The 143,235-nt window shown below is 41.3% G+C and overlaps 2 protein-coding genes and 1 long non-coding RNA gene across 3 annotated transcripts; 1 reads left to right on the top strand and 2 right to left on the bottom strand.

Annotated features, from left to right (window-relative positions):
* Nucleotides 1-16,318: 16,318 nt before the first annotated feature.
* Nucleotides 16,319-17,814, bottom strand: ovca2 (OVCA2 serine hydrolase domain containing). Its single transcript, XM_079356263.1, has 2 exons — nt 17,387-17,814; nt 16,319-17,083 (listed from the first exon to the last, which is right to left on the bottom strand). The coding sequence occupies exons 1-2, from the start codon at nt 17,538-17,540 to the stop codon at nt 16,560-16,562; spliced, it is 678 nt and encodes a 225-aa protein (XP_079212389.1). The 5' UTR covers nt 17,541-17,814; the 3' UTR covers nt 16,319-16,559.
* A 24,769-nt stretch (nt 17,815-42,583) lies between these two features.
* Nucleotides 42,584-128,200, top strand: rtn4rl1a (reticulon 4 receptor-like 1a). The gene is made up of 3 exons (XM_079356512.1): nt 42,584-43,263; nt 124,094-124,548; nt 126,083-128,200. The coding sequence occupies exons 1-3, from the start codon at nt 43,251-43,253 to the stop codon at nt 126,974-126,976; spliced, it is 1,362 nt and encodes a 453-aa protein (XP_079212638.1). The 5' UTR covers nt 42,584-43,250; the 3' UTR covers nt 126,977-128,200.
* On the bottom strand, nt 49,964-140,245 carry LOC306832099. The gene is made up of 3 exons (XR_013780181.1): nt 140,170-140,245; nt 54,187-54,269; nt 49,964-50,132 (listed from the first exon to the last, which is right to left on the bottom strand). It is a non-coding gene; the product is annotated as an uncharacterized lncRNA (long non-coding RNA).
* Nucleotides 140,246-143,235: the final 2,990 nt, after the last annotated feature.

The raw sequence follows: 143,235 nt of genomic DNA, 5'->3' as shown, positions 1-143,235 counted from the left end.
CATTTGCGTCCACTCATGCCCTGATTATAAACTGAAAGATTGCAAGAGGTACAGCGATCGTGGCATTGCAGGGGGAAAAAAAGGCTCACACCAAAGAACCATCATGTGTATGTGTATTTGCATATGAGGGAGGGTTATTAAAGTTAAAGCAGACATCATCGCTGTGGCTGATACTAAGTAAACAGCTCATCTCCCTAGCAACACCAAATTAAAGGGCCAGAGTCTTTCTCTCTGTCTTGTTCTTCCTATAAATCTCCCACATGATTCCTAACCTCATATACAAACCTTGTATATCTTTTTATACATATCGCAATCAGATCCCTAAATTGTTCACCCAACACTCTTATTTAGCAGTAAGTAGGAAACTCGACACAAACAGATCTTCTTAAGAAGTTAAACTTGTCCTATAGCTACTTTAGGCTCATCCTAGATTTATTTAGCAGGCAGGCAGCAGAGAGAGAATACAAGCACACATACAAGGATTGGGCTATTGACACAATATGACAGACTTCATATTCACTTATTGATTACATTTTCTACTTTTGTTGGATTATAAATAATGGTGCTTTACTGTTCTAATTGGCCAGTAATGTGTTTCCTTCAATAAATTAACACATCATTTCATATGTTATCTGGAAAAGGTGCAACCAAAAGAAAGTATTATTATTTAGTATGGTAATAATTATAGTTTTCATTTTACTATCAGCAACCTTTTTCTCCATTATTTCCTTATCAAAATTATTCATGTATATGTTACAAAAAATAAGCAGCATCTAGTGTGAATGCAGAGTAGTTTTCACTGTCAGTTTCTCCTGAAACTCTAGCACACCAGCAGTTGTAGAATGGTTCGTGCCTGCAGTAGAGGGGTGTCTGTGTGTCTGTGTGTGTGTGTGTGTGAGAGAGAGAAAGAGAGAGAGAGAGAGAGGGAGGGGGGCTTCCGGAAGTTGTGGGCGTGTGTCTCCCTGTGTGTGATTCTAAAAGTGTGTGTGCTCTTGTGCCTCTGTGCCTGTGTGTATCTGTGCAGAGTTCTGATTGTCAGTGCTGCACCACAGTGCAGGTGGAGCAATGCAGGATAGTAAGAGACACAGAAGGACAGATAGGGGGAGGCAGTGAGGGAAGGAAAGAGGTGAGGAGGCATGATGCAGGAGGAGAGATGAGAAACAGGAGGAGGAGAGACTGTGAATACAGATGAGAAAAAAAAGCGGGGGAGTTTGTGCAGGTGAATTTCTGACACCAGTGGGGTTTCTCCGACACAATCATATCTCCATCTCTCCGGCCCCCACCTCATTCTCTGTCTCTCTCAATCCTTCTTTCAGCCTTTCTCTCTGTGTCTCCCCCAAATGGGGCACTGTGAGGTGGGAGGAGATGACTTTTAGAAATGACTGGAGTGGTGGAGGAGGAAGACAGACAGGGGAATACAGTCAGATGGGAAAGGTGGGACAATGTGGCTGAGGAGGGAGTATGGGGGGGGGAAAAACAAATTGAAAGAGAGATTAAAGTGAGATGAATGAAATGAGATGACTGAAATGTGTAGGAGATACAGACAGAAAGACAGTGAGAAGCAGAGTGTAAGGCGGACAGGGGCCTGTGTGACGCATATTTGCTGGCACTGGATGTTTGGAATATTTCCATATTAACTGGTTTAAATGTATAATTCACAAAAAGCGATAGAAGGCATGTCAGGGGGAGGAATGAGCATCAAGACAATAAAGGATTGAGTGCATGGAGTGATGTGTCAGTGCAGAGGAGAATTGGAAACAACGGCATGAGTGTATTTGAGTCATGAGAAGTTTTCGACTGGGTTTTGTGACCTAATTTAATGATAGTTTCATTGAAGATGTTCATCATATATCAAAACAATAGTTCATGACTCCTGACTGTGCTGTGCACCTCTTATTAAAACCCTTCATCACTTTTAGATCCCTTCAGGGCCGTGAAAGTCATGTTCGTCTTGCAGTAATCCATAAAATATGCATTCAAGTTTAGCTTTAGTTCTTAGTCTTATTTCAAAGGACCTTAAGTTTGTGAACATGTTTGCACCCACTAAGGACACAGTGTTACAGGTTTTTTTTGTTTGTTTTCAATTATGTAAAAAAATAAAAAGTTAATTCTATCGAATGAACAGTCAAATGAATCTCTCATTAAGAATATTTTTCCATGGAAAAATGTGCTGTTTTGACCGTTGCAGTTTATCACGTTGTCTGCCACCTAACCTCCTGCCCCTTCAGGAAATGTATAATGGCAATATTTGATTGAGTCACTAATCATAGCTGGGTGGCACAAATAAATCCAGCATAGAAGAAGAACAAAACACAGTTAACTGATAAATGAGCACTATTGGAAGGTCTACACTTCAGAGGTTGTTAATTGGGTAGCGCTAGGCTCAGAAATTATTCACAATAACATTTTTTTTTTAAAAACACAGCCTTGGAATTACGTTGTCGAAAAATCACAGGAAAACTTGTAAACACTGTAACAAACCAAACTGACCTGGATCGCCAGGTGAAAACAAGGCACAAGAATGCTTTGTTCAAGAGTATTCTGCAGTTTACTGAGTCAACTATCTGTTACCATGGTGATGGGCCTGAATAGAACATAACTTCATGGTCCACTTATACTTTGTTTTGTATTTTAACTTTGTACACATTTTGACACTTTATTCTTTTGTTGACACTTTTGTCTTTGGTTACATTTTAATATACCTGCTCTGTGTGACTTTGAATTGCCCTCCAGGGACAAATAAAGTTTTTTGAACTGAATATGACTTGTCAACAGGCCTTTAAATGTTTTTTTATATATATATTTCTATAGATTTGCCAAAGAGTCTTTAAGAACAGTTTCGATTTTGAAATACAGATAACTTGAATTGAGTTGAATTGGTCAGGTTTATCATATAATGATGAGCCCTTTGGCACGTCATAAGGTTTTTTTGGAGTTAACCCGAAAAGCAAAGGTGGTACTTTGCAGAATATGGTCTCTTCTATAGAAGATCTGAGATGTGTTTCACCATTCTTATTTCATGTTGTAAAATATTACATATTTCATTCAGTTTTTATAGGTACCTCTACAACTCGTAGTTCCTTCAAGATCATTTTTAAGTGTATTTTTTGGCCTGTTCTCTATATGTGCATAAAAAATGATCATGGTGCATTGCATAGACTTTAACTGAGGAATACAGACATGTGCCTTGTAATATTTCTGGGGATCAGTGCAGAAAATTACTATAATCTACCAGCAAACACACACAAAGAAACACCCACTCACTACATGAAGATATGTACTAATGACTACCCCCCCCCCCCCACACACACACACACACACACACACAAACACACACACACACACACACACACACACATACAGGCGCACAGTTGGTTAATTGCATTCAGCATATGACTTTGGCATAATGTTGTGAAGTTTTCTGTGACTCACTGTCAGTCACAGCAGATGAGAAGAGACAGTGTTTGACTTTGCAAAAGAACTGCTCGGTTACGCAAACTTCACCACAGATGCTCTGTAGACGTAATAAAATCATGGCAGTAATCTCCTCTTAATAGATAAGTCAGTCGTGCTGGATCCATTCAATTGACCCCATGTTACTGAGGCACTACATACACCATATGCACGTTTCTTTCTCCCACTCTGGCACACGACGTTCAAAATACAGAAGTTCAAAGTTTCTGAGTCTGTCTGCCTTGGCGTATGTGTGTGGATGTGTGAGCGTGGGTGGATGTGGAGTTGCTGCTGTGCGGGAGTGTGGGTTTGCGATCTCACACATCTTGGAGGCAAGAAGAGGCGGTGGGGGGAATAATGTGGGGGCGAGAGGGGATTTCACTAATGTCCACCCACTCCTTCTAAACCTCCATCTCACTCTGACCCACACTTTCGCACCACACAAACACACACCTCTCCTCTGCTCTCCTTTGACAGAATCCTCATTACAGGCACGTTTTGGCAGCACAGTTTCTTCCTCCTCCTCTTCCTCCTCTTCCTCCTCCTCCTCGCTGGCTCTCTGTCTTTTTCATTTGCTCATTCACTCCTGCCCTGCTCGTTGTTTTTCGATCCAGCTTGGCAATCAAAGGCAGAGAAAACACAAATGAGAGCTGAGGAGAGGGGTAGGGGGGGAGAGAGGAGAGGAGAGGAGAGGAAACGAGGGGAGGGCAGAGAAGAGGACAGGAGAGGAGAGGAGAGGAGAGGAGAGGAGAGGGGGAGACAGGAGGCTCACTGGGATTTCAGTATGAGTCAGAATGGGAGATGGGGAGGTGGGAAGGAAAGGTAGGCGGCAGTGAGGAGAGAGTGTATGGGAGAGATGAGTTTCTTTTCTTTTTTTTCCCCTTTCTCTCTTATCTGACTGCATTTTGTGTTTGGAATACAGATGAGGAGATAAAAAAGGAGTCAACAACTGGACATGACAGACAGATGAGGGATTTGAACAGGAAATCATTTGCATCCTGAAATACTATGGAGATATAAGCAAGTTGAAAACAGCAAAACAACAAGGAAATGTAGCAATGTGTGTAAACGGAACCATGGGGGCTGTAATGAGAGGTGCTTAAAGATTATAGAGGGAGTGAAGGAAAGGGGGGACAACTTCATTCACACTTTTCTACCCCCCTTTCCAGTTGTAGTATAAGGGAATTGAATTATGCATGCCTGTGTACACACACACGTCCATAAAGCTTTCCCCTCTGCCACGTATCCTCACTGTTATATTGCTGTTTGGTCACAGTCAGTGGAGTATTCTACAGTTTTGAGACCAAGGGTGGATCCACACTCCTCTTCCTTTTCTTTTGCAAGTCGTGTTTACTCTAAATAAAAAAGGCGAATGCAGCACACCAAATTGTTTTAGAGTTGGGAGGAAAAAAACTCAAATATTATACTTGCCTCTGTGGGTGTGCTGTTGTCCTGCTTTATTAACATGCATCTTTTTTTCTTCTTCAATGAAGTGATACATGCCAGTGGGCTTCCTGCACTGGAGAAATGTATTTTGTTACGGTCATGGGGGGGGGGGGGGGGAGGAGGAGGAGTTACAGTCAATTGATGTGTCCATATTGCATCATTCTTTAAACATCCGTGCAAGCAAAGAATCTCCTTTGGTCACACAGAGCATTCAAAGCAAGCGTTGGAAATATCAGAACCACACTTGCTCACAAAAAATTACAACCCACGACTTTCAACAGAAGATCATGTGTTTTCAGGTTTTCTGCATGTCTCAAGATAAGAGGTATTAATTGCAACAAAGGTCAAGTTATGCCTATGGAATCAAAGTGGGGTGTTATGATTATACAGTATGCACCCTAGCACAAAGCCACCAGGGTGCACCAAGTGCCAAGTTAAAATGTATTTCCATTGGTGTTTAGTTCTTCTATTGACTGAAATTAGGTGAACCCCTTGGATAAAACTCCAGTGATTTTTATTGAGAGTTTGAAAATGTGCTTCTAGTGCTTCCAGGTATTTTTGGGGGCGGGGTTATAACTTCTGTCTGTATAAGGAGCATTTCTTGGATTTCAGTGATCGGAGCTTGTTTTAGCATCCATTGACACCTGTCAACACCATGGTATGCACGTTTAATTGACATAAACCAGAGGGAATGAAAACCACAGGACACAAAAAGTGTTTGAATATCATGTCCCAGAAAAAAAATCGTTTTTAGAGGTTTAAATCAACATCAGTATCCTGGAACTTTTGTAACTGATCTTTTCAACCTCTCTCTTGACCAAAGTCAATGACCAGTGAGAGTGAGGGAGGGGAGTATTGTTGTTTCATAGTCATCTGGGTAAAGCTAATTCAGAGATGAATACAAAAGGCAACTGGCCTTGGACAATGTTCTTCAAGACATTTCACCTCTCGTCCATAAAAAGAAGAGCTGAAGAAGACGTTCAGCTTAGGGGACTAATTGTGTTAAAAACTTTAACTAAGTCCAGTTTCCTTAAATGGTGAAGGACTTCATTTAAATCCCTAAACTATAGCCTAATGGGGAGAACTTGACATATATGTTTCTGAAAGCGAGCTACAATGGTTTTCCTGTCATTGAGTGTGTAGAAAGTTAACATGGTCACAGCAAAGGAAAACAAATGTTAATGTTATTTCAATCATTCAATTCATTGACTTACATGGAATTAGAGTGATATTATATTTTAGTTTTATTTATTTTGAAATTCTCAGTACTTGTGGACAAATGGGGTGTGGATGGGGGGGGGGGGGTGATAAAACGGCAATAGACGGAGTGTAGCAGGGAGAATTAAAGTTTTGTCTCTCAACTTCCACTCGAGTGTTTCGTGACTCCTCGCTTTTCAACTCAGAGGAACAGCTTTACACAATTCCGACACCTGTGTCCAAACTGCGTCTAGTTTACTGGAGCCCCTCACTGCACACACCTACGCAAGTCTGACACGCTTCTTTACGCACGAGGGTCTCCCCCAAAATGTCCCTGAATATTTTGTGAGTTCACCGGATTCGGGACGGCTTTACGCACGACTCCTGTCACAGCTACGTTTCTATAGATCTGTGCAATCTAGGGTGGAACATGTTTTTATGTATTTCTGAAATCCCATCAATATGAGAGAGAGAGAAAAAAAAAACAGTGCAATGCAGCAAACATCATTTGCCCTGAGCAGTGATTCATCGCCTGCATGGTCTAAACTCACGACTTGCTCATCTCTGTCTATAATACCGAGAGAACCTTTTTTTGAACATATGAGACTATAAAACATCAGCTTATGATCTTAATTACTTGAAAGTGTCTCACCCCGAATGAATACGTTTTGAGTAGTATTCCCAAGTAAAAAGGCTACATCGTGACAGAACTAAAACTGTAGTATTGGTTAATGATTATGCGAGAAAATCAATCTTATTATCACTGACGTAACAGCCACAAATATATAGAAATAGTTGCATTTTTGTTTTGGGGGAATTAATAGACAATGAGGATCTAAAATATATCGTTTGTGATTAAATGAAACATGACATTATTGTAATAAATACAACAGCAGGATTGGAGATGAACAGGCTATCTCACTAATTAGTACCTCAGAGACTCTAAATGTCTTTATACCGGAATTGATTTCCCCCGCTTCTAATTTTTGACTTCTTGGGGTATGGAGCATTAAGACATGCTATTTTCATCAGACCTGCACAATGATGAAGGCTATACTTTTCCTTCCTTTTATAAATAGCTGCTCTTCTTCAATGACGTGGGATACGCGCGTACATGTGTAGGTGAATCTTTGAATGAGCTCTCCCTCTCTCCCCTGCCCCCCCCCCCCCCCCCCCCCCCCCCCCCCCCCCCCCCTCCGTCCCTTCTACTAGTTACTACGGGATCTCTATAAAAAGCCTACGGTTGATGGGAGAGCCCGGTCTACAAGGGGAGCGACTTTGGTGAAGAGGGACGACAGCGTGGCACAGAATTGCTGCTGACAGTTTCACGTTGATGGAGACTGTGAGTTTAGAGATAGGACAGACGTCTTTTTTTTTTTTTTCTACAGCAAGAGCTACGCCGCCATACAGGGAACTTTGTGAGAGGTAAGCCAAAACGTTATTTCTAAATGCCTTTTCGTAATATGTATCCGACAAATTGTAGGCTGTTTGAAAATACACTTCTAAAATGAGTAATTGATTTGAACGGACCATCCCCCTTTAGCCTTTTGCTTTTACTGATAAAATTCTCATCTTGACTCTTCAGTAAGAAGTTGCTGCAGTGTGACTCATTTTCCCCCCATGTTGGCAGAATTCAGCCTGCTACCGAAGAAACATAACCTTACATCTCAGATTAGACAAAAAAAAAAAAAACGTTCAATCATCGCCTAAGAAAAACATTTACTTTCTGCCGGGTTCACCATGTTCCACTTGAGCCTGGTAGCCCTACATGTAAGCTATATAATTAAATAAATCACCTTGTATGTTTGTTAAGTATGCTCACGTGTCTTAAGCGTTTCAAGTAATACACAATTGGAACAGGAACGCGTGGTTTAGTTGCCTCCAAGGCACTACTTGTATTATTCCATACAGTCCAGCTAAAATGTCATAATACCTCTATGTAATGTACAATGTCACGTGCACACACGTTCACGCGCTTACTGTTCCTACATGTCTATGTGCCCACAGGTTTCAGAAATTGTATGTGCTCGTGGGCTGGGATGTGGTTGGAGATGGGGGAGTGTTCTCTTTAACCATCAACATTCTCGGGAGCGCGTGGCACCTGGTGGTTTCCGGTGATAGTGATTACATTATCATAACCATCACTTTCTCTCGGCGTGGCGATCACACCTCGCCTCCACCTCCTTACCCCCCCCCCCCCCCCCCCCACAGCGCTCCTCACACCCCCCCTCCCTTCTATCTTTCCCTCCCCGTCATGCACTTCCGGTCGGCGTTTCCTTTAACTTTTTTTTCTACCCTCAGTTCTGTTCTGTGACGTCGTCAGCGAGTGAAGTCAACCCTGCGTCATTCTTGCGCACTTTGCAGATGATACGCAGTCACCTACTATTTCCCTTTTATGGCATCGCGCGCACGCGCGCGCAGACTGCGGGTTGATACTCCGGCGTGCGGGGGAGTGTATGCACAATGTTAAGAGGCTCGTGCGCGGGCAACACGAGGGAGGAGTGGGTGGAGCGAGTCAATGAAACCCCTTATTCATTCACCACTCGTCACTTTACGCCGCCTTTGATCAGACAACGCCAATTATGAATGAGCAGAGCAAAGCAATCTGAAGAAGAGTAGGAGTAATATATTTAATGATTATGAATTATAAAATGCAAATAGTTTAATAAACAGCTGTAGCCTTTATTGTTCTTGGCATTGAAACACTTGGTTCGCAATTGTCCTTCATAACCGCTTCACCTCAGTCTAGAGACATAATCTTGTAATCTTGAGTGTTTTTTTTTTGTACGTTTAAAAACGTATGGGTAGCCTATTCTTAAAGGCTCACGTTTTTATTTTTATTTATTCCTTGCTGAGCATATTCTACCCGAGGGACTGGCGGGCTCGTCAAATCGAGCGCACAGTCAAAGAAGCGGTTTCTCCCCGATGCCATGGAAACCGAGCAAGACCGAGCCAATGCCCACGCGCTCTGATAAGCCAGGCGGCAAAATGGCACGAGAGGCGATTGGCTTGCCACCGACGTGACGTCATACACCCCTTCCCTCGGGCATGTGACTTGCAGAGATGCGTGACTCGATCTTCACCTGATTGACATCTTAACGCGGATAAACGCAGAGACAGTGACTGTTTTCCACTACATGTTAAGTTATAGAAACTGGGGCACTACAATGAGTAGTGAGACAGTTTGTGTACTTTTCCATAAAAGTCACGGTTTGTAGGATGTGGGACTAAACAATGTGTTGTTAAAGTAAGACATTTTTCCGCCTCAGCGTCGTTCAGTTCAGCACCGCTGACAGCTCCGATCCGCTGTGTCGCTGTCCCAGCCCCGTGGTGCTGAAACTGAAAGGAAGGCTCCTGCGTAGATACTCGTTTGCCAACAAGAAACATTTTGGTTTCAATGTCGGAAACGAATGCAATGAAACAACTTTTTTACTTGTCAAAAAATGTGATTATAAAAACTAACAAGATAGGCTAAAGCTTTGTAAGTAAAATATCCAAACAAGGTGAATCTAGCTGTTACAGACTTGTCTCTTCTCTGCTGTTGCTGTATTCATTCTCTGTACCTCACAGAGTTATCTGTATGGCTGGTGTTGGTTGTCCTCAGTACATTTTGTACCAACACTGCATAGTTTCTACTGTACTTATTCAGTGAGCCACTGAGTACAGCCAAGGCTAACAATCAGCAGATCTAATATACAGGTTAGACAGCCTGAGGTTGTTGAGGCTATGAGGAAGAGATGGTAGGGCTTTTCCGATCTCTATTCAGTTTGAGAAAACTCACAAATAGGAGTACAGTATACTGAAATACTTATTGAACTGCTTGTGCTGCCAATTGTAAAAAGTCACCCAAATATTCGACAAATAGCAAACCTGATAGATAAGTTGTGATGCATTCTGTGTGGTTCCTTAAGTTCTTTTGTCTCTTGTTGGAGAGGCTACAGACAGATTCAGTTGATCAGAAAAGTGAAACAGTGCACTCCATCCCTCTTGTGCTGGTTTCAAAGAGCATGCAACTCCAGGAACAGACGACTGCTAAAGTGAAACTGCAAATGTCTCAGAGAGACAGGGCGACAAAGAGGCCTCACACACACACACACACACACACACACACACACACACACACACACACACACACACACACACACACATAGAAACACTAACTAGGTCAGAGGCAGGGAAAACAGTGGGTGGATGATGCCTAGTGCCAATCATGCCAGCAGTTTCTAATAGATGCTTCTTCTTCAAATGTGTTTTGGCTCTGGGATACAGGAAACTGGAAAAAAGGAGTGGAAACATTTGTATACCATAATAACTTCATCAAAGTTGTCTATATAACACGTATGTGTTATATAGAGTAAAACTTTACTGAAAATTACAAATGACTGACTCAGACACATTAGTGAATATAATGCTGCCACATATAAATAGAGGTTGTGTCTTAGTCCTGTTCTTTGATGTCTTCTCAGCTCTGTGTGTGTGTGTGTGTGTGTGTGTGTGTTTTGTCTTTACCCCTGCTAAGCATAATAGTAAAATGTGATTCTACTGGACTTTTTCTCTCCAGCCTCAGTCAGCCATATTTGACTGTTTTACACCTGCACATAATGAAGAAGAGATTATGCTCTTTACTACACTTCAAGCCTGAACTGTAGAATTACACGATGGTCAATTTACTCAGGTATAATGGTTAATGGTCCAGTAATGATACACCTATGTCCTCTCCTTTTTTTGCTGATACAGGTTTGCCCTTCTTTCCATCTCTTCTCTTCCTCCTATCTTGGCCAGAGCATCAGCACCTTGGCTTTAGACTGCTTACTGCTTATACAGTATCACAGTACAGTAACAGTCTACAGTCATGGCTACTGAAGCCTGGCAATGCACCAAAGGCTGCACTGAAGATGACACAGCCATTCAGAGGACATGCCGAGGACTATCATGCTATAGGGAACTCCAAGGTAATACTGTACAGTGCTTGTTAAACAGTTGATTAAATAGCTTAAGGTTCACCATGTCTTAGCAAGCTCTCCTCCTGTTTCTCCTTGTCTCTGCTCCCCGGCTCAGAGAGGAAACCTGTGTGGGCTTGCATTGGGGGAGTCCTACACACTGTAAGTACGTAATATCCACACTTAAACCAATGGGACCTTGCGGTTTTCTGTTACCATGCCAACTCCAGCTTCTTCTTCCTCCACCCTGCTGTCTCCATGGCGACCGTGGCTTTAGATTGTTACTCTAGCAACAGCACCATGGTAACAGTCTACAGCCATGGTCGTTAGGGGCAGATACCATCGGGAAGGAAAACGCTAAGGGACAGAAAAAGTTAAGTTGTAGGTGATGATTAAGTATGCATTCAAAACTTTTGTTCAAATCCTTTTCAGTGTGAGAAATGGGGTCAACAATTGTATACACATGCTTGCTGTCTGAAGCTGTATAGTTATCTTCCCTTTCTTGCTGTGAGTCTTTAGGTAAGATATAAAGGACATATTGAAAAACAAAGCAAGTTGAGTTTTAGTAATAACACATGGACCCATGCTGCCTTTCAGTTTGACTTTAATAGGTATACTGCATTTCTTTAAGTGTTGATCATTCAGTACAGTAATGAATGGAAAGTGTACACGATAAGCGGATGAGTCACTCAGCTTCAACACCTGTTCCTCTCTCCGCATATCAGATGAGAGCAGCGTCACTTCTAGAAACTCGATGCAACCATACTGGCAGACAACAAACACACACACGTATGCGCACACACATGCAGATCAAATATGCAGTGTACTGACTGTAAATACAAACACAAAAACACTTAACTTATCCTTGGTCCTGTCTTTTTTTACCAGCACTGCTCAATATTATCCAGAGTTAATCTGCCCTCTACAGGCCAGGACTTGTCCTTGCATTCTATTAATAACAGATATACTCAACTTAAGCTGAAAAAGTTTGGAGAAAAACCTGAATTAATAAATGAATTAAATATTAAACAGTTCATCTGTGTAATGTGTTTACTTGCTTAGATGGTTTTTACTGTTTATGTTTATCAACACATAGCCTATTGAGGCAAAGTATCACTGTGAGTGATGTTGATGGTGATGTTATTTGAGGTCTGAGTAGAAGAATACAAAAAAAACAAAACAATAAAGGTTTCTATTTGACTGACTTATTCAAACAGGACAGGAAAGTAGTCTTCTTGTCCAGATCTCAAGTAAAAGCTGTTCACATGTTGAAGTCTTTGACAGGTCTTTAAAAGTTAGCATATTGTAAACTGTTCTTCCGTGATGGAATTTTTCACCACTGACATGATTTGGGGGATAGTCAGATAAAAAAACAAAAGACAAAGACATTACCAAATGAGCAGTTGTTAAGCCTCTGCCTCCCTGCACCGTAAAAGCTCATGTGCTGACAGATAAACAACAGCACATAAACTCTTACTGTTCAGGGCAGACAAAAAGTTATCAGAATGAGTCACACCACATCTAAAGGAGCATTTCACTTATTAAATACTGGAGAGTTGAACTCTTTATCATTAATGTGGAGTCCTCTATTCAATATGAAAATATCTTGTATATTGATGAGGATGAGTGATTTTTTTTTATAATTCTTATGAGTTATGTAACTTTTAAGAACACATTAATATAAGTGTTCTTGTTGCTCACTACATTGAGTCCCACTGCAAGGTTGAACAAGTTTTAGGACTTTTTGTTGTTTGTTGAGTGCTCTGAAAGTATTTCTACTTGCTCCTCAGCATGTACCGCTAAGCTACAATACTTCAGCAAAAGCATCTGATTACATTTTCTAATGTTCCCTTTTCACCCTGCAAAGCCCGATTGCACAACTGTCTACACATTTTTTCAATTCAACATGGGAGCCTTGACCTGCCTTCTTTCCTTTCATTTTTTACCACAATCCTTCCTCCTCCATAGTCCCGATGACTAATATTTACCCCAGTAGTGTCAGACAGGCACCTATAAGTACAGCCAAACCACAACACTCCTTGCCAGGGCCCAGCTATGGCATCTACAACAGTCCAGTAAAGCACGCACGCAGACAAATGACCGCACATGACATCATACATCAAACAGCCCCAGCTGTGTCCTCAGGTCACCTCTGAACCTTCAAAGTCAATAATCAGCCCAACATTTAGGCATATTTACATCTTGTAAAAAAAAAAAAAAAGTTCAAACCAGATACTGAACAAGTTTAGTGACCGATCAAAGTCAGGTTGTGGAATGAGATCAAATCTGTGACTGTTTGGTGACAAACGACTCAACTTAAGTATCAAAACGACAAGTAATGCGTCTAATGTGGAAAAAAACCAAACAGTTTTGGCACGAGACAAAGTACATTCCGTCCACATAAACAACATTACCAATCAACAATGAAAAAACAGTCAAAGTATAGGGAAACCAGAAGTGTGTGAGTAAGCAAGCATGGAATAACAAATGAACAAATCACACCCATATGGAGAGGCAAAATATGCAAACACACACCCACTCCCTCACACACGCATAAACACCCACTGCCAAGTTATCACACTAACGCCGCAGCATCTCTCTGTTTGTTCTGTAGTTTCATGTTATTGACTGACATCTAGGAACTCTCCTCGTCTTTTTGGCTCTTTAAATAGCAAATGGACAGACAGCTCTAATTATACTCCCTCTGTTCCCTCTTCATATGTCAACACAACATGAGCACACACACACACACACACACACACACACACACACAAACTGCAAGAGGTTACTTTCTCTTTTTGATGCAATATATCATGCTCACATGCACCTTAAGGCTCTAACAGACACACTAACACAGGAAGGGGAAATGCATTGCTGAATGTCATGTGACACTGGACCCAAACCAGACCTCTGGAATACTTCCAATGTCAAGTTACATCACATTAATGCACAAGAAGTGCAAGCAGACACAAACAAATGCAGGCGTGCAGAAACTTAAATGAGTTCATGCCAAATGTCACTGAGTCCTCTGAATCTCCTCTTGTCCAAATCAGATGATTGTAGATTACACAATAGACAAAGCACTTCAAATCAAAAAGGGAAGTAATGTATTAATCCGACAGTTCAGGTCACGTGATGAAATGTCAAGTCCTTTGCAGTATATCTTGAAATCGCAGATAACTCCGGTGATGGAAGTTATGGCAACAAGTCAGAGTTTGCCAACCTCCATTTGGCGACATGGGCCCTGGGATGACCGGGCTCTTTGGAGTTGAAGTGCAACTCTTATATAGACTCGCGCAGCACATGGTCCCTCCCACTTCTTCCTTCCGTCTCCCTTAACAACAAAAAAATCAAAATAGAGCCCATCTGTGCTGTGACACACCCCTCTCTGCCCCCTGCTCCATCTCTCTTACTCTACCGGACAGAGAGGGAAAAAATGATCCTTCAAAAAGAACTTAAAAAGTGCCCTGACTCTCCAGAACCCAGAGAGGGGGAGAAGACAAAAAAAAAAGAAGGATAACTCCACCCTCATCTGTCTCTGTCTCTCATTCCATTATTTCCCGGTTGTTGTGCAACAGGGGGAACAGATTCCTGAGAAGAGAGTCACGGCTCTGCTGTAAAACTTACTGGCAAGAGTGACCCTCTGTTTTTTTTTTTTTTCTCTTACTATTTCCCTTTGCTCGCTCACTCTGTTTGTCTCTGGTTATCAAAACCATGTGTGTGATCGTGTGTATTTGTGAGTGCGTGTCTGCTGTGAGGTCTTGGAGGGACACAAGGGCCACAGGGGAGCGCAGGAGAGAACAGAAACGAGGGCTCTGATAGAGAAACAGGCAGGCAGGTTTCCTATTTTAAACATCAAGACTTACGAAGAAAGTGCGCGTTTGTGTTTTTATGATAGAGGATGCTCAGCATGAGCAGCACAAATAACCTGCCGTAAAAGCCCACAGCCATCTGTAGTTTTTAGGTCAAGAGTGGATTATGAAACATCCGGACAAACCAAACTATTTTTGCTTGTGTCATAAATGTAGCAGACGTGTGATAGAATAGAGTGTGTGGATCGAACACAGGACTGCAGGATGGGAGGAGGATGTTGTGAGTTGGAAGCGAGGTAGAGGCCAGTGGGAGATGAAAGCAAAAGGGAATGGCAGAAAGAGAGAGAGAGAGAGAGAGAAGAGGTGGAGAGGAGGGAACGCACATCTGGAAACAATCGACAGAGTGCAGACTGACGTGCACATGCTTCAGCTGTAACAGAACAACTTGTCCTTGAACCTTGAGCGTCGGAGCGTGTGCAGAAACCTGTCTCTATTACCCGCGTGTCCGGGCAGACCCTCATCTTATAAGCTCTTCTTTGAGGTTCATGGAATCACAATCTGCTGAGCTAATTCAATAGAGGGAGGGGAATGCCTCGGTCACCACATTTTTTTGTTTGAAACTGTCACTTTTAATTTGTCTTGTTTATATCTGAAAGTCTCATGTCACTTTTTAATGAACAAGGATCTCACCATGCTGCACAGGCACAGAGTGCAGAACTATGTTATGCAAAATGCTAATCGAAAAAAAACAACCTTGTGATAACTTTCCACAATCATGGCAGAGTGTTCCCAGATCCTTAACACATCAGTCCTCTCCTGGAATGTTGTTTTTAACAGACAGAACACTTTCGAGCATAGCTGTTTCTCGCAGCGTAAAAAGAGAAAATCCACATAAATGAGGGGGCCAAACACATTTGTCACATCCTCATGTGGCGACATGGGACCAGCGATGACCGAGCTCTATACACTGTCTTTTCATGAACATAATATTGAAGTGTCTGAAAAGATCTTTCTAATAAAACAAATGGTGGTGATGGTGGGATAGTAATAATACAGTTCACTTTAGGAAGCATTCCATGGGTGTGGTAAGCTTGACTTCTTTTTTCCTGATTTACATACGTTTAACATGTTAAGTCACTGCTGTGCGCACAGCTGCCATCTAGAATATTTGTTCCAACTTTCTTGTAATATATTTCAAACTGAGTTTTTAAAGAGAACCTGTACAGAGATGAGGGCTAAATAAACTAGTGTACCTATAGACCTTTGTTTGATGGAACATTACTGTACTAGTGAACAGCTGAGGAACGTCACGACCTGTTATTCATTTAGTCCATGTGGAATGCTAAGGTTTAGTTCCCGTTTCTTCGTCACACCAAAGATGTGTTGGAAAAAAGAAACAGCCTCGTAAAATAAAGAGCAATTTACTGGAATTGTGACATCACAAAACTCACAAAAACACAGCAGAACACAATATTTAAAGATTTATTAATGACTCTCTGAGATATTCCCTGAGAAGAGCAGCTGTCTTTGTACTGTTTTGGGTTCATCACATCAGATCAGATTAGATTAGGACAAATCTTTCTGAGAAAACGTAAAGAGTCTCTGGATCCAATTAAGTATCCCATGATTTTCATCAACATTCCCTTGTCATATTCTGGTGGTTGAGTGTTCCTAAATTAAAGCATTTCAACCAAATAATGTCTTTTGTTTGTTACTGAAACCTCTTGAGAAAGTCCTGGTAGGTTTTCCTATGAGCAGATGTAGCAGGAACAAAATGGCCCCCAGGATGTGTTAAAACCTCAGGGTCTTGGAAGCTCGGGAGCAGCTCCCTGCTCAGCGTGTCTGAGATGACTCGATCTTCAAGTCCAAATACATGCAAGGAGGGGATCTGGAGGGGAGCGTTGTAGAATTTTTGGTGTTCATTACAGGCACTGCGGAAACCAGCGATGAGGATGGCGAAGCGGAAGCTGAAATCTGGCTCGAGTTTCTGCTCCTGAAGAGAGCACAGCATGGCCACGAAAGCTGCTCCCTGACTGAAGCCCAGGACGCCGTCAAACGGGCCCTGAACCTTCACAGCTTCTCTCACGACGGACACGCTCTCCTCAAGGCCCAGGCTCTCCTCACACTCCTGCTGAGCGCTAAAACTTCTCGCCTGGATGTCAGAAAACCACCATCCCTTTGGGTCCTCATCACCTCCCGGTCCAGGTCCTGAACTACTCTCCTTTTCTGAAGCATCTGAAAAACCAGAGGAACAAAGTGATAACTCTGCCAAGTGAAGTTATTCAATGAGAAGCTGTTCATGTTCCTTTTGAAAATCAATACACCAGTAGAACAATACAATTATTTATGGAGTTTGGAAATGTACTATAATTACTTAATTTCGTACTTTCCATATCGTTGAGGACGTAATTCAAAATAAAGTCTACGTTTTCTTTAAAAGGAGACTTTTGTCCGCCTCTGACCTTTACAAGCATTCAACTTATTTAGACAAGTTGCTCGGTGTGTTTTAGTAGGAAGAGAAAATAAAGAATGACCGACCTTCACTACTGGCTTGCTGTACACTGTGCGGTGCACTCACATAAACAAACTCCACTTGTTTCTTCAAGAGCTTCCGCAGTGCTCCGGTCTTTTCACGGAACGAGCCGCTGTTCTGACGGTAACCATGGATACACAAGAGCCGGACGGGAGCCATGAACAGGGCAGCCTTGCTAACTTAGCTTCAAGCTAGGGAAACAGTTTGTTCCAGTGTGTTATAAAATCAAGACGTTTATTTAAAATAATGCGTACTCATATACCATATCAGTTTAAAATAGTCTCATATATGTATAGAAATATTTAAATGTACACTGCGGATTACGTCAACCGCGAGAAACAGCTGCTTAGTTGTTGAAGAAGTGCAAGTTTAGCAAGTCTGCGACAAATCTGCAAAACTCATGCTCAACCGGAAAGACTTAGGGTCGATTTCCGTTTATTTTTTTCAAAGTAAAACTCTTGTTGGTGAATATGACTAATGTTTCTGCATGTATGTAAAAAATAAAAGGCACGTAGTAACTCTTAGTAAGAGAGACTAAATAGTCGATAAAAATAAGCAGAGTATTTGGTTTACATTTTAAAATAGAACTATTTAAATAGAACTATTTAAAAATGTACAACATTGCACTAATTTTGTCAAGAGAATTGTTGAATACATTTCTCAATACAACTTAAAATATATGTTTCGGCTTACCTTTCTTCTGTGAACTTGAATGAAATGCGCCTATGTGCCATGATAATAATAGTAATACTCTGAGTAATAAGAGTAAAATAAATATAAGGAAAAAAGAAAAACAAACATGCTTAAGTATTGCATTCTTAGATATTGTTTACGTTTAGGCTAACAATATTGTATAACAACAACAACCTCACCTTCGAACACCACACAACAAACATCCTTCGAAAAAAAACCCAGACTGTCAGCAATGCACAGCAAGCAAGTTTTTGTCAGCGCAAATGTTCATTATATTTCCTTCACATGAAACAGCAGCAGTCGTAGCTGCTTATATTGTGTGAAGTTGTGACAGGCCTTCTCATCAAACTTTTCATCGTTCATTACTGACTGGCTCTGTCCTCCTCCAAGACTGGCTCTTGATTCACCAGCTGCTGAATATACAGCTGGGTTTAATGATGCAGCAATGTATATGACAGGCTGAAGTTTTGTGTTCACTATATGAAGCCTGACAAGCTGAGACAAAAATGTGCGCGTGTTGTCATAAAATGTCAGAGTGTTTGTACATTATGTGTCATTCATCTGCCACTCTATAACACAAAGAGTTACATTTATCAGTAAAATAAATTCATCAAAGTTGAACAACATTACGCTGAAATTGAACTGAGTGTGTTGACAGTTAAATCTCTTACAACGACTGACGCAACATGACCAGAGTTCTTTGGTTCATTTCTGCACCGCTCTGAAGTGTCAGTTTCTTTTCAAATGATTGGCTGATTACATGAATCACAAATCTATTTAAACTTTATGAATGTGTGGCATTTCCATGTTGGCTTTAACCATTTCTTTAGAGCACCATACAAAGACTGTGGGTCATGATACCCCTCATAGTGTCCATCAAAGCTTTACAGATTGTCTCTATGGTAACGTATCTCTAATGTTGTATTCACAGGAGGTCCAGCAGTTAAATGCATGTGGTTTGTTATATTTTGACCTGCCAATTAACTGCAGATGTAAAGGACTTTAAGGCTAATCTGAGAGAGAGAGAGAGAGAGAGAGAGAGAGAGAGAGAGAGAGAGAGAGAGAGAGAGAGAGAGAGAGAGAGAGAGAGAGAGATTCCTACAAGGATGTGTCAAATGCTAATTCTAGGCCACAGGAATTCAGTTATCAGACTCGCTTTCAACTTCAGCACTGCTCTCCCAAAGGACCCAGTCAAAAATGAAGACATTATCTTTGATCCAGATTCTCTTTTTGACAAATTTATGAAGGCAATACCCGAAACAGCATATTCTCACTCCAGCAGTGATGTGCAGGAGTTGGCATTTAGCCAGTCTCCTTAGGGCTTGTGGATCGCCCCAAACAGTGACAACTACAAAAGCCTGATAAATAAGTAAAGAGAAAGTCTAATCTGGCGTGCCCTATATGGCATTCTTGTGTAGTCTCTGTATTTAACGCATGCACACATTGATTGGTTTTACAATCAGCTAGACTACTGGTAAATATATTTTTCTAAATAAATAGAGAAAAGTACTCACAGGGTTTCAGGACACACATACTTAGATGTTCACTGAGATGTTTTGTTTTTGTTTGCGTGTTGAAATAACTGCTCTCGGTCAGGGTTTACCTAACTGGGACTTCTGGGTAATGTAGCCAGGAGGACACAGACTGTTTCAAATTCAAAGAAAGGCAAGCCTATGATTCAGATCGACTGTTTTTCTGCTACTTATGTCTCCCCTCAGGGATTCTGTCAACAGATCATTGTTTTCTTTGATGATGTGTTCAAGGTTTTGAAGAGGACTCACACACCGGCTTCAGTGAAAGATCTTCTATTGCTGAGGACGCGCACATGTTGCCCCGCCATGACGCACATGCTAATGAGAGAGAGAGAAAGAAAAAATGCTCACCCAAAGGACAAGGCTGCTGTTGACGTTCTTCAGCACTGGTGGTGAGCCATGTGCCGCCCCCAGGGAGGTAGATAGAGACATAGACAGACAGAGAGAGAGAGAGAGAGAGAGAGAGAGAGAGACCTTATAGCCAATTTGATAATCTTTTTGAAATTCCAATCAGAATTGGCCACAGCTGCATATTGATCCCTTCCAGCTCCTCATTTCCCATCATTCACAGCTCCAAAAAAGGAACATTCATACTTTACCATAAAACACATCATAAAAACTAATGTTGGCACAACCTTGAAAATGCATTAATGATAACATATACAATAAAGCATTTTACCATTAACAAATGAAAAATGTTAATGATCTTAATTAACTATATTATATACAACCCTAGTAAGATAGTCACAGTGTAATGTGTGTAATTAGTCTATTAATATAACATGAGGGTTTAATGTGCTTTAACTTGGTGAGGTCTGCACATCTTAAAGCTATTTAAGTTTCTTAATTATTTTTCTTTAGGACTTTCTTCGCCTGGTTTAATAGGTTTTATAGATTTGTGAGCGACGCTTGTCATCAAACTTTGAGTAAAAAATATATCAAATCAAATCATACTTTGTCATAATCAGGGTTACATGTGCATGCCAGTTTATTTTTTATGTGCATGTAAGCTAATTAAAAAATATATATATTGAAGTTATTTTTGAGCCAAAACAAGTGGCCTAAGATCTGACATTACTCTCATGTTATTATTATTTTTTTTATCGTTGTAGAACGGCAAACAGAAGACACATTGGCCTCGAAAGTCTCTCAAAAGAAAATGTTAAAAATGGACCAATGTCTGCTATTTGTCCACAAGGGGGCAGTGGTGCACTTTAGATTCAGAGTTGCAGCAGACCCTTTGCCTCCCTGGTTGTAAAATACTCCTAGAAAGCTGACCTCGCCTAAGCATGTGGGAAAACAAATCCTCAGCATTTTCTACACAGATTAAGGATCTTGCATACATTTTGTAAGTATGCAATTCAGGGGGGAAACAAGTTGAATACAAAAAGCACCCACATCTATAGTAGCAGATCCAGACAACAAACTAACACGTTCAGTGTGTGAAATAAGTCTCTTTCAGATTATTCAGATTGTAAAGCCAGATGCTGACATGTGCTGTTACAGCTGCATCTGCTTCAGTGATCGCGAGGACACACAGGTTAAGCTTCGCAGCCTGAGCCAAGAATTTAAACAGAGGGGGAGTGGGTGTGTTCAGAGAGGTCAGACTAGCCTGCAGGTTGTGTCCGCCAGTGGAAGATCTGTACTGCTGTCCTCTGCAGCCACACTATTATAGACCCTGTCACTCTGCCATGCAATCTGTGAAGTCTGTGTGCACATAAAGGAGGACAGAGGAGAGGATGACGAATGTCCTGCTTGCTCTGGATCCTCACTGGAGCTGGCAATGTAGGCCATACGCTCTATGTGAATGTCCTGGAAGAAGAAAAGCAGATAGTGGAGAAATAAGATCTTGATACAGAATGCTTATCTTCAAGTTGTATTCAGTGCAACACCACTATGACTGTTATCAAGACAAGTATAGTGCAAAAATAACGTGTGATGAATGGCTGTTTTGCTGTTGTCAGCATACAGATGTAACAGCAGGGTGGGACAAAGGTGACAGGTGTGACAGCAGAAGTAGGAGACATGTCATATCCTCATAAATTAAACAGTCAGTTTGGCTGAATGCGGAAAACTGTTGTAATTAACAAGATAAATCTATGAGCTCCAGTTTTATTTGCTTTGGAGGATGTGTCTGTTTCAGACCGTTTTCCAATCGCAGCGTTTTGACAAATATAGCACAGGTTGTATACAATGAGTTTAGAGTGAAGCAACATCAGGGAGTCGGCTGCTGAAGTGAAATGTTCTAAATTTGCACAACTATAAAGTATAAAACAAACTGAATGCTAGTTGTAGATATGTCGAGTGCTACTGAGTTCTGTTAAGCCACATATCGGTACATTGTGTTTAGCTCGACGTCCCCGTGTGATATAATCTATTAGAACTAGCCCAGCATCCTATCAATACGTCACATGTGCTTTTACTCTCACAGGTTGCAGCTCCCGGTGTCTATTTGGTCTGCTCCTGATGCTAATGCCTCTTGGTAAATTAGCCTTTTTTTTTTTACACGGTTTCCCATATTGTTAAGTGCAACACGGATATCAGCACATTGTGTTAAGCTAGAAGCCAAAGAAAAACCCAGAGGTCTAAACTAATACCTAACCTTTCAGCCCACCACATAGCTTACACAGGCATTTTGGTCGGCACTTGATGCTAATGTTCCTTTGAAAATTGAACCTATTCCACACATTTAAACAACATATACAAATACGTCAAAAACGCACATCTGGAAAAGTTTAAGTAATGGGGGCTGGAGAAAAAACAGAGAAAAATAGAAAAAAGTACACACCAGAAGCTGCTCCAATTAAATCAAATTTAATGGAATATCACGTCTAACGTTTCATTGAAATCTTCTTTTTCCCCCATTGCCAATTGGTGTAAGAATTTGGCTTAGGAAAAGTTATGGTTTGAAGTCCCCCGTCAGAGTACAGTTGTGCCCATTTAAGACTCAATCATAACGTTCCATAATGCACCTAAACTTTGACTTAATCCAAACTGTCGTATGTGAGATAACATCTGACAGAGAGTCAAACTGCAGTCTCCTCGCATGACATTTCTGCAACAATGACGTTGCTCTCAGATCCATCCAGCCACAGTAGAGACAGTTACAAAGTCTCTTATCCTTCCCTGTGGACAATGGTTTCAGGGCTCTGAATGAGCATGCTTACACCTTGCTGATGCATGATGAGTTTGATTCTTAATAGCTGCTTTGAAATCTGAGAGTTGTACTAGTATTTATTTTAAGCATAGATTCTGACTCACTCATGCAGAAGGGACTGCTTGTGATATTGGTTTTTATTGTTTGGGAACAAGCTGCACCGTGTGACTTAGAAAGGAATGACAAGAACATAATCACAAAGTTACACACGTAGAAAAAGTCTAAAAACACGACGTGACATTATGCATCTCATCCAAGCTATACACTATTTAAGATCTGCATGTCAATCAGCTGTTACTGCAGGGGGCTTTGGAGTCCCATCGATGGCTTTCACCTTGCTGGAAATGCTGTCTGGTCCGAACATTCACCCCCCCTTGGCAGGTTATGTGCTGGAGCTCAAACAGATTTAATGCGTCTGACAAGCTGTTACATTTTGTGTCAACCAGGACAGCTACCTGCCTTATTGGGAATACTGTTTATCTTTCATATAATCATCTACAGTCTATGATCAAAATAAAAAAATCAGACCGATTTAGGTTAACGGACCAGGGGATGTAAACATGTTTATTTTTGCTATAAAACTGGATTTTTTTTTTTTAATGGATGTATATGTGGCTTCTGGTGCACTTCCGGTTCTAATTATTTGCATCACCCATTCTGTACTTTGGAATAATATTTTACTTGAATAATCTGAACAAATAGTTTCTTGAAAAACATTATAGACTGAAAAAAAAGCAATATGAAGAAATATGAGTTTATCCTGTCAGCGAGTCAGAAAAGAGAGAAACAAATGGTTTAGCCTCAGATGACTCTCCTTAAATGGTGGGAGGGAGAATATCTCTTCATCAATGGCGATGTTTTGTTTTATTTTCCATCATACAAAGCTGCCAAACACTATTCTCTCGTGAAACATTTCCGAAAGATGCAGTGATGCATTACTGTTCAAATCGACAGGCCATTGCCTGGTGTAGAGCTCGCAGAACTTCAGTATTTCGGTCTTGATGCTTTTTGGTTGCAGGCTTTCATTAAGAAATAGATCAAAGAGATCGAATTGATAAAAGTCCAAGAGGGGCTATAAAGCGTGTCGCCACTAGAAATTAAATTTTATGATCAGACGCACAGGAATCAAACATTGTACAAGGGAAATCCAACTTTTTCCCCCCTCCCAGCATCATCTGCTTCATATGCTGCTCAATTATTGAATTTTATGTTAGTGATACTTCAAGAGCAAGTCATTAAAGACTTCATATGTTATTAAACTCTGCCCCCCCCCCCCCCCCCCCCCCCCCTCAGGAATAAAGCAATGAATGGAGTGCAATGTTGCTGATATTGTGTAAAAAAAAAAAAAAGAATCTGTTGTGTTTGGTAAGAGGCCCAACATTCAGAAAGACAGATGACCCTGAACTCGTGCAGGATGTTTTAGCCAGGCATTTGGGTTTTGCAATTTTCATCAGTTCGTTTCAAAGGAGGCTGCAATCTCCAGAGGGAGGAAGAGGAGGACATATGCTGGACACTGGAGATGAAGATTGAAGAGATGAATGAAAAGGCAGTATATCAGTGCCCTCACAGAGACAATGGAGAAAGACATCCCTGTCCAACCTCTGCTGAAAGGCCTTGTGCTATTTCAATTGCCTTCAGCAAATTGGAAACTTACTGAAAGCTTGCAGCAACAGAACAGAGTTATGTTTACTTTGTCGTTTTCTTAGAACCATATCAACGTGTTCGAACAACCTGCAGAGTTTTACCTTGATCACCTTTGAATTGTGAGAAAAGGTTAAAGAAATGGAGATTGTAATCTCCCCTTAACATGATCTGACTTGTTAACAATGAAACAATGGTGTGTCATGACATACCAGGAACATTTTAAAACAAACGTGTATGACAATGCAATAGAGTAGGACATTTTGATGGAGGGCAAACTGTGTTTCATGAGTCTTTCAGAGTGAGTCAAAGTCCAAAGATCTGTAAAAAATGTTAATGATTTTCAGTTTGTTAGGAGAAAAAAATAAAAACCCTTAAATATGGATCAAACTCCAAATAGCAGTTCTTTCAATGCATTTATAGATGACTCACAAACACAAACACATTTCGTTTCGTTTCTGAGACTTACTGTTAAAAAGCTAAAAAAAAGGATAATCACCAACATCATACCACTTACTTGATTTAGAAGCCACCTACGTGACTAAGAGGTAACATAACCCGTGAAGGAGAGAAAACATATGCCCTAATTAACAGAGACCTGTAAACAGTTAAAGAGCCTCAGAAACTGGTTGGATTAAGACACAAGGTATTGTTTTTCTATTAACAGTGAATAGAATGAGACAGAAGCTGTTACAGAGTAAAGTTAGGAGATGTTTCCTGGAGCCACAGAGTCCACGGATGAAGAAGGTTCAATGGACGGGTCACCAAAACATGCAACCTTGCCGAGGGAGACTGCTGTTTGTTTCCTGTTTCCTACCAACACGCAACGTTGTTGTATTTTTATAACCATGCCTGTCAATGTTAGCAAAGCGTCACTGTGATTATTTTGTCAGCATGGCGAGTGTTTTCCCCTGTTCTTAGTAAAATAAAGAACGAAAGTTCTTTTTTAATTTCATGTTTTCTTGATATTAGACACAATCTCTCCCTGAACCCAAACTAAGTTGAGTTTATGCCTGAAGCTAACCACACCTGATTCTGGTCAATATCAGTTCATTAAACAGCTTTACAAGAACTGGCCCTAAACAAGCTTAAGTCCACTTAGCATTTACCAAAGAAAAATCCAAGTCTCCAAGAAACCTGACAATGCATCTCCACAGAGATATTAGTCCTCTTTTTTCTACTTGTTGATGTTTGACGCACATCTTCTGTTTGGTTGGCTCCCCTGGTCTTCATGGCATGATTCCTTGGGGGTAAACCAAAATTCAGGTCAACATTTGTCAAATGAATTGTTTGCTTGACTTAGCCATTCCTACTTTAAACAGTGCATCTAACAGCTTGTTTTGCAGCTCTGCCCCCTAGTGGTCACATTTGAGTTGACAGAGAAAGAAAGAAGAAAGAGTACCGTAAATTCCGTACTATTGAGCGCACCTGGATATAAGCCGCACCGGCTAAAAATAAGTAAATAAATGTATTTGTACATATATAAGCCGCACTTGATTATAAGCCGCAGGTGTCCACGCTATAACAAGAGCTATTTACACAGACGTAGGCTACCGGTAACACCCGCAAATACTGTAGCGTCCGTACGGACGTTAAAGGACGACGAGAGCGTTCAAATAATAACTTTTAATAACCCGATCACTGTCGGCCGTGACCACGCCGTTTACAGCAGAGAGCAACGCATCACTTGCCGTAACAATCCAACTCTCTCCCCCAGCGTTCTCTCATACAGCCACACAACGCGTTCTCGCTGGTGCATTCACTGACTCTCCACATAATCGGAATTATGAACACATTATCAACTACTGACTTTACAACATGAACCGTTACAATACGAAGCCTAGCCGACGGTGTCTGTAACACGGCTGATGAAAAAGATGACCGTAATATATTTCACAAGAAAAAGTCCATCCATTCACTGCCTCAGAATGACTTCATTACTCACTTCCTCAGTCTCTGTTGTCGCTGTCAGTGTCATCTTAACGTGCAGCAGCTCTGTTAGCTTCTTTGACAGCCAGGTCGATCGCCTTTAACTTGAAAGCTGCATCATATGTATTTCTCCGTGTGTTTTCCATCATGAGGGTGCGTGCATGAAGCGCAAAATGACTGATATTAAGATCCGACGTGACGAAGTCAAATGTTTTTGCGGCAGAAGCTCACTGTCCCCCATAAAAAATCCATGCATTAGCCGCACCGGAGTAGAAGCCGCAGTGCTCGAAGTGTGAGAAAAAAGTAGCGGCTTATAGTCCGGAATTTACGGTACATCACCTTCTGTATTCAAGCAAGTTTTCAGCCTCTGCAAGATGATACTTGTGCTGGAGATGGAAACCATACATCAAGAGTATGAGTAAAAGCTTGTTACAGCATGTACACTGTTTGTTTATTGGATGGCCCTGCAAAGGAAATAATTCAACGAGTGGCTTGTTGGCATCACCTTTCACATGTCATCTACCCAACAGGCTGGAAATGGTTGGCGAATAGTTAATACTTGTTTGTTTAAAGAAAGACATCAGCAGACAGCTATATCCTGCAGGTACTAGAGTCCTGTGAGCCTCGCCATGTTCTCAAAGAGCCCAGCTGGGACCTGGTAGTTAGGAAAGCATGACACTAACTATTTGTGCTCTCTGGACAAGCTTCAAGGCAGCTCTTAAATGAGGTTTCAGCTCCTCTCTCTCCTCTCAGTGCCTCCGCTTGTTTTCTTATCTGTTTACTGTATGACGCTTTAAAAAGTTGTCACTGAAGAGTCTTCGGGTTTACCTAAGGTCTTTAGTTGCTGTGTAGCGCACACAGGCTTACTGTTGATGCACATGCCAATTAAGGAGAGTTAAAAAAACACACCCCGGGGACCAGGATGCTGTTGACGATCTCCAGCACTGATGAGGAGCCATGTGTCGAACCCCGAGGGAGGTGTAGGGGGGAAAAAAGGGACTGCAAATAAGAGGAGGTTGTGATAAATAAAAGAAATGTAGGGAAGAAAGAAATTGGGGAGTTCCTATACTCAGGTGTAATGTGGCCCTTCCCTGTCACAGTGATTTATGAGGAACAGAAACATTATAATATTCCTGCTGCAAATCAGATAAATGGGGGCACAAGTGGAGGGGAGAGAGAGTGTTTAAAGGGTGTATGTGTGTGTGTGTGTGTGTGCATACGAAAAATAAGTAAAGGGGTAAAGTATGTATAAGCTAAACTAGGAGGAAATATATCACAGCAATAAGTGGATACTTAGAAAAACACCTGCCGCTCCTGATCTACATTTTACACCTACACACCACTTCAGTTTACATTTGCAATTTGTGCAAGTCCCTGTTCCTATATGCACTCAGACTTTTTCTCAAAACTAAAATAACAACCCACCAGGATGATCCTATACTGTAAAGGTGCTAGTCTCCTAATGGATTTTTGAAGCAATGACTCAACTCGATGTCCTTTTGCATCAGGGAGCAAGTCACTTTATAGGTCAGACGCAGAATAAAAATGGTAGAAAAACCTGTACTTGGGAATCTCAGTTCAAGAGTCTCTTTTTCGTTTGGGAGGGGTAGTCGGGGGCTGTGCTCTGAGGGATGACCTGTTTTGAAGTCCAGTCCGGTACAATAGGTGCAGGTTCAGTTGCATGCACATGTCTCAGTTGCTCATTATGCGGCTTTAATTAACCTTATCAGAGCTCCATATACGCTGAGAGAAAGGGGGGGATGAAGTGCAAAGACTGATAACCTTGAGAGAGCGTTTATCCATGTGACTCTCCATGTTTTATCCCTGTTTGAAGTACTGCTCTGTGTCCCTTCTGTCACAGCCTCATCAGAGTCATTCATGCACTAACACTTGACTCACCTTACACTCACATAAACATACATGAATGGGCTATACACATTCACATACTGGACGAGCCTGTGGTGCTTCTATGAATTTAATTAACACAAAAAATATAGATTATATTTCAAGAAGAAATATTGGAACGTTTCTACACAGGTGGGACTCTCCTACTGACCCCAATTAATGAGAATCCAAGAAACAAGATCAATTGCTCTCTGACTTTGTCACAATGTTTACATTTGTTGTGTTCATAACTCATAGCTACTCATTTACACAGGCTGCTAGAGGGAACCCCATGTCAGCAAAAACCTTCTGACCTTTCTTTTATAAAACCTCATCTAGAACTTGAAAATATGAGATTGTGAACTCACCTGTTTGCCTTTTCAAAAACAGAAACCTCTGTTGCTACGAAGCCAGTGCTCAAAAACTGCAGTTCCTCGAGTGGCCACTTGAGGTTACCTCTAAAACAGTGAATCCTCTACGCGCTATTCTTAAAATGCCAACCCATAGAACCAAAAACATTGTTTCCGATAAAGTACAATCTTCTACAAGTATCATTTTAACAAGGGGGATTTTTTAATACAACCTATGTGTGATGCATATAAAGAGATGTGGTCACTTTGATTCATTGACAAGAAGATAATGATGTCTGCAAGACATCAACACAGCTTTCAGTCACTGCATTTCATCTCTTGGCCATGTTTGTGTTGAATTTTTTTGGCATTTCTAATGCAAACAGGAAAAATAGCATAATGCTATTTATTATTTCATTGGAAAGTTAGCCATATTTAGCAGTTACCTTCAAGTACCTAGTTAGCTTGTTCAGTGTTTGTCATGCATTCATATTTGAATATGAAGCTGAGGTACAAGATTTTGGTTTTTTGGAGTGTTGTTGTTCCTGTTTGTAGTACAAATATAACTGTCTACTCGCACCTCAGCAGGAATTGGCTGTGTATGCAGGAAAACAGTCTGAGAGAAAAGGAACACAATCCACCATTACTGGCAAAGGAAAAGTAGCAAGCGATCCATGAGTCCACTTCTTTTAGCAAGCTCTCAACAATTTTTTTAAAACTGGAAAACAAATAGAATCTCATCCTGATTAGCAGCTTATTCACTAGCTAATGAAGTAGCATATGACACACATTTATTAAACAGTGAAAACCTCACATTAAAACATGGTCACTTACAGTATGGCTCAAGAAAACCAACAAGGTGGCTGGCAAAATGCTGAATTTGAGGCTACAAAAAGGCAGTCGACAAATACTTGGATAACATTACGTTGGCTTCATCCATTATTCATCCAGTCTACAGTATACCTTTGATCAATACCTTTCTATTCTATCCTATCATCTCCTTGTGTGCTGATAAAAGAGAAGAACTGAATGCAGATCTTGGAAAAGAAAGCACAAAACTTTTGCTCAAGTAAGGGGAAAGGTGAGAAAGATTCTACAAAAGTAAAACGTTCCTTTTCGGTTTTTGCTGCGACGGTGTGACAAATTGCCGTTTACAGGTCAGCCAGTCTCACTCCCACTCAGTGTAGTACCCACATTTACAGAGCAGCACTACATTAACTCACTTCCTGTCACAAAACACACTCACAGCAGCTAATTCCACTTCAAGTAGAACATTGAGAACATGGCCTCCTGTCATTTGTGATGGATAATAGGTGAGGAGGAGCTGGGGGAATATCAGGGGCCACACATCTAATAATAAAGGCATGCAGAGTCAGAAAGCTCAGAGACATGTGAGGAGTGATACAGGAAGAGTGGAATGAGATGAAATGAAAGGGGGCAGAAGGGGGGATTAGGCACAGCTATTAGCAGCTCCTAAAGTAATCACACTCATTAGTTGCTATCAGATTGGGTTAGATGGTTATAAAACAAAGAGAGAGAGAGAGCATGAGAGAGAGAGCGTTAATGTCCATACTTCTCTGTACTGCTTTTGCAACACAGATTGCTGATCTGTCACGCCAATGAAGCTCATCATTTGAATTACATTTACAAAGAAAGTTAGAAAGAAGAAAGAAAGAAAGAAAGAAAGAAAGAAAGAAAGAAAGAAAGAAACTTGCTTGCAGCTCATCCAACCCACCTTTTCTTTTAACAATCATCATCTATGTTGCTTGTAGTTCCTGCACAGTATATTTTGGGGGATGATCCTGAAAGCCAGATCAGTCATCAGGATTTTTAGCCTTTTTGGTCTGGACACAGGTATAATGGTGACTATCAGAGCAGAAATATCTATGGGGAAAAAGCTTTCACCTTTATTTTATGGAAGCCCTAAATATACATCATTGTAAATATATAAAAATTAAATTATACCATGTTACTCACAGTAATCAGTACTCTACCTTGGTACCCACAACATTTCAGAAGCTGGTTTTATTGCCTCTGAGTCAGTCCATTCTAATCTTGTAAGTCATTTTACATTTTTCGTTCAAATCATTTTTTGCCCTGCCAAGCCATGACTACTGCATGTCCCTGCAGACTGACCCAAATATTAAAAACGTGCATGTGCAGGATCCGACTTGAAGCCTACAGTAGTCCATCAGACATTATTCTATTCCCTTTGGAAATGAGTTAGAAGCCCTGATATATTATTTCTGTCATTGCAGGATGCAGACTGTAAAGGACAAGTTTTATGTGCTCTCGTGGTCCCTTTGTTGAGAGGAATGTTTACCAAAGCACCTTGGCTCGAGGAAATTAGGATTGTTCATTAAAATGTTCACGATTCTAGTGTTCCGTGAGAGTCCACAGGTGCTTTCAGAGTGGTCATGCATTATACGACTGCATACAATGGAAAGGCTGCTGACTTAGTTTTCATGAATAATTTGCACTGCAGAAAACATTTTGAGACAGGGTGAGACAGGCAGAGAGGAAAAATAAAGAAGAGGAGCATTGCACTAAGAAAATGTAAGGTAAGAATCTTGAAAAAAAAAAAACCCCTCCTGAGCTTCTTTGGTGCTTGCTGATGGGTCACATGATTACTTTCTTATGTTAGAACATTGATGCCTTCTCTTTAGCTGTGGGTCAGTGGTGGAGTCTACCAGAGGTTAGTGGTTCGATCCCCAGCTCCTGCAGCCATAATGTCTATGTGTCCTGGGGTAAGACGCTGAACACCATATTGCTCCTACTTATGAATCTGTATGAATAGATTAGTTAACACTGATGGACACTTGAAGCCTCTGCATTCACACAAACATTCAGTGTGTGAATGAATAGGTATGACCTGACCTGCAGTGTAAAAAGTCAAACTAATAGAAGAACACTATACAGGCTTGTGTCTATTTATCAAAATACCTCACCACATTTTATATTGCTCTAATTTGAAGTTTATTGATGAGCTGCCTGAGTACATAAAATAACAGTGTTTCTGACAAATGCTGTCATTAATAATATTTAGTACAGTAACTCAATTGGAAGAAGTGCTGTTGAAAATATGTCATATCCAGGTCCATATAAAGAAGGTGAAAAAAAAATGATGTCAACAAGTGTTTACAGCTTGTTGCTATACCCCTAAGTCATTATACAAAATGATTTCTTCCCCCTACACTATTTTGTTTTTCAGCTATTTGCTACTTCACATGTTTCTGCTCGTGTGCCTTCCTAAAGTCGTCCTAAAGACAGTTCAAAGCCATTTTTTTGGGGCAGGAAGTCATGAGTCAAAAAGTTTGGATTTGTGACAAACACTGCTCCCCACAGGCTCTTCCCCAGGCATGAGTGAAATAAAATTGCCTCACTTTTTCTTCCACAAGGGACACAGGGTTCACATTAAGGCAAAACTAAGAAAAGGAATGGGAAGACAACAAGGATGGTGGAACAGCAGGGACTCGTTCCTTGTCCAGAAGGGGCTTGTGTAGTATCATGATTTGAGGTTTTAACTGTTACTCTCCCACTACTTTGGACTCCACTAGGAGTACTTCTAGTGTCTGTCTGTATTCACATTGTACTCTAAACTGAAAACACAGTGTTGATTACATTAAATGTGATACAGGCCTGGTGCTGGTGCTACTGGGTCAATACAGCTGTCGATTGAGAAGGCTAAAGAGGCTAAAGAAAGGATGTGTTCAGCGAACTCGGCTTTCCACCAGACTCCATACACTTAATTATACCTGATACTTATTCCCCATGCTCTTCTCTCAACACTGTCACCATCTAAACACGTTTCTTCTTTTTCTCTGTCTCTCTAATATCAGTGCTGGCCTATTAATACTGTGGATTATAGTAACAGACAAAAATAGCATGATCTCAGAAGGCTAACATTGATATGACAGATCACGTTAAATAAAATGCCTGAGATATTTTAGGAAGGGGGAATGTTTTCTTTCTGGCCGAGACTGCGATGAAAGGATCAATAACACTCTGAAATCTGTCTGCTGAATATGAATCTACATCTAGAGGATTGGCAGCATAGCTAAGCATACAGACTATAAGCAGGAGTAAACTTTTAATGTTGCGCAATACTTGTCCTTAATGGACCAACAAATAGTCCAGAACACATTCTCTGTCAACAATAACTTGTTTTTTAAAGATAGATTATTGATATCTAATGTACAGACATGACAATGTTAAGGATTACAACTGGCAAGACAGCACTTTGTTTTTTTCCAAAAGAAGTTTAATTGCTCTTTAAACAATTGTATAAATAGAGCAATCTCAAATGATCTCAAATGATTCTGCTAACAACTATCCTTTCAAACATCTACTCCCTAAACAAGCATAAGAATAAAAGCTGGAACAAAGCAGTCCTTAATGCACTCAAAAACAGAGTGGGGGAGAGAGTAACAGCTTATGGCAATTTAGAATTCACAAGGTAATATGCTAATGTGATTAGCTTGTTCTTGTACCAAACTTATTTGATATACAGCCAAAACAACTTCTATCAGTTGGGGAATACATTTGGTTTCATTATTCTCTGTAAATAAGTATGTAACAAAATCAAATCAAAAGCAGTGCTTCATGTACATCAGGCAAGTCAGCTAAAACCCACATTTTTAAGAAAACCAACAAAAGAATAAACAACTAAAAGATAGGTTGCATTGTGCTTTGTTTGGTCTTGTTGGCTTCGAACTTCCCCGTGGTATTCAATTAAACATTATTTATTTATTTCTCTGCTTTATGAATTATGTATGAGGTTTATTAGCATTAAACATCTGAGTTAAGACTGTTGTCTTATTAGATAGGAACTTTTACACTTTTCGCAGGCTAAATGTTAAAGATGAGATGCACCATTTAAAACAATTTGTGAGACAGCATTACATTCTGGAAATACTAAGTACTTGCAGAGGTGGAAATGGTGGGGGAGGCTAATTACGGGAGGGAGATGGGAGTTGTGTGAATTATGGCTGTTTGCTCTGGTCTCAGATATTTTGCAGTTTATATGGAGAATGAATGCGTGTGGAGCAGTGAGGGGCCAAATCGTCGCTTGGCAAAAGAAAGCAGTGCACTCTGTGGAGGCCGATTTACTCTCTGCTTGCAAATGTGTCTTTGCAGTTTTCACACTGGCAAGACAATTGTGTCATGATGCTGTCTTTTTTTTTTTCGTCATCTCTCTCTTTATTCGCATAAAAAACAAGACATGTTTTTTACTAGGTGCAGCAGAAAGTTCATGTTCAAAAAAAAAAAACCCCAACACAATATGCTGTCTACAAGAGTTTCACAAGACCGAACACAAAACAATTCTCCAACAAAAAACATGGATCCACATAAGATACAACAATTTTAGTAAAATCCTTTCAATAATATTCTAAATAATAAGTCTGATAATTCACCCTCACTGTCAATTTACAGCAGATCTGTGTTCATCAATGAGTCTGATCTTCCTCTTCCTCTTAATCATTAGATTTACTTGTCACTGTTGCCACGTTTATGCTCATGGGTTGATTTAAGCAACTCTTTAAAAGAAGTATGGTAACTTTATTTAAGATGTCATAGAGACAAATCTCGTCATTGTAAACCTTAATTGCATTCTTGAGATTAATTAAGGTCTGAAATATATGTATACTTTTTTATCATGATTATCCCATACTTTTTAGGGCCCAATCACAACGAGGCGTGTCGCAAGAAGCGCATCGGCAGAATCGCATTGCCAGCAAAACCATTATTTTCCTCGTATAGCACGCCTGGCCTACACTCCTTTCTTGTGCTGCGCACCATGTTTTTCTAGCCTTAAAAAAAACAAAACAAAAAAAACACATCCAGACACGAATCAGTCCGACTCCAGATCATTTTAAGAATTTATATTCCTTGGAACAATTTTAAATTTCAAAATTAAACTGATCCACAGTTTTAGATAGGAGTATTATTTAACACACACTTTGCTTTTCATGTACCAGAAAGTTAAGAGTGATATTGTTTTATATAGTGGAATTTCTTTTCACAGTTGTCAGTGCTCAGTTGTACTACAGATAGATGGGACATTAAAAAGGCTCACCAAACACACAGCTGAACGTGTCCCAGTGCTCTTGCTTTACTGACATCCTGACAGTTTATTGACTTAAGTATATCAAGTATATAGCAAATGTCAAGGCAAGGATTAGACTTTAGTAAATGTTATACAAAATACTGTGTTATATTGTCACTATATATTGACTGGCTCGCTATTTATTTTTTAGGGGCGGTGGGTGCAACAAACCTAATTAAGAGACTATAAATTTGTATGGCTTCCCTCTACAGCCACTTAAATCACTCATCCATTGAACATGTTTGTGTGCATGTTCATACCTCAAGGTGAAGGCCAACTGGCTCCTCCACAGGGACCCACACATGCATATTGCTGCAAAAGCTCTGCCATAGACTCACCACTTTGTCTTCCTCTATCCCTCTCATGCTTTCACTCTCTCTCTCTCTGTATCTCATTTCCCCCAAACGCTGTAAAACAAGATAGACAGCGATAAAATACAACAGGGAGAGGAAGATAAACGATAGGACGAGTGAGAGATATGGATTGGGGGAGATAAAATAACTCGTTCATTTGGGGTGAGTCTCTGAGGACTAAAATGCCGCGTGTGGGCTGATGGTTTACAACAAAGCCCAGAGTAACTGCTTTTGATAATCTATTGAACATTTCCATGTAGTAGCGGTAGCATTGTTCCCATCTGAAAATGAGTCTGACTGGGCTGTCAATCGACCGCATAGGACAAAGTTGCATTGTGAGGTCTGTTGATGGCCTTAGTATATTGTACATTATTTGAAGACCTTTTCTGTACGTGGGTTTGATAAAAAAAAAAAAACGTGATTTCCTTTTGCTTTATTAAGGGACACCTTGGAGTGGACAGCGTGTGTTTTGTTTGACGACCTTTTCTTTCCATGGGTTTGATTTAAAAAATGCTGTCTCCCTTTGCTTTATGAAGGGACACATTACTGTTGGATGAACCGGTTTCATCACTTAGCAGGAATCAGGGTTTGGTCGCCAATCACAGTTCAGAGAATAAAGGAAAGAAATATTGTGGTTTTAAAATTTAAAAGCAATAGGGTGTGTAAATGAGTTTGTGTAAAGTGAACACAGGTACAGGGACTAAAGGATAATTGAAGAACATACTCAGCCTGAAGTACACAGTGAAATGTAGGAGAATGCAACTACAAATTTGCTGTGGTTAACAACACGGCGGTCGATGAGCCTCATCATGTTACCCTTCAGAAGCAAAAAGAGGAGATGGGAGATTGGCTGCTTGAGTGTTGGATTTGTGTGTTTCCTGTGCCTGTGTTCGAGCGTGCCTGTGTGTGTGATTGTGCACTGCTACAACTAAAATCCATGGTAAATACGTAAAGAGTGCATGAAGAGGGAAAGCGAGGAACGGACCTTTCGACCGAAAAGGTCGTCCAAATAGCTCCAATTTTCAGGCTAATCAGAGAGGAACGGGACTGACACTAATCGGCTGGTCGGAAGGTCGTGAAAGGTCATTCAAAGGTTGCAGAGGTCACAGAAGCCCAGCACAGATCACCTGTCCATCATCTCAGCGAATGACCTATCCTGGCAAGGTGGGCAAGAGAGCAGAAATGGAGAAGAGTTATTAATGTCTCTGTGTTGCATACATTTTTACTTAGGACAGACTGTACCACAGCATTCCCTGTGAATAGGCACTGGCTCATGTGGTCAGACGAAAATGAGCCTCACATGAGCAGATAACAAGAAAGGAGGCAAGTAATTTATAGCAGTCAAATCAGTACAGACACATGGGAGGACAACAAAAAAAATGTCTGCAATTAAACCAATCCAGAATAGAGTTTGAACTCAGATAGCATGACCTAAAAAATGGACTGAGTGGAAAACATAACCTTTTATAACTAAGAAATATTTATAACACATGAAGGGACTAAATATTAGACAGACAAATTGAGAGAAGTGTTGACAATGAATGAAAAACCAAACAGGTGCCCTGATGTCCCCAATTTACCTCTACAGTACAGAACTTTACCAAAACAAGTGAGCGCTACCGCTAAAGAGCTAAATGTTTCTCTAAGATTCTTTATTAAAGGTCTGGTATGATCAGGATGAGTCACAAAGTTTACCTCTATTTACTGAAGATTTTGAATGCTTACCCACCAGCCAGTTTTAATCACAAAACAATCCTCAAACAATGGTTGGTTGACTGCCAGAGTAACCAGTAAGTAGATAATACTCGACAACATCTGGCAGATGAGTGACGGGAAAGACAGATGGTAGCTGACCGGAGCTGACATCCAAACCAGAAGACCATATTTGGCTAAAAGATTCCTCACTCAAAAGTTTGACCTGGTTTGGAGATAATTTATTCACTTTAAACTGTTGCATAACTGCAGATCTTTTTTTGATAGAACAATAGCAGTTGGCAGGAGGTACGGGCCTAATGAATACATGGATGAGATTATCTGTTTGTTTTTTATATTCGATGCACTTTTTGACTGGCTGATTCTCCACTGTGGAGTACCAAGACCCTCCAGACATTTATGAAACACTATGCTTTGAATAACAATTGGAGTCGGCCACGGTTTGAAGCACTTCTACTGTGGAGGCTTTTCATTTACACATTCTATAAGTTGCAAATTAAACAAGCACTAAGTATCAAGCTAGTTGTAATGTTTCAAAATGAGGTTTTTACACACACAGGTTCAAGATTTAAAAAGCTCTACCTCATCTTTGCATTTTTTATGACATTGTGGGTTTGACATAATTAACAATTAACAGTACTTACAGTACAGCACTTTAGTCTGACTTGGCTGTTATGCAATGCAAATAAAGTTGACTTGACTTGAGCATATAGCAATGTGAAAAAAGTAGCAGATTATCGTCATCAAAGATAATTTTCATTTTATCATAGTTTTGTCTTCCTTGTTAGATACTTGCTTAACCCATAATTCAACTTGACCACTACAGTCAGAGGCTGTGTCTAAAACCACATTCTTTCAGACGACTCATACTATAATACTGATTGAATATTCCTAATAATGGATTTAATTGTTATGAATTCTATTGGAACAATGGGCAAGCTAGCTTGGTGCTAGCTTATCCAATGTTAGTTTGCTGTTAAAGGCGAACATACAGTCGGTTAAGTCTGCAGTACCTTAGTATTTGGTTTCGGACACAGTCTTAGAGGTTCAGGTGTGTTATGCTGGTACTAGCTAATAGCCTCATGCTGATAACAATGAACACCCTATTGGACAGTATTGCCAAATCTTAATGTGAACTTCAATGCAAGTTAGCCCTGAAAAGACACTCTTAAGTGGTAGTGGTCATCTGGGCTCAGGGACCAGGAGTGGCCTATAGATGTCAAGTAAACTTAAATCTTTTAAACGTCACACCCCGAAATTGTATACATCTTAAAACTTTTCCTCTACTTTTTGCCTAAGGTGACATTCACTATTCTCCCTTTGCAACTGTGACTAGCTTAATTCAACTTTCTCACATGCAGTATTCTTTTGACAAATTCTCACACATTTAGGAGTATTGTGTGACAATTAGTATCTCTTTTAGTAAAATATTACATCATTTTAATACTGAGTTTCAATATCGGACTATCTGACAAACCGTAAGACCCAAGTCCTTCTCCGAATCAGTCATCAAATTAATTTTATAAAAATATGCACATTTATTCTAATAGGGCCCAAAAGCCCATGACTTTGAAGTATAAAACTGATGTATTAAACCGAGTATCCAGCACACATACTAATCACTTTCCTCGTTTGCTCATAGAGAGCTGCTGAACTTATACAACATTATAACCTGTACAAACCAGAATTAGGTGTTTAAATTGGTTCGGAATAATTAAGCTGAAATGGATTCTGAAAATGTATGGTCATTACAGAAAAATGTGGATCATATATTATTTGGAACCTTACACCATTCATACAAACATTTGTCTCACTGTAGCATCATTGAAACAAATGTATCATATGGACCTTCTTTGCAGGGACTCATGTTTTATACAACAGTGCTTAAAATAACTCTACATTAATCGGCTGTGTTGACCTCCCATTTACTAAAGTGTTCAATTTAAAATGTACACAATAACACACTCGTGGAGCTATAAAATAAACAGAGTGCAGGCTTAATGAGTTTGGAGAATTGACCGAAACACAGGAGAATTGACTACAACACTACACAAAAAAATATAAATATTTCTCTTCTTGTGCACTGATAAATACTGATGTGCTATTTCAAGATACAACTATGAAAGGTTCAGGGTTTCTTTTCATCGATATATGTTTTATCTCAACACAAATGTATTGGCTAGTTTATTTATTAACTGTAATCATTTTTTGCAGCAAGTCAAAACCAGACTACAACTTTTTTTTTTAATGGAAAATGGCTTGTATTAGTTTTTCTGTAACAACGATGTTTTGTTTATTTGAAATTGGTTGTCCATTTAAAGCTAATTTGACCCATGGGCAGCTACCCAGAACTATTCAAAAGATAAATGGATTCTGATGGCATAGACTGATAGAAGCACTAGTGAGGTGTTTATTCTTCAGTCTCAGAGTACAATTAACACCCAGGATTTGCATTAAGCAGCAGACAGTACTCTCCATACTGAGTTAATAAATATGTATGATCCAAATCTGCTTTAAAGTCTCTCTGCTGTATCATCATTATATAGCTGAATAGAGAAACTTCAATATCATGGAGGCAAATCCCTTTGTGCCAAAGGAAGTCTATTTTACTGATTGAATATGGGACACGGTCATCTAACTTCACTTATGAAACTCAACTCCACAAAGAGAAAGGATTTCCAAATCAACTTAAGGTCTGGGAAAGAGGAGGAAATTGGTTGGAAAGATAACGACAGAAGCAGAAGTGATTCAGAGAAATGGTAAGAAGCCAACTCCACACTTCTTAAACTTCTGGGAAGAAATGTGTTTAGGACCTTAAGTCCTTCTGCGATGTCATTGTAGTTCCCAAGCACTCTCACATTCTCATACTGTACTTCAAAATTACTGGATGGCTGCAACCAAAAAGCTGGACAAATTGGAGTTGGACAATGGCATGCAGGGTAAAGGCACCACAGGAGTGATGACAAATCATCACAAGAAGAAATTTGTGTAAATTCAGAAGTTGAGGAGACATTTCATACAATGCTCCTAACATGACGGTCATTGTAAAAAGAAAATTCTGAGCATCAGCAAGGTCTGTAGGAGTCACCATCTGTGAAATATACAGGTCAGTATACAGTCTGTATCAAATTACATGACTTGAATGCAACAGCTGCTGAGGTATTTCATTTCAATTCTGAGCCTACAGTATCATGTCATATTGTTTTGTATCGTAATTGAACGTTAACGTAGCGTAACGTATTGTATTATAATGTTTTGGATCAGATCTGGTCATATTGTGTAATTCATGTCCTCCACCAATATAAACCCTTTTGAATATGTTATTCACAACAATGCACATCTACATTTAAATCAGCGTTACAAAACTGTGTGTAAAACAACAAAGTTAAAGCTCATTTTCTGCGAGGTAAACAGTTGATATATTAGAAAGTAGATATGAATTGATCATCTAAGAAACTCCCAATTAACCACTCAGGGTGAGACATACACCTCATTACACAGTCCGATGCTGTCCACATGCACAACTACTCCAAAGAAACAAAAACACACACACATGAACACAAGCTGTACAATGACATAACAATCACATCAGACCCATGTGCATTTTAATTACACATTTACTTGGATTTCGCTTCTCAACAATACAGGAACAATAAACTTTCTTATTGTTCAGACTATAAAGTTTTTTGTAAGGTTTGTTGATTCGTTATAACATGAATAGATAACCATTCTGAAGAAACAAACAGAGAAGAAACTGAGTGGGAGCAATGAAGATTTAAATATGAGGGAAAGAGAACAGCTTCTGGGGACTAAAACCTTTAAAGTAACAATTTAAACACAATACAAAAACCCACTCATCAGCAACAGAGACAAAAACTGGCCAACAAAAAGACACATCAGGCATGGAAAAGAGGCAGGATGCGTCAGATCAGCCTTCAAAAGGAGATGAGAAACATTTTCTTTTCTGCTGTAGCAAATATTATATGGAAAGGGACCGAAGCAAAATAAAAGAACAAGCAGTCTTTTACCACATTGAAATGCAATATGTATGAGAGAGAATAAAAGATCCCCAGAGACAGCTAAATACTGTACATCTATGCAGTACACAACAAAATGGAAAAGCATTTGTAAAACACATGAAAACTGTAATTGATCCCATCAGCATTATCTCTGTTTTCATAATACCTCATATGATCAGCATGCTTTAGTTATGGCCAATTGTGCTTTACATGTTCACAAATTCACAATCTGGAAAACACTGATATAACAAGAGGTGTTGTCATCCGTCAAATTTGGGCTGGGGGGGGGGGGGGGGGGCTGAGAAAGCAGGGTTCTTAAAAATATGGACAAACCACATTATAAACGAAAAAATCAACAACCTATTAGACAGTATTGCCAAAGCTTAATGTGAACATCAATGTAAGTTAGCCCTGAAAAGATGAGTGGCAGTGACCATCTGGGCTCAGTAAGCCACTATAGCTGAGAAAGATATGAAGAACGGACAACCTAACTGACAACAGACAGAGCCTGTTCTGTCAACAAGCAGATGAGGCAAAAAAAAAAAGCAAAAATGAACTCAGGATTACACACTTTAAGGTCATACAAAAAGGAAACATTTACTCAGGCTTTGAAAGTTGCCAAAGATTTCAAAGTAGAAGTGAATAAAGACATATATTACATAACATTAGAGTCACATTTTAATGGTGCAACTAGTTGAGGGGGGACCAATTTACCATTTTATAATGGTGTAAGTAGTTTATGCTATTTCATAAAACGATATTGTTGGCTATAGATTGTATAGGTAAAATGTCTTCAGAGAAAAGCTCTTAGGCTCTTTTTTTATTTCTCTATGAAATAGAGAGACACTGCATATCAATAGGCAATGCAGGCAACTGCAGACCAGTAGTGGGCCACCAAGGGCTAACAAACCTTAAATCACAGCATTGCATCAAAATGTACACATTTTGCAATGACAGTAGAAAATCTCCATCTGGGCCCCATCTGATGGCATTTACTCACTACTCCCTGCTAGTTGCTGCTAGTCCAATGCATTATTGTTGTGAAAACCAAAGTTTGTCAATTAATTTTACAGAGGGAACATGTAAATAAATTATTTTTATAACAGTGAATAAAGAAAGTGATAAAAATAATGGCTGGTTGTCAATGCAGAATTTAAGTACATGTAAATAATTAGATTCCTGTAGTTAGTATAAAGTAAAAAAAACAAAACAAAAAAACAATCCTGTTTGTTTAACATCCTCATAAGTATTATTTGTTAAATCACATCACGTATTTAAGATATTCACTTTTTGGGTAGACTGGAGATTTATTTCACTTTTTTGTACTCCTTGTAATTTAAAGTTAAAGTAAGTAGTGTTTTTGTAACTCTCTACTTCTAAATTATAAACCCCGCTTCTGAAAAAAAAAATCTGGATTAAAATTGAACAAAATAGAGGAATATCAGTAGCAGAAAAAAGTATTCTGTTAATTAAATTGTAATTGTAATTGGTTATACTGTTTGTGTCACATCCATGCCCACAAAGCTGGCGGCTGCGATTGTTAAAATGAAATTAGAGAGGAAGATAAAGGAGTGGTTCACACAAGGACACAAGTGAAATATTGATAGGGTGCAAGAGCTGATAAAAGGACGATTTTAATATGAACCTATAACTGCAGCTTCATCAACATATAGCTTGGCTTCTTGTCTGTCACGCCAATAAAGCATAGCCTATTTGAATTTGAAGAAGGAGAGGGGGAGGGGGGGGGGGGAGGGAGAGAGAGAGAGAGAGAGAGAGAGAGAGTTGTTCTGGCTTTCATCAGTCACATCTCGCAGTGGGAGGGGGATTGAAGCGGCTGCCTCGGAGCTCTCCGTTAACAGAGACGGTAGACGGCTCTGACTCACAGTGACGATCCGCACACAGCAACATATCAGACTCCACCTGACCTGCAACCTGACAGGAGGTATTTGATGAAGGCTTAGGGGAACTTTTACTCAGCTTTCAGTTGTTTTTTTTTCTTCATCCTGCTCTTGGCGGCATATTTCTCTCGTATCCAGGGCATCAAACAAAGTCAGAATGCACGTTATTTCTTTATAAACACCAGATGGCGGTTGGTTGAAATAAAACACACCAAAGAGTGCATGGGACGGGACGAGGTGTTTTCCTCACCTCTTTCATAACAACTACGGACCAGTGAACTTGTTTTATTTTTTGGTCGTTCTTTTTTTCTGCTGGGTTGCGCGCGGACCTAGTCGCCCAATTTCGCCCCTTATTTTCCTCAAACATCACCGACACCCCTCTTTCCCTCCTCCTACACCACTTCTTTCGCTTTTTCTTCAACTGTCTTCACTCGTAAAACACCAGCTGCCAGCCGCGGACACAAGACTTCACTGCCTGGCGGTTAAAAGGAATCAAAATAACAGTTTAGTCTACAAAAGGCACAGGATTGGACATCCACGAGGATGCTACTCCCGAACCGACACTCCTAGACGGTCCAAACAGCCGCTGCCAACATGTTCAGGCGAGGTAAGAGAAAGAGGATTTCACTTGTTTTCCATGATTGAAGAGCATGTGAGATGAGCTGTTTATTGGTGCTGATGCGTGCCTGTGTCTTTAACTTTATACACATTCCTAGAGTTTTTATGCTCTTACTGCTGGACTTGTGCTATATGGTGACACAGAGGAGCCTTATCGTGCGTATTTAACAACTAACCATAGGTCCTTGATCCACACAAGGGCCGAGAATAGAAAGGGATATTAAATATTTATCCACTTTATGTAAAAAAAAAATCCTTAAAATAGCGAACCGCTGCCGCACTGCAGTTTGTACGACCTACCTGCACGAGGATGGTCGGTGCTGTTGCTGCGCGCGCGCCTGAGTACACTGCGCGCGAGAGCAGTGGGGGAAAAAAAGAGTGCGTATGGAAATAAGTTAATAATTGTTAATTTTGTAGCAAAAGTTCAGTCGGTTTTGGGACTCTGTGTGGTCACGCACCTCTGCTTGAAGTGCGGGATCTCGTGCGCTTGTGTCGACATGTTGACGTGACAGAATGAGGCGGCCAGCCTACCAACAGCAATATATTTTGACTTCTGTCCGCGCGGCGGGAGAGGGTGGCGGAATAGTAGAAAAGAGTAGGACGCGCGCGCCTATCGCAATATCGGTTGTTTTGTGGCGAGAAGGAGGTTATGAAGTTTTAACGAAATGACCTTGCCTGTGTGATGTTGACAGTGAGGCTCCATTCTCACTGTCAGCCGTTTTTTCTTTTCTCGGCTTTCATGCGCACGTAGGTGCCAAAACAGCAGGTGCAATTAGCATCACATGTCACAAATCATTCAAAAGCCTTTGAAAAATGGATGTTTCATGTTTGAAACACCACTTATTATTCGAAGACTTCAGATATACAACATGAATGATACACACCAATGAGGAATTTTAAAAAAAAAAGTATTTGTGGAATGGTGACTCATCTATCAATCCCTCCACATAAAGCGAGCAGCACTCTGGTGAAAGGCAGATTGTCAGGCTGCTGTTTGGTGATGAGTGTAACACACAGCTGACTGAACCCTGAGAACATAATAGAAAAAACATTCTTTAATGGCGACACTGGAAGTCTGTCATTTTACTGCAACCCGACGCCAAGGAGGACGAGAACACTGTACATCCATGCACATCATTATCTATTAGCTCACTTGGTTGGCTTAAGTCGGGGCACAAGCTGGGCGATCTCCTCATTAAGGGTGGGACCTAATGGGCTTGACAGAGGGCTGATTAGAGCTGTCATTGTGCTCCTATGAGTGTGGTTATGACGAGGAGACACAGTGAGCTTGTTTGCTAGAGGGAAACCATCTTTAATTTTCCTGTAATTTCAGATGGAGAGTACACACCCACACACATACACACACTCGACACAGTGGTGATGGCTTTGGATCTCCTCCTACAAATATGTGGCTGTCAGAGACAATAAAAAAAATCCAGAGTAATTGCTCAGCCTGCCTGAGATACAGTTATCTATGTCTGTCACCTTTACCCACAGTATCTCTCTGCAGCGGGATAAAACAAGTGAGAGAGAGAGGGAGGAGAAGGAGGATAAGTGTTTTTGTGTAATGAAAACTCCCTCTCTCTTTGTCTCTCTCTATCTCTCTGCTTGGCTGGCTCTCACTGCCAGCCTGAGTCTGAGAGCAGAGAGGCCTGGCAGGCTGATTGGCGACTAGCTGGCTGGTTTGGGAAGCTGCCGAAGCTTTGTTTCCCAGCGTGTTTGAAGCTGGATTTGTTTCCCTTACTTGACTTTGCCCTCACTTCTGCCAGTCCTCAGCAGTCTGTTGTCATATCTTAAGTTTACACAGTAATAAACACACTGACACCTTGTAAACGGAAATGACATGCCAATAAGTAAAAATTAAAGGACCCACGAAGAAAAGCCTTATTTGGCTTCAAAAAACATTATAGCTGTATTTGGATTTTTTCTCCAGCTCGGCCTGCAACCAACCATTATTTTTTCTTATCAATTCATTTTTTTTTACCGTTCTTGCATGATGTAGGATTTTAGTTCAACAGTTTTTGCGTCTCCTTTGTCGTGTTTCACGTTTCACAAGGGACCAAACATTTGCAATGATTCATCAGTCATAACTGCAGGCAGGACAGTTAAACGCACAGACTCTTTTACTACACTGTATAGTGCTGTTGAAAGATGTGCAGAATGTGGTTTTGCATTGTCTTGCTGAAATAAGCGAAGCCTTAAAAATACTTTATCTGTATTGCAACATACGCTGCTCCAAAACCTGTACTGTATCATTCAGCATTAATGGAGCCTTCATAAAATGTGCAGGTTAGCCGTGCTGCTCGTGCTCTAATGTGCCCTATACATTCAAGAATCCTGGCTTTTGAATAGAGCGCTGATAACACGCAATGTAGAAAATGAAATCCCAAGATAACTCGCATTCCTTTTGTTGGGAAACCATTTTCTTGAACCGTTGCACTATTTTCCAGTGCGGCCTCTCACAAAGTGGATTCTTAATTCAGATAGGAACAGCCTATCTGGGACGGCCTTTTTTTTCACCCAATCATAGTACTAACCTGTTGCCAGTTGACCTTTCTAACTGTGCGATAGTCCACCAAGAGATTTTATTTCACATGTTGCAATTTCTCAGCTTTTTTGTTGCCACTGTCCCAACTTTTGCTGGAAGGGTGTTGCTGGATGAAATTTCAAATAGGAATTTCTTCAATTTAAAAAAAATAAATAAATAGAAGAATTGATGAGTTTCACCATTTGATTTGTTAAAACGTGAAAGTGGACAAAGCTTTGACAGTTGTGAATAAGTTTAACTATAGTTATGAAAGCACCTTGTTGGGCAGGGTTCTCTTATTCAGTCATCTTAATCTCTGATCTGTACCGTTATTCATACTCTGCAGCCCTATCATCTATTTTAAAACCAGACTGGCATACTACCATAGCATATATGTGGTACTTTTATTTTGAGGCTTTTTGGGGAGGCGGCAGAGTATTTATGTAAATGCAAGTCTCTGGTATTTTATGTTTTATGAGTTTTTAGAAATATATTAGAACCTCAACTTTTACAAGAATATAGTTTGCAAGTTGGACTATGGGACGCATTTTTAGTTGTTTTTCTCTGTCAGAAGAAATAAGAATAGTGATTTTTGAAAATTGCAGATCCAAGACTATAACTTCACGTCAGAGTGTATTGTTCTACAATTTGATGGACATTTGAATGTAAATCCACAGACGTTTCCTTCTGAAGGGGAACGTGTGACTTAGGTTGAGCTTTGTGACTGCAGAATGGTTTTTGACATTTGTAGGGTGTAGTACTTTTGAGCTGGAGTAGAAGAGTTTATCCAGAATGAACTTCCTTCTCATAGTGAACTTGAACTTCGAAAGGCACGACACAGACTCTTCTTCCAATCTTCCTAATATGATTTCATCCCCTTACTTTTACTCTCGCTCCCAGCAAGAAACATTCTATAATCCCCAAAAAATGAAAAATGTGCACAATGATCTGTGATTGAAACCTTCAGCCGTGATAATGCATATGTATCTCCAGCCGTGTGCCGAAATTCACAGATCAATATCAATATAGGATGGTAAAATTGCAAGTCATTCTTCTTCCAGACTACAGCCTCAGCCTTGCTCGAGGGCCAGTGTCTTTTCTCAGGGCTTAACTGTGAACAAAGTCCGTCCTCATTATAAAACTTTGCAGCAGGATTATGGACTTCCTGCTCAACTTGATCCTAAATGAACGAGAAGTTTGACCTGATTTACCCCCAAACGTTGTCATCACAAACTGTATGTCCATGTTTAAACGCTCTATGATGTGTGTACTAGTAATTCATGCTAATTAGCTGAATCCGCCTGGTTTCCCATTGGCGGAATTTGATGTCACAACTCTGCTCTCTCTCTCAGTACACACAGTTTTACACACATATATATTTGCCTGCAGGCCAATTTCAAGTCTACAGTCAGACAATTAAAAGCTGGAGCTGATGCTGCTGTCTGTCGCTGTGTGTGTGTGTTTACTTGAATCTATGATAGCCCTGGTGGATGATAATAACATATGGATTAGTGAAAAAAATATTTATTCGGGTCGTGAAGCACCAAATGGCGGGATAATTGGGAGCTGAGATTGATCCAAAAGTGCCATCATCCTGAGGCAGTGGGAAGATTTTTACAGCTAAGAGTAAAAGTCGTACGATATATAGAGCGGTGCATCAGTGTGGACTCTGTGAATATATTAAAGAGACCTAAATCATCATGGGCTTTGATGGCTTGAATAGAATTCATATGATAATCAATTACATCGCTGATGCAAGTCAGATCCAAGTGGGGATGAAACGCATCAGCACACGCACACTCGGCTGCACACAGCGAGCGTGCGATGGCCATGCATATCAATGACCTTTGCAACCGCTCTTCTTGCCTGATCTCAAGGTCGCACACAGACTCCTTCTTTCTTCTCCTGAATCCCGAGCTAAAAGTGGTCCAGCCCGCTGAATTCCATTAAATCATTAAGTTGCACCACAATAGTCTGACAGGTCCACAGCATTTAAAAATCCACACACGGTGTTGTTTGAATAATCACAGGGTCGGATGTTTTCCCGCTCTTAGCTTTTACGCTGGTAAAAAAAAAAAAAAAGAAGCAAAACAACAACCCGGCATGAGCTGCAATTGTTTTGATGCTAAAGAACACAAACACCAAGTGCAACAAATGATGCCGTAGGGAGCATAAAAGGGCGTTCCAAAATAGTCCCGCGGTGATTCCCCCCCCCCCCAACTTTTCTCACCAAACAAAGCTCCATCTCCCATTTGTCTTTGTGTCCAAACACTTCACTGCAATTTCAATATTTTCGACAAGGTTAGACTAAATGTTAATTAAGCCAGCCATCACAAAGGAAACATTACTCTGAATGATTCTACATTGTTCACTCCAAAATAAAAATAAAACAATTAAAAAAAACAACAAAAAAAACGTGAAGCTTGCAAAGCAAATTAACAAAGCAAACACCGCTTTGTGCATCAATTCCCTCTAATTAGACTCGTGCTACTCGTATAATTGCAGCTGTTAAGTTATTGCTGATTTTGTTGGTGAATGTGGTGCATTCATTTGCTTATGAATCACATCAGTTCACCTTGAGAGCCCGGAGCAAACACAGCAGGGGAGGTCCTGAGCGTGCACAGTGTCCATCAAGTGAGACATCACGACACAACAGGAGTCCTGTATATAGGCCTTAGCTTAGCTTAGCCACAGCTATGGCTAGTGCTCTGATGAGCTGTTTATGCGATCACTCAAAAAAAACAAAAAAAAAAAAACGTGCTGATCATTCAGACTATGGTTTGATTGTGTGTGCTTGAGCCAGCGATCAGTGTAGTTCATGTCAGAGCTGTACAGGACTAGAGGAGTTTCACAGTATGCCAGGCGGGCTCTGGTAGGGAAGGAGAGGAGAGGCGGCGAGAGATCGTGACAGAGACAGAGGCATGGACACGTAGAAAATGAGCGATTATTTGAAAGCTGAATTCACCTGGCGGATAAACGAAAGTGCAGGCAGAGAGAGAGAGAGAGAGAGAGAGAGAGAGAGAGAGAGAGAGAGAGAGAGAGAGAGAGAGCCAGTGGGGAGTGAAAAACTGAGCTGATGGGAACTGATTGTACGTGAGTGTGTTTCTCTCTTCTCGCTCTTACCCAAAAACTTTTGGTATTTTTCAAATCTACGGAGGGAGAGATTATTGGACAAAATAGCACTTGCAGCAGAACGATTTCTTTTTTTTTTGAAGATGTACACATTAATGATGGCAGCGGATTTTTTTGATTGTTTGTTTTTAGCTAAACCTGAACTATCAGGGGCAGAATTTTGGAATTACTAAAAAAAAGAAGAGAGACATGAGCTTTCTTTCTTCTATTTGGGACGTCTTAAGCTACTTCGTAACAGCAACGCTACCTTGCACGAAACACAGATTTGTGAGCACCAGTTTTAGTCTGAGAACAGGAACTACAATACCCAAACTCAACAACCACCTTGCTGTTACAACATGACTGCAGGGAGTCGCGGCTCTCTGATTCTGTTTTCTTAAGAAACACTTCCAATATGTAGCTCTGCTAAAACACACAAGTGGTCCCTCTCCATTTTCTGGTTACTGATCAAATGAGAAACGACAACACAGAGTTTGATAATGTACTTCCCAGCGAGCACATGATTCTTCACAATGTTTCCAATCCCTCTCTTGTTTATTGTTGCTGCCTTATTCCAAAAGTGACGGCCGTATTGTCGATGCAACCCTCGGAAAATATTCACAGAGCACATTTCCAGGCCTTTTTCCTGCATGTCCTTACTCCCAGGATATATCTCCTCCATCCCGCCCCCTCTCCTCCCCTGTCTTCTCCTCTGTAGCTGCTTCGCTCTGTACCTGTTGAATAATTGATCGCTGTTTTGGTTTCCGATAAGGCGTTCGGGGTCCACAGCTCTCAGCAGTACCGAGCTAGCTGCTTTTTTTTTTTTTTTTTTTTTTCTCTCCTCACGGCACTTCACACGGCTCAGTCCATCCTTCCCCACCCTCTCGCTCCTTCTCTTTCCCCACTCTGCCACCCTCCACTTTTTAGTTTAGTTTCGGGTTTTTTTTTTTAACCTCCACATGCCCATTATTTTAGTTTCTGTAGCATGTTCTCCTGGTCTTATTCTAGATAAGCTCTTGATAGCCATCTTTTTTTTTTCTCGTCTGAGCTCTGCAAATATGAACGCGTATTTTTCTAAAGATGTCCACGGAAACCGAACGTAAGCGACGTAAAAACAAGGAAAGAGGATCCGACATTTAACATGCCTTTGTAAGCTGGTCTTCACAGCAGGAGCCCCGCTTGTACTGGATCTGATCGGGGATTTCAGCTTTGCTCTGGTACTTACAGAGGAGAGAGAGAGAGAGAGAGAGAGAGAGAGAGCGAGTGGGGAAAACAAAAACAACCCATGTGAAATAGTCTTCATAAATACAACTTCGGACTTGTTGAGGCATCAGAAATGTTAGCATCAAATAGTCAGCACTGAAGCACTGAAGCGAGCAACATACAGAACTCCCTTTCATACCCTTCATCACATGCCTGTATGTTAGCTACATCCTGATGATAAGGTCAGCTGTTGTCTGACTCTTCCTCTCTTGAGGGGGAAAAAAAAAACAACTATTGTTGTTCACATGCCTCAGGTTACGTTCAATTGAATTTGATTTGTATCGTACATTTCATACAAATGTAAACTCAATGTGCTTCACAGAAGATACCATTAAACAAGCACAATACGACCTCATTAAAAATGAACAAAGCCCATTTTAAAATCTGAACACATTTATAAAATGACCCCACATCATCCCGTACAACACACACACACACACACACACACATATAAACCTGTGACGAGAGTGTACAAACAGGACGTTACACCAACCTCACTTATGTACACACATGCACGCACAAATGTGGTGACTGTGAGGACTTCCCATATGAAAAGGCTGTGTTTGGTTTTTGGTGGTATTTGGTCAACCTTTAGACACATAGGATGGTGACTTATTCAGCCCTAATGGATCATATTTCCTCTTTTACAGGAAGTCAAACAACCCCTATTCCCAGAGCTGTGCCTTCTTGAAAACATAAGGCTCTGACCCGTGTGCTCTGTATTTATGTTTTCCTGACAAGGAACTCTAGTGAGACTGAACTAATATTGGAAAAACCTTGACGTTGCGATATTTGTTCTTCCTGCGATACAAAAAAAAAAGACAAACTAAATTCTAAACGATGAATGTCTTTTTGGTCAGTATGACATTTTCAGATTTGATATCTCAACTGTCTCTTTGTTTTATCACACACTGGCACCCATCTGACAGCGTCTCTGACACAGACAATGACGTGAGACAACCTGTGGACAGAAGACACGGTGGGTGACAGATTTCATCCTAAACTTGGTAAATAGACCCGACGTGCCAGAGCAACACTGCAGTCCACATAAGAGGGAATCCACAGACCCCTGCAGATTAAGCAACAGGAGCAGATTATTAAAGGGTTATCCTGCTGTTTTTAAACCTAAGTCTTTTTATTGATGATGGTTTGTTTACTTTGCATGACCAGCTCTGTAATATTATCGGCTGCCTGTGACTCACACAACACTTCACCGCGTGCGCTGCAAGGTGTGTCCACTCAAAGTAAACAATGGGCAGCACATCCACTCTGTTAGTGACGTCAGCAGCTTTACACTTCACATGCAGGCCGAAGCAGCAAGAAGAACCCAAGTTTAAGAACATTATTTGAGACACTTTGGCTCATCAAAGCGTCTCTTTTACACAGGAGGCGGCTCATTATATCCACACTGTTCTCTTTGTTGTTTTCGTGCCTTAACGTTATTTACCATGGCAGTTTGTGAATCAAACAATTAATACAGTAAAGTTCAGTCTTTTACAACAACAACAACAATAACCTTCATTTATGGAGCGCTTTCCAAAACTCCAAAGTTACAAAGTGCTTCCCGAAGGCATTCAAATAAATCTGGCTAGTCGTAAACTGATAAACGCAGTAGAAGAGTTCTTCAGAAATAACTGATATCATAAAGGACAGTTTCGATCAGTTTTTTTTTTTTTTTTTTTTCAAACAGGGATTTGTAATGTTTAAAAAGAACACTGAATCCATTTGGGGGCATCTGATCACAAAAAGGCTCAAACGGATCGTCGTAGAAAACAAAGACTGAATATTTGTTTTATTCTGTCGGATCGTTTCGAGGCCTTGTCAGCAACATGTTACATTTCTACTGCTTTACTTCTGACTTTGTGTTAGACGTACAGTTCAGGCTGCACCACTATGTGCTCATTTTCTCCATGGCACCTTATGACATTATTTTGCATTTAATTTTGTAGTTAAAGAAACTCTGCAAAAAAATGTAGACTCACACTGAAGCAATCCTTGTGCGTAAGTTAACGTTCTATTTAAAAGCCATTTTTAATTCATTATTTATGTTGTTTTGTCTACCCCCTGCTACATATCTCAAATGGAGCACCTGGGTGTGCAGAAATGTAAACATACATTAATATGCATGCACAGAAACTGCCTTCAAAACTTTCCTCCTTTATTTCTTCCCTTGGTTTCTGAGGCTCCCCCCCCCCCTTCCCTTTCCCTCGACTTGTCCCTGTGCGTGTCCTCTCCCTGGGTGCAGTGAAGTGTTTAGAGTGTGTGCTGGCTGTTACCCAGCGTGTGGGGATTGAAGAAGATGGGTTAAAGAGGGAGAGGAGTTCATCAAAGGCGGGACAACAAGTCAATTCTCTTGATTAACGACATCACTTTTGTCCCACAGTGCTCACACACCTGAAAATGTGTGTTTTCTATAATCACTCAAACACACACACACACACACACTCACACACACACACTCTGTTTTATGTTTGCATCCTGTGTGTGTGTGTGTGTGTGTGTGTGTGCGCGCGTGTGCTGCAGTGAAGACATGGCAGGAGTGGCAGCAGTAGCAGGTCTTACATAACCACATCACTGCATTAAGCAGCCCATCTGTGTGTGACTGGTGCTCACACTTCCATTGGAACTCTGAAAATGATTTAGTGTTTTTACAAGCCAGAGTAAAGAAGCTCCATTGTTTGTTCTCTATTAAGCATACTCTCCTTGTCTTAAAGGCAACACTTCTTCATCCTGATTGACTGAAGAAATGACTTTTGAAACCAAACGTAAAGACTAGCGGCAGCCCCACAGTGCCAACACAGGGTTAAAGGTGAAAAAACAGTCTGAGGGCCTGATTCACTAACAACGCATTGCTCAATTAGCTTCTCTACTTCACTGCTCCTGCACCGTCTCCAGGTCTAATTCACAAAGCATTTGGTTTATTTATTTACGCCTCATGTCCAAAAGGAGTCCTGCTCTGGACAGTTCGCTCAGGTTTGTTTTGTGTCTGAATGTGGGGGAAAATACTGCTGCACTTGAACTCTTTTAAGAGCCTCGCCTTCATGCTGATTCAGCCGTTTTATCAACATAAGGTAAGTTTTTGATGCCCAGTTCCCTCCCAAAACAAACGACAAATGAATTGAGGTTATTCGTAGGCTTTGAAAAGGCCGTTTTTCCTTCTAATCTTCCTTCTAAGTGATCTTTCAGTCGGTCTTAACCGGTCTTCAGTTGGAGTCTGAGAGTTAAAAATGCTTTTGGATCTGACGAGACCTTCAAAAATTCTGCAGCATTATTACCATCTACTCCCTTGAAAAAAAACCCCAATGGGACTTTTCCTGGATAAATAAAGGTTAAATTATATGTCAAGTCTCAACAGACAGTTTTGGCTTCAGTCCAACTGTGTGTGGTGATTATTGCTGTTTCCTGTGAATAAAGACACTTTTAGGAAATGAGGCTTATTTGCAAAAAAAAAGGGGCCAGTTGTTCCCCATAAGGCTGCAACACTAAATTTAAACACATGCAGAGATGCTGTTTTCTCTGCAGCGCAGTTATGGGTTAAATGCCTTACGCACGCTAAAACAATTCTCTGATATTTGCCAGAATCCACCAGTGGGTTTAATAAAGTTCATCCTGATCTATTTTCACTGAGGCTTAGTCCAAGTCCTGTCTCAGCTCCTGAAATAGACCTGGAACACACGGGGAAAAAGCCAAAAAAAGACCCACACGCGCAAAACCCACATAAAGGTGCACCGGCGGCGCACACCATCCAAAGACACTGACGCATGAAATGGCTGAAATTAGAAGAAGCTTCTTGTGAGTGGGAGTGTGCGTTTGATGCTGCTTCAGAGTGACGAGGGAAAGTAAAGATGGAGTGATGTGAGAGAACAGGAGATGAGGGACGTGTTTGTCTGCTGCCACAGCTTGTTTGTGTCTTCAGTCTGACTCTCATTAGCACACACAGGCACTTGTGTGTGTGTGTACGGATTTGCGTGTATTTGTGTGTGTGTGTGTGTGTGTCATAGTTAGGCTTACATAACAACCAGTTGCTCAGCTGGGGACACTGTACAGATGAGTCCCAGGACAGCCTTTTTATTGGATCGAGTGTGGAGGGTTTTCTGGAACATAAGCGAAAAAGAAGTCATCACAAACACAAACTTCTACAGAGCAGGAAAAGTCATAAATGTGTACTCACTGCAATATTGAGGTAAACCCACATCATCGGTATACACCCCTTCACAAATATGCAATCATTTTCATGACATTGCATTTATATTTTAGGCGGAGCTGGTGCTACTTCCCAGAATGAGTGAGTGAGAATACTTCAGTGAGAAAAGGAGCTTTTACATATTTAGATTTCTTGCTGTTTTTATTCCCTTTGCCATTTTGGACTCAAGCCATGAAATGCAACTGGAACATAATACAGTAAAGACATACTTCAAACAGTGCGTTGTTGATGTTAGATTAAAAAAAGCAAGATTGAAATGGTAGAAATGTGAGACTATAGCTCTAACAGCAAATACAATCAATCAATCAATCAAAACCCTGACCTTCATTTTTTTTTCTTTAAACGTACAGTATGTAAAACTCACCACTAGGGGGCTCTCAATCAAAACAACAAGAAAATATGAAGTCGAGGCATGCAGTGTATCATGGGAGTAAAAATGAACAAACTCCCCGGACGGGCGAAACCGACGAAAGACCACATGTGTACTGACAATCCATCCATCCATCCATCCATTTTCTGCCGCTTATCCGGGGCCGGGTCGCGGGGGCAGCAATCTAAGCAGAGACACCCAGACTTCCCTCACCCCAGACACCTCCTCCAGCTCTTCCGGTGGGACCCCAAGGCGTTCCCAAGCCAGCCGAGAGACATAGTCTCTCCAGCGTGTCCTGGGTCTACCCCGAGGCCTCCTCCCGGAGGGATATGCCCGGAACACCTCCCTAGGGAGGCGTCCAGGGGGCATCCGGACCAGATGCCCGAACCACCCCAACTGACTCCTCTCGATACTGACAATCTATCCAAGAATAATTTACATGATGTTTTTCAAGCAAAGCAGCACATAGAGGGACAGAACAGCAGCTTTCAGTAGCGGCTAGCGCTAACCAATGCAGCGCTCTTTGACGTAACATCCGTTGTTTCCTTGACAACGATCAACAGTGGCGGCAGTAGCTCAGTCTGTAGGGACTTGGGTTGGGAACCGGAGGGTCGCCGGTTCAAGTCCCGGCACGGACCAAGTCCCGGCACGGACCAAGTCCGGAAACTGGTCTGGTAGCTGGAGAGGTGCCAGTCCACTTCCTGAGCACTGCCGAGGTGCCCCTGAGCAAGGCACCGAACCCCAAAAACTGCTCTGGAGCGCTCTCTGTGGGCAGCCCCCTCACTCTGAGACCTCTCCATTAATGCAGAGTGAAAACCGAATTTCCCCTCGCGGGATTAATAAAGTATATAAAAAAAAACAATTCGTGTCTATCATGGCGGCCACCAACAAGACACGTCCTGTTACGATTATAAAATGACAGATTTCTCTGGCTTTGGTAACTTTTGAAAATATTTGTGGTAATGTCAGTACTTTGCGCAAAAATATCTATAACATGGGTTTAGTCCATTTTTTATTCGAGTTTCACATCTTAATGTACAGATTAGCACGCAATTCTACCTACTGTACCTTTAAATAGCGAGCCTTATTTTTTGTTGTCATTTCTCCTTAAGAAGATGGATCATGGCTGTGGGAGAAATCATCTCATCTAAAGCATGTCAGCACGCGTACAGTACATAATCTTTGAATCATGGACAGATTATTGCAGAATGATAACACAAGAACGGAGCCGAATGTTCCCCTAGAGCTGCAGCGTGCACTGCCAGAGAGACAACATTAAATATAGCCAGCTTTAAATAAAAGTGTCATGAGTGTATAGGCATTGTTGATAGAGCTGGTTTATGGGTTGCGCGGCTGTCTCGTGTGACGGGTGCTTACGGGAGCCACACCCGTGTCAGAGTGCTTGTTATGTGTTCGGGGGGCGATTACTGCTCGCCTCGCACACGAAGCAGAGTGTTACAGAGAGGGAGAAAGGGCGAAGACATCCACAGCGCACCCTCCGAACTCCCCCCCCCCCCCCCCCTTTAACCAATACTGCATTAATCTTCTTAAGCTGTCAGCGTGACCTAAAAGTGATGATGCACAAGCGTGCGGAGAAGAAGAGGGGGAAAAACTCCCGCCAAGAAGACAACAGCTTGTGACTAATCGTGAGTTTAGCACAGCTCACCAAGCTCATAACTGAGTTGTAGCACCATCACCTTGGCACAATTCAATTACTGCTTTGAGGAAGGTGCTTACCTCAGATATTCTTGATCGCTCATAACTCTCTGCCCGCTGCGTGTGTGTGTTTGTGTGTGTTTATGTGTGTGTGCGTGACCTCGCTGTGAACCAGGGCAGGCTGGGAGAACTTTGACTTATAAGACTGGGTTTTTTTTTTGTTTCGTTTTTTTACCTTCTGCAGATGTGCCATTTAACAGACGGCACCACAGGCTCATAAGTTAATGTCAGCTCATCCCAACAGACCCAGAGACACTCGTGTTGTTTGCAGGTGTGAGATAAAGCAAGGTGTGTTTGCAGGGGTAGCAGTGTGAGGCTGCAACAAGGTGAGAACGTGTGAAACGCGAATGAAATGGAAATGAACTTGACAGGGAAAAGCTTCCCCGCTCGTGTGCTTCACAGGGCGGCTCTTTTTTTATTTATTTTTTTTAAACACCTTTCTTTGCACCTGTTAATAAATGATAAAATGAACAGAGAGATAATCACCACACAACAGATGCCATCCTAATAATAACACAGTGAATCCCTAACAAACCTGTACGACCTGTGTTGTTGTTGTGATTGCTACAGTGCTACTGCCCCAATAAGGATCTGGCCACACTGCAGCACAGCTGTCATGAAGACGGGCTGCCTGCCCAACTACACCAGCTGTGCCAGCCCAACCATCACTTAATCACCCTGGGAGGGAAGGAGAAAAGGAGGGAGGGAGGGAGGGAGGATGAGTTGCCAGGTGACAGAAATTAAAAGGAAAGTTGTTGGTGTAAGGGTGTTGTAGTAAGAAGAGGTGAGTTAAAGAGAGATGAGTGAGGAGAAACAGTGAGAAACAGGACAGGACAGAGGAGGGGGATATGACGGGTTCGTCAAGAGGACGCCATATCCCCAACACTAGTTATAATTAAGACTAAAAAATACAAAGTTGTACAGTAGGTATCTGACATCAAATATGGATGATCGTTGTTTTGAAAGGATGCTGACCTACTTTGAAAAAGTCCATGGGGTGGTCGAGGGTGAAGGACGGGCCAAACAAACAGCAACTTTATCCACGGGGCATCGGGTTGGAATCCTTAGTATAATAATACTTTTATTCATTTTCTTTAAGAAGTTGACTTTTTGGGGGGTAATGTACGTTAAATAAGTACACGAATATGTCAGACATGGCGTGTAACACGCTGGTTGCATTTCTTGCGTATGCTTGTACATTTTTAATACAAACCCATTTCTTTTCTGAAACTACCAAAGAAATGATTAAACTCAACTACTTCTGTTTTGCAACCGGCGTTTCCCCAGAGCTTTCAGCGCCTCCCTAATAGAATGGTCGGGGAAACACTGGCAACCGTCAGTCAGTAGTTGAGAGATTTAAAAAAAAAAAAAAAGAAAAGTTTCACATTGAAAATCAAAGATTTACGGTTTCTTACGTTGTTGCTCACATGACTTCACTCGTCAAACTGACGTCAATGTGCTTGTTAAAAACGTGTATATTTGAAAGTAAGTTGTGAGTATTTTTTACTTTGTGAAAAAGTGCAACGCAAAATCATACATTTAGTTTAGCTTATTCTACGTCATGTAACAGAGCGGTGAATTTCAGAGTTCAACCCAGATCTTCTCGTGAATTTATTGAAGCAGTCGGCTAAAAACCAAAATAGCATATCTAATGAAAGAGGAGTGAGGATGCGTTGCTAAGAAAGAAAGGTGTGCAAAGGAGGAAAGGCTCCACGAAGGAAACTCAGAGCTTTAAGATGCAATAAAAAATGGAGTAAGAAGTGCAACAGAGATCGAGTGTTGGAGGGAAAGAGTTATGGCTGCGAGTGTGATGGAGAGGAGAGGCGAGAGAGTGATTTGTGAAAGGAGGTAAAGAGTGGTGGAGGTGAAGCAACACGGCCTACACTGCGAGATGATGAAAAGGACTGAGGACATCCCGTGAAAGAGATGGAGCCAAACTGAGGTGAAGAATGTCAAGCATGTTTTTTTTCACACAATTCCGGTGCAGGCTGGATTTATACCCCCTCAAAGTCCTTCTTGTAGTAGCAGGAGCTGTGTATATGCAACCAGACGAAAAGCAGCACTCCGAACTGAGCAAGAGAGTAGCTTCTGGTTGACTAGCAGCAGCTGCTCAGGTACAAACTCCACCTAAAGGTGCGACTGCAGTTAACATCTTTTAATGAACTCAACCAAAATGTCAGAGTAAACGTTAAACGGAGGTGGAATCAGTTGACCTTTCACGAAAAACAAACATCATTACGGCGCACCTTTGTCTTTTTCTTCCTCCGCCACCTGCTGACCTGCCACCTGCACTATCTCTCCCATTCCCACAATGCCCTTTTCTCTCTCCCATATCTCCCTCAGTATGTGCGGCCAACATCGTGGCCGCCTCTCAGAGCATATTAACCGACCTTGGGCGCAGATTTGTGCCGCACCGCTCAAGATTTGGAGAGAAATAACCGAGATGAGAACATTTGTCTACATTGTGAAGACAGCTTGTTCTTCACCTTCCCAGTAACTGACGATGAATCTATATGCTGAAGGGAGGATACAACACTATCAACATAAATGTATTTTACTGCCAAGATAAATACGCCCAAAGTCAAAGTGAGTCTTTTGCCATAATCTATTCAGTCAGCAGGGAATCGATTTGAGTGTATACAATCCTGGAAAGCTTTCGGTTTGTATCGAGCAGAATCAGCAACACTCGCGTTCATTGACTCTCAAGTCCCAAAAACTAATTGATATAGACAAGTCCCGGGAAGTGCTGCAGTGCTGAAAAGCCACCTTTAATTTATTTACATGAAAAGTTACCTGAGGCCACAAACTGCGAGTGAAAAACAATATTGATTTCTGTTGTCAGCATCAAAATAAACCCATTTTCGAGTCAAAAAACACACGACTAATCTGTTTTTCATTGTTTTGCGATACACCAGAGGGAGAAAGTAGGTCTCTGTAAGGAACACAACAGATGAACAATGAAATGAGACTTAAAAAAAAAAAAATGGAACCAAAACTAAATAATAGATTTTTGTACCCAATCAGGGATGTAAAAAAAAAAAAAAAGTGGAACCATTTTAAATATGACACTAATCCAGAGTGCCAGGGTCCCTGCCTCCCTCTCAGGATGTGTTTTGGTCTGCGTTTCCCTCCGCCTGCTCCTACCTGCCCCGTCTCTTTCCATCTGTCTCCTCCGCGAGTCTCAGGGAACCTTACACGCTCCGCTCGGCAACAGATCAAGACAGCTACATCTTCTCCAAATGCCATTTCACAAACGTTTCCCCAAACGTGTTCACAGGAGAGGTTTCCTCATGTAGTCACATGTGCGCGTTTGTGGCGTGTGGGAGTTTGGAAAGGCACCACATTAGTCGTGTGGATCAGCCGGAGTAATAACCAATTATGTCTCACGTGAACGACATCAGTGTGCTAAATGGATTACATATACACACGTACATATTTCCACAGTGAGGAGACAAGTGTGGGTTAAATAAAGTATTGTGTTGTTTAAACGGTGCAGTCAGAGATGGAGCGACTTAATTCCTGTTTAATCATCCTGAGATGTCACCAGAAGAGAGGGTAATAACGTGTAATCCACTTTTTCAATTCCCTCCTACTGCTGCCAGTTGTTTGGATGCTTCTTTGACATTTTAATAATGACAAGAACACTTCGGCAAAGGTGGATTAATTGGATTAAATGTGGGGAATAGATGCTTGTACTGTAAGCACGCAAAGTTTTTGTTCAAACCAGATGTTTTGAGGGAGGGTCGTTCTACACATGTTACAGTGGGACAGGGTGACAAAGCAACAACCTGCACAGTTAATTAATCCGTGGAGAAATGCTAGATTTTCTGCAATTAGAAAAGCATTTTGGTTTCTGGCAGGTGATCATTTAGGAGCATTTAATCCACTACACATGTTTACTAAAGACAGCAAACACCAATCTGCTGGCAAGTATGGCCCACCATGTAAACCGCCCAGCATAAAGAAAACCAACTACTGGATGGCACATACTGTAAAAGGAAATACTTAAAAAAAGGAATTTGTTTCCTCTATGTGAGTTGCGATGTGGTTTGCTGTATGTTGGTGGTGTTCAAACAATCCAAAAATGTAAATATTCGGTAGCATAGTTAAAAAAAAAAAAAAAAAATCCCAATTCGTGATTTTCACCACTACATCCCAATTTTCATAATTCCTACTACGATTCCTCCGTGTGTGTTTTTTTTTCATTTTCACCATGTTAACCCCCCCCCCCCCCCCCCCCAGTGGTCCACAGTAGACAGAGCCCTGGCTCACCTTAAAGAGTTAGCATGGTAATACCTTGTGGAGTCGAGCCAGTCAGCCCGGCCTGAGCAGAGGTAAGCCCTCGCTCAGCTCACATCAAAGGGGACGAGCAAGAGAGAGAGAGAGAGAGAGAGAGGATGGAGAGGTAGACGGAATGAAAGATGGGTGAGTGAGTGAGTGGGTGGGTGGGGTGGGTCGGGGCTGTCATATACTCCCTTTATCACAGGGAATTTTACGGTTCAGACCTGTGATTCTGAGGGGAATTTTATGGCCTGGCTGAAGATGGGCAGCTTCAATTCAAAAGTAGGGCTGTCTCATCACTTCCCAAGGTGTGTGTGTGCGTGTGTGTGTGTTTGCAGAAAGTGTGAGTGTGAGGGAGTTTAGGCCCTTTTGTGCCAACCTTACCTTTCCTCACTTTAAAGGCATATTTTATCATCCTGACAGCTTATTGTTTATCAATCCCGCTTTGTGCGAGCTGATTCATGCGCTGCTGTTGTCGCATTTTTAATTGAAAGCTTCTCCACAGGGACGGGAGAAAATCGATTCATTTTGGGAGGACAAAGTTCTGATGCAGGTTGTTTCTCTTTTCTGGGGTATATAAATATATATATAAATATATACCGGCTTTGACAGTTTAACTGCAGCGTCCATCTGCGCTGTTACCTTGACTTCAGCACTCGTGGTGTTTAAACGGACGGATTATCTATCAGCGGTTGTTATTGCAGAGATGCTATCGCAGGATGACGTCCGCATGGTAACGTGTCACACATAAATGTTGGAGTAAACGCTCCAGTTAGATCGCATTAATGAAACATGTTCCCCGGAGATTATTCATACTCTGCTTTAATTATTAGATGGTCTCACCACACAATAAGCCTCTTATCTGGATACGAGCATCAGTTTATTGCTAAATGAGCCACTGATATCCAAAGCACAAGCCTGTGTGTCCACATGGATATGTGTGTGCTGCTGCTGCTGTTGACACGAGAAGGGACTAATTCAACCATTTCTCTTCAGGATTACAATTACATGCCTCTGCTTAAGGCCTTGACAACCTGTTTCCTCAATAAGCTTCTTACTTTACTGAGTGCTACGCTAACAAGCCAGTGTGCTATCAAAGATGTGGCTACGTCACATGACTTGACGATTTTTCTATTTCTCTGCTCTTCTTAAAAGAGTAGGTAAAAGTGTTCGGGCTCATTTTGAGAAAATAAGAAAGATGTGTTTCTCGACAAAAAATGAGTATGTTGTTAAATCTGCTCTTCCTCGTAACCCTGGTCGAAACAAGCCGAAATGCTGCGTTCAAAACTTTTTATAAATCAGTAATAAAAGACATTTCACTCAAATTTAACTTCCTGTTTGTTCCTCACTTTGTCACGAATCTTCAACGTTGAAAAGAAAATTTGAGAGCGAGTTTCCGAGGGCTTTCACACACAGGCTGCTTTCATTACGACACACCGAATGTTTACTGCCAGTACAAACAGTTCAACAAAAAGACTTCCTGCGAAGACGCTTGAGAAGTTCCTGGGAGACAAGATTGCGAAATAAGAACACACGTACTCCCAAAAGAACACTGTGACTGTGACTCCACTCAATCCAGCGGTCCGGTGTGGTTGATTGCGTTATCTGAACAGGTCCGATGCAGCTTTGTGTTTCACCAGTTGGACTGGAATGGGAAGTGCAAAGGTTCGTTGAAGAGTACGCCAATTCTACGAAAGTTAAAAAAAAAAAAAAAAAGTACCTGCTGTTGTTTCTGACGCCGCCCTCACTATATAGAAGCCCAATAACCCAGGAATGTAAAGAGTTCCTTGTACAGCTAGTGAGGCGTAAACAGACGCTCGTTCTAGCGTGATGCTAATTGCAAAGTACTCAGAGGAAGAGCTTCATCGTAGTAAATATTAAATGCGCTAAAAGTGTTCTCGGAAAAAGAGCCGTGCTCACTGTGCTGGTTTCTATTATGGAACAGCCTCCGCCCGAAAAAAACTTTTATTTTTAGACGTTCAGACTTTTCTGCAGACACTGTCTCGCTTCTCTCCCACTCTCTCTCTCTCTCTCTCTCTCTCGCACACACAAAAACAACTACTGGCCGCAGTGAATGAAGTTCATTCCACAAAGTATGTTCATTGACTGTCACCATGGTATCTGGAATACACCAATCAATTTCCTCCTCCTTTATCTGAGAGGAAAGCCAAAGAGGCGCTAAGCATGTCTGCAGAGTGGCGTTGGGCATGAGGGACAGACCAATGTGGAGAGGCAGACAGAACTCAGGTCTGAGGCGAGACACTCTGAAATATAATCGAATTCAATAGATCTTTATTGTCATCGCTGTAAAAAAAAACAACCAACAAATACAAGAGACGAAACACAAGTCAGATTGATGGCGTCTGTTAAAAAGAAAAGAGATGGAAAATGTAAAAAAGATGGAGGGGGGGGGGGGGGGGGGGGGGAACGACTCATCAAGCGGAGAGGGATCAATGTAAATAAACATCATAAAAGTGAGTTGGCGCAGGGAGTTCATTTTTGCACCTGGCTCCAACGACTCTCTCTCTCTCTGTGTGTGTGTAGGAGGAGAGGCGGCGCGGTGGAGGGGACACTACTGTTTTGGAATATAGTATAAGCACAGCTGTCGCCTACAGCTTAAGCAGAACGATTACAGCTTAACGCGGCAACATCTGCTGCTCTGGTGTCCGCAGAGAGCAGACCGCTGGAAAACACCGTAGAGAGGTAGAGAGAGAGAGAGAGAGAGAGAGAGAGGAATTAAAAACAAGCGTAAGTGCAGGGCAGGGGTCCCCTACTACACTGTATGTCACAGTGTCCATCTTATCTGTGTCACCTCCACTTGTGTCCCACTTTCCAGAGGTGCCAATGAAGGGGGCAGGAAAACCCACAGAGATGGACGCGTCAAATGCTGACAGATTGGAAGGGCAGCAAAGCCCCGCAGGGCGCATACCACCACCAACACCTGAGAAGACAAACGATCGAGGGGTGTTCGCACGTTCCTGGGCGGGCGTGTGTCCGCGTGTGAAAACGGAAGCTTTGCCCTCATTAGGAGCGTAGGTTCGAGTAGGACAGGGCAGCGTTACCGTGAGAAGGAGGATCAAGAGGGAGCAAAGAGCAAGCTTGAAGTGCAGCGGGGATTGAAAGGCCGGTCTCTGCGAAGACTTTACCAGAGAAGGATATCAAAGAAAGGAAGAGGAATGCAAAGTTAATGGGCTGTGCAGGGCCGGCGATGTAGCCTCGGCTGAACAAAACCTTTTAAGTGAGGAGGAAAGCAGAGGGGATTCACCGGATATGATTTCATTTTCACAACAGGCACAACATGAGCATAGATAATTTGAGTTAATGCATACTATGGCTGGTTGCTGCATAAATTAAAGAATACAAATGTGTTGACCAACACACAGTTACTGTAGAGAGTTATAAAATCTCTGTTTTACTGAACCTATGGAGGTGAAAAATGTTAGATATTAATACCTTCTTTTAATTTTACTACTTAAAGCAGATTAGATGCAAAATATAACAGCTGAGAGTCTCCGTCATGCCAAGTTGTTCACAGCTTCAGCTCTGGAGAAATACGCTGAGAGTTTGTAGCGTTGACGCACACGAGATATACATATATATATGTACACACACACACACACACACATATATAATCCAGCATGCAGCAGAAAAGAAAAAGACAGGCAGTGAACAGGTCATCAGTCAGACAATGCAGATAGAAACTGATTGCTCCTGTATCACGTCCTTTTACCTCGTGCTGCTGATAAGAGACACTCCTTGATCCTGCTGCATTCATCTCACAACTTCACACATTCAGCCAAGACATGTCTGAGAGTGGAAGAAATATCTGGTCAGGTTTTATTTATTTTTAACAGCTGAAAAAGTCCATTTGTTAACTTCTCTTTTTCTAAAACAGTTGTATTTTTTGGGGGGGTATTCCTTTTAGTTTCTGTCTGTTTGCAGGCTACAAATGTTTTCGTTGTTTGCCTGCCTGAGTGTATCTACATGACCATTGCGCACGTAACAATGCTTGTACTCTGAGTGCACCGAGATCAAATTCAAGTCTGGTAATCCATCTCCCAGATGGTGAATTAAAAAGCACAGCGAGAGACGGGGAAAAAAGGAATTTGCAGCGGAATTGATGAGGTGTAAAAAGAAAATGGGGCTGAGGTTGGCTTTGATGTTTTCACACAGCATCCCTGACAGCCATGCTGCAATGGGACCAAGAAACGTTCCCATTATGCTGCGACTGAGCAGAGTCTAGCAGGTTGACATGGAGTAAACCCAAAAATAGCCACATGAGAGTCGGCATGACTTGCTTTGACTGGAGGTTCTCTGTTGAGAGGCCGTGTAGGGTCTTATTGGCTGCAGAGGTTGGACCACACATACTGTTCTTCATCTGTGGAGTCGTATCTGATGAGAGTTTAAAGAAAAGTGTGGTACTCTTACCATAACTTGTTTACATCGTTTTAACAGGCAGTAGGGCTGTGATCCAGTCTCAGAGCTGCAGGAGGTGATCAAATATTCAAGAAAAACGTGTTTTTTTTTTCCAAGAGGCACTCACACACACACACACACACACACTCACACACACACACACGTGTTGCAGAGAAAACACACAAACACGAACACACATCTGCACTGATGCTTTTCTGCATTCATTGAGCTGTGACCCGATCAATGTTGTGTTTTAAGGCAAAAAAAAGAAGAGTTGTTTGATGTTATATAATATGTACATTAAAAAAAAAAGGAAAAAAAAGATCAAATGACTCATTCTACATTTAAAGGTTTTTTCTTCGCTCTTACTTCATGATTGGAGTTTGACTGTTCTTAACTCTTAGACCTCCTCTCATTAAGACAAAGAAGAAAACACAAACTTGTCACATTCAGTAGGCATCCTTAAATCTTCTTCGGCATGAGTGAATATTCATGGTGCAGGAGCCAAGTTGGATATTTTTCGGCTGAGAGCTTGCAGCCATTATTTTTGAAACGTGTGTCACAAGGATCGTTCTTTTAAAGCAAGTAGTGTGGTCTCTGATAGTGGTGAGCGCGAGAAAATGTCCTTCAGCACATAGTAAGTATCATAGACGGTTGGCTGATTGATTTCTCCCTCACGGTTAGGTTTCCTTTTGTATATTTTTCTCATTTCAACATTGAATTGTTTTTCACGGTGGAGAATTCGCTGAACAAAAACACAGTTGGCTTCTCACGATTTGTACTTTCAGATCAGTCATGCGAAATATGACTGTGCACACACACACACACACACAGAAACCTCTGGAGGTCAAAGAGGACATGCTGCTGATTACAGGGAAGAGGTTTCATAACACCGTCTGGTGCCTGAGTGTGCAGTGTCAGGAGAAGAGTCTGTTAGGCTTATGTTGTGTAATGAAGACTGAAGAGAAGATAAGGGGAAACAAATCCCCTCTTTCTCTCTGTGTACTGTATAGAAGCTTATACATATCTGCATTGTGTTAAAGGAGACATATTATCCACCTTTTCAAACAGTCCACTGTGGTCTAAATGAAACATCTGTGCTGTGCTTTGGTCCAGATATAACATGAATTAAACACCAGAGGAGGTTTGTGACCCTGTGGAAACCAGCTCTCTCAGAACACTCTGTTTTGATGTGTGTGTCTCTTTAAATGCAATGAGCCGCCCCCCTGAGTTTTTCCAGTAAACTTCCATCATTTGTAAAGACAATAAAAATGGCTGACCTGCGCAAAAGTTTTACTCCAGGCTGGAGGTGGAGTTCGTGGTTGGAGATTCCCGGGGATGGGGATTTATTTTAACAGAATCCAACTTGTGATGTCACAAACTGAGAAAATTGGTAAGACTTAAGCAGACCGCAAACAAAGAACTGGATGGATTTATTTCACATTTTGCGGGTTGATAGACCCTCAGGTTACCCAACTAAATGTTCAAAAACACTGTAATTGTGGATTTTTCATAACATGTCCCCTTTAAAGGGTCAAGAGTTGAGATCACATAGTTGTCTATAAAAGCCAGCAGACCATATATGAGAGAATAAAGGTTGGAGCAATCGTCGAGAAGATCAACTCTCAACCTGAAATATAAAATCCAGACTTGTACGTTGCTGCTCGATCATCACTACATGTCAGGTGATGAATAAAAGAGATCCTGTCCTCTGCCTGGATTTGGATGTTTTCTGTTCTCTTGGTTGACTCCTAAAGTTTTGTGGACAGAGAGTGGATGTGTTTCCCCCAGCCAATGACGTGGAAATATCATCATGGTGAGGATAAAGCTCGTTCCAATACCAGGGTGAACCTTGGGGTGGTTTTTCAATTGCGTGTCAGGCAGCTGGCCGTTAGCTTGTCCTAGCTTGCTAAATTATTAGCTTTTCCATTCCAACAAATGTAATAGGCCTACTCTCAGATAGCTGGCAATGTAGGTACAGGCAGTAAACGTACACGCTAAAGTCCAGCAGTGAGTGTGTGCACTTCTGAGAACGCCATGAGACCAGGGGGAGGAGCCTGAAGTTTCAATGTTTAGTTTAGAAGCTGTAACAAACATTTCTACTGACTTGTAAGTCCTGGCAGGATGTCTGTATTGGATTTTCAGAGGTTTATAATGAAGCATGAAGGAACACTGAAAAGCTTTTTTTGTATGGAGAAAGCACTAGACAAACACACAAGTGTTTCCAAATCTAACCGATAAACAGTTGAATGAACATGCCAGGACACCACATCCAATTAGAAGAATGGAAAAAGCATAAACGTACAAAGTGTAGGTAACTAAAAATATCTGAAAAATCTACATGGCCACTTTTTTTTTTTTTTTTTTGAATGTATTCATCATGTTTCAGACCTCAAAGATACAATGTGTTTTGGCAAGAGCTCTTTTGTGTGCATTTGCGCATGCGAGCGAGTGTGTTTTCTTGTACCCAGATGTTTAACTTGTCTCAACTCTCTGCAAGCTGCCTGAATCCTCCTCCTTATGTAACTCTGTTTCATATTTCATGAAACAGAGTTGAGCCTCCGCCTGCCATCGGAGGCTTCGTGGAGAGAAGACGAGGAGATGTCTAAGTTGCGACAGAAAAAAAAAAAAAAAAAGACGATAGTGGGAGTAAAGAAGCCGAAGCGGAAATGGGAGACGGCTGAAGCGACTTAATGAAATACAGTTTGGGTCAAACAGCATTTACAGAAACTTCTCATAGTTTGCCATGACTCTCTGAGATGCCAAATTTAGCGATTTTGACATTCAGAGGGAAGCATTTGAGAGCAATTTCAGCATGCTTCTCCGGGACTCAGTGCTTAGCTAATTTGACCTGACATTTTAAACCCTGCGCAGTGAGGTTAAACCGAATGCTAATATCTACATGAGAAAAATGATTCGAGCCAGGTCTTTGGGCGTTTTTAAGTGAAAAAGTTACCAGGATTGCGTCACATCATGTCTGTAATCCCTTAAAGACACAAGCAGGAAAATGGGAGCTGTTCAAACCCTGGGCGAACGCTGTTCAGCTGTCAGATACGTCAGTCTGATCCCATTTATAAGGATCAACACCCCAGGAACAAAATCTCACAATAATCTCCCTGTAAAAAAAAAAAAAAAAAAGCCCAAACACACTGATCTAAACACTGACATACTTGTGCTTATGGACAAAGATTAGGCTGTAATCACAGTTTAAATCAAACATTAGCATCCAAGTCAGAATCAAAGTCACAACTTCTCGAAAACTGTAATATCGGCTATTTGATGCCTTTTGTGTGAAATGCTTTCTCATCATCTTTTAGTCGCCCTGGAGGTTCACATTGAATCGCTTTCCCATATGCCACAGACAACAGCCAAAACACACTCACACATACACACACACACACTCCCTCAGACACAATCTAATCCTCCTTTATTGTCCTGATCCACATCTCCTTTCCGAAGGCCGCAGGAGGAAGGCATTTATGCAAATCACAACCCAGTGCACTAATATGGAGATACAGACAAGCACACACACACACACACACACACACAATCATATCTACACACATACACACACAAACGCACACAAGCTCTTTCGCGCCAGTTGTGTCCCAGATGAAAAGGTGCCAATTATTACAGCAGTTTTACAGGAGATTTCACTGCCATCACTGTATGCAAATCCAGAAGTCGTTTGAAATGAATGCCTACCCATCAAGAAATCATTTCATTTCAGGCTTTTTTTTGTGTGTGTGTGTCACACACGTTAGCCAGACACACGCACCACAATCAGACACACCAGCGTATCTCCACTAACAAACTATGAGAGGTAGCAGCAAGGAAAATCTGTCCGAAGCAGGCGTGATGAAACGGCGGTGGCAGAACATCACATCGCAGCAGCACGTTCGTTTGTGAAGTCGCCTGCAGAGACAAAAGGAAATGTGTGAAGGCTGCACGCACGGGATGCGTAAACAGGTGTGTTGTGTGGCTTTAAATGAAAGCGAAACATCAGAGTAACATTAATCGCAATAGGCTGGGAAGCTCTGCGGCAACACAACCTGTTTATAGGTGAGAAACATGGCAAGTGAAAGGAAGAGCATCAGCGTGCAGGCAGTTCATTTCAAGGTCAGGAATTTGATTTTTTTTTTTTTTTAATTATTCTTGTGTTTTTCCCAAGATGTCTTTGGTATAAAAATGTACAAATACTTTTTTTTCTTATCCAATAGCAATTCTGAAACCTGGAAGACAGACCGGGCCAATAAGGATGTTATAATGTTAATACCAAAATCTAAATGATTTGGTGTTTAGTGATTACTCGTATTTTTCAAGCTTTGACAAACATGGAACTCCCTTAGAACCCCCTTAAGATGTTTGTTGTTGCTGTTTATTGATACTTTGCCTGCAGACCGTATAGGTTTTTGGGCGTGCTCATAAATGATATCAGATTGATGCATTCTGTATCAAGAGGCTTAAAACAATACAGCTTCAGAGATTGGTACACGGGGGAGCTTTCAGGATAAAAATGACAGTAACAGACATGGAGTGAAATCAATATCAACATGCAGAAAAGGTCTGCAGCTAAACTAACTAACTTGGTTGTAGGGTTGAAAACAAATTCATTCAAAAGTAGATCGTTTTCAGGCTCGTCCGGTCAGCGTGAGATATTCCAATTTCAAACCATTTGTTACAAAGTTTTGGTTCGAGTTAAGCACCAAACATGATCAACGTCTTCCTGAGTTTGAGCTCCAGTTGAACTTTAATTACTAGCTTCTTCTTTTTTTTTGTTTACATTTTGTGTCCAACAACGTGATTGATATTTTAATAAGAAAACTCCATAAAGGATAATGGCTTTTGCCGGGATTCACCTCATCAGTGTTTTTAATGAAAGCAGCTATACCATTCCTAATGTGTTGTGCATTCAGAGCAAAGCTACACTTACACTCACACACACACATTGCACGCAAGTGACTGCAAGAAATATAGCAGGATCCCGTCAGCTGTGGCAGCTCTGTCCATTTCTGTACATCACCGAATCACACTCCAGAAATCCGCTCTATTACTGCTGACAAATGTAACTTGTGTCGAGATTTCCCCACACAGCTCCTGCAGCAGAACGCCTTTTCTCCTTCATCTTCTCCAGCCTTGTCAGTTTTTTTCACCTCTGTGACAAACCTGTCCTGTTCTCAAATCTGTGAGATCTCAGCCAGCGAAACACGCCAGACTGGTTGCGGCGAACGTGATGGGACGCCCAAAACAGTCGTGACCTCAAACACCTGAGTCCTACCAAGCACTGCTCTGAGAAAAGCTGCAGAGCAATAGGAACATTCAGCCTTTATGTGACCAGCCAAGTACTTTATTTATTTTTTCTTTCAAGCATAGCCTGAAGCAATCTGCATCCCGAGTAAACACAGACCTGTTTTTAAAAACCGTTGAGCATTTTGTTCAGTCGCAGCGATATAACTAGCCTTGACTGCTCTTATTTTACACATCAGCTAATCCACTTTCTTCAAAACAACACTCAAACTGATCTCATTAATAACAGAAACTACTTGCATTCTTAACGTCTTTGCTGATAGCTTTTTAATTAAATGAGTCAAATGTACACAGACTTGGAGGAGCGTAAACACTTTATGTGGGCAAACAAATACAAACTGATCCTTTAAAAAGGAAGAAAACTTTTAGGCACAAACAAAAGCTGTAGGTTGGTTAAAGTGTGGGAGGTGTTAACAATTAAGTCTGTTCTGCTGAAAAACACTAAAACATTTAGAGCTCATTAAAATGTAAACACTTTGCACTGACTCTTTAGAGATTAACTGAGATGGCAGGCTTCTCGTCCTCGACTCAACTTCTTAATGTTAAAGTCACAGTGTGCAATTCTGAAGTCACCAAGGGACCAAAAAAACACAAAAAGACGTTGTTTGAGAACTTTGCAGACTGAGGTGGGATCATGGGAGTTGTTGTCTTCATAGTTTAACTATGAAGGTTGCTGATTTAGATGTATCTGACGTGACCCAGACAAGAGTTTGCATCAGGAAGTTATGAAGTAGTTTTATTCGCTTACAACCACTCAGCTTCAATTTGATTAGTCGGCAGAACGTCATCTTAGCTCATGTTTAAAATTCATTCTTACTCCTGAATAAAATCTCAGCTTTCTGAGGGTTTGAGCAATGCTGTACACATTAAAGGGAGACTGTGCAACGTGTCACTCTCTCTCTCACACACACACACACACACACACACACACATAAAGCACAAATTAAGTAAATCACATGTAAATATCTTCATGACTGTCGACAATGAGAGAGAAGTGTGACTCTCGCTGGCTGTGTTGTTGACAGCACTGTGTTTACGTCAGGTTTAGATAGACAGGATGGCTCGTCCCTCTCGCATATAAAAGATGTTTTACTCAAGGACTAGAAAGAAGCGGAATAACATTTTAACTGCTTTTTGTATGTTACATAAGTTGTTTTTAGATCGCAGTCATTCTGTCTAAATTTACATTCAACGTGAAGCTACAAGCTAACCAAAGTGTGCTCATGTTAGCAATGTGCGGCTCGAGACATGAACGATGTTGTACGCCGTTTGTGCGTGACTCCTTCGTGGGAACTGGAGTGGAGAGGGATTGGAGGTGTGTCGCTAATGCTTGCTAATGCTTTAGTTTGGCCGAGGTGTCGCCAAACAACATTTAGTTTTGGTGTCATGCTGGTGCTCAAGGGCGACATCTTCTGGATGAAAAAGTCGCACATTGTTCATTTAAGTCTAATGGGAGTGTGCCACTTAACAGTAATATCCACACTATTATTTTTTTTCATTTTTAAAATCTTTACCTTTACATGAAAAGAGTACTATTTAGCCCTGTTGGGAAAAATCATCCATGGCTTCCTATTGGGTAACCTATGGTTGCTGGCTAAATGTAACGCTAATCTGAACATCTCAACACTACAGAAACATTGACTGTTCGTAAGGAACGGGGCTACAGCTTTTGATTCTCTACTGGTTGTCTCTGAAGTAACACCCAGCAGAGACACAGGGCTGCAGTTTTAAAGTGGATGGATGAGGTAAGGACAAAGACGATACTGCAGAAATTGTGGAAAATTTTGTGTTGGTAATTATGATGACCGACCTTTGAGAACTCAAGGAATGTGCACATGGTCAACCTCATCTCATGCTCTCGCTCAATTTCTGAAAGACCTTTACATCAAACAAAGACATTTTATTACCTGTTGTAAAAAAAAAAAAAAGCAGGCAAAGCTTGAAGTAGACGATCTGAAGAAGGCAGCTGTAGACCAGGACTAGTCCACGTTCAAGTTGGCCCAGTAAAGACAAAAATGAAACAAATGTGAAATTATCTGTAAGAAGTTTCCGACTTCACAACCAAATGTCGGCACCCAGTGAGACAAGTTTCAAGTTTAAGGTTTTACTCTCAAACCAAACAGTGCATGAAGCAGAGATTCTCAGGGTCATTGACACTTCATGTCAAAGTTTGTTTTTATTTTTTCCCTGACATTCATGTGCAAGTGCTTCAAGATACTGAACTTGCAAAGCTATATTCATGTCGTGCAACAAAAACAGCATCCCTTTTATGTCTGGATCTGTCATCTGATTTCAGAGGATCGGCACTCAGCCACAAGGTTGTCATAAAGCGATGTCATATCATTTGAGGAAGGATTAACCAAAGTGACAGTCTGAAAAGATAGTTTTTCCACTGCTGTGGTGTAAAAAAAAAACACACTCTGCTTGTTGTGCTTCACCTGAATTGAGTTCAAAATATTGTGTTGGTTTTTTTTTTTTTTCAAAATGTGGAAGATGACTGTCTTGAAGAGCTTCAATCTGTACCTAGAGGATTGTACAGACACTCAAGACACTACAAGCCAGAAACTCCGACATGTCAGGGTTGATCTGTCTTGGCAGCTGGGGTCCACAATGCATTGCAGTTTTCATTAAGGGTGGAAAGAGACCAAGATTGGATGCTGGAAGAAACAATGCCCAGATGTACTCAAACTGCCAGATTGCTGCTATTTATCTGCATTTACTTGCATCTGCAGTTCTAATCTCTATAAAGAGATTCTGCAAACTGAATCTGCAGGGAAGGGACAAGATGTTGGGCGTCGGCACTGTTCTGGTTTGCACTGGCTGTCAGAGAAGTGTCATCTACTGTGTGAAAAAAAAGAAAGGAAGAAGAAACAACACATTTCCTGAAAGCCGTCGACTATTGTATGATGACAATTTAGCTTTTATTAATATCTATACACAGATATGTGTGTACTTAACATCCCTGTCATTGACAATGATTCTCAACTCCAAAAATGAAAAAGGAAGTACTTGACAGATGCCAGTTTTGATTGGTTTTACAAACTGCCTCCCGCCGATGTCGACCTCTACCAATTCTACCATCAGACTAAATCAGTTCCACTCATCTAATAAATCTCTAAAAGTGATCAGTACCTATCAATACCCTCAGCAATGTTCTTCATTCTTACACTGTCCAAAGGATCGTCTATTCTCTCTGCACACACATCCAGAATGACTCTTTCGTAGTTTGATCAAACACTCCATCACCATGTTAGGACTGTATTTACACAATGTCATTTATGTCAACACGACCATTAAAGACCATTAAAACCTACCTTCACTTAGTGAAGCGAAGTTCTTCACCAAAGTGTTTTCTGCAAAGCGTGAAGACAGTCATGTTCAGTGAGTGAGGAAACAAGAAGTTGGTAACCAGCTGACCTGGGTGGAAAATGAATCCATTATGTACTCTTATGCTTTTCACTTAGCAACTTAGTCATAACAAGTTTGTCTTCGTTTTAAACAGGTCAAACTGTTGCTCCTCTGTATGTTAGGTATACACTGTATGTGAATATACTGTTTGGTGTCAAACGAACTAGGACTGGAACCTCAACCATTGAAGTGTAAGAGTTCAAATGCCCCTGCACAGCAGGGTTACATCGGAACTCAAAATGAAAGCCGCTTGAGATGGATGAGATTAACACTTTGAGAATATTCAAACAACCAGACACAGTGACAGCCCTGAGAGCCACTCTGTGACTTCGCCCCAATACACCACCAGATATTTTTGCACTTCACTATTTCCTTTCAAATTTCCTTCAAAGTTTTGTGTCAATGGATGGTTGAAAAATTTAACAGTTAAGGATCTTTGCAGGCACACATTCTCGGCGAGATAAAAATAAAACTTGCAAAGCCGAAGATGTCAAAGCGTCCTCATCCAGACACCTCATCAGCATGTTTCAGTACTCTGGGAAAGGACACTGCTGCATGTGCACATGAGTGGAATGACAGACGGCCCCCCTCTAGTGCAAATCCCTTAGAGGTAGAGGCCCCCTTTTTTTTGTCTTTTGAGTTCTGTTATTTCAGATAGTTGGCCCACTTATTACCCATTATGTAAATAAGATGGAACACATAGATTTGTAATCCTGTTAATGCATGTAAACTAAAGAAACACTCAAAGCAGAGATTCTGGACCACCTTGGAGAAACCGTGTCATAAAGCAGTAAAGGACATCTTTGCATAAAATAGGTCTATAGATGTAATGTTGTAAAAACCACCCGGAAGAACGGCAGAGTGTAAAGTATATGAAGCACATCTCCCCCACTGTCAGCATCAGTGAAAAGTAGATTGAGGGAGCCGCTCTGATGTGTGCTGCTGTCAGACGCATGAGCTCCCTTGATCCTACGTTCATGGCTCAGCATGCCAAGCAGTCGGAGAATGTCCTATAGATTCAACTTGAGTGTTGATCTGTCCCCAGGGCTTAGCAATCCTCTCTCAACACCAACCCCTTTGTGACTGAGATGATTACAAAGTACAAAGTGTGGTTCTTTTTTTTTTTTTTTTTTCGTTTACAGCACCTCCTGCAGCGTCAGTTGATTGCACGGTGTAAAAAAATCAACAACAAAAAAAACCAGTTATGTATTGTCTTTGACTTCCAGTTGCACTTCTGTAACAAAGCACGCCACGTAACGCTCAAAGAAGGTGTGCACGGCACGCGTAGCATTTTTCAAACAGTCTTGTGTTATTCTCCTTTAATACATTTGCAAGCCTCGGTGTGGGTGATTCATCAACAATTTTTCCAGCTTGAATCGGTCTTTTCAGTGAGTCTGATGTGAGCACCCTTCGTTACTTCAAGACTCCTTTCCTTTACACAAACACGACTTACACACAGGCTACAGGTGTACGAGCTTACTCAACACCGTCTTCAGGCACAGAAGCTGTGCTCACTGCATGCACCAAAATAATCTCAGAATTCATTATGCATATTCTACTAATGAAAGCAGCAGCGTAATTACTCATCAACGTGGCAGCGGAATGTTGCCTATGAATCATGTGTTTTGTAACTCGCTCTTTTTGTAAGGCCTGTCATTAACGTACATCTTGACTGTGTTTTTTTTTTTTTTTTTTACTAATTGGAGGCAAACTGTTGTGGTTCATATAGATTCAGGTCAGTGATGGACTGCAGGTCTGTGCAGTTATTTTCCCTTCAGGTCATCCTTTCATGGAGGCCGGTCTCCTCCTAACACTTATATATTAACCCAACATTTGTTTGCAACTGCAAAGTCCATAGTGAGTCTTAGTAATAGTCTATAATGATACTCAGTGGCCTTTCCATCCTTTAAGGAGCTCTTAACGTTTATGTAGGAATGTACATGATACATTAGAATCAGAAATGCTTTATTAATCCCAGGGAGAAATGTAGTACATGGCTCTGTCTGAAACATTTAATAAGAGTTCTGTTCTCATCAAGCTGTCAATTTGTCATTATGAAACGACTGATTATGATTGTCATTAGTAATGAAGGCCGATAATGTAGTTAGTGTTAGTAAAACACACAAAGTATTTTTTCTGTATTTCACGTTTTTTTTTTTGTGTGTGTACCTGATCCCCTGAGTTCGTACCACTATGTCTTTATGTGATTTGTATTTTATCTTTGGCTGCAAGAAAAATTCCCCCCAGGCACAAAAAGGGCAAGTTAAAGTTAAAGTGTGTGATATGGAGATTTGAAGAAGCCACTCAGACAACACCTTCCAGTGAAAATAAAGACACTGTATCGAGGAACCACACATATTTATCGGTCAAAACCGGTAGATCGAGGTTTGTTTACGCATGTACAGATAACGCAGGGTTGGGTTTTTTTTTTTTAAGGATAAATCTTACACAATACACACAAAATTATACTCTCTTACAGTATTTTTCGGAGTCTTAGACGTGTCTTCAGAGAATTTAGAGTATCTGCAAGAGAACGATAGATGTGTTAAAAGTAAATCAGATGATGCTTGAAAGATAAATGAGAGCTACAAGACGGTTGCGATCGACTCTTCATCTCTGCTAATGTGACAGAAGACTACATAAATTCACTGTTTTATTAAACAGCTAATGGTTTTGGCACCATGTATCTTTCAACGGCTGAAGCTCCATCACTGAGTACATCATATAAAACGGAAGCTTACCCTCCAGCTACGAGTGTTTTAATGAAATGTGAAGAGCCTGTCCTACATCTACATTTAAACATTGATTTAAAGAGTAGATGTATGCTCGCTTCCTTTCCCTCTTTCGAATGTTCAAGTCTCACGTGAAGTCCTCGGGGCATCATGGGTATCAGTTGGCTCAGCAGTTTCCATGCACCAGTGATGTCCTGGTTTCATGTCTGCTTTGTCACATTTGTCTTGTTTCAACATCAATCCCAACTTTTCTTTTCTCTTACCCCCACTGTAAACTGGTCCAGAACGATAAGTAAAAGATGCTGGCCCCCTTTCCCCCAGCCACAGTTAAACACTCAGGATTCATGAAACGAGCTTGTACTTCCAACAAGGTGCTGCGGTCTGCGCTCTGTTGCTGGCACCCTCCACAAGGACACTGCATTTAGTTCTGTCATTGCTGCTGTAAGCGCTGACCTTTTTAAGTCTATTCCCATCCCCAGGGTCTCCGTCTTCCCTGGTTAGTGTGCACGCCTGCTGGAGCAGAAACTTTATTTCACAATAAAGCCGCAAAGTAGCACAACAGTGATCTTCATGCTTCAGTTTATTGCACACGTAAAAACAAAAAAAACCCCCGACATCCAAGGCCGATCTTCAGTATGTCGGAGGGCTCGGGTTGTCAAAAAAAAGAGATGTGGTCCCAGATCAAGGCTGGAGCTGAAAAGGTATTTTAGTATTTATGGAGAGTTAATGAATATGTTGATTTACTGTAAGTATTTCTTTTTGCTCGTTTCTTGTTCTCTTTTGAGATCTTCTGCTTTCATGTCAATCATTACATATCATTGAGTCTTGGCCTGCTTGTTGAGTCGAACGTTGTTTCTTTTTTCGGGTAATTCTTGTTGATTGGGAGATCTGTGGGACTTCAACGTTTTCTTTTCACACAGTTCATGCCTGCCCACCACTTTGGTGCGTACTTTGATTTGTCGATCCGTATCTGGAAGGATTGTGATGAAATATGATGCAGACGTTCATTTGAATTCCAACGTTGATCGTTCTGTTTTGGCTCAAGCGCTATCATGAATAAGACATTACGATTCTGAGGGAAGACTGACTTGATGGATTTCCATAAATTTGCCAAACATCTTCATGTTCCCGTCAAGGAAAAACAACACGAGCTCCCTTCGGCTAAACATGTGATGACTGTTGAATGTATGCGTCGGCTCAAGTGGAGCAATTCTGTTTAGGAACATTTTAATGGCATGATTTGTAAAAAAAAACAAAAAAAAAAACAATGTGGACATTCATTTCTCACAACGTGCTGTGGAAACATCACATTGATCATTTCTTTGATCGCTCACTTTTCTTTCACTTTGGGGACTCGCTGACTCGAGTGCAACACAAGGTCCATCAGAAAGCAAGCCAACTCTGCGTCTGGAGGTCAAAAGCCAAATCAAAGTTCACCCTCGTTTCAGAACACATTTTATCCGGTCGCCAGTTTAACTTAATTTCATTGTATTTTGTCTCTGTCGTACGTCAGTGTCCATATTCGCCAGTTTGAATGGTGTCCAATCATTGATTGTAGCCACGCCTAAACTTTTCTGCTGGCTTGTCATTGGCTGAGGGAAACACACCAGCTCCCCCGCCAACCAAAACATCTACAACCCAGACTGACGACATCAACTGTGAAGAATAACAGTCAAAAAAAAAAGCTCCTCACTCTATGTTTAATGATGAAATCCCTGAATACATCTTAACATTGTTGTTTGGGGGGTTTTTTCTTTATTTTGCAAATGTTGTCTCATTCAACTCTGATGCTAATCTCAATGAGCACTTTAAAGACAACGTCCTCCTCATGTTCAAACGCTCACACAGTAGACAGTCCCAAAAGCGGAGCTAGCATAGCTTTCCCCCTACTTTACAGGCAGTGTATCACATGATTAATTCATCAATCAAAAATCACAATTAGAATAGGAATCAATAATTAAAAGCATCATTAGCTGCGGCCATACTGTAGTTCAGAATATGACACTTTTCCTTCAGTAATTACAGTCTTGGTTGGTTTCTTTTCCCCTCCTCTTTATGTGTTCAGCTCTTTACATGAACTCTTTGTCATCGGCACCGTCTCCTCCATCATTCCTACCTTCCCTCTGCTCTCATTTCCTGATATTCTATCTGTCTTGCTGTTACCCGCTTAGCTCTCAGCATTCAGGTGGACTCATTATGTTGCAAGGCCAGCTGCTAATTAGTGATATTTTAACAAGCTTGTGAATTGCTCCCAGTCCCATCCCTCCTCACCTCTTTCTCTCTGTCCCTCGTACCGCTCTCTCTTTTGTTTTTCCTCTTCTCCCGCAAGCTACCATTCTTTCGATCATCCTTCAGTCTCTCTCTCTCTCTCTCTCTCTCTCTCTCTCCCGTGTCCCCATTTCTCATTACAGCTGAAATCAGATATCAGATAAACAGCACAGATGGAGTAGCTGTAGTGGCTGAGCTTGAGCATCCTCTTCTGATTGTTCCATTATCAGGCTACCTTTGTGCATCCGCAGAATTCATTGTATCATCTCAATTTCTTTTTTTTTTCTCCCCCCATTTGTCTCATCTGAGCCTTCACACACCTTTCTTCTTCCATCTGATCTAATCTAATTGTGTCTCTCTGTTCTAATATTTGGCTTCATCTTGTCTCCCCCCCTCTCCATGACTACACACACACACACACCACCTCCCAGTGGCTCCTCCATCACTCTGCTTGCTATGCGGCTCACATACAGTAGACCTGTCTAATTACAGCAGAAATGGGGGGGGGGGGGGGGGGGGGGGAGTAGAGACAGAACAAGACACATCCCTCTCTCCACCCCTATGAGCCTCCTTTTTTTCTTCTTCTCCTTGTGCTGTCTCTCATTTCACCCTCTGGTTTTCTTCTCTTCCAAACACAAACACATGACACACATTCAAAAGCGTAAAACTGCTGTGTTGTAAACTGTGCAGATTTTGTCCAGATGGTCGAGGAAAACCTTCGATGTGAGCTGTTATCATCGGCACATTTGACCGTCTCAAAAGAAAGAAAGAGAGCAGTGACAGGCACACAGCTTGTCTCTGAGTGTGTGTGTGTGTGTGTGTGTGTGTGCCACACAAATTGGCCATCCTTGAACATTTCAGGAAAACATTGTATCTGAATCTGTTACAGGGCTGGGGTCGGAGCTTTGCACTCCACTCTGACTTTTCTGTGTAGAGGAGATACTTGAATATAAAAGTGCAGACTTTTCAGAATTGAAAGAAAGAAACTGACACACTTTAAACAAAATCAAGTGACTCAAACTCAGAGGGTTGTTTGATCGGTGTTTGATGACAGATTCAGTCGTTTTTTGCCTTCGGAGCTCAACAACCGTGAGCTTGATAAGCTTGGCCTTTGTCTCACATGGGAGACCTTCATTAATAGGCTGCTTGGCCAGGGCTTGTTGCCAGGTCGATTGGTTATCAAATCACATCGCTGCTTTTATAACCTCTGTTCTTCTCATTGCTGCCGACGCGCAACATTAAACCCACTGGGCGGCCGTTATTGTGTTCCTGAGCCTTTATTTGCTTTGAGGAGACAACATGTTCTTCTAATAACGCTGCCCGCTTCGTTCCACCTGGAAGCAAGTGAAACCAGACACACGCTAGGAAACAGGAGGGATTAACAAGATGAATCCCTCCCTCCCCCTCCTGAAACCAATGTTGTGATCATTGATTAGCTAATTGTGGGCTAATTATTCTTGCATTTCCCTTTTCAGAACACATTAAGCGTGAGGAGATTGGATAGCGGTTTAACAGATCAGTTTAATTTTTTTTATGTGATTAAATTGCTTTGAAGCCTTCTGGCGCACACGAAGCAGCTTGTTTGCCTTTTTTTCACAGTTCTTAATCTTTTTTGATTGCGGGAAGCGAGTTGTGAAGCTTTAAAATGGAACACATTTTCTGTACGCTGTGGTCTTCTTACTGCGGGGGGGGGGATTTAAATGTCTCGTCAATTCTGCGTTATCGCAAAAACTAAAATCTTGAACGTCGTGACATTATAAAACAGGTCTTCCAGGCAAAGAGAACAGTTTTGCTTCAGCCGCAGACGAGCAGAGCAGACAGAGGTTGGGCCTACATTTCATTTTGAAATTGTGGCTGGTCCAGCAGATCTGAGTTTGTGCGGTTTTGTACAAGAGGAAAATGTCTTCTTTACAACATCGGCGCTAAAAATCAAACGACGTGACGTAGCAACTTTCTTTAGAATCCCTTGATTTTAACCCAATGAAACCCCCCCCCCCAAAAAAAGAACGAAGGTTATTGGTGATGATGCACACAACTTAGTGATCTGTTGTTAGCACACTAAGCTAGAAGGATGCTGCCGTCTTCTTTTCATCTGTAGACCAAGGGCCAATAAGAAGCCAGTGTAGTCTAATACGGACGTCCCAGCCTGCTGTCAGCAAAGAAACATGAAACATATCATTGATTATAATGATATATAATTCATCCTCTTCAGCTTTTTCTAGTATCTACATTTATGCTCTTTGTGCAAAACAGCTTCAAATAACGTGTAGATTGTCACTTCAAAGAAAGAATAGATTTTCCACAAATGCAATTTAAATCGATTTTTTTTTTTTTGTCCCGCCCTATTAGCCTCAAGTCTTTTCATCAATCTAACAATAAAACTACAATTGTACAATCAGTGAACATGGAAACCTGTATAAACTGTATAACAGGCTGCCTAATGTGCTGAGCAATTGTTTTTTTAGTATAAAGGCCAAGAACTGAAGCTTGGCCAGACAGAGCGTGCATGCACGGACAAGAGCCTGGAACATGTAGCCAGCACAGGGAAACTCAGCTTTCACAATCAATATTCACACACTTAGGACTTTATTGCTTAAATTGACTACATTTACCATCAACATGATTAGACAACCCCATTAAACAAGGTGCAAACTCCCTTTAATGAACAAGATTACTATTGATCTGCTTAACTCACTCTGTGAAAGACAAAAAAAAAAAAAAAAAGAGCTTGGAACTTCATAAAAAAAAAAAAAATACAGCAATAAGCTACAACGAAATCTTGTTATTCTAAAAAAAAATATATATATAAAAATGAATGAAGCTGACGTACCTGAAACTTCACCCTGATTATGTTAGTGTATCGCAGGTGGAGGTGCGTCGTTGCATTTGTGTTTTCTCTTCAGAAAAAAAATATTCTAAAATGTTTTATTTATAGTTTCTGCTGTGTGTGGCATTACTGTCACTACTGGTGGCAGGCAGCACTGATAAGTGTTGCTTTAGTGTGTGTGTGTGTGTGTGTGTGTTTGTTTTTGGATTACGCTGAGATGTTAGAAGTGCTGAAGATGAAGGTGAGCTTTGAGCTAATGGTCGTTAAAGGTCCCAGTGTTTATCTTGTCCTTGTCAACATGAAATATAACTTTCCTCTCTCTCTGTATATGTGGTTGTGTGTGTGGCAGTAGCGGTGTGTGTTTTTTTTTGCCATGGGTCTCGCTCGTGTGCTCACCTCTGAAAGCCGGATCCCTGTGTAGCCACCGCGGCGGATCATTGGGAAATTTAATTACCCGTCTGAAAGCTCTTTCAATCAGACAGATTACCCGCTCCGTGTGTGTCTTTGTGTTTATGTGAGGGTGCATCCGAGTGTGTGTGGGGAAGAGTGTGTTTGAGGGCGTATATACGGTCAGTGCGTATGCCTGTGTTAGCACAGTCTTCCCACTGAACAGCACCCTTGGGAGACCGCAGAGGCAGTGAGGAGGAAGAAACTTTTTTTTTTCTTTTCTTGAATTTTTTTCTTTTTTTTTCTTGAATTCTTACACAAGAGAGGGAAGGATTAATGAAGGGTGTGTTTGATCGATTTCCGTCCTACAGAGACAGATTCCTCACAAAAAAAAGAAATCAAAAGAAAACTGAACCTTTGATAACTTCTCCTCAGACGACATAATAGTGCATGATAAAAAGAAAGTAAAAAGATCAGGAATGGAATGAAAAAAACGCTGCCTTTGAAACATCCAGTTGGAAGCATTTCCTTTACATACAGTATGATCATCTATGAACCAAAAAGATGAATTAGTGTTACAAACTGGATATGAAGTGGTCGAATAACGAGCGCTCCCAAACGTCGCCCTGCAATCTGCCAGAAAGTTGGCGTTTATTATGCTCTCTGACATGGTGAGAAGGAAACGGTCGCTATGGCACACAAGGGAGAAAAAGACGAATGACAACGGCTTCTGACAATGAAACTTTAAAACAAGTGCGATTAAAAAATCAAGGTAAGAAGAACACACATCCATGGTCAGAGCTTATTTCAAATATACTATCCAAGAGAGAGAGAGAGAGAGAGAGAGAGAGAGCACATCTGAAACCTTCAGCACTGCAACGTCTGTCAGTCTTTAAGTTATAAATACACATTTTTGACAAATACTGCAAAAAGTTGCACATTTGTCTTGTTTGCAGACAAAACACTTTCCCAGTCACTCACACTAGAAAATGTCTGAAACACAGCAACATGACGACGTGATAGAAATACTTGAGAGTACTGTCTCCATATATACAGAGCGCTTCTGGATTTCAGGCAATCATTGAGAGGGGGTATTTTAAATCAGAGTCAATGCATCCTTTTTGTTCCTTTCATTACATTGAACATTATGTTAAATGTTACAAATGCGACTTCCTTTGTGCCAGCACTGGATTCAGTGCGCTCACTTAAAACAAGAAAAAATTACCAAATGTTTTGTTGCTAAGGGATTTTTTTTTTTTTTTAATGGTAATTGTGGTCTGGAAACTGTTGGATTTTTACAAGCACTGGTCTAAAACATTGGTCATGTGTCAACCACATGATGTTTTCTAAATGTATTCCATCAGTGCCTCTTTGGTTGTCTTACTGATGGTCCACACAACTAGACTTTGCTGTTTTTTTTTTTTTCATTGAGAAACCAAACCAGCAATATTTCAATCCAAATCATGTATTCAACCAATCTATTGTTGTATGGTGCTAAATATAGCATTATAACAAATGCAATCTCAAGACACAGTTTAAAAAAAGAGAAGGTCTACTCCATACTTTTCATTAAACAGCATGAGAGTGGAAATGGGGAGTGAGGGATACATTGGTCAACTTGGACTCTCACATTGGAATCAAATTCTCCATCAAGATTGTGTTTTTTAAAGCATGATCGTCAACCTAACCTTTACCAAGTGTTTACTATTGTTACCGTGACAACCAAGATCCTCTTACCTGTACAGCTACCTGAGTTTAACCCATACCATGATTTTTATTTTTACCCCCTAAACCCAAACAATTTTAACCTTTACACGCTGTCACGTCACAAAAACCCCCCAAAAAAACCCGAGTTGTTTTGGTAACAGGTTTGGACGTCACAGACAAATCAGATCAGATCACGACGCCCTGCTGTGTGTATAGCTCTACTCCAGGGCACGCACAGACAATGGGTTTGTCTTTTCATTTAAGGACTCGCAGAGATTTTAGGTCAACATGAGCTGCCAGATCAGCTTTCATGTTCTTTGGCGCTGATGCCGTCTAACATGTTTCGAAGCGATGAAATCTGTTGACTGTGAAGGCCGTACGACGTGATTCACTCCTTTTTTTTTTCTCTTTCTTGTTAGACTCATTAGATCATCAAGCAGGCTCGTCCGCTATGTTTGGGAGATATCATCCCCCTTTTTGTGTGTGTGTGTGTGTGTGTATGTGTATGTATGTGTGTGCTTCAGCACTCATTCATTTAGATGTTTATTTCCTACACTTTGTCACACCTCTGTTCACTAACACAGCCTTCAGCTGCAGGCGGTGTTTTGCAGCTTTGCCAGACATGTGAAGAACTAACGGAAAAAGCTTAAGAAGAAAAGGTTCTTCTTAATCCCCTTTTAAAAGATACCTTGACATCTAAATCTCTCCAGAGCTGTCAGGTTTACACCTTCGTGATTTCATCCTATCACAGTATTTTCTCCTCTTACTTTATCCCACCCATAAATCAAACATCTTAACGTCATACTCGTCGTTACAAGTGCTACATGTATTTATAGATTCCTGCATTATTACTGTGGAAAGAAGAAGAAGGCTTTTATTTAAATAAATAAAGAATAATGAATAAAGAAGGGCTGATAAACCTTGAGAGGAGAGCTGATTTGATAACATTTTTAAAGGCTGGAGATAAAAGTTGAGCTGCTTGGTTCAAAACACTTCAGCGAACAGAACATCTTTATATTATGTTTGAATGTATTTAGCTGCTTGTTTTCTAATCATATGATAACACAGACACAGGATTATTCGTCTATGAAGCAGAAGCAGTTTTTGATTTTGATCTGAAGACAATCAGGTTTCAAGTGAGCGTCTAAAAAAAAAAAGAACATCTAAAGGAGGCTTCTTCCTTTTCCACCTTCTTCTTCTTCTCATCTCCGCTTTACAACTTTTCCTCTCTTTCTCTACCTCCTCCATCTTCTTCTTTTCTAACGACTCCTTCTTCTTGCTATCTCCACTATTAATTCAGTGTAAAACATTGGCAAGTGCTGAATAAATACTCTATTCCTTCAGTCACACTATTGGAACTTTGTAACTTGAGGAATATGAGAAGTAAGGGCCACGGCAAAAAAAAACAAAAAAAAAAACTCCAAATCTCCAAATCCAACATAAACGTTTGGACCGAAAGAACAGAAATCGTCACTGATAGATAAAGTCCTAAAAGACTCAAAACAAGGAAGACAGAAGTAAGATCACTAAAATACAGAAATAAAGAAGGATTATGATTTTAAAAAAAAACTGTAAAAATGTTGACCAAGGCCACAGAGCTTCAAAATGACTCCAAACATGAAGGGAGTTTAAAAAGGTTTGTCTTGAGTTGTCGATTAAATATCCACAGGTAGTGAGCTCCAGAGTTTAAGGGCGTAAAAACAGTGTGTGTGTGTGTCACATGAGGAACATTTGAAAGGGAAGCGTCCGATACACACTGGGAATGATGCTTCTGGAGGGTCGGTTCAAGGATGGATCAGCGTTGGTTGACATTTCTGGCGATTTATTGTTTAAAACCGAATCATTTCCAGTTATGAAGCTGGTGATCAATATTATATATTCTCGGCTCCACAAAAGCTTGTTTTCCAGAGTTGGTATTTGAACACTGACAGTGTTAGTGCTTTTATGTCTGACCACGCTTTCATCTCCAGCTGCTTATAATGGATGACGTATGGCCTCGTCCGTGTGAGAGGAGGAGGGACAGGTGATTGTTCACATGGAGCAGCACACCTTCACAGGCTGGACTACCAGCAAGATGAAATTCAGGGATATCAAAAGTGCTCTGCGTGTCTGACAGATCTACTGTTTGCCTGCTGCTTTGCATCCCTCTGTTGCCGTGGGCTCGCGCTGAAACAGTGCAGATCAAAGAGGAAGCTAATCTGCTATGTTGCTACAAGATTTTAAACAAGATTCTTCTCGACTTCTCATTTGGACTCCCTGATGAAAAAAAAACAAAACAAAAAAACAAAAAAACAAATATTGTATGACAGTACAACCTGATGTTAAAAAAAGAAGCAGGACAACAACAAAAGCAGAATATTTTAAAGAAAGGATTTAAGAGCACTCAGCAGTGAGGACAGGAAAATTGCTGTAGCTTTCAACTTCTTTTTTTTTGCATTTACATTTTTAGGAATTCAAGTCGCGCTCGCATTTATGGGAGGCGATGATAAGCAGGAGGCTCTCAAAGTTAATGAGGTTCATCGTTAATAATTTGATGCCGAATTTAGAATCTCCTCTTGCACCCCCTCTGGAGAACGAAAAAACTCCTGGAGGTACACTTACCCCAGTTTGGGAATGGTGGTACTACATACAGTGTGTTCTTCACTGTGAAGAGAGGGGGAGCAGGGTGGGGATAAGAGGGGGGGGACCTCAAAAGGAGCAGGGGCCCCCTTTTTTTTTGGATTTTTACCCACACATTTTATGCATCAAAGAAGTCGAGTCTAAATGGGATTTTCTTGCAGAAAATCTTTGTCACTTGTCACTTTTTGAATTTATTTTCTGAAAAACTCGACAGCTGCCCTTCTAGCTGGTTTTTGCGGCGCTGCAGCTGGACTAAATGTTTGCTTTCCCAGATAGCTACGGCTTCAATATATGACTAACAAAAAGGTCTATGGGTTGAGTCAGTATGTTGAAACCTCCCCCCCCCCCTTCTGTGGAATGAACGCACAAAAAGAGGGACGCAGCATTACTCATTCACTTTTCCACGGCCAACATTTTGTCAGCAGGGGGATTCGAACCACAAAGAAAAAGGCAATATTACAAAGACACAATCAGTTTCTCCTTCGCACTCATCATCCACTGCAGTCTGGGTAGAATCACAATATTTCATAAAAGAATATAAGCCCACAATATGAGAGTGTGACAGCGAAGTGACGCGAGCGAGTACAGCCAGAGTTTGTGCGTTCCAAGTGCGAGCAGTAAGAGAGACAGAGCAGGGAATTGTTAAGAAGGGGATATTATAGAATTATCATTGTTCAGAACATGTACTTTTGCATAATGCAAGAGTGGAGGCTTTGATTCTTCCAACTGCCTGTATGTGTTAACTTGCAGCCGTTCAGACGCTGTCTTTCGGCTTAAAACAGTATGCAAATGTTCTGCTGGGATTCAAGTTCTTTTTTTCTGCTGCATAAAAACATGCTTATTCTGGTCCGAGCCCGTCTCATTTTGCACTTTTACTTGAATTAATTTTCACCATTTGCTGTCTGATTGCAGGAATTCCTTAACTCTGCTCTTATACTATGACATGTACGCATTGTTTGCTATGGTCATTTCCATATCATTAATATTTCCATAATTATGACTTGTACAGCAGCATTTCTCCTTGTCAGTATTTATGCCATTGGCCTCTGCCTGCAGCACTGCAGCACTAAAGCCGGTATAATAGACGGACGGTTGTGTTGCACTGCAATTTCAGTGCACAAACTGGTGTTTGCATGCATTATGTTCTAAGTGTCAGTTATATACCGTGGTGCATATATGTGACTCTCATTGACCCACAAGAGTCACTCTGCATTTCCATCCGTGTTGGTTCCAGTTGTACATTTCTATGATGTACAGTCAGGACCAGTCATGGTTCACTGTTGGAGCTGATGCTCATTACAGATGAGTCATATCACTGCTGGTCCCTGCCTGTAACTGTTAGCTTCTTATGCTCAGCAGCAAAAAAAAAAAAAAAAACACTTATGATGTCAACTCTTGCTCATACGCTGTGTTCTTCACTTTGCTTTGGTTTAAGCAACACTGGCAGGTCCTGAAGGTAGATCACGTCGGTCGAATCTGACACACTACAACAAATATCTGTCGGACTTCCATGAAATGAAGTCATTAATATTCACGATGTTCGCAGAACAGAAACCTTACTAATCGCAGGAAGTTTCTCCTTGAACCAACATTTGACTTTTAGTCCAAACTTTGGTAAAAGTATCGCTATTCCAGTCAACTTCAGTTACAATTATGAGTTCTGGTTAGCAAGGAGTTCTGGTTGTAGCATATGCTGACATTAGCATTTGGCTAGCATTTTGGCTAGCATCAGAGATGCTTGAGACACAGGCACATACTGTATATATTTTACAGCGACATCTTTCAGTTACAGCCATAACTGGTTAAAAGTCATCTGCTAAGTGGCGTTTAAAATGTTGGATGAAATAGAGGATAGGGAACAGAGAAGACTTCAGCTTGAAACAGAAGCTACAGTATAACTGTTGGTCCTGTTCAAGCAACAGGAACTAAATCCGTGACGGTAAGTCCTACTTGTGTTCCACCAACATCTCAAACCCCTTCACAGTTCATGCAGACTGACCTGAACGTTTACTGCGGAGCCGAGGTTTGCGTTGTGCCATTATAATACACATGTTTCCCCACAGCGATTCTCAATGATCACATTCTCCATCCATGCCACTGAGGTGATTATGGCGATTGTGTATGTGCATTTTACGCCTCAGCGCATCGTGTTTGATGACTGTGAGGATTTCTCTGCCATGTTTTCTCCAGGCGATACGCCACCGACATGAACATACATGAAGAGCCATCCACTAAGGTCAGGCTTCTGTACCTCCTGCACATCGAGGCTTGACACTTTGAAGCTGACCCACTTGACATTATGTTTAATGTATATGGCCCGCTCTACATAAAGCTTTTATCGACGTTTTTTTTCTTCTCTCCACCTCTGACCTTCTTGCTGCGTGACCATCCAATAACCATGCACTGGCACGCTTCATTAGACGATCGCTCAGATGTGTTACATCTCCCGTTTTGAATGTGTGGACCTCCACTATCACTGCGATGACAAAAGTTAAAGAAGCATGAGCTCAGATGGGGCGCGCTAATGTTTCCAAGTCCTCTCTGACATACTAACTAAAGACTTTCCAGAGTCACACGTGGGGAAAATATCCTACTTTAACTGAACATGCTAACCTTCAGAGGAGACAATATAGTCCTGCATGCTCTCCAGGAACAAATCCGTGACGTTGTCTCTTAATCGGTGCACTCAGAACAAGCTGCACAGCTAAGCGGACATAATGTGCCTCAGCTGCTGTGTTCCGCTTTATCGTGAGGGGACTTTCTATGTTGGCAGGCAGGCTAGCTGATTTGTTTAGCATCATCTGATATGTTATCATAGTCATAATCTCACAGTGCTAATACCCAGATGCGTCAACTATTATGTCTTCGTACATTTAGAGCTTTTTTGCCCCCCCCTTTATCCAGGCTTTATTATTTTCTCTGCAAGTGTAAAATGCCTAACAAACAACAGCATGGCATCACGTGTTCGCTCATTGAAGATAAGAATAAGAAAAGAATGAAGTTTGCAGATGTGTGTGTAAAAGTGAAAATGAGTGCAGCAAAAAAAAAAAAAAAAGACACCATTCTCTCAAGCCTTTTGCATATTTGAAAATAATTCCTCTCGTTTCATGTCGTCTTTAACTTTCTTTTTGTGATTGCTGTAATCTGCACGTCCGAGTACCGAGTACTTCAACATTTTAATCTGGCTCTAACTTCTGTCTGCACCCTGCTCAAGGTAGCAAACATCGCACAGCAAGTCCTATTTTTTCTCACTCCTCGATAACCTCTGACCTTGGCTAAGCCAGTGAAAAGTGCTGTGGGAAATGAAACATGAAGCCAGTTACTTGAGGTCTTTTTACAGATCCCTGCACACTAACATTCATTCAGGCCTGGTGACACACACACACACACACACACACACACACACACACACACAGATGGACAGAAGCAATGACCTCTACACCTGAATGACTGTAAGAGTGAACATTTAATAAGAAGATGATCCTGTAACCCTGAAGTAACACGGCTACTCTTTGACACAGCCGGTCAATTGTAGGTATTGATGTAGGTCTTTAGCTAGAGTCTTTGATAATGGACGGCCTGTGTGAAGAACGGGAGGGGGGGGGGGACTCATCCCAAAGGGAGCAGTTATTCTGAGAAGGGATGGATGGTGTGTCACATTGTGCTGCGTTGGGCAGAAAAAACAACAGTTTAAGTAATGGCAACCGACTGACCTTTCCTCTAATGCTTCCAACAGCCAGCACCTCACAAACAGCACGATGTGGGAAACATTAATGAGATGCAGGAAGTAAATCTTAAAATGCAGACTGTATGAAGCGATTACAAGTCAGCCGTAAGCAGAGTATTTACTCGGGTTTATTTTGGTTTCAGATCGATGCATTGACTGACATTATCGCTGGTGCCCAAAGCAGCATTTCAGGCTTTATCTCAACGACCTTACTAAGGATTCTAAGACACAATCAAATACAACATGATGTTGATCAAGCTGAAGCTACCAGTGCTATCATTACATGTGTAATCAATGTCAGATAGAGAGAGCCCTGATTCGTAAACTGGTACCGGACCACAGCTCAGCTCAGCTATAAAAACTAGAATTATTTGTCGACAAGAAATGCCCTTGAACCACTGGAATCAAACATTGACCACATTTTGTGGAGAATCAGCTCAGCATCAAATGCTTTTCATCAGGCGAATGCAGATAACGCAGTGGTATTGTTTCTTTCCATTCTCCTGAAGATGTCAACGGTTCTTTCAAAATAAAAGATACTTAAAAGGTATTTTCAACTTAAAGGCTGGAATTCAAGAAAATTCAACTCATGCTGGACAAAAAGAAGAGATCAAACCCGAGTACGGTACTTTGTAGTCTTCACAAATGAAACACCGCGACAACAGCCACAACACTGAAGAAGAAGAAAAAAAAAAAAAAAGCATGTGATTCTGACGTGAAGCCAATATCAGGCCACCTCTTACGTATCTTAGCATTGTCAAGAATATAAATGCTTCAGTGCAACGTTCATAACATACCTCTGTTTTTTTAAAGAGGAAAATGAGTGGCAGCACAGTGCCGCCGTGCAGGTGTGTATAAATAACGCTTGTAGCCGCTCACAGGAACAATGCTCCGCAGGGTGTCTGTAAATACCACACGCTGACATCGAACAAGTTGTGTTCATGAAGTAAGAAATGTTTCCCCAATTACATCATGCTTTTTACTGCCTCGTTGTATGTCGAATAAAAGCCTTCGACTTACCCTCTTCTCTCTTTCGTATAGTTCGTGTTATGAAAATATAACCGCCCTCAGGTACACAATGAAACTGTTTTGCATGACAGCTATCTGAGGATTATCTTATTTGTATGCACATTTTAAGAAGGAATTCAGATCTTAAATTTATTTTATTTATTTTTTCCGAACCAATTAGAATGAATGCATCTTTAATGATCTGAATATGATATTCAATCACAATTCTTCAACGTTAGTCCCTGATTATGTGAGCAGCACTGGGATGTAAATCAACAAAACATCAAAGGCTCAAGTCTTGATTTTCTGGTTTCCAGCTGTGACAGAGACACTGACAAAGACGCACTCAAAAACATGAACTAATGGTGATGTCCTCCTTAAGAAAGAAGTCACGCTCTTGAAACAGAGTTAGACCTGAAATGACACATCTGTCAGATTATTTCAGTTTGTATGTAGACTTTGGACTGATGCTCTTTATACTGTTTCTTGCATCAACTAGTTGTTGCCTTTTGAGTGTCTGCAGATGTCCAGCACACCAAACACTGCTGCATTCATAATTCATAAGTTGGCGAGTCATTGTTGTGCTTCTTCTTTTTTTCTTTTTTTTTCTCAGCAGCGGAGGTAATTAGTTACATGACTCATTACATAAGTCTGTCACTCAGCCCAACAGAGTGAGTGGCAATCTCAAAACATCTCTTTTTGAGGTGCCATTCAACAACTCCAACGCCGCCTCCATGTCAACTGCAGCATCCTACATGTAGTTTAACAAGTAAACAAGGATGAAGAGGAAGAGGAGGCTAGCAGCTAAAAAAGACTAAATCTGGAAATGAGACAACTTCGTAGAAACCACAAAAGCACTTTTACTCTTTTCCAGGCGGAAACTTCTCCAAGCTGACGAACTCTGAGCCAGTCTCTCCTCTGAACATAGACTGAAACCACTCAGATACATTTTCAAGGGGTTTAGAGACACGTTCAGTCGCTGAAACCAATAACCAACCAAACGTCTGACATAGTTTAACACAACACACTAATGTACTACAAGAACGGGATAGTAGAAAAAGACAATTTTAAATAAACTAGTTACATACAGTATGTGTAAGCCTATCCAGAAGACGCTGTGGCAGCCATTGTGGTTCTTTACAAGAGGCCTCAACTGCGTTCCTCCAAATCAGTACAGTCCCGCCCCATATTAGACGAACAGTTCAGCTTGATCAAGAACCAGGTTATTTAAAAAAAATGTGTGAGAACAGGAGAGGAATCAGACGCAACCACCTGAGTAACTAAGGCATGAGCTTGAATTCTTCTCCTTTACAGGCCAATCCGAATCAGTAAACATGTTTACTGTTGAAATGAAAAAATAAAGTGACAGTATTAGGATTAATGACCGTAATGTGGCTAATGAAGAGGCCAATCATAGAAGACATTAGGGCAGTAGTTTTAATCAGTAATAGGGAGCAGGTATAGATAAAGTTAATGGTGGAAGAATTCAATTACCTCCTTTCGTCAAAGGGTCCTGGTGCAGCGCACGTTGGCTCGGACTCACACTGTCATGGCTCACTGAGACTCGAGCTGGCTAGCTCGTAGCATGCTATCTGAGCTGGTGTTGCATCGAGGATTAAAAAAAGTGGTCAGCATTGGCGTATACATATTCACACTTTGGGAATGAATGCAGGATCTGGACTGTGTTTACAGTATTTCAACAGAGCTGGCCAGTGACAGGACGTTGGCTGTTTATACACACAGCAGAATCCCATTGTAACACTTAGATTTCACATAAGTGTGAATCTTGTCGAAATAAAAGAGCATTCTTCTTCAAACTAATCGTTACAAGAGAGGAAAATTACTGTAATCTCGTAAGAGTGTCCATTTTTGTGTCTCCCTTGCGTTCTGCACACACTGCTAATTTTAATCATAGCTTGTGTTTGACTCCCGTTTCTCTGTCTCACTGTCAGTGTGTCCGTGTCTCCAGCCACTTCTTACACTGTTGTTTGTTTGTTTTTTTCTCGTCTGTGTCCTTGCCCTTTTTCTTCCTGCCCTCCTGGCTTCAGCAGCATGTCAAATAGATAATCGATAGCCTCCTGTGGCTTTGTTCCCCTGCATGCTAGATAATGGTTAGAGTTGCCAGTGTGCTGAACACACCTCATTAACCAATGGTCGCAGTGGTTCGTGGCCTTCCTGTGTAGCCCGGCCCCCTGCTCAGCAGTCTGAATGATGCACCTGGCAGACACTGACGTGACACACCCACATCAGCCACTGCTGCCACCACACGCAGAACAACACTGTCATCACACGGTCTTTAAGATGAGTCAAGGAAAACGGATTCAATTACAGCCATACATTTCTTGTTTTGTATGATATTTGCAAAAAGAAATCGAGGGGTATGATAAGTATGAACGAACAAAAAAACAACGGGAACATGGGAGGTCGGAGGGAAAATAAGCATCAGTGTCTGAGCGGCTGCAGAGGTGGACAGCGACAGTCGTGAGAATCGTAAAGAAGGATGGAGAGGCTCAAAGATAATCCGGAAACTGTTGTCAGCAGTTCTGCCTCACTGCGTGTGTGTGTGTGTGTGTGCGTGTGTGTGTGTCAGAGAAAGAGAGACCAGTGTGTGGTGTTATTTAAAGTCACAGATGCACCTTGTTTCCATCACAGACTGACAGCCGAGCAGACTAACGGCACACTCTGCAGTGGGGCTAAAAAAAAAAAAAAAAAAAACGGACCTTGGAATCAATACATTAATGTATCAGGGTGAACTTGTGATGTCTTATCTTCTCTGCTGTGAATGTAAATGAGACAACTTTGCAATTCTCCATGGTGTTAATGGGTTTATTTACAAATGAGATTGCACATTCACACATCTGAAAACTCCCGCAGCATGGACAGCCAGGAAAATAAGTGCTGACAGTTCAATACAAGCACTGAAATCAACATGGAAACAGCCAATTACGAGACGGAGTTGGCAGAATGGAAAGACTAAAAGGAAACTACAGATGCTTATTTTGGTTTCCAGTCCTTGGAGGAAATGTGTGAGTAATTCTTTAATGTTAAATGTTGGTTATTTTTTGCTTCTCTGACAGAAGGAAACTTGAAATATGTTTGCTTCAAGCCTCGTGGCTAACATCTTTCTCTTTTTCGTGCCTCCTTTTCACTGCACCTCTTAGCTTCTTTCTCTCCCTGCACCTCATGATACAACTCTGCCTTGATTGGACAAGCTCCTTCCCGGAGATTCTGATTGGCTCTGAGCATTGCCGTGCAGTTTCTATGTAATGCGCAGACCAGGCTTGTGTGTCTCTGTGTCTGACACTTAAAAGGAGCTCACACATTAAGGAACATAAAAAAAAAGCACAAACACAGGGCTGGTTTTTTTTCCTCTGCTTTTCACAAAAAGCCCTTCAATGTAATGATGTTGAATAGAAGAGATTGAAATGGACTCATATCTGCACTCTACTCTCCAAAGCAATCATGAAGAGCATGTGATGGAAAGTGCATACATAGGGTCCGATAACATGGAGGCAATCTTGTTTCTTTTTTTTTCGTTTGATGAGAATTCCTTTAAAGAAAAATGACCTGATGATCTTTATTTGTATCCTGAGACATTCCTGTGGGAGCACAGCTGATCTAAACTCCTATTATCCTTCAGTATTACACGCTAAAAGTGTCACGACTCAATACTCTGACTCCTAAATCAACAACTGTTCTGGTTACTATTTCTTTCCTGCAGAAGATTTGAGAGGTTTTTCTGATTGTTCTCTTTTTTTGGAAACAAACCTGCAACTTGAACCCTTTGAAAATGAGGATATTTTGGGAGTTCTTTTGACATGTTTTCAGGCAGTAACAACACATGGTCAAATAAGACTTCTTCAAATAATCCCTAATAAAAGCACCACTTGTTATTACCACTTAAGTATAATACTGACTAAGCCAGGGGTCAGCAACCGGCGGCTCTCTTGCTCCCCCTGTCGCTTTGCTAAAAGAAAAAATATTTTTTTTTACCTTTGATTTTTAGTCATTTACTTTTTTAAATTCTCTTAATTGAAAGGTTTAAATATGTTTTGCAGAGTCACACTGACAGCTCTTTTGATAGAATGAGGATGCCGAGCTCTGGACTAAACCATCAAGATTTCAAATTGTTAGTGAGTTCAAGAGAGGAAGGGAGACTTTCTTCAACCGCTAGCTGAATCAAAGCTAGCTGTAGCCTTCTGTCACCAGCTGTCACGCTAAGCTAATCTTAGCTAAGCTAACATACACCTGGCTTTGGTTTCATATGCACTGTACAACTATTTCATTGATAAAGTAAAATATAAAAAGTTGTTCCAATACTGATATCAGAATACTAAATGACTTCACGTCTATAATACAAGATGAGGAATCAGCATTTCCACCAGTTCATGTGCCAATTATAATCATCTAAATATTGTCATTTATTAGCCAAACAAAAAGGTCAACCCCAAAACAGTATCCTTTACAGCTGAGCTGTCCTGCCAACAGGACGGTAGGCTACTATATCTGTGACCAGAAACTACTAGAGCTACTAGACCATCCTTAATCGTAATTTTATCAGAGATTTTTGAGGTTGTTTCTTAGAAGGCTAAACTTTCAAAACACTAAACACAAGAAAGTCACCGGTCACACGTTCTCCGAGTGGAGCCACATAGAAGTGAAAGCGATCATACAGTATGGGGTATTTAAGGATTCTTTATCTGCTATCAGATCAGTTCTTACAATAGGCCAATCGACAAATAAGGATTAAAGAAAACAAACGTTTAAATAGAACATCTTTGTTTTTGAGGTTAGAATTGTCAGAATAGCGGGAGTTTTTCAAACCTGATCTGAAATTTAGGTCGTTTGGACATTTGTATCATTTTCTTGAAAATGGCTGCACTTAGGTTAATGGTGAATATCTACAGATGTCCCCTGCGGGTCTAAAAATAAATGTCTGCATACTAAAACCTCGTCATTAAAACTGGAGGATTGCACAGTCTTAGCGGACGGATTGGATTCACCGAGTGCTGTCTGGATGGTTTCTAGCTGCTTAGCAAAAAGTTACAGATGCAGCAGAAAGCCAAAGCGAATAGATTTCTACCGAGTGGGACCTTAAGCTCGCATCCTAAAATATAATCAAAATTTGACCTTAATATGTCAAATCCTATGATGGGATGCATGTGCCCACTTTCTGCTGAATTGTGACTTTTATGGATGTTGATCCCCTTGATCTACTTCACATGATTAAAATAAGATAACATTTGACCAGAAACAGTATTTCTACCCAAAGATGCTTTTCTGAATGTTCTCTATGTATCTTCTATTGCACAGTCCTGTGAAGCTTAGCAGAGCATGTTTCACTCTGCTGTATATCAGATGGCAGACTAACATACCTCCTCTGAGCTGTTCTATTACTGTACATCACATTAATTTATATAATCCCCCGCTCTGTGATTCTTTACATCCAGTACAGCGGTTGCACAGGCTAAACCCTCTGATTATGGATTATTTGAGCATAGTTAGATTAAAAGATGACAGGAGAAGGACAAGAGACAGCAGGGAGAGGTGGACGGGGATGGAGGGGAGTGATGGGAAACAGAGAGGGAGCACAGATGGGTTCAGGGTGAAGTAGGAGAGGAGGACTGTGATTTGGGTTTTAATGGCAGAGGGAAAGATGCGAGGAGAAGGGAGGGGATAAAAGCCGGACTACGCAGGGAGATGATGAATATTTTATCAAACTTGCGAAAAAGATGGAAACGGAGAGAGAGAAAGTGAGAGAGGGTTTTGAGAGAGTGGAGGACAGAATAAAGTGCGTCTTCGTCTGAATCCAGTGTAGTTGTAGAACCTCAGCGAAGAGGTGACCGATGCCTCACTTCAACAAACACAACTGCTTATTTCTTTCCCAAAGAGAGGGTATTATCTGCAGCAGCACAAGAAAATAATAGAGAAGGGTATGACCAAATCCTGATCCAACATGGCTTGATTTTGCAGGAACTATCTGGCTCTTGAAGTGTGATATGCTCAACTTTATTAACCGGCTAGTCGCTCATTTTCAAAGGGCTTTTTTTTTTTTTTTATGTGAGGCTGGTAGCAAGCAAGCAATTTATTCAAGAATTTTCCCTGGAAACAACTGCCCACTGCGGCTGAAAATAACAATGATGCAATTCCAAAGAAAGGTTTAGTCATGATCTTAAACCCATTCAACACTCACACTGTATACCTAAAGGGAAACTTTAGTCATGGATGTTAGTTTACTGAGGATTTATAACCAATTAGAGAAAAAAAAAAGCCTGAAATTACAATATTATTTCATCCTTTCTTCATTTATAAATATTGATTTTAAAGAGCGGAAGCTGTAACCTGGTGTTGTTAAACGTTTCAAACTAGCTTCATGCTACCGAGACCGTTGCAGGGACTTTGACACATTTTTATTTGAAATCAAAAGAAATCAATCGACCAAAAATCACTGCTGCTCCTCAATTTGTTGCTCACCCTCTCTTATTTCGTCCCTTTACCTCGTTTCCAATCACACTTATTTTCCCTCTGCCCTCACAACCACTCACTCCGTTCTCCTTCCCCTCAGCCTCCCTCGCTCTTGTTTTTCGTCTTTGTGGCTCTGTGTTAAAGACAGTTGCCTCTTCTCACCTCTGCTCGGTCTTGCGCGTCTATTTTGGTCCTGTGCCTATTAGCCCAGCAGCGCGCCATCGTTGACAACCTCATCTACCACCACTTCACTCCTCAGCGCTTTACTCACTCCTTCACTCCTTCTCTTTAACACCTTGAATTATTTCATCCCGTTCATCTTTATCTCCTCCCTTTTTTTTCTTCTCTACATCTCTTTCCCTCGTTATGGCTGGTCAGATTAATCTCAATCAACTTCTTTCTCTAATTTTTCCCCTCCTGCACTTCTCCTCCCGCGCTCATTTGGTAGGTATATTTTCAGCAGAGGTGGCGTGAGTCTTGGCATTACCCTCCATGCTGGGGTCCATCAGTGCTGAGAACTCGGCCTGAGAGGTTGTGTGGGGGTTACTCCCACTGTGGAACTATAATTACCTCCGCTGTCACTCAAGCTGTTGTATTTCCTAACCCATGAACACACACAATGAAATATACAGTGTATAAAAGGGGACTTGTGTAAAGACAGAATAATTGTACGTTTGCTTCTTTTACGTCGTGCAGGAACATTCTGACACTTTTGTTTCTATACCGAACATCCTGCCGTGCCCCGGCTTTCTCATGCTGCTACCACAGAGGCAGATTCATGAGGAAAAGGCTTATTATCTGCTGATTAATGTCTAAATGTGCCGTTATATTTATGTTCCTGTTTGTGTATGTGCATGTATTTTCTTGATTTTGCAGTTCTCAGAACAATGCTGCCGATAACTTTGGGCACTCTTGCCTCAACTGACTCATGCTCGAGACTCTTTCTGGTCTCCAAAGGTTATCTTTTTAGATTTCTGCTCGGCTTGTGATTGCGTCGCTTGAGGAAACCTTCCACATCAGAAAAATACGCAGCTAATTAGGCGTTTCTAGCTGATCTTTCTGAAGGATTCTTTTTCTTTTTTTTTTGTCGCGAGGCTAGGGATAGTGGTGGGCGTACTACAGTATAAAACAAAATATCTGTAGGCCAGGGATTTGGAATTAAGTTAATGGTGTGCAGAATGTTACAAAGAGAGACATCTTTGGGGTATGATAACAGTAAATGGAGAAAGATTTCCCTGAAAGAAAAACCCTCTACGCCCAATTTTGAAATAATTGCAAAACTACCCTGCCATCAGAAGCATCCATTATCCAGAGTGTTAAATTGTAAAATAGAATTTGGATGTTTGGCATACATGACCACAGTTACTGCCAACGTTCCCAAACTATGAGTAAAGTCTTTTATTTACATTCAACATCTTCATCAACTGGAGTCAGTGTGTGTGTGTGTGTGTGTCATGTGTGAATATACGTATCAAATGTTTAGGCTAACAAATGTGTGCGTCAGAGTACTGGCTTGTGCTCATCCTATAATTGGATGAGCTGACTTCATTTTAAATTCGCTCTGTGACCTCGTTAATCTCACACAATACCAATTAAACTCAGGTAGTTTGATGCATCGAAAAACAACATCAGCATGGTTTGGAGTGCATTTGGTGCCGCTAACGTAGCACCTCTCGTATGCTGAGTGTGGATTTAGGGGGAGGAGTGTTAAATATTTCAGCTGATGTTCTCACAGGAGTTTGCTGTACTGAGAGGGGGGGGGGGGGATGGTATTGACGTGGTGAACAGCTGAAAGATGGATGAGTCCAGATCAAACTGAATCAAAATAGCTACTGTATATCTTTGGTTGTCAAAGATTAGAAACTGGCTTTGTTGAAAGTGTGAGCTGATAAAAATGTTTGGGGGGCGGGGGAAATGTTTTGAAGAGTAACTAAGCCCCCTGGACCAAATATGTATATGAGTAATAAGAAGTACTGTTGATCATTAATGGTCCAAATCTCAACATTTGAGCACTAAATACACGTCACATAAAGCCTCTACAGGTTACAATCCGGCTACTGCAATTCCATTTCTCTATCGGCTGATCTGGAGTTTGATGACGTATGTTGTAACAGCTTTCGCCACCAACCCTATTAAAGATACCTCAGCCGACTCAGCAAACTGTTGGGAGTCAAGTGGATAGAGAGAATCGTGCGGGTTGATTACCACTGAAATCTAAGTAGCTTGCTGGGGCAGCATCTACCAATCACAGATGACCCGCATCCTCTACTGCCCCCTCACTGTCCTCGGAAATGGTCCGTATCATCGGGGGCTGCCTGTACTAAAAGCTCAAACTGAAACAGCTCTGAATGAGAGAAGACCTCGACTTCAGACGACATGTCTGTTGGAAAAGTGCAAACGCTGCTTATTGAGTCGATGACTTATGAAAAACTGTTAACACCAACAGGGACTAGTTGATGTAGATTTATTTTTCTTTTATCGCCGCCTTTTTTCACTCTGTTTACCCCCTCTGTCTCTGCCAGCGTCACGTTCCGTTGAATATTTCTGTTTGTTCAGCTCTGGAAATAAAACCCAATAACAAGCACATATCGGATCCTTGAAAAAGAAATCATATCTGTTCCTCGACCAAAAAACAAGGTGCATTGAGACAGACTGTATATGTCAGCCGGGCTCTAATTTTCAGCTCTCTACACATCATAATATGCTCAGTGTTCTGTTTTGATGTGTACAATCAACTTACCAGAGAAGCGCTGCAGGAGGCCTGTGAGAGGCACGGCAGGGTAGAAAGCTTAGAAGCTTACATGGACAACCAACACAGCTGTTAGACAAAACAACACAGAGCTGCCGCAGTCTGCATCCTGCTCTATCCTGAACATGGAACTTGTTTGTGCTCGTAACAAGGGCAAATGTTAAACAGACAAAAAAAAAAAAAACAGAAAATGGGGAAAAGAAGACGTACTATAGTGGTTCTGGAGGTGTTCTGTATTGGAGACGTTCCAGCAAGAAAACGTCTACAGACTCTTACTACAGCACGTCCATTGTCCAGTTCATTTCAATGACAGGTTTCAGAGACAGTTTAGTCTTGTATCGTTCTTCTCAATGTGTTGGGACTAACAGAGAAAAATTGTAAAAAAAAAAAAAAAACAACAACCAGGAAAAAAAAAAAGAGAAATCAATATGTTTTACAGTGTATTATACAACAGCAGAGTGGAGGCAATAAAGCCCTCATCCACTGATGATTCACTGAATTTTCAGAAAGCATCAATTTTAGCAGATGATGACAATGCCCCGCAAAGTGGAGCAGACCATAAACAGGTGTCAATTGTTTCACCATCTCCTCATCTACACAGTTTTCTCTTTTGACTGTTTTTTTTAGTGGGAATCTATAGGATGTTTTTTTTCAGCCATTCTTCTTCCCTCAGTCTTTGTCACATCCCTTGTCCTCTAATCGTACGCCTTTCAGAAGTAGAGAGGGGGGGGGGGGCGTCTCCAAGAGATTTGAACGGCCCATAAAGCAAAGCGGCTCGCTTCCAAAGGCAGCTAAGAGGCTCAGGGGAGGATGGCAGTCGCCGTCTTCTTCCAGAACATGTGCCTCAAAGCAGTGACATGGTGTCACAGTGAGAGAGACGCACAGAGGAAGACAGGAAGAAGGAAGAAAAAAAAAAGCAACAACAAAAAACAAGGAGGGAGAAATACCTTTAGGAAAAAACACAGAGAGGAAGAACTTGGTCAACTTGTCATCCATTATAGATAGCCTATTATCTATTCAGCCTGCCTTGTACTGTGCTTTCATCGTTACGCTCTTACTCAATCTCTCCGTGTGCGTCTTTATCTGTCTCTAGGCAGAAAACCCCACTGTGCTGTATTTTAGGATCTGGATAATGCTCAGCCGCTCACAGTAAAGTGTAGTAATGTGCACTTTCTGCAACACACAAGCGCACACACATCACAAATACAGTGGACTGTGAGCGCGCCAAGATAAAAAAAAAAAAAAACGGCTCAAAATAAAGAGAAACCGCCCTCAAACCGAAGCGTGGTCTGAGTGCAGGAAGAAGTCGAACGCTTCCACAGTACACTTGTGATAACAATGTCGTCATTTCACGCTCATATCAGACGGGATGAAGTCGAGTAAAGAGATCTAAAGTTAAAATGAATATATTAAGTTGAAGAGCATTTTGGCCGACATGACTCCTTCATTTTTATCTCTCCGTGTCTCGTTTTTTAAAAAGCTTTCATGTCTTCCTCTATTTGAATCATTACAACAAGCTGATGTGTAAACCACCATTCTTATTTTATAAATATTGTTGTTGTTCTTGGAACTCCTCATATTTACATGGTTTGTGTTTCTGAACATTTTTCAGCCGCTCACATTAAGAAGCTGTATCCTTGGAAACATTGGCCTTGTTCAGACTGAATGATTTTAAGGTTTACACGTCAAAAATTCTTATCCAACTTCAATGTTTGACATGGGATCTGATCAGCAGATGGAGGGAGCTTTAACTGATTGGTGATTTCCACTGTGTAAATCTGAGCTATCTGTTGTTTTGTCTGCACAGCAATCCATGCAGACAGGTGGGTCGAGATGTTTGAACGCACATCTAACTCGAGCCATCAGTAATACCTGGAAGGAGTTTTTCTCGAGTATGTGATTGGAGAAAATAATCAGATTTTCCTACAGCCTGACCAAACACAAGCAGGCTTATGTTTAGTAAATTGAACATTGAGCTGGGAATCTTTGGGTGGCTCAATTTCAATTCTTGGGAGTCACGATTCATGGATTCAAAGTCTATTTGTTTTTAATAGTACATACTTGAAGATCTATTGAGTTTAAGAGCTAGCCTTAGCACTTAGCTGGGAGTGGCTAATAAGCAAAAACACAGATTTTCAGTTATGAATCGATTTAAAATCTCAGAATATAAAAATCTCACTTTTTACATAAACACATTTTCTTTCCCACCTCTGGTAATAACTGGCCACAGTGTAGGTTCAGGCCTGTTTAAGAGGTAAACTGAGAGAGAAAATTTCATTCCACACACAGCAAGGTCAGCTTTTATACCTACCTACACATCTTTAGTGATCCCTTAGAAAACGTGCACATTCATGTAAACTTTGTGATCATCCAAGCAGCTCACTTGATGACAGATGTTCAGCAAACCGTCTGCCGCTGAGTTGCTGCTGTAGAAAAACTTCAAAAAGGTCAGAAGAGAGGTTTCGGAGATAATGTTGCTCGAGAGCGACAGATTTTTCTTGTGATCTTTAAAGTTCACACAACACACGTTTACGTTAGCATGATCCTCCCATCTGCTTCCTCTTTCTGTTCCTCTGCTCGCAGATTCTGGATGCCTTCACTAAACCCATTCACCCCGTGTGTGTCTCCACGTCACGTAAGAGACGCACATTTCAAATTGTGCCCTGATACTCGTCGACTGATAAATTAACCAACATCATCCATGTACATAAGCAGAGTCGGAGAAAAACCCAAAACATCAACTTTTCATCATCTAAAGACGAGCAGTGTTTTAGGCTTTTCTAAAATATGTTTCTCAAATTATTAAGCTGATATTGATTATTGATTATGCTGCGAAAGTCATGACTGAGTGACACACTTTCTTAGATAGAAAAATATTAAATACTAAACCCCCTTTATATGAAGACTCTTTGCATGATGGCAAGAATTCACATTTTACACTAATAATTGTATTTACAACCTTCCACTCAAGAAGGCGTTAGACATATGCAGCGTGGGTTATAATGGAAGTCGGCGTTAAAGTCACTGCATTAGCCAAAAATATATGTTAATGCACGAGAGAGCAACGAAAGCTGGAGATGCTCTATTTCATTACACAGAAACATTTGCATATCCAGCCAACAGACTGAAGTAAGTCACAATAATGATCAAAGCAGATACAACTGGGACTGTAGTTACAACAAATCCAAAACTTCTCAAGTATTTAAAGAGCATTAGTTTCTTGTTTAAATTCAAAATTCAAAAAGTAGAAATAAGGCTCCTTAATGTGAGAACAGCGGTAAAGAAAAAAAAAGGCAAAGTGCAACAAGAAGCCACTTCCAAAGCAGGTTAAATGTCACATATTTTACTTCTTTTTAACCAGTTTAAATCCATCTCAGATCTCCTTAAACCATGTCTGTGAAGTTTCCACTCTGATCTTGTATTTCATCAGGCCCATTAACCCCCCTAATAAAGCCCTGCTAAGAACAGGCTGTTTCTGTGTCTGTAGCTTTAAAAGCCAATGACCTCTGTCTGACCACGCCTTTCTGGAAGGGGGTGTGACTTGGTCTTTTTTTTTTTGCCCCATGCCCTATTGTTTATGGTGAGAGAGCGGCCTCAGAGGACAGAGCAAAGTCCTAGCTGTGGGAGTGTCACCCACATGGGGGAGGGGTTACTGCCCTTTGTGATGTCATGAAGGGAAAATCTCCAAACGGCCTGTTTGAGCACACACTTTCTTATTGCTTTGTAAACTCTTATGGAGGAATATTTGTGTAGTACAGTCTAATGCATGGTTTAGTATTGATTCAGGAGATCATTGTGGGTTTATTATGAGAAAACTTGACTATGTGAGAACTCTTTATGTAATGTCTCCCCTTGGACTTATTTCTCACAGTAAATCTGTTTTATGGCAGGCATGTAGATGTAGTCAATGAGGAGAAGTCATTGCTGTCAACAAGCGGGTGTGATTCAGAGCACCACGCTGTCAAGTCGGAATATTTGCACCAGAGTTCCCCAAATCCTCTCATTCTGGGTTTTCAGTCTGTCAAAGTACTTTTCATTCTCACAGTCTAATTAGGATGTGAGATACACCTGAGCTGACAGGTGACCTGGTTAATTACATGCGGCAGAAGAGAACAGAAATATGAGGATCACCCACACACACAGAAACGTGCCTGGATGTGTTGAGACACATGTCACATGTATGCAGAGAGGCCGCGCATGTATGTAACGAGCATCTGCTACGCCCCTCATCTACTTCCTGTCCCTGTTAAAGGCGTTTCATAAAAGGATGCAGGCTATGACGGGGCGCCTTTAAAAAGTAAAAACCTAACCGTTTAACCTCAGGAGGGTAGAGGAGAAACACAAGAAAACACTCTCCTGGAGTCCTTTCAGACTCTGTCTTGTACCAGGAGTTGCACAGAAGTTGCTCTTGAAATTGGAATGGCATGGGTGTCATCTTGGTTTTTATTTGAAAGCGTGTAAGTCCGTTTGTGTGACTGGCCTTTTCGTTGTTTGTTGTTCTTAACAGTAAGCACCTTGTGTAATAACGGAGGAATGGTGCGATCTAGAATATGTGTGGTGTTGCGTTAGAGCACAAGAGAGCGTGTTAAGACAGCTCTTAAATACATTTTAAACCATATATAAAACCACACTTTCGAATGTTAGTACTGAAGAGAACTGCTGAAACAAACGTTTTCTTCTTTATCTGACACTAACAGATGTAGTATAGTGGTGCTAATTACATTGTAAATACGGACATTGCAGGAGAGTGATTGCAAGGCCTTATGTATATGAGGGGACGTTCACATTTGCAAAATTAGCCTTCTTCTTTCCCATGTCTGTGTTTGCCTGAGTGCATGCAGTTCAGTGAATTTTGCAAAATCTAAAATCACTGCGTACGTTTGGTCAGAGCAGACCAGAGGGAGACAGAGAGGGTAACAAATCCCGGTGCAGTGAACCTCTTTGAGCGGACAAATCTATGAAGTTAGGAGGAAAAAAAGAGACAGAGAAAGATACAGAGATTCAGAGAGAGATTCAGAGAGAGAGAGAGAGATTCACAGAGAGAGAGAGAGAGAGAGAGAGAGAGAGAGGGGACAAAATAGCTTCAAAAATCCAATTTCCCAAACCTGCCTGCTCTACATTCAGCAGGGAGCGCTTAACCCTAATGCAGCAGAGTTGAGCTTCTTTTGAGAGGGGACATTCAGCGTGCCACTCACTTTGACTTTTCTTTTCTAGTTCTGCATCCCTTAGCATGTTCCATTCTGCACGTTCATGTAACAGGCAGAGGTCATACTGAATACTTAATGAAACATTAATATGCTAACACTTTGTTTGTGTCTGCATTATGTATCTGAATGCAGGCAGATGAATTTATTCATAACTCGCCCAAGCGAGATGCGTTTCTGTACACACGTCTGTGAGGCCGTAAGACATGCATGTAAATAAATCTTTTTTTTTAAATGCATTTGCGCGCGTGTGTGTGTGTGTGTTCTCAGCTCTTCTTTTTTAACTCAACTTCCCTTCGAGGTGGCGCATGGAGAGCTGAGGGCCTTCTAGCATATGGACTCTAATCAAGGGAAGAAGACAAATAGAGGGATAAAGAGTGTCTGTGTGTGTGTGTGTGTGTGTGTGTGTGTGTGTGTGTGTGTGTAACCCTGAAGCACAGAACAACTGTAATAACAATTTCCAATCTGTGTGTGTAGATATACCTTTGTAAACACAATATGCTGAACTCCTCATATGAATAGTTAAACACAAAGCATCATTGCAACAATTTTTTTTTTCCAACAGATGCAATCAAGTCAAGGAACGGAATCAGGAGAAATGTTCGATGCAGCTTGTGTACACAACATTCCAACCGGGCCCCTCCTACTGGACTTATCGCCCCCCCCACCCCCCCTCGGTGGGGAACACTCACTGGCAGGACGTAGCGTGCGCGCTCAAAGCTCGTCCAATCACTGCGAGCTACTGCACGCAAGCACAAGCTTACTGCCGGAGTTTGGCACCTGCCTGTCCCACTGAAAGCAGGCCAACTCCCCGTCCACCGAGTAAAACGCCAACACAGTGTTCATCCTCGTTTTGGAACGAGCGTCATCCTTTTGGTATTTTGCCTCTCTGCGATTCAATGTTCTCTTCTTTGCCGCTACGTCCATGTCTGTCATATTAGCTGGTTTGTCCCGTCTAATTGTGGGATTGTATCAACTCCTAAATTCATGTGCGCTGTCACTGGCTACGTCTGTTATTGATTTTCTATGAGGGGAAAAAAAATGACTAACACTATCCTTAAGACGTCATTTAGGCGTAGAATTTAGCGCCTGTATTGGAGAGAGAGAGAGGAGAGAAATCAGGGACATAGTGGAGAAAGACTCGTAGCATATAAGCCACAGCTCGGATCCAAACCTTGCCAGCTGATAGGGGCGCGAGAACTCACCGCTCGTCCACTGTGACGCGTAGAAATGATGATCAAGCAGTGCCAGTTCTTTCTCTTTGGACCAATTAGTTATGAACTAAGCGTTTGAGCTCTGGTTCACAGCACAGAGGCTTCAGAAAAAAAAAAGGAAAAAAAAGCCCCATTCAGAGGCTGCATGGCGATACTTTTAACTTTCTGCTGCCTCTAACCTTTCCTGCGATCGCTCATCTTTAATGTCTATTTAGCTGATTACACACCGCAGCTGCCGTCACTCTATGCAATCATAAAATTGAGTTTAGATAGACATGTTAGTGCAGTACAACAGTAAATACTGATTGCATGGTAGTTAGAGGGAAGCGTTTATGAGAGGAACTGCGGTGTAGGTTCAGTTGTGGTGAAACACTGATGATTGAGAGCAGGGGTAGACGCACAATTTATCTCGTGTTCAAGCATGGAACAAAACTTAAAACACAGGGAAGATGTGTGGTGACCTGTATACAAATACTTCAACTTTATCTGTATCCATGAAATACAATATTTGGACTCAGTTTTACACTGATGCACTGGCTTCATCAGAATTCAGAGCCAACCAGCATCATGGTTGGAGCCCTCCACCTAGTGTTTCCTTATTCAGCGCCAGACTCTTTTTTTCCCCAGTTGTTTTCATGGGTGGAGAAAGCCGCCTGGATGAAAAAGCACAGCGTCCAGCGTCTTTTGAACAAGCGCTTTGCTGTTTTTGTGCGGCCGCTCCGAGCGCTCACGTTGAAAATCGTTTAACCATTCAGAAAGGCGGGACAAGGGGCTCGTTGGAAACGGGGGGCCTTATTCCGCTACAAAGACTCAACTGAGAAGAGAGATGATGGGGTCATCAGAGGAGGGAGGTAGAGCACAAACCAGGGGAGAAATTAAAGGGATTATGAAGCCAAGATCAGGTTTAGTACCTGAGAAGGAATGGAGGGTCACATATTAATTCTTAATTAATTTTGCAGCTGGTGTTAAATTGAAACGTGCGCGTGTGCATGTGTGTGTTGGTGTGTTTGACATGGCATGGAGTCAGGAAACTAAGCACATGTTAGAAGCAAAAAAAATAATAATAATGTCTTCATGGATGCTTTGATGGAATATAAATGGGGCTATTGAGAATGTTATTCTGCAGTGGGGTGGTGTGTGTGTGTGTGTGTGTGTGTGTGTGCCTCAGAAAGCATGTTTGTATTTTCTTTTTTTTCTTTTTTTTTTCAATGGCGGATCGCATAGGTGTCGGTTTGGAGGTGTGTTATGTAGCCTTGAGGAAAACATTCCAAACATTTATGCTGTTGTGGTGAGTGCTGTTGCCCCCGCGCTGAAAAAAAGATCAGGGACACACTGCACTGTGGGTACGCTTTTCTCTGCTGTACTCGCCTCAGGTGAGGGGGAGAGAGCTGAACCACTATGTCTGGAATAAAATGTTTTATGTAGTTCAAAATTCTCATTCATGAGGATTTCTTTTGTTGAAGAGTTCTCTGCGCGAGTGTAAAAATAGATGGGATTTTGTTGAATAGTAAAAAGAAAATAAGAGAGATTCAAGGGAAGTTTTTTTTTTTTGCCCTGAGTTTAGCCTTGAAGGCAGCGTGGACAAATTGCGGTTGACCTAAAATCAAACTGACGGAACTAATCGTAAAAAGGTTGTTACACCCAAATCTGATAAACCATTCCTTTATATGCCCCCAGTGAGTCGCTCACCATGCAGATACTTTTCCATTTTTCTCTTAAACGCCTGCTGCCAACCCGGAGTCAATGTAGGTGAGTCCAATGTAATTTTGCAGCGCTCAAAGAAGAGATAAATGCCATATGATGTCTTCCACATGGACATGTCTTTCTAGAAACTATGTCCAAGTTACACGGGATAATCCTCTGACCTCTCTGTGATCTCATTTCATTCTGCACACTTCTACCAAAAGACGTTTTGGAACCGTGAGCTGCTACAATGTACTAAAAGAAGAGTCACGTTAAGTGAAGAGAAAGTAAACCAGGTTGTTCCTCTCCCCATCGCTCCATGTAAACGAGGAAACAAAACAAAAACAAATAAATCGAACAAATAATAAAATAAATAAATAATAAAACCTGCACTCAAACATTTACATGTTTTTTTCTGACACTATTGGTTTTGAAGTCAAAGTTAAAGTCAGGTGTTTGTTTTTTTTTTTTTTTTAATGGAACCATCTGAGAGTGACACAGAGAGCAGCTCCCATGTGAAGGGTAGAATCGCGAGTAAACTTCTCTTGACTTCATAACTGTTTATTGATTATATGTTGATTGTGAATACATCCCCCCCCCCAAAAAAAACAAAAAAAAACATACTGCTTTTGTAGCCTGGATGAGACATTCATGCATCAAAGTCAAACTGTCAAAAATATAGGACATTAACTAAAGTCCATATAGATACCTGCTTTGAATTCATACTGCATGAAGTGTCTCATTTCTCTATTTGAAAAGCTCATTTATTTTTAGAATAATCAACTTTCCACACATGTCAGTGCCAACACGCCTTTGGCTATTTTTATCGAGTCTTCTCTGAGGAGGACCAAATGTACAAAAACACAGAACAGGGAACAGTACATGTCTTCATTGCTCTTTTTTTTTTTTTTTTTTTAACTGAAGGTTTTTTTGACATCACATTGGATTTCATGAATACAAATAAGATCACAGATTTTGTTCAATTCCTTCAAAATGATGGAGACGGTGGGTTACAGGAAATAAAACTGGAAGCCTTGAAGGTGGAGGATGGTTGAAAAGAGAACATTTCCAGTGTCCATGCCTGCATCTGGTGCTGCTTGACTTATTATCAGAGATAAGAAACTCAATTTAAAAGGTCTCATATTACACCTTACCACCTATCTCATTTATGTGCCTACTAAAGGACGTTTACAATCACTAATGTTCGAAAAAAAAGTGTCTGTTTTCACGTACTACCGCTCCATGCAGCATCTCTCATCTGCATGTGTTTGCAACACAGAGTGCCTAGTCTGATCTGATTGGTCGGCCATTCAGCTCTGTTGTAATTGGTCAGTCGTTCAGTACGGTTTGTCACATGGGTTGGTCTTGCTACAACGAGCCAATGGGCTTGGAACGGTGATACCACACTGGCACTGGAGATCATGTAAAAAAAAACATGGGGAACAAGAACACCCAAAGAACATGGGCGATCCGTTCAAAAAAAATCATCATGACACGAAGTTCCAACACCGTCTCCTCTCTCTCCGCTGCATACCTGACCATCACTGCGTGACGTCTTCTGTTAGGTCTGATTGCTTGTTTTTGAAAGGTACAGGAATCTGTTGGTGAAATAATTGTCTCTTCATTTTCCCGACTGACCAATCAGTTAATCGTGATAGTAGTAACTTGAACCTTTTGAATACATAATCGACCAAAAGAAGCTGATGATCTGCTCGGTATAGGCGACACAAAACGTTATTTTCCACGGCACAAAAAGACTTTGAAAACCACAGAGCAGATTTTTTGCTACAGGCTTTAATCTTTCTTTACAACTTTCCCAAACAACAACAATAGCGACAGCTTTTTAAAACCCCCTCGCTGAAAGCCTTTTTTCTCTGCGCCGACTCCCTTTGGCTGAAGAGTGAAGCAGAATATTTAGTGATTAGACGACAGTGAGATCATCTGGAACGCGGGGAGCATATAGCTCGACAGCGGTGAAGAAGATTGTACTGCAGGAGGGGTTTGAAAGTGTTTCTGAATGTTTTTGGTGCGTTTACAGACGTTTTCATGCTGTGACTGAGTCATCACTGGAATCCATTGTCACCGCTGTGAAGCCAAGCTGTACGCCGGCCGTCCTCAGCGGAGGAGCAGGCTACAAACTTTTCAGAATCACTTTTCAATCCTTCAGGCGGTAAATATTTTATACCCTAGACAGCAGAGTATCTCGTCACGTATAAAGCGAGGAGTGGGGAAATAAAAACGGAACACTTTACCACAGAGGGGACGCAGTGTGGTCACAGAGAGCGAGGGGCAGCAGGACGAGACATTTCCCGATGATTCTAACCTTCAAAGAAGCCAAACACCATGACTGATGGTGGACTTTAACCGGCAACCTTCGGATGAGCCAGGCCCGATGAGTAATGGGGGGAGTTAAAACTGACAATGCTCTCTGTGCTTCATCCATCTCTCTTTAGCTGATGGAGAAACGCTGTGACACCTCCTCCTGTTCTCCCGTCATACATCCTTAACCGCTCCCTCCCGCTGCCCTCCTCATATTTCCTGACTGATGTCTCTTCTGCGCTATTTCTCTGTCATCCCACCTCAATGTTCCTCGAGTGGCACGGTGTGAAAAATCTCATAAACAAAAAGAAAAAAGAAAAGCAGGCCGAAGGGGGAAAGCGGAGCACTTTGCTGTGCGCTAATATCATGCTAATGGTGTTGTGAGAACGCTTGAATTGCTGTCAGTTGAAAGCTATTAGAAACAGTTCAGCTTGACACTCTGGATTTCAAAGAAGGGGGGTTGATCCAGCGTTTTCCCTCCACTGCGGTTTACTGTATATGTAGTTGTGCTCTCAAGTCATTAATCATTTTGTCGCTGTAGGTCTCACATTTGTCAGCTGCTGGATAAGTCATTTTGGAACGAAAGTGATCGCATCAAACATTGACAGCTCCATGGTGCTTAAAATCATTCTCCACAGGGAGGCCTGCTTAATGAGAGACCTAATGCCGATATCTCTCTCTTCTGTTTTTGGCCAGGCAGACTGAAAAGTGGCCAACACTTCTTTGGGATTGGCTTAGAAAGTGTGCAGGTTTTTTTTTTTTTTTTTTATCGTAACACAACCCCGGTGACAGATGATCCATCAGACATGTCACTTCGCTTGTCATTCTGGATGTTTGGATTAGTAACCCGGCATTTTATCCGCCCTCTGCTTTCTTTTCTCATCTCTCTGTTCTTGAATCTGTAAGTGTCTGATTTACAAATGTAATCCCTGTGCGTGAAGGAAACGGCTCCCTCCGAGAGGCTCTGAAACAAATACTGTGGCAACAAGGCGCAAGAGCGCAAACAGTCAGAGCTGTGTAAGATTTATGCAATAATAAGTCCTGATGTACTTTTAACAGTCTTTGTAATAGAGACAGATGGGAAACTAAAGGAACAACATGGAGGAGGGTGACAAAGGGTGATTCATACCTGCAGTGTGGAGCACAGAGCAGGGAATGATTTAGTCACAATAGGAGGAAGAGAGATTTTCCTCATGCTTGGGGAATTGGGCAAACAGCTATTAAGAGAAGAACCAGTTCGCCCCCATGCCGCACTCTCTCTCTCTTCAGCTTCTCATCGGCGTGTTGGACAGGCTCATTTCCCGCCCGTTCTCCGCTGAGGATATCTGCCAGAGAACCTTCCAGATCCGGCGATGGCAAGACACAGGAGGTCGGCCAGAACCTTCGCCACGCACAAAAACACACGCACACACGCACCATCTCAGCTGAAACAGATGCCTTCTGCCAGATCGGGGTCAGTCAGCTGTGAAATTCCTGTGACTGCCGTGTATTTGCTCCACCGGGGTTGCAAATCTCGATGATACCGTGCGCGTTCGGTCAACGTTATCACTTGTTTACCGATTTTCAGTAAAAAACACTTCCAAGCAGATTGGATGTCTTCACTGCGTTCTACATTTTGGAAGAGCCGGATCACAACAATTTACAGTAAACAAGGTATTGTCTATGAATAGCAGCAGCTCCAATAGAAAGACACGACTTCTTGTAGTAGAGAAGAGAATTAAAGACAATGACGACTTCACAAGAATCCTACTTATTACTTTCTGCAGGAAACAGGAAGTGAACGGACAGTATTTTGCCTGAAACCTGAAAGGGTCTCTTATTGTTTGTATCTAAGTGTGAAAAGGATATTAACAACTTAAATGATGTTAATGAAAAAGGAAGTTGTCATTTTACTTTCTTTTTTAACTGAAAATGGAGTCATGTGAATTAATCAAAGTCTTCGCATCCTAACAACTCCTAAAAACCAAAGAGTTCAGCATGGCGATATGCGAGGAGAACTTTATAACAGTAATAATATAGTAGGTCTGTCTTCTATTTATCATCTGAAGATTTCCGTCTGCCATTTGTAAATGGTTCCAATAAAAGCTGTGAGATCACCCAACAGGCATTTAAAATAATACCTACAATCATGATCAGGAAAATCCTATCTGTCTCCATTTTCTGAGAAGTTATTTAAGAGTCTAACTTGGAACTCTTAGCCTGCTGTTTCTGTGAAACAGTCAGAGACTGAGATGCATTTGATTTTTTTCCAAAAGGACATGAACACTGCAACATTTCTCCTCTCCCCTGCCCGTGTCCGGAGGGAAGTAATGAAGGAAAGGTTATGTGAATGAAAGAGAGTGACACTGAATGAAGCCGAGGAAAGGGAAATGAGTGAGGGATGACAATCTCATTCGTTTTTTTTTTTTTTACGCCAGTTGGCATTCAAAATCAGTCACCCTCAGCGCTTATCCAGTCACTATTTTTGTATTTTTGTCACATCGTCATTCCGTTCCTTGAGTGAGTTTTTATCGGGTCATATTGTGTCAATCAGTGAAGGGTCTGTTAATGTTGCACATTTAGCTACACTCGTCTTCGGCAGAGTTAACGGAGCATGTTACTCGTTTTTGTCGGACTGTAAATATCCAAAATGCCTTCCAGCTCCTGCAGCTGAGCGTCCTTTCGTGTCGTCTTGCCAACGAGGTTTTCTCCGTTTTTTGAGCTGGCTGGCTGGCTCAGCGCTTCCTTCTGTGTCACTAATGCTAATTTCTGATGTTTTCATTCCGCTCCAAACGTCCGTAAGCCCGGTGACATGGTTGGCTGTTCGTCGTCTTTTCCTTCTTCTCTTTTAATGATGGGTGGCAACTAGCATTCGATGCGTATTAGCGCCTCCCTGTTTCCTAGTGGCTGGGTGGTGTAATTACAAGTTAAATTCTATCATATCGAATTATTAAAGATTTTTTTATATTTATTGTAAGAAAAATGATATAGCCATATACAATTAGTTATTGTTTTATGGCCCAGGTGACATGGGTAATACTGAAATTAGGTATTGGAATGTGTATGGCAAGGAAAAAAACGTCTATTGGAATATCTGTATCTGAAATTAAATCTTTCACTTGCATTATTGTAAAGAAGTCGATTTCAGTTTTCTTCTCCTGTTTCAAAACAATGAGTCATGAATGCTAGTTTCATTGTGCTTATGAAATGAATAAGGAGGTCTTTGCTTTTGTGTCCTTGCGTGCCTGAAACTATTGTTGCATGGAGAGGGGGTGTCACACCTGCTCATCAAAGTTTGAAGGCAACCCCTGTTTCCACGCCACCCTGTCAATCTGTGTTAGCGTTGTAGCCTTAGCGAGGCAGGACAACATGCAGGGCGGCAAGCAGTGGCAGCTCTGAACTCTTGTCTCGCATCCTCTAATAGGCAGAAGTTAAATAAGCAGAGCTTTGACCTGCATCGTCTGATTATGCATGAGGAGCGTGTGTGTGTGTGTGTGTGTGTGTGTGTGTGTGTGTGTGTGTGTGCTTAGGAAAGGGGTGGGCAAAGTTTTCTGAGTATAATTAGAGCTTGATTAGTGTTGAGATAAGCTTAGCCTTTCAAATGACCCAATTACTGCATGCAAAGAGGGTAGAGGTTATTTTTGCATTTTCTCTCTCTCTCTCAATATCTTAGGATCACTGTCTGTGTCACACACACACACACACACACACACATACCCTTACTCCAGTCATAGTAAAGAGTGTGTGTGTGTGTGTGTGTGTGTTTTTATTGGGCCAGAACGTTGTATGTTGAACAGATGTCAGCATGCCGGTCCAGAGGCCGAGGATGCCGCTGCACAGAATCAGTCCACTGAGTGTCAGGATGAGCAGAATAGACCACACAGGAGCTGCTCTAATTATAAGACAGCTTGAAAAAAACAATCCACTTCTTGGATTTGTTCAACAGAAAGAGTACCACCTAAGGTGCTTCATGATAATGAGCATCGATTTTTCTTTCAACTTTAAGCACTTTGGCTCCCCGCTGGGCAGAGACAGACAACAGCGCATGCTGGTGATCCTCATGTTTGAGTGTCTGCAGTTCACTTCTGTAATACACAATTAAACACGGCTGAAAGTGGTTGATCTGCATGCCAAGGAACATCAACAATGACTATATTCCATTTATTGGGATATAATGTTTCTTAAGATGTCTTCCCTGAGGCATCCACTGAGCTATATACCTGGGCTGTCATCTTGCTTGAGATTCCCAGTGCATCACATCGGGTCTCATTACCATTAATTAAACCTTTGAACATTCAAAATTAAAGAGAAAAAACAAGCAGACGGCGGGTGGAACATGGATCCTTTACAATTAGTTCAACGTCACTGCGATTGATTTGTTATGCGAATAACTCAACTTGTTGAAGGTAATAGAGGACACTTTTGATATCTACATGATTTCATAGTATTACAATGTAAAAACCAACGGCTGTTCAGGTGAAAGATTCAAAGACTAAAGTGAGCCCCTGAAAATGGCCAGTCGTAACAAAAACTGTCTGGCTGAAAGCTCAAATTCTTCATTATTAATCAAACCAATCTTTTTGGATCTTACGATTGCTCCAGAAAATGTCAGGATTAGATTTTTTTAAAGTAGAAACGTGCCTGTTAACTTCTTGTTTGGCATAAATGCAAATATCTTAAGTCTAATCTCATGAGCAAATTTAGGGAGTTTGAGTCCGTTTCTGTAATTTAAGCATAAAGTGTTACTCAAGTCATTGATCAAATGTGATAACTGTTTCCATTTCCTTCCCTCTGAGTGGCTAAAAGATTCATAGTTTGAACCAGAATACAGAAATGTGGAACATGGGCTTAAACATTCCTACTTTTCAAGTAAAAAAAATGTCCCATAATCCTATCTGGGTCCTTTAAAATGGATTATCTGTCGATACTGAATTTGGATCTGATATCGCTGATTAAATTGGAGACCTGGAGCTGCATTTGACAAGATAATACAGCAGTAAAGTGCACAATTCATGTACATGAAATCAATCAAGATCAATCCAATAAACTGGCACAGGAATGAGTCCTAAAACCCGGAAGTGAGTTAGCATTTTAGCTAAACTCTAAAAGTCAATGGGGATTTTAAAAGGGTTTGTGGTTAGACTACTGAAATAAGGTCTGTGGTTAACAAGTGGCTAACTGAGACGACAGTGCTTGTCGGGGAAATTAAACGTTATCATGGCGGGAACTTTTTCACTAATTCGCTTTACAGCCTCCAGTCATGTTTTTCAGCGCTCTTGTAAATATTAGCTTAAAAAACAATGTGTTAAGCTAACCGCTAATTAGATCGATAAAGCATAACGGTCTTGATGTCAAAATAAACATTAGCCTTTTTTTCTCTGCTGCATTAATGTTTCAAACTTCATATGAATGGTGTTCATTATCCAGCTGAACAGCTACGCACAGAAACACGTTTGCCACAGAGCTTACTTTCTGCTATGATCTAAAATCCCACAGGCGAAGCTACTTCCGGGTTGACCAAAAAAAAAAAAAAATGCATCATCACTATTTCAGTCTATACATGTTTGACAAGGGTTAGATAAAGATTAACTTCAGTAATCTGGCCTCGTTACTGTCTTGAGGGAATTCCTCTTTGAAAAGTGATAGCCTACATTGACCCGCTCATCCCTGGATATTGACAGCACAGGTTATTTTTGGTTGTAATCTAATAGGTGTCTATTTCCCAAATGCTCCAGCTGAACTCCTATCATGTTCTGTTAACAGTCGGACAGGGTTATGACAGGAAAGTTACTTCTCCTTTGTGTCAAGAAATCGATTGTCACTGAACTCGTTGTTTTTTTCTGCGCTCTATTTGAGTGTTTCATTTGGTGTCAAAGAAGCAGGAGTTCAAATAAAGGCAACGTGTGAAAATACAAAATAGTCATTTGTAGTAAAAATTGAGATTCTTCTCTGATAAGATTTAAAATCGATTCATAATTTCTCATTTATTTTACTTTTTTTTAGGGGGGGGGGGCTAATCAGTCACTCCCTGCTCTTTAAATCAATAGAATGCCAAACAGAGCAAAAAGAAATTCAGCCACTCACAGATGACTTCAGTTGATCCTGCAGTGTGTACCAATTTAAAAATATACTTTGACTCCATGAATCCAGAAACGGAGGGTTTTGGTGCAGATCCCAATCTGACAAAAACCCTCTGACCTAATGTGTCTCCAATATTGAGATGGATGTACTGGTTACTCTGATACATGAGAGGGGAGGATGATATAGTGTGGAGATATTTCAGCTCTGTCTTTGAGGCAATGATGCCATTTAAATCTCTCATTAACTCTGCCAGAGATTTATCACCATTTGAATGAGCACCGCTAAATGATCTTTGGGATTATGCTAAGCTAAATCAACCACCAAACAAGAGAGGAGCAGCATCTACATGGAGTGAGTGAGATATAGCTGACGTCCCCTCCTGCACCATTTTCCTCACTCGCAGCCTCCTCGTGGTTTTGGGGGGGGGGGGTTTTTTGTAAATTTTGCTCTTACTTTTTTTTCATGTTTTAATCCTGCCACTGCTCCTTAATTAGAGTTGATTATCTGTGTCTGAATGTGGGTGTATGCGCCGGAAGCCTTTGTGCACTGAGCACCTGGGTGCACAAGAGAAAACATGTGCTTCTGTTTTGTCTTCGTGTGGCAATACATGTGTGTTATGTGCAATCAATTAGCAAGTATTTACCTGACTCCCCCCCCCAAGGTCACAGAATCACTTAAGTCACAGTCGTGAGGTGTGCAGAGCAGACAGACATTTACACATCTTCCCCCGTATAATGCTCTACGCTCAGCGGTAGATCCCTGTCATCCCCATCATCCTTTTTTTAGCTCCAGTCTTACTTGCTCTGCTCTCTTCCCTCCCACACCGCCACACTGTGCCTCTCTTCCCCTGCCTTTGCTTTCATGTTTTAAGAGCTCCTCATTCCCTTTGAGTACAATATTGCCCATTCCTCCTCTCTTGGCTACCCCCTCTCCTCGCCCCTCCCTCTCGCTCCTCTCCTTCTACTACTCTCTACTTGTGTTTGCCCGAATGAGTGGCAGGTGTCTGCTCCAGATGCCAGCTTGTACTTGTGAGGCAGTTGTTATGATTGTCTGACAAGCAGTATGCTGTGAATTTCTGTGCGTGCGTGCACATTATGACTGGTGTGCAGAAATGAGAGACACAGACAGAGAGAGAGAGAGAGAGACAAAAGAGGGAGACAGCTCTTGTAATTGAACCCTGGCTGTGCTTGATGAAGCTTTCAGCAAATATCCAACAAGGGAAGCTAAGATGAGAATTTAGACAAACAACCAGCGGGAAATGGACGCAGAGACGCGGAGAGCGCAACAGAGAAAATGAGAAATAGAGAGGGGGAGAGATTTTTGATTATAAAAGGCATCACTTGCTGAAATGGACAATTACTGGCAGAAAGTGATGGCAATGTGAGTCGACTAACCCAGAGGACAAAAAGACGCCATCCACCGTGTGATAATGATCCAATCGAGCTGGAATTAGAGCGGCGAAAACTCTTTTTGACTAATATGGTCAAAAGTTTGTGGACCGCACACTGTGATGATTGTGATCAGGTGTCTCCGTTCACATACTGTACATACATCCATGGGGAAAGAAGAATCCTTTCCTTTTGTCTATAAGACAAGAGTGTGCTTGGTGTTTTTCCTGCCTCAACCTGACCATCCAGGCACAGGCAGAGGTCCTTCAATAAAGGCAGGTCTGCACAAAGCACTGACCCTCACCTGATCCAACACCTGTGGGATTACCTGGAACGCCGACTGTGAGCCCGGTTTATCACTGGACATCAGTGTCTGATCTCAACTAATGCAAATCCCTGCTGCAGGTTCAAACATCTTATGAAAGGCTTTTGCAGAGGAGTGGAGGCTGTTATATCGTGGCAGCAGATTATTTTAAAGTTTTGGGTTTGTTTTTTTTTACTTTTATGACAGACATTGTGAAAGAGGACAAATGAGAAGAGAGAAACAGATACAACAAAGGTCTGTGGATTAAAACATCAGGATGTAAAGTTCACAGTCAGGGCACCTGAGAGCTGAAATGAAAGATGTCTATTCAGGACATGTGATTGAGTTTGTACATTGTGAATTTGAAGTTGACTGTAATTGTGTAACAAACACGTTCAGGTATTTCACGCATGCTATGAGCAGGAGAGAATGTCTCAATGTTTCACTTTTCCCAGAGTACAGGGATCAAAATGGTGAAACGACTGAGTGAAAAAGCAGGGCACGTCGTTGGCAACATGCCGTCGATCATATAAAATGAGCTTAATATAACATTACACCCTTTCACTAAGGATGCACAGCAGGCACACATGACTTTAACGGGCCTCAGCCTCGTTCATTTTTCCATTGAACAGCAGTTGATGGGGAAATGTGTTGAGAAGAATGACTGGTGAAACAGATTTTGATGTACCTTGATGTTCCTCACTGGCACGAGCTACAGGTTGAAGGCTTGGCTTAATGCCAGATTGATGCCTCATGTAATTGCTGTTTTGCAATTAGACGACTATTTATGTGTATCAGGCCATGCTCATGCTGTGGAGCTAAAGACAGTCTAATATCTGCTGTAGTCTATCCAAGAATGTGCTGACAGGGAGGGAAAATGTTTGGAAAAATGCTTTTGGGGAAACAAGGTATGAAGGATTTTGTTCCTGGAGTGGGATTTGAGATTTCCCCTGAGAACAGCTTAGGCTTCATTGAAATGATTCCACTATTGAAAGATTTTTTTTCTTATCTGCCGCCTTCCTATATCAAAAGCAGAAGAAATCTAGAATTAGGATACAAGGACACGACGAGGAGAATTCCATGTTTTACAAGGCAAATGATAAATAACTGAGACTGAATGCAGCCCTCGGTGTCAGAGGCAGATTACAGAGAGCAGATATGAGATCACATATCACATCCGTCCTTCAATCTGCAAACTCTACACCCACAACGCGTACCGCAAGCGGAGACTCACAAATCTGCACACGGTTTCGCAAAGACGCTCTGAACATACTCCAGGTGTAGTCACACAACTACAGACGACAGACGCTCATTCTTCTATGTACACCGTCTCGCATGTCTAATAGCAGGAAGACAGAGAATATTATTGGAATGAGATAGTCAGATATAAGAAGGAGATGATGAACACACACACACACACACAAAAAGACTGCAGGGGTAAACAGAAGCCAACAAGGAAGCAAAAGCAATTGGAAATGCAAACTAACGCTGTAGGCACTCTCACAAGAATGTGTCAAGCACACAGTTTGAATCTTTTTAAAAAAAAAAAAAAAAAAAGCAAATGGGACCTTTGGGAACAGCTCATTGGTGACATCAGTACTTGTATTGGCTTAAGATTCTCAAACATCATTTATGATGTCAGAGAAATGTAAGCATAACAAATTTATTCCATTTTAAAGTCCCCTTCGTAGCTGCAGTGTGAAGACCGAGCATGAACACGAGCTGAATGTCACCGTATGTCGTGTGATCTCAGACGACGAGATCTGTCTTCTGAGGATGATAAATGCTTCTCGGAACAATGGCCAACATGTTTCAGGCATGCTGGTGAGGCTAGCACTTAGCCATAAAGCACTTCAAGCCAACACTTCCTTGTCTGTGAGCCGTGAGTGTTTACAGCCCGACAAGCATCTTGAGAAGCAACTGTGTCTTCAGGGAAAATTCATCCCTCCAGACATGTTAGCAACATAAAACTGTCTGCAAAAACGCTTGTGTTTTTTTTTGTTGTTGTTGTTGTTCGTTACATCCCCCAGAGCTGTGCCCGCTCGTTTCGTTTTTTGTGACTCTCAGTTTAACAGTAAAGTGAAAGAAAGGTCACAAAGAGGCTCGATGTTGGCTAGCTTTGGCAGCGTTACTTGAAATGAAGCTGAGACAAAAGCTCTGCCCGGTCTGTCCTAAAAAGAGAAAATTGATAACAATAACGAACTCTTCTGATGCATTTAAGGATGTCTGGAAATCCAAATGTTGTTGCAACACATCTGCTTTGGGAGGACAGCATCAAGCTTAGATTAACACCTCAAAAATGAGGTCAACACATTTACAGATAAGTGTCAAAGGGAGCTTTAATGTCATTATCGCAGGTTGTGTTCTGACTGCTTTTGTTTCCTCAGGGTCTGCACTGCATGGAGCAAAGCCAGCTGATTCCGGATTGGTCAATAGGCTTTTCTGTGTAATACAAACAGAAAACCAGAATACTTCATATGCTTAAAGCCAGAGCCCTCAAAACAGATTATATGTAATCAAATTAAGAGCAACAGGTGTTATTCAGCTGAAGAAGCTACACAAATTCACACATTTCTACACACTATAACAACACAAAGTGACTCATAGCAGCCTTATATCTAATGAAGAGAGCCAGCAGGCAGGGCAGAGCAGTGTACTGAGATAAAGCTGTGGAGTAAAGGAAGTGTAAACGCTGTGCAGAAAAGCAAGGCAGAGAAGCATGAAGCAAAGGACAGTACAGATGGACAGATACAGCAGACAAGGAAAGCACAGAGAGATAAAAAAAAAAAAATGGCTTTACAACCCTGAAGGGACTGTATGCACACAGTATGTTACGGCTCGTAACAATCACATTCAACATATTTAGCCTATAGGCAGCATGTGAGGGGGAAATAAAAATTAAAAAAAACCCTGATGCGGTACGTGAAACAGATAAGAGTTACAGCGCTTTTGTGTGAAGAGGGCTGGGATAGAAAAAGGGCAACGAGAGAGGAAGAAGGTTAATGTATGTGATGCTGTCAAGAACTGTTCTTCCAAAGCTTTGGTAATTTACACGTATTGACTGTGTTTGATATTCATTATTCAAGCCGTCTCAGAGCCAACAGTCGGTCTATAAACACAAAACAAAGACACGGTCAAAACTGTCTCTCTCCTCTTGCTCAGTACTTGTAGAAACAAAGGCACGTTTTGCCATCTGATGCTATGGTTCACTTTTAATGATAACGTGCATTATGACACAGGAAGACATGGCAGTGGGGGATCCAGAATAGGGTTCATTGTATTCTTTATATTGTTAGTATTGCTAAATATAACTGTAAAAAGATACTTCATTATGATGACAATGCATATGTTGTTCTTCTTTTGAGGTTTAAATGTTTGCATTCTAAACATGTTCTTGTTAGAACTGAAGAACAGTTTAGTCTCGTAGTTTAACTTGCGTTTCAAGACAAACCGAAGTGTTGACTTGATGGTGGTTTGTCAATATCCGTCCATTTTAATTCCATTCCAAATCTTTTTTTTTTTTGTCTCAAAAGGACACTGAACATTTCCCTCATTTCCAAAACAAAACTAATACTCAATTAGTGAAAAAGCACTGTGATCCATCCTGGAGATGTATCAGTGTTTTGCTCCAACCAAGTAAAAGGCATGTGATGATGTAGTAGAAAAGTCAGAGGAAACACAAACATAGGCATGGTTCAACTCTGGGGACATAAATAAAGTCTTCATAAAAGTGTTAGTTACGATTTAATTTGTCCAAACTAAAACAACTGACCTAAAGACTGTCATCCCAGTGTGGCTAAATATAATTAAATAAAACACTTCTGTTAAAATGAGGTTTATATATTTACATTAAAATATGTTTGTCTTAAATAATCTAAAAGCGTGTGTCTAGAAACTCTGATTACAGATGATAGTGCAGCGTTCATCGGTTGTGTAAACATACTGCAGAACGGCTGCCGTGACAACTGCTGTTAGCTGTTGTTTTCCTTTTATTTATTTTTTATTTATTTATTTTTCATGAAAAGGTCATACTTGTCAACCACAACAGACACTGCTGTCACAATGTTTCAAATTACATGTAACATATCCAGAGAAACGCACACACATACACCCCCCCCCCCCCACACACACACACACACACACACACACACACACAGTGTCTACCTGTGCCTATACGAGGTTACACAAGTGGCTCCAGTTATAGAGACACATGTGTTCCTCTCTGAGTAATACTGCTGTGTCCTCTGCTGAGGTTTCAGAACATGCTGTTCTTAACAGAGCAGCAGTGTCATGGCGATCCGGACATCTGTCTCTCACATCTGCCCGTGTCACTGACACACACACACACACACACACACACACACACACACACACACAGACACACACACACACACAGACACACACACACACACACACACACACACACAGACACACACACACACACACACACACACACACACACACACACACACACACACACACACACACACACACACACACAGACACACACAGACACAGACACAGAAGGCTGGACACATGTCAGCGCTTGATGTTCATATCGGGTTGTATCTCCCTCTTGGATCAGCATGTCCCCACCTTCAGCCCCGTTTTCCCCTAACTCATTTTTTTTCTGTCCGGCCCCACAACACATGAAACAGCAGGTGGGGGTCAGAAAATGAAAAAAAAAGGAAGTGAAACAAAAAGTAATATCCACTTCAGAGGGATAACACAGGCGTCTCCAGCTCGACACTCCAACTCACCTCATCTCTCTCTCTCTCTCTCTCTCTCTCTCTCTCTCTCTCTCTCCCTCTCTCTTCTGTGGTTTCCTCCTATTGTGGGAATGTATTACAGGTGCGGTGCGTGTTTGCTTGTAAGCAGGAGTAGCATCGATTTTCTGTCGCCTTTAGAGGATAACCAAAGAATATAACATTGTGCGGTGCGTGACAGGATGCTGCATGTGTGAGTGTGTGCGCCGCATCACCAAGATTGGTTAGAGGAAGAAGGGAAGAAGAAAAAGCTGTGGGTACCTCTGTGACAATCCCACGACAAAAGACAAGACCACACACACTCTGCCCCAGAAAGTGTGACCTGAGTAGGCTTCTTTTTTTTTTTTTTTAAGCATCTGTGTGGAGTGGCAAAAGGGTATGAAGGATAATCAAAACAAGAACAAATGGTGCTGAGTTTGGATTTAGGGGTTTTGAAACAGTTGAAAATGAAGATATCTGTCAAGGGAATTCAAGGTTAAGGGTAAACAGTTTGGGAATGATTGAAAAGTCTGTCAGGAGAATTGGCACACGAAACAATACATGAATGTTTGTCTGGGTGCGGGTGTTACAAAGAGATTTGTATCAGCATTGTAATTTGTCTGCACTGAACCATGCCTATTGTTTTCCTTGTAAACTGAGAGCAATGAGTTTTCATTTAAGATGCGTCTGATAACAGGAGCCCTGCTGTATGAATTCAATTAACGTTGCTTGTGTTTTCTCTCAAACTCTCATCCCCTCCATCTCCGCTCCCCTTTCATCCTCCTCTCCTCGTCTTTCCTGTCCTCAAAGGTTATGGCGGGGTGGAGTTACTCTTGGTGCTCTGCGGCCTGGATCTCTCTCTGCCGTGCCCTCGCCACTGCATCTGCTACACTTCGCCTAGCACCGTCTCCTGCCAGGCCCACAACTTCCACGCCGTGCCCGAGGGCATCCCCGCCCAGAGCGAGCGCGTCTTCCTGCAGAACAACAAGATCCAGCGGCTTCTCCGCGGCCACTTCTCACCCACCACCACCATGTTGTGGCTTTACTCCAACAACATCTCTTACATACAGCCGTCCACCTTCCACGGCTTCGACCGCCTGGAGGAGCTCGACCTCGGGGACAACAAACACCTGAAAGCCATCGCTTCGGACACCTTCATCGGTCTGGGTCGGCTTCACGCCCTGCATCTGTACCACTGTGGTCTGATCAGCCTGCCTCCAGGGATCTTTGCGGGGCTCCATAATCTCCAGTATCTCTACCTACAGGTACATGGATAACAGCCACCTTTAATCTCTACTGTATATTGCAGCCGCAGCCACAATCGCATTACAGTGTAATCTGTCCATCAGCCGGGCTCAGCACTTGCTGCCTATGAATTGGACGCTGATTATACGCTCTCTGTTATCATAAGTGCAGGGGAAATACGACAGAGCAGTTTTCAGAATAGCTCCTGTGGTTAACCGCTGATAGGCAAACAGGACAGGAGCTAAAATCCAGGGTGAAGGATTCGAATTTCATAATTAATTACGTATCAGGGTTATTGGGAAAGCCACTTCGATTTTATATAAAAACATCTCGTGTTCATATTATTGATGGGAGAATCAATTTGATATCGACAGGGAGTGAGGTGAAGGTTGCCGCTTGAATGTCTGAGAGCATCATCTATAACCTTGCCGTGCAACAGCATGTCAAATGTACGGACAACAAAAACAAAAGTTTTGTTGTTTTGCATATTCTATGGTGACCATTTGTCTGTCTTGTCAATGGCACTGTTGATATCAGAAACAAAGAACTTAAAGGGGACATATTATGAAAAATCCACTTCTACAGTGTTTTGAATGTTTATTTGGGTAACTTGAGAGTCTATCGCCCCACGACATTTGAAATAAATCCATCCTGTCCTTTAGTTTGTGGTTCACAACACTGAGAAAAATGCTCCCTTTCAAATTTTCTCAGTTTGTGACATCACAACTTGAATTCTGATTAAAAAAAAAAGATAAAATAAAAAATCCTCTCCCCTCCACTGGTATCTCCACCCCCAGCCTAGAGCGAAAGGTTTGCACGTCTGCCATTTTTTAGTCTTGCTCCAGAGGATTGATGTCTACTGAGGAGGACTCAGTGCATTTAAAGAGACACACACGCCAAATGGAGCGTTCTGAGAGAGCTGGTTTATACAGGGTCAAATGATACTGTGTCCTAAATGAATTACCACAGCCAGAGGAATTTATGTTCTTGTCCAGCAATGCAAAATGTAACAACGGTATGACTGAAGTAACCAACTGAAAAAAAATACCAACTTTGATGAAAGTGGAGAAGGGTGTGGGAAAAAAAGGGAAGTGTGACATTGGGCAGTGTGAGGCAGGACAGCATGACTCCATACAGTCGGCTTCCCCAACGCTCTGTGATTCAGTGATGTCTGTCACTGAGTTTGGCTGAGCCACTTTTGAACCAAAATGTGGCGACATTACATTATTTCAGACCCACTGTGATTGAATCTTTGGCTGATAACATTCAGCAGCTGGCGGGAGAGACGATCCCTGGCGCTCTGATCTTATAACTGAATTTGAGCAGGACACATTCTTGCACTTTCTCAGACTCTAAGGGATTCTGGAAGTTTCCATATTACAATGACCCAAAAAGTATTCAATCTTGAGTGTGAAATCTAAAGGATTAGACTCATGTAGACTGGTATGGGAGTTTACTGTGACTATACTTACACTGAGGCTGCACTGAAGATAGTTGCTGCAAATGCTGCGAGCCTTAGCCTTAACTTTGTCATCTTCCTATTCACTCTTACAGGACAACCAGTTGGAGTTCCTGGAGGACGACCTGTTCATTGACCTGCTTAACCTCAGTCATCTCTTCCTACATGGAAATCGACTATGGAGTCTACGCCAGAACACTTTTCGTGGTCTGGGGGTCTTAGACCGCCTTCTACTCCACCAGAATAAGATCCAGTGGGTGGACCGCCAGGCTTTCCATGACCTGAGACGCCTCACCACACTGTACTTGTTTAATAACTCCTTGACTGAGCTATCTGGTGCCAGCTTGACTCTACTGACAGCCCTGGAATATCTACGACTTAACGACAACCCGTGGGAGTGTGACTGTAAGGCCCTGTCTCTTTGGGATTGGCTGAGAAGGTTCAGAGGTTCCACGTCCTCGCTTGTGTGTGTGTCACCACCAGAGCTGCTAGGGAAGGACCTGAAAGCGCTGAAGAAAGAGGATCTGCCCAGTTGCTTGTCAGTTGAGGGTCATGGTGGACCAGGAAGGGAGATGGAGCACGGAGAGTCTTTGAACCATCTGAATCGTCACAGAAATCATCACAACCACCATCAACGGCCATATTTGCCCCACGGGGACCAGTACAGCCTGCCCTCGCCCTCGCCACTGCCACGGCCACCAAAGGGAGGCCGCAGAAACTGTACTCGCAGGGGGCGTAAGGCAAAGGGCGGGCTCAATGAGGTGCAGGTGCACCAGGTGGAAGGTGAGAAGGACTATTCACCAGAGGGAGGTAAATATGGCGTTTCTGGATCTGCGAGGAGGAAGAATAAGTGCATCCCCAGAACTTCTGTTCGCCCACCGAGTGGGGTCCAGAGAGCAAATAACAGAGCAGAGTCCATCTTTGCAGATTCTATTTCCTGTTTAACATCAACTCTGCTGCTATCGCTCATCTCGGTGATCCTACGCTGAGACGGGGAGTGGACACGTTTTTTTGCAGGTGACGCAGCCAATGGATTCCCTCTGCTGAACCGCTCTGCCCCCAGCTCTATAAATGAGGCACATGCAGAACCGCGTGTGTGCATGACTCTGTACAAAGAACATTATTAAATATCTACTGTCGAAGTATCCCTGTGGTATTGTGGCAGGAGTCTTTACGAGTCACATTAAAAGTACGGCAGTCAGGGAAATCAATTTAGCAAAGCCCATTTCTTTGATGATGTCACCAAGGGAAACAACAGGAAAAAAAAAAAACTTTACATCTGTCTCCATGGCACTGATAGCCTCATGAAATTGATTTACTTAAAAACTGTACAGCCACATAAAATAAGGAGCCAATGTTTTTTTTTTTTTTGAAATAATAGCAAGAAGAATACACAATACAAAAGCCAACAGTTCATGGCTCCATGTTTAGCCCTCTTCACACATCCATCTGTCACTCACGCTGAGACAGAGGCACAGTCATTCTTAACTGTCACACTAATCACTCAACAGCACCTTAAGATTCGAAATACTGCAGACACAAGTGGCAGTAACATGAGTCATTGCTTCAGCGGTAAAAACTCTAACACGATGTATCTTCAAAGTGGGTTTATTTTGACATGTCGCACAGTAAGGTGGACTCACTTGATGGCAGCACTCTGACAGACTGTGAAAAACACCACCGGAGATGTGACACATCTTTATACATACGTAACATAATGCTTTCATTATCATTGCCCTGAAAAGCCATTCAGAACTGACCTATCATCCTAAGAGCCGACTGGTCAGTTAAAAAGAGTGAGTGCGAACAAGATTTCTGTTTTTGTACGAGTGTGTGTCCACTTACAATAAACACTAAAGCCATGCGGGTAGAACGACACTAGATAGCAAGAGTGCCTAACAAGAGCCAGTGAGCCAAAAAGGACAACAACAAAACAAAACAAAAAAAAAGCCGGATGGTTTCATTCACTCGTCATCCTCGCAGGCTACAAAACAAAAACCCCGAACAAGCCTGAGAAAGTTCAACGGAAGGAGGCAGAGGAAAAGCTGAGGCCTTAGCCTTTGCTTTAAAGAACTTCTGACAAAAAAAAACTCTACGCAATTTTCTTTGCTATGCTGTGGTGGCTAAAAGGTAAAACATAGATCCTTCAAGTACAGAAGAGTCGATCCAAAAAGTCACAGGAGGGCTTTGAATGCTGTGCTGGAGAAGACAAATAAAGGTCCTAATAAGGGAGGAAAACAACATTGCACCACAACAACTTTGCAATACATCTCCTGCAATTGTCTAATCAGTTGCTGAACTGGATAACGAAAGCAGTTCACAATCTGTGACGATCATCACAGATAGGAAAAGGGGAAGGAAATGACAACCTGCTACTGGAGTTCTTATTTTTGTTCTTTTTGGTGGATTTAGTGTGCTCCAAACAGATGGACCGAACCACCTCTAAGCCCTAATGGGAGGGTTGGATTTTAATGCTGCTACGTCTGAGAAAATCATTTTTTTTTTTTTTTTTTTTTTTCAGTCATGGGATTCTTCGTCAGGAAATACAAAGGACGGAAAAGACTGCGGGGTAACAGAACCCTAATATGAACTGGAGTGGTTCAAGCACACGCCCCCTAACACAGCCCAATCACCTTCACAGTGCTCCTCTCTCACTGCAACCATATTGACCCCTCTTAAGTACAGGGCTTTCAAACCCCAGAGCAGAGCAAACAACATGTTGTGAATGTTCTGATCTTTGACCCGGACTATTCTAGTAAGTCACTCTCGCTCGATTGCAAATCCTGTCCAGGTGGAAACCAGTAAAGTTTTACAAAGCCATCCTGATACCTTAACTAGTGATGCTAAAAGTCTCTCCAAGTCGTAAAGCATTACAATTATACAAGTTCTATTTCGGGGCTGCTCTTGTGTGCAAAAGGATGACTAAGCTAAAAAGATAAACGCCTGACAGAAAGCACAACAATTATTCATCTGGTTTGCTGTCAACCCTACAAATGTGCAGTTTGGAGAGGAATCAAAGAGCAGGGACCACTTTTGTACCCTGCATGTTTGTGTTTCCTGCTGAGCCACATCTTTTCCTGTCTATCTAAATGTCGGGGATGAACAGAAGCCGGTCACTGGCGTCGTTCTCATGAAATGTAGGATTAGAGACCCCTACTGGTGAACTTGTTTGTGCTGCTGTGAATCCAGAGGTGATGTAAATTGTGTCTGTTTAGTCCCGTGAGGATGATTTTTTATATATACTCAACAAAAATATAAACGCAACACTTTTGTTTTTGCTCCCATTTGTCATGAGATGGACTCAAAGATCTAAAATTCATTCCAGATACACAATATTACCATTTCTCTCAAACATTGTTCACAAATCTGTCTAAATGTGTGATAGTGAGCACTTTTGCTTTGCTGAGACAATCCATCCCACCTCACAGGTGTGCCACATCAAGATGCTCATCAGACACCATGATTAGTGCACAGGTGTACCTTATACTGCCCACAATAAAAGGCCACTCTGAAATGTGCAGTTTTGTCTCACAGCAAAATGCCACAGATGGCGCAAGCATTGAGGGAGCGTGCAATTGGCATGCTGACAGCAGGAATGTCAACCAGATCTGTTGCTCGGGCATTGAATGTTCATTTCTCCACCATAAGCCGTCTCCAAAGGCGTTTCAGAGAATATGGCAGTACATCCAACCGGCCTCACAACCGCAGACCACGTGTAACCACACCAGCCCAGGACCTCCACATCCAGCAGGTTCACCTCCAAGATCGTCTGAGACCAGCTACTCAGACAGCTGCTGAAACAATTGGTTTGCATAACCAAAGAATTTCTGCACAAACTGTCAGAAACCGTCTCAGGGAAGCTCAACTGCATGCTCGTCGTCCTCATCGGGGTCTTAACCTGACTCCAGATCGTCGCCGTAACAGACTTGAGTGGGCAAATGCTCACATTCGATGGCGTCTGGCACGTTGGAGAGGTGTTCTCTTCACGGATGAATCTCGGTTTACATTGTTCAGGGCAGATGGCAGACAGCGTGTGTGGCGTCGTGTGGGTGAGCGCTTTGCTGATGTCAATGTTGTGGATCGAGTGGCCCATGGTGGTGGTGGGGTTATGGTATGGGCAGGCATCTGTTATGGACGAAGAACACAGGTGCATTTTATTGATGGCATTTTGAATGCACAGAGATACCGTGATGAGATCCTGAGGCCCATTGTTGTGCCATACATCCATGAACATCACCTCATGTTTCAGCAAGATAATGCACGGCCCCATGTTGCAAGGATCTGTACACAATTCTTGGAAGCTGAAAATGTCCCAGTTCTTGCATGGCCAGCATACTCACCGGACATGTCACCCATTGAGCATGTTTGGGATGTGCTTGACCGGCGTATACGACAGCGCGTACCAGTTCCCACTAATATCCAGCAACTTCGCACAGCCATTGAAGAGGAGTGGACCAACATTCCACAGGCCACAATTGACAATCTGATAAACTCTATGCGAAGAAGATGTGTTGCACTGCATGAGGCAAATGGTGGTCACACCAGATACTGACTGGTTCTGAGTCCCCAGACCCTCAATAAAGCAAAAACTGCACATTTCAGGGTGGCCTTTTATTGTGGACAGTCTAAGGTACACCTATGCACTAATCATGGTGTCTGATGAGCATCTTGATGTGGCACACCTGTGAGGTGGGATGGATTGTCTCAGCAAAGCAAAAGTGCTCACTATCACACATTTAGACAGATTTATGAACAATGTTTGAGAGAAATGGTAATATTGTGTATCTGGAATGAATTTTAGATCTTTGAGTCCATCTCATGACAAATGGGAGCAAAAACAAAAGTGTTGCGTTTATATTTTTGTTGAGTGTATATAAATATATATATTAAAAAAAAGATAGGAAAAAAAAAAAGAAACGTTTCATTGTGTCTCTGTAGTTCCCTTCAGAAAATAAACAGGGAGCTTAGGGATGGAACTTAATTTTTTATTTAATGTGATCATTATCATTATTTAATACTTTTTCAGTTCTGCCTTTTTTTTTTGGTTTTGCTGACTCATTCAAGATAAGCCGTACACTGCGCTGGCCCCGTCCTGCACCTCCTCTATTCTTTTCTATCCTCACATTCATCCCGTCTTTTTCCTCCCTCTTTCACCCAGCCCTGCTCTTTCAGTCCGTCTTACCTATTCTTCTTCTCCTTCGTCTCAATCTTCGCCGTCCTTTCCTCCACTCTTATCTCCTTATTCTTTCCGCTCCTCTCTTCGTTTGTGCAACCCAAATGTTTTGTATGTGGTTATCGAACAATGCCAGACTCAAAAGCTGTTTATAAATAACATTAAACAGAAAGTGTCCTCAAACGGATGAGGTGGTCTGTCTGTTTGCTTCCCTCTTGTGAGCGCATATGCACATCTGTGCGTTTTGTGTATGTTATGTGTGTGAATGGCTAAGAGACAGAGCTCAAAAAAAGGAGCCCCGAGGCCTCGTGATTAAAGTAATGATGAAAAGTAAAATAAAAAATAAAATAAAAATGGTAATGGAATAAGGAAGCAAATTCATCTATTACTGGGAGAGAAACATCCAAATGAAACCAGCGTATATTCTGGACTCCTTCATGTCCTAGTTTAACTTGTGCACTCAGCAGACTGGTATGAAATATACATCAGAATGACTGTAAGCACGCACACACACACACACGCACACTCACACACGCACACACACCTGTCGAGCTGCGTTAGCGGTGAGGGAGAGAGGGAGGTGTCTCGTGTCAGGTCAAGGTAAGGTCAAATAGAGCACTGGCCTATGCCAGGTCTACTTTGTTCGTTTGCACAGCGTTCACGGTAACGCATGTGAACACTGTGGCGGCGCTGAAATGCTCGATTTGTGTTTGCGTGTTAGATGTGTGGAGCCAGTCCGCCGGTTTACAAAGGATGCCCATTGTCAAGCCACCGTCAGGCAGATGCAGCCTGACATCTGGCCAAGGCAGGGGAAGAGGTGTGCCTCTGAGAGACTGTATCGCTGCTCTGTTTGTAAAACTAAGCTGACAATTGGGAGAAAGAGAGAGACAGTGAGAAAGAAAGAGAGAGAGAAAGAGTAGTCAGGATTTAAAGGCAGGGGTTTAAGATATCTACCACAGAGGTCCATGAAGCAGTTATCAGTACCAAAACAGACCAGCAGCCAGGGGACAGGGAGGGGCAATAATAATATGGCCAGCCAATCACAGCATGTGTTCTATGCAAATCCTTTGTATTCAGTTCTCATGTATCAACCTATGAAGAGACACAAGATGTGATGAAGAGCAGTGTACACCAGACACACGAGCTGTGGTAAAATGTTAACTGTGATGCAGTTTCCAGAAGAGGCCATCGGAAATGCACATTTCATGATTGAGAGACTGAAAACGTAGATAATGTTTACGTTAAAAAAAACAAAAAAAAACAATCGAGAAAGAGCAGTGCTGTTGAACATTGACAGCTAAGTGAGCGGATGGATAGAAGAAAGAAGTGAGGAGAGGACGACTGAGGAGAGCGCAGAATGAAAGAAACACAGAGAGAATCATAAATAAAGCCCGAGTCTCGTGAAAGAAGTCGAGGAATGAAGAAAAGAAGTGATGAAGGGGAAAAAGATGTTAAAAGGGTGACAGATGTATTCAAGTGATCAGTTAATGATACACGTTTCGAAAAACAGGAGGTGAGGAAAGGATAAAAGGCAAAGAAGAATGAGATCCAGGGATGACTTGACAGGAGAGGAGTGAGAGGAGGAGATTAAAAAGGCCATCGGAAGCGAAAACAAAGTGAAGATGTAAAAATCGTGTTGAGGATGCTCCAAAGTACGTGAGGACAGGTGTTAAAGAAGAACACAAGGCAGCGAGGAAAGAGCTGAGGAAAAGGGGTATGGACGGGGAGAGAGGGAGAAGTCCTCCATAGAGACCCATGTATACAGGCTTCGTGATCAAACAGAAGAACAGCTCATCCACTAGTTCAGTCCCTAAGCTGAGGATCTGAAATAGCCGCATGTGAATATTTATATATGCCTGTGTTCCCTTCCAAAGGCAAAGAGGCCAAGCAAAATTGATTTCTCTGTGTGAATCCCTGAAGAGTTAAGACTCAGCAAAAGAAAAAACTGAAGAGAGCTAGGAAGATTTATATTTTAAAAAAAAAAGAAGAAGACATGAAGCACGGCGCGAGAAATAAAAGAAAACAGTGACAGATTTTGTGAAACAAGCGGAAAACGGAGAAATGAGACACCTTCAGTGAAATGCAAATGTTTCACACACGCATATTGTTCTTCACTGCGTCCTTTTCTCAGGAGGATCGCGAGCAAAATATCCCCACAATGTGATTGGATTTTGGTTCCTATCGCCAGCCGAGCGCGTCGCATCTATCACGCGCCAGCTCACGTGCCTTACAGTAGCTACCTTCCTGCAAGCGCCATTTAACACCCGCCGCCTCGTCGCTGCCGTAACTCCATCAGGCTTCATTACGCTCATCATCATCATCAGGCATATATCTGATTCTAATTAGGAAGAAGGTCAAAGTATGGAACCGCAATGGAGCCAAAGAGGACGTGCAGCGGTGAAACCAGAGGCCTGCACTCTGCTTGATCTGGATTTGATTGGTCTGCTTCAAGTCAAAATTCATCCAATTAATTCATACTTATTCTTTCTCAGAATACACTCCACCATGCTGGGAGGCTTTGTTGAGTTATGTCTACACATACTTGTCAACGGGTATCAAAGGTTCATGTGCATTTGAACTAAAAAGGGAACCCAGTACAGGTATTTTTAATGTTTCAGCAGCAGAGGCTAACATAAGGAAATCTTAGAAGTGGCTTCTGAACACGCAGTTTATGTCTTCATCGTCTGCTGTGCATGCATTTTAAATCAAGTGTGTCGATGTGTTTTCATCAGTTCGAGAGTCTTGCTGCAGCTTTATTAAATGTTTCATCAGTCTGGATTAATGTTTTAAATAAAGTGAAGCCTCTCTGGCTGCACTGTGCTCCCACACAAACAATATTTGTGTTTCTAACTGCATCTTTAATGAACCCTCCCTCGACCAAACAGTCCTGAAAGAGATGTCAAAAGTAATTCAAACACATCTGAATGAAAGTGACAGTTTTCAAACACAGGCATAATTGTCAACATGCTGGTTCTACTCTGGGAGCAGGATAGTATGACACACGGGGATATAACAGTGATGGGACTCAGAAAGCAGCAAGAGTTGTCCTTATTGTCATTCAAAACAATGGTGAAAGAGAACACGTCAACATATTTGTACATTTGTCAAGTATGATTAAATCAGTTCTATAAAAGGGCATACTTACAGGAACAAATGTTTCTAAAATATCCAGCTTGTCATTGCATCGAAACAATACTGTAAGCAGTCAACACAATACAAGTCTAATTCATGGAAGCAGTCCAGTGCCTTGAGGAGAAGGTTCCAAATCTTGACTGGTTTCTCATATTGATCTGCCTGATTAGAACACTAAATGGTTAAACGCTAGCATTAGCATTACAAGCGTGTTTAACTATCCATCCATCAATGGATCCATCAATCCAGAATCATTTTCGAATCTAACATCTATTCTGAATTGATATCTGAATCTATAACTTTTGGAACAATTTCTTCAAAGAGAAAATTCAAGAATATTACCGCTACAGACTATTTCAAACCTTGAATTTTGTATGCAAATATTTTAGAATCAAAATCATGTGGAATTGTGAGACAACCAGACTCCCAGCTCTAGTACTTACCACATGTACCACAGACCTCCGTCATATCTTGAACAAAAAAAACCCAAAAACATACACTTTCAAAATTGGACGTTTCTATTTCTGTCCCCACCTAAAAGATGTCTCATCTCATAATAGGCAATCTTATGGACTAAAGTGTCCACAGGCAAAATCACAAAAGCCGGACAATTTTCAGGTGTGAACGTGTGAATGGAAATGTGTTTCGTAAATGTCAGCGAGGGTGCACTCTCCAAAAAGATTACCGCCTCAGGCACAGTTTTAAAATAACCTGCAAAAACCTAAAGTTTTTAATAACACATCCAACACACCATTGACTCAACCTTCATTTCTCAGCCTTTTACGTAAGATAGATGTATGAAATACTTACTTTGGGTTTTATTGAAAACGATTGCTAACAAGTAAATGTAGACAAAAATATGCTTCCTTTTAGCTGAACAAATTGACAGTAGTAGGGTAATACCTTTGTACATCATAGGTTGAAGACAAAGTGTATTTTATCAATGCTGTAGAAGAAATCTAGGGACGATCTTGCCGGAGTAAGATCCGCACAGACTCTTTACACTCCCTGTACAAAGACGATCGCCCTGCAGTGTTTCTCTTTAGAGAGTTTGTCAGTCATGCTCCGATGTGGCTCCCTCAGTTACTGTTGGTTGAGGAGCAATTCTTGCTGTCACTAGGATAACAAGTTCCCGAGCCAGGTCCTCCAGCCACTCTTTGAAGCCACTCTGCACTGTACTTGGCTGTCAATTTTTTTTTTTACGCTAAGAATCCCAGCAGGGATGTATACATTGTAGCATCCGTCAGCTCAGAGGAAGAAGCTCCCACTCCATCATGTCTTTGAGCAACGCCGAAATGAATCACATCCAACCATCTTGATTCAGCGAATCCACATCTTTTAACGTGTTATTTGCAAGTCAAAAAGGAATACTGTCTGGCATTACAAACCTCAATGTAGTACCACAATTGCTTCCTGCTCTTCACTTCCCTTCACTGAGCCATTCTCTGTACACTCATGGTAAGTAGATAGCATCCTCGTATGTTTGTCACTTATTTCTTTTTAGCATTAAATCAATTAGCATAAATCATGTTTCTCCCTCTTAGCCTTTTCTGATTTTAAATATTCTTTTCTAAATTATACCTTTGCTGTTTTCTTGGCTTTTCATGTTGCTTACTTGTCTGTTCTTTATTCAAAATTTTGATTTGACATCCAGAAATGACTGTAAGCATGGCTTAAAACAACCCTGTCTTAAAAAACGTTGGAAAAATCTTCCTGTGTTAAAACTCCAGTGTGGTAGACATGCTCATGCATTCCCGGGTATTGACTTCCTCCAGACACTGTATAAGAGCAGGGACTTCCTGCAGCCATAATTACTCTTACTGTAGCGTGTTCAACCCCTAACCTCTCCCTCAGGTTCCCTCTGGACTCTTCCAGCACTTCTTGGAGTTAACTTTTTCTCTTGGCTTGTGCTGTACTTGCCACCTACTGGCTGACTGGAATGAAGCAGGTACACAGCAAAATATCACCAATAACTAAAAAACAGCTTTTAACTTTTAACTTCATTATGGCTGTCTTTATAATGCGTTGGTGACTTATGATACTACTGACAAAGATAAACCGACAAGTTTTGGTTTCTCTTCATCATAAAGAAGCAACTTTTTTTTTTTTTTTTAAGATTTATTTTTGGCCTTTATTGCCTTTATTGATAGTGAGAGGAAAGTGGATAGAGTCTGAAACAGGGAGAGAGCAGGGAGAGACATGCGGGAAATGGGCCATAGGCCGGACGCGAACCCGGGCCGCCCGCGCGAGGAGCAAAACCTCGCTATATTTCAAGTCGATGTGCTGCTGCTTTCAAATAAAGCCGCGGTGCCCAATCCTGGTCCTCGAGGGCCACTATCCTGCATGTTTTAGATGTCTCCCTCTTCCAACACACCTGATTCAAATGATCAGGATCGTTATCAGGCTTCTGCAGAGCTTGATGATGAGATAATCATTTGAATCAAGTGTGTTGGAAGAGGGAGACCTCTAAAACATGCAGGATAGTGGCCCTCGAGGACCAGGATTGGACACCCCTGAAATAAAGTGACTTAAAAACTGCAGAAAACATGACACACAAATCATATTAAAAATGACCTGTACGAACTATAGCACTATTTATACTCTGACTGTCATCATATTGTATATGGTTTGCATGCTTAAACTCTGGTTGAAAAAGGAAATAATTGATCTGATATATTACAGCAAACTTCAATCAATCAATCAATCAATAATCCTTGTTACAGAGTTTATGCAGGGAGGGCACTGGTCTGCTGCGACTCGTATGACACTTCTTTCTTCCCTAACATCAGGAGTCATACCTCCCCATCATGAAAGATCATGAGATGGTGTGCTTGTAAGAGGTTTACCTGAACAATCAACAATGACCTTGGTGCAGCTGTGTTTGTACACGTTTGTTTATCTGATTTTTAGACATCTACATAAAATACTTGACTGCATTAGAATCCATAAGTTCTCTAATCAAGTTATACATTGATAGGACATCCGTATAGTCCTGCATAGCGACACATTTTAAGGTCAAGGTGTAGGAAGAAAAGCATCATCCTGGGAGAAAAAGAATTCCAAAAAGTTGTGAAGTGTTTTGAATGTTTTTCCTCACTCGCTCAGCTCCTCCCTCTTCAAACCTTCCCTGAGAAGTCAGAAAAGACTTTTACTTTATTTTCCTCTACTTTTCCTCTTAAAAAAAGAGCTTGAAAAAGTAAGAAACATCACCCGAGCTCCCCCACTAATGGGGCCCTATCTATTATTTCTGAGTGCACTGCTGTGCTGGGTGGTTTGAAACAATTCCTAGACGAGCAAGCATCTCACTTTTAGTCCTCCATCTGTCATTTAGACGCTGTCCTAGCTTAATTCCTACACCATAAAACCCTCTTTATGATAAATTATTTTCAGCTTATTTGGGAGTGAGTCTCTCTATAAGGATTGTTGACATGGACAAAAAAATGGATATAGTCTCAGTGACCTCACCCATTGGTTATTGGAGGGGAGGTTTGAAGTGCATGACTTGCATACATTGTCTTATTTTAAAGGTATAGAGGTAGACTTGTATGACAAAGTTTACATTACATGCCAATATTTAATTAAAAAAAATGACTGAGCCTATTTTATATATGTTGTCATTGAGTCAGAGATATCTGTATTTTTATAGTTGCAACGGACAGTGCCTTGCTGGCAGAAGCCATGACAAGACTCACAATGTTAATCGTTGCCGAGGAAACACCGAGTGTTACGCCAAAGACCGCGTCAAATCTTGCGACTTTCCAAATCCTCTTAGTGACTTCTTCTGGTGTTGTGGAGACTCTGATGTGAAAGCATGTATCGCTCTGCAGTTACTGTACTCAAAGAGCGGCCCCTTCCCCGACCCAAAGCGCTCACAGGTGGTTGGTCTCGCAGTAGCCTCACGCAGTAGTCTTAGCTGCCGTCCGAGCAGAGAGGACGCCCACTCATGCCACTCCGCCTACAAATTTCAAATGAATCGCCTGCTTCTGAAAGCTGATGTGTGCTGATAAAAACGTCATTGTTTATTAAACTTGGATATCACTCCCATGATTCCCCGCAAGCCTTTGTTACTGTTTCTATTGAGAGCCTCCTAGTGGTGGATTTTACATACTGCTAGACATGCTAGACAGTCAAAGACTACTCATGCAAATAAAAAATGATATCTGACCTTATTGTTATCAAGAAGTTCAGCAGAGATCACACAGTAATGAAAAGCACACACAACAGGGTGTGACAGCAGACATTACAGAGAGGTAATGTGGATATTTCCCACAAGAATAACATCAAACCAGTGCAGAAAATGAAGGATTTAGTCCTCTGATACCGAACAATCTAAATCTAACAGTCCACCTTGTTTTGCAGCAGCAGGATCAGACACATAAACTGCACTGCACTTAGATTATTCTCGTACAAATCACAGATGAATGGCTGGGACCAGGCCAAGATAAGCTGCAGATGGCCATCAGTAAACAATCCCGAGGTAAAGACTGAGAACAGGTGCAGCAGGAGCCAGAGCAGTACAAGCCACAGAATATGGAGCAATCAAAATGGAACGATGATATAAAGAACAGACCCGTAGGCTGTCACTTTCATTTGTAAGGCTGTGTTAAAGTATTTTATTAATGTTTAGTTGAGGAGGAACATTTTAATAACACTGCCTGCTTGATGTTTTTTTCAATGCCATACAGTGATTATCTGAATTTGTTATGTGCAAGATAAGATTTTTTTTTAGGGATGCCCCGATGTATCAACTGAACATCTGTATCGGCCAATGATGAATCTGTTTTCAGACTATCTTTAAAAAAATGTGGCATGCGCTGAATGTCAGTAGCTGATGTGTGTGCCACTCCGCATCAATTCAGAGCTATACCAAACTGCTGATAAAGAGAATTGGTTTTTCATTGTGAAGAAAAAGTCTCCTGTGGTCACTGAGTAAAAGACATGATGTGTCCACATGCCTGCTATAGACAAACAGGCCAGCAGGAAAGCATGAGTTCACATATAGCAGTGAGTTCTTTGTATTATTTACACACAAAATGTTGTTTTGGCATTTAGACAAACATTTCAGTATATTCAGTTAGTAGCATGTTAAACCTAATATATCTTGGTAAATCCAAACTCACACAATCATAGTGGATTTAGGTCTATTTTCAGTAGCTGGCCTAAGTGAATTGCTTTAAATGTTTCTTTAAACATATTTAGATAAATCCTAGAATTAAATTAGTTTCATAAAAAAGTAAATAATTTAACAAATAAAACCACATTTGATATATTGCTGTAGCTTAGCTTGTTCAATTTCTCTTGTGGAGTTACTAGTAGCTTAGCGCACACTTAACAGACAGCTTGCCTATCACTGAAAACAGAAAAAAACATTATCTGAATCAGCTAAAGTGTTATTTTATATACTGGCATGGCTATCTGCTCTGATTTTCACAATTGGTGCATTTCAAACAATTGCATGACATCGTCCCAAGTTTGAATCATCTGAAAGGAAACCAAGATGACAACACAAGCAGCAGTTAATATGGGAAGGATGTGTTGAAAAACTGGTTAAATCCATATTTTTAATAACACTTAAACAACGGTGTGAAATCATTATTATGGAACAGCTACAAAAAGGCGCTTACAAGAACAACGGTCATAGAGCAGACACAAAAATGTTAAGCCAATACAATCAGCCACTATATCTTATTCTTTTTTAAGAATATCCAACAACCAGTCTGCAACTAGCTTAAGTTAACATACAGAAACAACAAAGCACAGTTCATGGACAAAGATTTATAGAAACAAACAGCAAACATATTGCAGAGCACACCAAAAAAAGGAGTAATCAGACATCCCAGATGTCTATGTTTGCAGGCATAAGCATAGCAAACTTACCGTTGTAAGCCAAATCAGCATTGCTTTAGGCTTCCAGTTGGTTACAGTCAGAGTGGACCCACACAGGTATTTTCCTGCAAAGAAAATAAAACATCCTGAAGCAAAGGGTAGTACAATGGTCAGGTTATTTGTCTTTATAACAAGCTAAGAGCAGGTGTTAAATCAAATGATAGACTAAGCATGACTGGTTTAATCTGGACCGCCAACTAAAAAGTTATTTCTAAAATTTGGATGTAAGACAAAAATTACAATTTCAACTAAACAACTGTCAAAATTATCTTTAACAACAACCTGCATGTTATCTGTCGCTGTTAAGTTTTATCAGCTGGAGCTAAAATTAATCAGATATGGCCTAGTTAAACCGTAGCCTCCTCCCAGGCAGGGGTGCTGCCAGAAATTCTGGGCCCTGTGGAAACAAAAATTTCAAGGCCCCCTACATTTTTTACAGATAAAATTTAACCCAATAAACATGCCTGTATACTTTGAAAGAGATGTACTCGGCACATTGCATTGTTAAAATGCATAAAGGTGAGTATAAAGCCTACAAAAACAAGAAAAAACTACAAAAATGTGTACTTGTTCACATAAAAGGGAGAATATATTGGTTTTATCAGCCCATTTAGTTTTCTTAATATAACATATGAAAATATCTATTTTGTAAACTAATTATAGCCAATTTAAGTTACATTTTATTTATTATTAATTGTCCTCTAGGCTCTAGGGCAGTTCATTCATATTAAAGATGTTAAGTTTGAATGACAGCATCATAGCAGCAGCACTGTCACTTCACAGAACACAGAGTTGTTGTTTCATTCCGCAAACTGATTTTGCAACTTCATTTTATAATTTTTGAAGCGCGGGGATTACTTTTTGTTTTGAAAAGTTATCATGTGGAGAACACCGTCGATAGGTCGTGTTTTGGGGCTTTAATCTTCGTGACAAGAAGTTTAGCGAGGACGTCACGTGGGTGTGCGGCGGCTGAATCTGTGTCTACAAGACGTGATAACCCGGAGACAACAGGGGTGTTATTATTGCTGGATGTAAATCATAAGTCAATAACTATTTTACAGTAAGCTAGTAAGATAAGAGCAGGTCATGTGGCAACAAAAATAAGCAAGTCTGAAAGTTCTGGAATGCAGGAATAGAGCAGGCTGCCTTTCTTTTTACTTTTTCTCTTTCCGTTTTTGATGCCCTGACTTTTGATGTGACATGCCTGCGTGTGTCAGCCATAGACTGTGTCAGCTCTTTCGGACATCAAAGGTGGGATGAAACATTGTGAGGGGGAGGGGTGTGACTGAAACAGTAAATACATCATATTGTTTGTTAAATATTAAATCTATGGTCAAAATGGACAAAATACAAATTGAGTGCAAGAGGGGTCCTAGAAAATTGAATGTATGTATTAAAAAAAATGTAAAAAAACAACGTAGTCAAAGATATTATAATTAAAAGAAGAGGTACCACTCCATCATTTGTTTGTCCTTGGACATCATGACCTTCAATATGCCTTCAGTACTTACAGATGATTGTTATTTGTGTGCGATTTAAAAACTTAGTGGTGAGTCTTCACATCATAAACGATGTAGACTGGAGTTAGTGGTAGCTTCACGTGCTCCCAGACAACAACAAGAAGTACCGTCGCGTCATCGCTGAGATTGGCTGCTGGATTATTGTGAAATCAGAGGAATCTGAAATACATGTCGTTGTCACCAAAAAAGTCTTGTCACCTTAACAGATGTAGGTCCAATAGGGATGTGAAATGGGTAGAATTCTGTAAACTGATGTTTGTTTAAACAGCTCAGCTCTATCAGCTCAATAACACAGAAATGTAAAAGTTGCATCAAATAAATATTAATACTAATACGACAACCAATAATAATTATTATTTTTTATCATTATTATAATGCTTGGCCACCCAAGGGAAGGTGGCTGTAATGCAACCAAAATGGATGACCGAATAAGCTTTTGCCAAACCAGTGAGGAGAGCACAGCAGTAAGATAAGAAACAACAAGGAGAATAGCCTAAACATTAAAATACAGAAAGCAATGTAACAATAGTGATATCACAAATTATGTGCCAAACTTTTATTGTGCCGTTGAAAGAATTATAGTATAGTGAGGGTCCGGATAAAGTAGTGAGCTTATTATTGCAGTTGTTGGTACTTTATTTACAGAGAATTTATAAGAATAAGAGATGTCGTGGTTATTGCTGTAGCCTCACAACAAAAAGGTTGAGAGTTTGAATCCCCTCAGCCAGGGCCTTTATTCTAAACTATGGAAATAAATGGATAAATGCTGCATTGTGGCACATTCGTGTTGAGATCAGCACAGTCACTTTCACATCTCTGGATTTACAGCCCTCTGTTTGGAGCTTGCTTCTTTTGGCTTCTCCACCTTAGAGTATGAACAGGACAATGTTGAGTTTCACTATAGTGTAATGGAAAATATATATACTGAGAAAATTACTACAGAGTATGAAGATGGTTTGGTTGTCAGCACGATTGCCTCACAATAAAAAGGTTGTTGGTTTAAAGCTGCCGGCTCGTCATCTTGGGCTTCTGTTTCAAGCTGTTGTCCACCAGAGGGACCTTTAAAGTTTTTGCCACTTGAGAATGTTAAAAAAAAACCCTTAAGTCCTTAAGGTTCAACAGTGGACACAACACAACCCTGCCCTATCATGCGCTCTGTTCAAACCACTTACATGATTGACTGTTTGGTGGGACGTGTGAGACCGAAATGTATTGAACTTTCTAATTACTGAGAAAATGGGCTGCTTGTGAGTTGAAACCGAGTGAAAGTTTGGATTTCCAGCCAGTGTGGCAGCTCTGGCACAGCTGCTAACAGTGCAGAGTTGAAAGTATCTCAAAGAGCAATAGGCCAATGTACAAAAGGGCCAATCGGGTCTCAGAGCACACAATACTAAGATTGTCCTTCTTAAAGTCAAGAATGACTTTGGTCTGTCTGCGGACGTCGGATGATGTTCAGCACTAATCCTCTTAGCCCGGGGGGCAGGTTTCAACTCTGAACTGCTCCATTTTGATCGGCTGCTGTAGAAATTTGCTGTAA

The sequence above is a fragment of the Symphodus melops genome (assembly GCF_947650265.1).
Source record: "Symphodus melops genome assembly, chromosome: 11".
Lineage (NCBI taxonomy): Eukaryota > Metazoa > Chordata > Actinopteri > Labriformes > Labridae > Symphodus > Symphodus melops.
Note: the sequence above shows the minus strand (reverse complement) of the source record. Positions and strands in the feature narration are given on the sequence as shown.

Bases quoted from the DNA above. Each gene is read 5' to 3' on its own strand.
- ovca2 (XM_079356263.1), bottom strand. From the start codon at position 17,540: ATGGCTCCCGTCCGGCTCTTGTGTATCCATGGTTACCGTCAGAACAGC. The intron at 17,084-17,386 runs GTCGGTCATTCT...CTGGTTTTTCAG, and splicing joins ACAGCAAGCCAGTAGTGAAG to ATGCTTCAGAAAAGGAGAGT.
- rtn4rl1a (XM_079356512.1), top strand. The intron at 124,549-126,082 runs GTACATGGATAA...TCACTCTTACAG, and splicing joins TCCAGTATCTCTACCTACAG to GACAACCAGTTGGAGTTCCT.